This window comes from Mustela erminea, chromosome 3 (genome assembly GCF_009829155.1).
Source record: "Mustela erminea isolate mMusErm1 chromosome 3, mMusErm1.Pri, whole genome shotgun sequence".
Lineage (NCBI taxonomy): Eukaryota > Metazoa > Chordata > Mammalia > Carnivora > Mustelidae > Mustela > Mustela erminea.
The window spans coordinates 138937768-139053875 of record NC_045616.1 but is presented as its reverse complement, the minus strand read 5'-3'; the positions used below and the strand labels follow the sequence as shown (position 1 = coordinate 139053875).

The window sequence follows — 116108 nt, the reverse complement described above, 5'->3', positions numbered from 1 at the left end:
ACCCATTATCCGAAACTACTGGCCGCACACCCTCACCACCCGAACCCTAGAAAATGAAAATGCTAAATCTGAGGTGGGAAGAGAGCAAGGTGAGCACAAAGTAGACCCTCTCTTTTTCGTATCTTACAGACCCCCATTCACATCCCCTTCAAACCCCCTTTTTTTTTTTCTTTTATTTCTCTCCCAGTTCTTTCCCAAATAGCTTAAAATATCTCTTTTTAAAAGATACGTAATTAGGGCGCCTGGGTGGCTCAGTGGGTTAAGCCGCTGCCTTCGGCTCAGGTCATGATCTCAGAGTCCTGGGATCGAGTCCCGCATCGGGCTCTCTGCTCCGCCGGGAGCCTGCTTCCTCCTCTCTCTCTGCCTGCCTCTCTGCCTACTTGTGATCTCTCTGTCAAGTAAATAAATAAAATCTTTAAAAAAAAAAAAAAAAGATACGTAATTAATAATTTGTTTCGTATAGTATAAAAATAAATATAGTGGAAAATCTTCCTTCCAGCCCTGCCACTGTTCACCCAGTAGTTCTCTTCTCCTCCCAGGGTGGTTTCAAAATGCTTAAAATTCTCTGATACTCCTCTGAAAAGAGAAAGCCTAACTCTCCTTCCCTTGAGCGTGGGCCTGACTCTGCCTCTTCAAACGAGTAGACCGTGGCAGGTGTGACTGTGTGTGTGATTTAGAGTAGATCATAAAAGTCTGCAGCTTCTTTTCTTGTGCTGCCACTCCCTGTCCCTCTCCTCTGTCTCTCTCTCTCAGATCATTCACTCTGAGACGCCGGCTGCCGTATCGGAAACATTCAAGCAGTTTTATGGAGCGGCCCAGCTGGGGACGAGCTGAGGCCTCAGGCGCAGAGCCCTAGGAGTGAGCCATTCTGGGAAGCAGCTCTCCTGGCCCCAGTCAAGTCCTTAGCTCACCGGTGATTGCAATCTCATCAAAAATTTTGAGCCAGTCAGTACCACCCAGCTAAGCCATTCCTGAACTTTTGAGCTACAAAAATGAACCTCGGTTGCCTTAAGATGCTAAGTTTAGTTAGCATCTTATGCAGTTATGCCTTAATAGGTATTAAAATATTTGGGTGCTTATACAAACAAATAGGTGACAACTAATAACATTGCTATGCAAATCAGGGTTGTGAAGCTGGCTTGATCAGTAGAGCATGCAGCTCTTGATCTGGGGGTTGTCAGATGCAGCCCCAGGTTGGGTGTAGAGATTACTAAAAATACATTAATAAACTTAAAAAAATAGATTTTTTTTATTTATTTGACAGAGTGCGAGAGAGCACAAGCTGAGCAGCAAAGGGAGAGGGAGAAGCAGGCTCCCCAGCAAGCAGGGAGCCCTACTCGGGATGAGCCAGGCTCAGTCCCAGGACCCTGGGATCATGACCTGAGCCGAAAGCAGTCTTTTAACCAACTGAGCCACCCAGGCACCCAATAGCACTGCTATAAAATCAATACAGGGAAACGCCACTAAAGTAGAAGTCAGGAGGCTGGAAAGGGGAGGCTATAAGATAGAGCCGTAACTATTATGCATTTCTTTGGTGTTTCCAAATAAACCCATTTTTGCTGGTAAAATAACTGATTTCTACTCACCCTTTCTTGGCTATCCTTCCAGAGAATTTTTTTTTATGTATATTCAAGCAAGTATGAAGATGGTTTCCTTCCTTTTTAATGCAAATAATAGCACATAATACACATTATTTTGTATCTTGATTTTTTTCACTTAATGTGGGAAAACATTCTGTATCAGTGCTTAACAGCTTCTTCATACTTTGGTCCAGCTGCATTGTATTCTATTGTAATGTACTTTTTTCTTGAGTCACCCCCCCCCCCATAGAAGGACATTTAGGATTGTTTCCAGTTCTTTGCTATTACAAACAATACCATAATAAATATAATGAATCGCCGCATGTATTTTGTCCACAAATATGCATGGTCATTAATGATTAATTAATGAGATTTTACATAACCTCATCATTTGTTTTTTCAGAGGTTTTCTAGCACTTTTCCTTGTTTATTCTCCACAAGCTAGACTTCAAAATCACCTTAGTTGGGAAGAAGGAAAAAAGGAAAGAAAGATATGGTATTTTGGGAATCAAAATATATATCCCTAACAACAGTGACTGTTTATTTATGACTGTTGAGGATGGGGCAGGCATGTTCCCCAGTAACGGCCACCAGAATCCTGTACACGAGGTAGGGCTCCTCCAAGGAAACACCAACCACCCCAGGAGCAAAGCCCTTCAGCATGCTTCCTGCCCAAGAGGAGGAATCTGGAAAGGCACGGGAAATAGCACTTCTGGTGGGTAGTTGAAGTTCCCCTTTCTCTCCTCAGATGGGTCACTGAGATCTTTTCTACAATTTCTCAGCAGCACTTAGCTGTGGCAAGGTCAACAACACATTCCTGATGTGTCTCTCTGCCCTTTACCCTTCCCCTCTTCCTCGCTCCTGTTCTTGGGAGTTAACACGCTCTCTAACAAAACAGTAGCACAAAAGCCTTTGTCTGAGACTCTGCATTCTTGAAATCCAGGATTAAGACACTCGTTTTACTTGTGAAGAAACTGCAATTCAGAGAAATTAAGTAATCTGTCCAATATGCCACATCTGGCCAATTGCGAGCCTGCATTAATGGAAAACATTTTCATTAGAACTCCGGTCCTTAATTCAATCATTAAACAAATATTTGTATGTATATATATATTTGCCATATACCAGGCACTGTGCTAAGCAATGAGGATATTAAAAAAACAAAAGAGATACCAGTCAATTTTCATGAGGCTGTGTAGTGGAGGGCACAGATATTAAGCAAATCATCACACGTTAATGTAAAATGGAGAACTGCTTTGAATATATTTGCATGCAGAAGGAATATAGTATTCTGAGAGCATATATTCTCAAATATATGAGAAACTTATATTTTAACTGGGACTCAAGGAAAGCAACTCTGAGGAAGTCGTAAGCAAAAGAACGAACAGTAATTACTAAACCAAACCTCATTCCTGAGGGAAAATAGCACGTGCGAAGGCCCTCTGGCAAGGAGAGATCATGGGATGATGGAGAATGAAATAGAAAAACATTTAGGTGGACTCCTAGATGGCTCAGTCAGTTAGGTGTCTGCCTTCCGCTCAGGTCATGATCCTGGGGTCCTGGGATCTAGTCCTGCGTCGGGCTCCCTGCTCAGGGAGGAGTCTGCTTCTTCCTCTCCTCTGCCCCAGCTTGTGTTCTCTCTCTCTCTCTCAGAAATAAATAAATAAAAATCTTAAGAAAAAAACACAAACCAACATTTTTGGCTAGGCTAAGGGGGAGAGTGTTGTCAAAAACAGTAGTAACAGACAAGGATCAAATCATGCAGTGCCATAAGTCCATTTAAAGATTTTGGTCTTGGGGCGCCTGGTGGCTCAGTGGGTTAAGCCTCTGCCTTCGGCTCAGGTCATGATCTCAGGGTCCTGGAATTGAGCCCCATATCGGGCTCTCTGCTCAGCAGAGGGCTTGCTTCTCCGTCTCTCCCTGCCTGCCTCTCTGCCTACTTGTCATCTCTCTCTCTCTGTCAAATTTAAAAAAAAAAAAAAAAATCTAAAAAAATTTTTAAATTTTTAAAAAAAATTAAAAAATAAAGATTTCAGTCTTTTTCCAACCAAACACAATGAGAAGCCGTCAAAATTGCTTTTAAATACCTCCCTTGTGGGAAGCCTGGGTGGCTCGGTCAGTTAAGTGACTGGCCTTGATTTCAGCTCAGGTCATGACTTCAGGGAGTCTCTCTCTCTCTCTCACTCTCTCTCTGTTCCTCTCTCTCTCTCCCTCTGCCCCTCCCATTCACTCTCTCTCTTCCTCCAAGTAAATAAATAAAGAAATACCTCCCTTGTAGAGGGAAGGAGGGAATAGGTGGGTATGTAATATGACCAGATTTGTATTTGGAAAAGCTCCCCCGATACAAGAAAGAGATGGTCACAATGGATACCACAGCCAGTTAGTTTGCAGTAATCCCAAAGGGCCTGATAGCAACTTAACTATGACCATGGAAGAAGAGATAGAAAGAAATGACAGTTTCCAAGAGATGCTTAGGAAGCAAAATTAATGAACTCAATGGAAGATTGATTATGGAGTGTGTTGGGCCACAACGAAGAGAGGTTTTCAGGGATGATTCCCCTCATCCCTGGCTTGTGTAAGAATGCACAGGGCAGCGGCACCTGGGTGGCTTAGTGGGTTAAGCCTCTGCCTTCGGCTCAGGTCATGATCTCGGGGTCTTGAGATTGAGTCCCGCATCGGGCTCTCTGCTCAGCAGTGAGTCTGCTTCCCTCCCTCTCTCTCTGCCTGCCTCTCTGCCTACTTGTGATCTCTCTCTCTGTCAAATGAATGAATAGAATCTTAAAAAAAAAATGCACAGGGCAGCCCATTCACTGAGATAGGGACTACTGGGCCCTAACCAGGTTTGCATTTGAGTTTATTTCAGTTCAGTTTTTGAGAAACACATGAAACTTCCAAGAAGGGATGTTGTATAGGCAGTTGGATGTACAGGAGGTTCTTTCTGTTTCAATCTGTTAAAAACTTCAAGACACCTAAAAAACAGAACTGTAAAAGCACAAGAAGAAAACTATGAACTCTCTTATAACCTTGGAGAAAAGATGTCTTTCTTCACATGATCCAAAATTTGAAAAAAAAATTTTTTTGAAATAATTATAGATTGGAGCACCTGGGTGGCTCAGTCAGTTAAGCAACCAACTCTTTATTTTGGCTCAGGTCACCCGTGATCTTAGGGTCATGAGATCAAGCCCCATGTTCGACTCTTCACTGGGGTGGAGTGTGCATGGGATTCTCTCTCCCTCTGCACCGCCCACGGCCATTTCGCTTGCTCTCGCTCTAAAAAAAAAAAGATAATTAAAGATTGACAAGAGGTTGTAAAATTAGTATAGAGAGGTCTTGTGTAGTCTTAACCCAGTAGTCCCCAGTGGTAACATCTTATATAACCATAGTACAATACCCAAACCAGGAGAGGAATATTGGTATAATCCATAGCATTATTCAGATTTCACAGGTTTTATATGTGTGTGTGTGTGTGTGTGCACATGTAGTTCTATGCAATTTTACCACATGTGTAGTTTGTGTAACCACCACCAATCAAGACAGAACACTGCTCTCTCACCACGAAGATCCCTCATGTTACCCCCCATAGTCCCACCCCCCCATCTCTAACCACTAACCACTAACCTGGCAACCACTCATCTGTTCTATCATTTTTGTCATTTGAGAAAGCCGTGTAAATGGATTCATATGCTAGGTAGCCTTTAAATTGGCTTTTGTCGCTGAGCATTATTCCCTTGAGATCTATTGTGTGTATCAGTAATTGGTTCTTTTTTATTGTGGAATGTAGGGAGGTTCCACAGTTTACGCACTCACCCATGAAAAGACTCTGGGTTCTTTCCAAATTGTGTCTATTACAAATAAAGCTGCTACGAACATTTGTGCACATGTATTTGGGCGCACATGGTTTTCCTCCATCTGGGATAAATACCCAGGAGTGCAACTGGGGCCTTATGGGGAATGAGTGTTTAGCTTTTTAAGAAACTGCCAAAATGCGTTCCAGAGTGGTTACTCCATTTCACATTCCTACCCCAGCTTTGCTCTGAAGCACAGCAATATTACTGACATAACTAGCAAACCTCTTAGAAGCAGTCAATAACATTTATTTTTTTAAAAATTCGGTGCGGGGGCACCTGGATGGCTCAGGGAGTTAAAGCCTCTGCCTTCGGCTCAGGTCATGGTCCCAGGGTCCTGGGATCGAGCCCCGCATCGGGCTCTCTGCTCAGCAGGGAGCCTGCTTCCTCCCTTCTCTCTCTGCCTGCCTCTCTGCCTACTTGTGATCTCTGTCTGTGAAATAAATAAAATCTTTTTAAAAAAATTTGGTGCAATGATTACAGAGATTTTTTGAGCATTTATTATATTCCAGAGATTGCTCTAAATGTCTTACACATTGATTTAATGGGGGTTTTTAAGATTTATTTATTGGAGAGCGAGAGCCCGCGCATGTGTGTGAATGGGAGAAAGAGGAGAGGGAGAGAGGATCCTCAAGCAGACTCCCTGCTGAGCGGGGAACCCCCTGGCTAGATCTCAACATCCGTGAGATCGTGACCTGAGCCCAAACCAGGAGTCGGAGGCTCCACAGACTGAGCCACCCGAGGGCCCCTTTTGCACATTAACTTTAGACCAAGCTGTATACTTCATCACCCCTTGCCACTGGGCTTGACCTCAGTCTCCGCCTTGGGGCTGGCCCGGATGTTAGCCCAGAGGAAGCGAACGGAGGCGTGAAATAGGCTTTGGCAGTTGTGCTTTTCCTTTTAGGCTCCTGGCCGCTGGCTTGAGAAGAGCGTCTTTTGTGGCCGTGCAGACACTTCCTCTGGATCGGCTGCTAGCCCTGGGAGAATGAGAAGGAAGTGGACGAAAGCAAATACACAGCTTGGAGTCAAGCCTAGCCAAGCCCAGCCCAGATCCGCCGGGTCATGCTAGCCGCCACGGCTGCTGAAATAGATGCTTACTCTTGTTTGCCAGTAAGTTTATGCGCTGCGGAAGCAAGCACTGCTGTCCGCCACTCAGATTTTGTGTTAACAAGTAGTTCACTTCGTGCTCCCAACATCCTGCTTATGGGGGATAACAGCCCCATTTTGCAGAAAAGGAAATCTAGACACAGAGAGGTGAAATAGCTTCCTTAAAGTTCCACAGCCTGACCCCAGAGGCCGGGTCTTACCGGAATCTCCCAGTGACTTGATGAAGTTAGAGCAAAAAACTACACGGAGTGATCTCTGTCACAAAAGACATAAAACTCCCATGCAGAGTTTCGAAGATGTAAAATTTTATTTTAGTTTTGAATAAGAAACTCACTTCACAAATCAAAACGATAAAAGGGATGTATACGAAGGAGTTGCCCTGTTGTCTCCGAGCCATCAGTCAGAGCCCTAATTCCAACACAGCCCTCGGGATTCTTGCAGCCCTGGTATGTGCCTTTGTGTGACTCCCTCTCCTTGAGTGTGGGCAGAAGCTGTGACTTGCTACCAACTACTAGAATATGGCAAAAGGGGAGAGGGTGTTGCCCATGTAGGTAAGGCCCCTAATTAATTCACCCTGAGTTAATCAAGAGAGGGAACCCCCTGTGCGCCTGGTATAATCAGGTGGTCCCTTTGAAGGCAGATCCAACCCCTTCCTAATGAGAGAGACTTGAATCAGCTGAGACATGATTTTTTTTAAATATTTTATTTATTTAGGGGCACCTGGGTGGCTCAGTGGGTTAAGGCCTCTGCCTTCGGCTCAGGTCGTGATCCCAGAGTCCTGGGATCGAGCCCCGCATGGGGCTTTCTGCTCAGCAGGGAGCCTGCTTCCCTTCCTCTCTCTCTCTGCCTACTTATGATCTCTGTCTGTCAAATAAATAAATAAAATCTTTTAAAAAAATATTTTATTTATTTATTTGACAGAGAGATCACAAGTAGGCCAAGAAGTAGGCAGAGAGAGGGGGAGGAAGCAGGCTCCCTGCTGAGCAAAGAGCCTGATGCGGGGCTCGATCCTAGGAACCCAGGGACAACTGTGTATTCACATTAAAAAAAAAAAAAGAGGGGGCGCCTGGGTGGCTCAGTGGGTTAAGCCGCTGCCTTCGGCTCGGGTCATGATCTCAGGGTCCTGGGATCGAGCCCCGCGTCGGGCTCTCTGCTCAGCAGGGAGCCTGCTTCCCTCTCTCTCTCTCTTTCTCTCTGCCTGCCTCTCTGCCTACTTGTGATCTCTGTCTGTCAAATAAATAAATAAAATCTTTAAAAAAAAAAAGAGGAAGAAGAAAGGATGCCTGCGTGGCTCAGTTGGTTAAGCACCAGACTCTTAGTTTTGGCTCAGGACATGAGCTCTAGGTCATGGGATCAAGCCCTGAATCCGGCTCCGCACTCAGCACAGAGTCTGCTTAAGATTCTCTCTCTCTCTCTCTCTCTCTCTCTCTCTCGGCCCTTCCCCCCACTTCTATGCATGCACACACCAGCTCTCTCTCTCTAATAAGTAAATAAATAAATAAAATCTTTTAAGATGAAATGAAGATGAACCCTTATCTTATATCATGTATAAAAATCAACTCAGAATGGATCAAAGATCTAAAGGTAAGAGCTAGGTGGCACCTGGGTAGCTCAGTTAGTTAAGCAACTGCCTTTGGCTCTGGTCCTGATCCTGGGCTCCCAGCATTGAGTCCCCCATCTGCTCCCAGCTCAGCCAACCCTACCCCCTCTCATGCTCTCTCTCTCAAATAAATTAATAAAATCTTTTAAAATAGTAATAAAAAAATAAAGGTGAGAGATAAAAAATATAAGATGTTTAGAAGAAAACAAGGAGGGGCACCTGGGTGGCTCAGACAGCTAAGTGCTTTCTGGGATCAGGTCATGATTCCAGGGTGCTGTGATTGAGCCCAACACTGGGACCCCTGCCCTGCGGGAAGCTGCTTCTCCTTATTCCTCCGCCTGCCGCTCCCTCTACTCAAGTACTTCTGCTCTCTCTCTGTTAAATAAAATTTTTAAAAAAGAAGGAAAGAAAGGCATAAATCTTCATGATCTTGGATCAGGTTTCTTAGCTACAACACCAAAAATACAAGTGAGAAAAGAAAAAAATAGATAAATATCATCAAATGAACACTATTTAAGAAAATGTGCTTCAAAGGACACCACCAAGAAAATGAAAAGATAGGGCGCCTGGGTGGCTCAGTCGGTTAAACATCTGTGTTCACTCAGGTCATGATCCCAGGGTCCAGCATCGAGCCGCACATCAGCCTCCCTACTCAGCAGGGAGTCTGCTTCTCTCTCTCCCTGCATCCCACCCCATGCTTGTGTTCTCTCTCCCTCAAATAAATAAAATCTTTAAAAAAAAAAGACAATCCATATAATAGAAGAAAATTTTGTAATTCATATATCTAACGATGGTCTTATATCCAGAATATATAAATAACTGACAACTCAATAATAAAAACACAAGTAACTCAAATTAAAAATAGGCAAATGTATGAATAGATACTTTTCCAAAGAAGATAGCGAAATGGCTAATAAGCACATGAAAAGAGGCTGCAAATCATTAAGGAAAAGCAAGTGAGAACTAGGAGATACCACTTCACACCCCCTAGAATGGCTGTAAGGAAAAAGACAGATATTAACAAGTGTTACTGACAATATGGAGAAATTGGACTCCCCACAGAGTACTTATGGGTGTATAAAATAGCGCACTAATTCCAGAAAACTGTTTGGCTTTAAACAGAGAGTTACCAAATGATCCAGCAAGTCCACATAGACCTATATACCCAAGATAAACAAAAATATATGTTTACACAAAAACTTGTACATGAATATCCATAGCAGCATTATTGATAAGAATGAAGAAGCAGAAACAGCTCAAATCCCCAGCAACTGGTGAATGGAGGAGTAAAATGTGGTGTATTCATGCTATGAAATATTATTAGATTAAAAAAGGGGGGGTGCCTGAGTGGCTCAGTGGGTTAAAGCCTCTGCCTTCGGCTCAGGTCATCATCCCAAGGTTCTGGGATCAAGCCTAGCATCAGGCTCTCTGCTCGGCAGGGAGCCTGCTTCCTCCTCCCTCTCTCTCTGCCTGCCTCTCTGCCTACTTGAGATCTCTGTCTCTGTCAAATAAATAAATAAAATCTTAAAAAATTAAAAAAGGAATGAGGTACTGATAAATGAAGACCCTGAAAACATGCTAAGTAGAAGAAGCCATCACATAGACCACGTTTTGCACAATTCTGTTTATAGGAAATGCTCAGAATAAGCAAATCTACAGGGAAGGCAAGTAGATTAGTGATTGCCTTGGGCTAAGGAGGTTGAGGGTCGGGGGGAGAATGGGGAGTGACTGTTAATGGATCCAGAGTTTCTCTTTAGCGGTAATGAGACTATTCTAAAATTGGTTGTGGTGGTGGGTGCACAACTCTGAATATACTAAAAACATTGAGTTATATACCTTAAAAGAGTGACTTGCATGGTATGTAAATTATATTTCAATAAGTCTGTTAGTAACAAAAATTAGGGATTTTTGAATTAGGTTTGGCTAGGAACATGTCCTAAGATACTTTATTATCAGTGGGGAAAAAAAGGTTTGGCCCTCTCAAAAGTTACTTTTTATATTATGTGCTTTTAATTTTTAGGTTAAAATGTTTTTTTTTGTTTTTTTAAAGATTTTATTTATTTATTTGACAGAGAGAAATTACAAGTACACTGAGAGGCAGGCAGAGAGAGAGAGAGAAGGAAGCAGGCTCCCTGCTGAGCAGAGAGCCCGATGCGGGACTCAATCCCAGGACCCTGAGATCATGACCTGAGCCAAAGGCAGTGGCTTAACCCACTGAGCCACCCAGGCGCCCCTTAGGTTACAGTGTTTTGAACAAGTTTTGCTCATAGGGAGAGGAAAAACAAACGTACTTTCAGGATAATAAAACTCTCTAGTTACTATACTCATATTTTTTTAAACCATTAAGTTTGCACTAGTATTTAAAAAAAAATTTTGTTAAGATTTTATTTATTTATTTGACAGAGGGAGACACAGTGAGGGAGGGAACACAAGCAGGGAGAGTAGGAGAAGGAGAAGCAGGCTCTCCACGGAGCAGGGAGCCTGAGAGGGCGCTCGATCCCAGGACTCTGCCTGGGATGATGACCTGAGCTGAAGGCAGCCACTTAACAACTGGGCCACCCAGGCGCCCTAGGATTTAAAATTTCAAACAAATATAGAACAAAGCATTTTTATTTATTTTCATTGAGAAAACACATACTGTAAACATGGAAAGAATACAGAGACTAGATAAGCTATAAAAATCATTCTAGTTCTAGTTCTTTGTTTACATAGCAATCTGTCACAAATTCTAGAATGTACAAAGTTTAAGGAGCTCTCAAGATATCAAACAATACACATTTCTGACACTTTTCCAACAGCCTACTCGTTTTTCCTAGAAATCTAGAAAGGCAAGATTTCAGGTTTTACCAAATAAAGTATGATGTCTTCCCACCATGGTCATCAGGAAATTTTCTAAGCGTTTAAATTAAATCCTTAAGTTAGTCTATATGAGGCGGGATATGGGAAGCAGTTCGCCTGGAGATAGGGTATCTCCTGACTTAAAAGTAAGGGTCTCGGGACACCTGGGTGGCTCAGTTGGTTAAGCAGCTGCCTTCGGCTCAGGTCATGATCCCGGCGTCCCGGGATCGAGTCCCACATCGGGCTCCTTGCTCCGCAGGGAGCCTGCTTCTCCCTCTGACTCTGCCTTCCACTCTGTCTGCCTGTGCTCGCTCTCGCTCGCTCTCTCTCTGACAAATAAATAAATAAATAAATAATCTTAAAAAAAAAAAAAAAAAAAAAGTAAGGGTCTCTAACTGTGACTGGAAGTTACAGTTAGACTGGCCAAAACCATCTTAGAATTTTCTTCAGGTTTAGGTAAAACCCTCTGTGCTTTTGTTGCACTCTACACCCTTCCCTTTTTCTTCACTCAGTGCAAATTGGAAGCTTCCTAACTGTTACACATAAAATTATCCCTTTCACAAGTATACAAATTTAATTTGTTCCTGCCCCTCCCCTTCTCTAAATAAATGATCCTCGGTTCCTGAGTCAACCATGAAAATAAATGTCTTGCTGCCAGGATTTCTTTTTTTTTTTTTTAAAGATTTTATTTATTTATTTGATAGAGAGATGATCACAAGTAGGCAGAGAGGCAGACAGAGAGAGAGGAGGAAGCAGTCTCCCTGCCGAGCAGAGAGCCCAATGTAGGGCTCGATCCCAGGACCCTGAGATCATGACCTGAGATGAAGGCAGAGGCTTAACCCACTGAGACACCCAGGTGTCCCAGGATTTCTTTTTTTTTTTTAAGATTATTTATTTATTTGAGAGAGAGCATGCATGCTTGATCTCATGGGGGCAGAGGCAGGGAGAGAAGCAGACTCCCCACTGAGCAGAGATCTCCAAGTGGGCTGGATCCCAGGACTGGCGGTGAATCATGACTTAAGCCAAAGGCAGATGCTTAACCAACTGAGCCAACCAGGCGGCCCTGTCTTGTCCAGGATTTTAAAGAAATCAGGGTGTGATAAGAAAGAATTGACCCTCTAAAGCTGTAAAATGTCTTCCTCTTAACAAACCAGAGTTTTATTTCTAGGAACATAGGTTGCTTTCCCATTAAAGGATTGCGTGCTGACACTCTCTGAGTATCTGAGTATCTGTATTAGTTTTTTGTGCTATGGACTGATTATCCCACAGTTTCCATGGGCCAGGCGTCAGGCCCAGCTTACCTGGGTCCTCAGCTCTGGGACCCACAACGAGGATATCGAGGTGCCCGCAGAGCTGCATTCTCATCTGGAGGCTCAGCTGGGAGAAAATCGCCTTCCAGGGCGCCTGGGTGGCTCAGTGGGTTAAGCCGCTGCCTTCGGCTCAGGTCATGATCTCAGGGTCCTGGGATCGAGTCCCGCATCGGGCTCTCTGCTCAGCAGGGAGCCTGCTTCCCTCTCTCTCTCTCTCTCTGCCTGCCTCTCCGACTACTTGTGATTTCTCTCTGTCAAATAAATAAATAAAATCTTTAAAAAAAAAAGAAAGAAAAAGAAAAGAAAATCGCCTTCCAAGCTGGCTCGGATTATCAGCAGAATTCACTTCCTGTAGTTGTAGAACTGAAGGTTTCTGTTCCTTCCTTCCTTCCTTTCTCTCTCTCTTTCTTTCTTTTTTAAAAAGATTTTATTTACTTATTTATTTGAGAGAGAGAGAACACACATGCATGAGCTGGGGGAAGAGATACAGAATCTCAAGCCGCACTCAGGGCTCGATCCCACAACTCTGAGATCATGACCTGAGCTGAAACCGAGAGTTAAAGAGTTAGACCTCAACTGACCAAGTCACCCAGGTGCCTCAAGGGCTTCTGTTTCTTGTTGGCTGTTGGCTAAACATTTCCTAAAGGGCCCATGCTGTTGCTTGTCAGTGACCTTCTTTGACAGGGCTGCTTACCTCCTCAAGCCAACCAGGAGAATCCCTAGTGCGAATCTTCTAGAATAATGGACTTTTATAGACGATAAAATAATCATGTGAGTGACATCCCATCACCGGGGATGTTTCTACTAGAAACAGTCATTAGTGTTAGCCCCCAGTGAAGATTATAGAAGATATAAATACAGAAGGCAGGGATCACCGGGTCCGCCCACCACGGCAGTATCAAATCCTTCCTGCAGATCATAGACAGGATGGAAATGAACAGATTAATGAAAGAAACTGTCCTTCAGTATTTTGTATTATCTTATTTCTTTATTCATAACTCCCCAGAAAAACGTGTGTATGAGTTATTTATTGCTGTGTAACAAACCAAAGCCTCAAAACAGTGGCTTGAAACCGCAACCATGTGGGGGTGCCTGGCTGGCTCAGTCAGAAGAGCATGCAACTTCTGACCTCAGGATCATGAGTTCAAGCCCCACATTGGGTGTGCAGCCTACTTAAAATAAAAAAATAATAATAAAAATTAAAAAAGAACACATAGCAACTATTTTCTCATTATTCTGTGCTTCCGCTATTTGAACTGGGCTTAGCGAGGCTGTTTGGCTGATCTCCCATGCGGTTATTTACACGTCTGTAGTTAAATTGGAGCTGGCCTGGAACTCATTCAGTGATTCAGCATGATTCAGCGCAGCCCCACTCACATATGTGAGAACTGGGGCTGGCTGTGGGCCAGTCCACATGTCTCCCACGGGCTGGCCCAGTCCTCTTCGCGTGGTGTCTGAATTCCAAGAATAAGAGAAGAATTCATATATTATTACTTCTGCCATGTTTTATTGGTCAAAGTAAGGTCTCAAGGCTAGCCCAGATGCAACGGGGTGGGGACATAAACCCCACCTCTTTTCCATTCTAGAATTGTGCAAAGTTCAAACCAGAGAATTCTTTTTTTTTTTTTTTAAGATTTTACTTATTTATTTGACAGGGAGAGAGAGAGAGAGCAAGTACAAGCAGGGGGAGTGGCAGGTAGAGGGAGAGGGAGAAGCAGGCTCCTTGCAGAGCAGGGAAAGCCAGATACGGAGCTGGATCCCAGGACTCTTGGATCGTGACCTGAATCGAAGGCAGTGGCTTAACCAACTGAGCCACCCAGGTGCCCAAACCTGAGAACTCTTTAAGACTTACCTGGTAACTGTTCCAAAATATCCATCTTTGTATACAAGAGCATTTCCTAACTGGTTAAAGTTTTAATGGCATTTAATGTTTATTATTATTAAAATTGTTAATCTTTGCTTATATAAAATAAGCTATCATCTCTGGATCTCTTCACATGTTAGTCTTAAATATTGCTAGCCTTAAAAAAAAATTTTTTTTTAAAGATTTTATTTATTTATTTGAGAGAGAGAGCATAAGCAGGTGGAGGGCCAGAGGGAGAAAAAAGTCTCCCAGAGAGCAGGACCCCGGGATCATGACTGAGCCAAAGGCAGATGCTTAACTGACTGAGCCACCCAGGTGCCCCTGCTAGGTTTATTCTTAGTAAGTATTAGTCTTCAATATTGCTCACTGCTTTCTTTTTCCTTTCAACTCTTTATTTAGGTAAAGATTTCAAAGCACTTAGTAAATGAGTCATAAAAGTACCAGAGAACACCATGAGTGGATTCTTCCGTGACCTTGGAGAAGAGAAGCCTTTCTCACCATTACCCAAAATCTAGAACCATGAAAGAAAACACTGATAAACTTGATTACATAAAAATCAAAAACTTCTGCATGGAAAAAAAATAACACAAAGTCAAGATACATGGCAAATAAGAAAAAAATGGTCACAGAACATTGACAGTTCACAGAAAAATAAATACAGTTGGCTCTTAAATATGAATAAAAAGTTTGGCTCTGGGGCACCTGGGTAGCTCAGTCAAGTGTCTGCCTTTGGTTCAGGTCCTGATCCCAGGGTCCTGGGATTGAGCCCCACCTTAAGGTCCTGCTCAGCTGGAAGCCTGCTTCTCCCTCTCCCACTCCCCCTGCTTGTGTTCCCTCATTCGATGTCTCTCTCTTTGGGGCATCTGGGTGGCTCAGTGGGTTAAAGCCTCTGCCTTAGGCTCGGGTCATGATCCCAGGGTCCTGGGATCGAGCCCCACATCGAGCCCCACATCAGGTTCTCTGCTCAGCAGGGAGCCTACTTTCCTTCCTCTCTCTCTGCCTGCCTCTCTGCCTACTTGTGATCTGTCTGTCAAATAAATACATAAAACCTTTAAAAAAATTAAATCTTTTTTTAAAAAAAGCTTGACCTCATTAATAATAAAAGCATATTAGAACTATGTCGATAATACCATTTCACCAACTGGATAGAAAGTTTGGCAACGCAATATGTAGGCAACTGTATGGGGAAACTAGAAGGATTATACATTGCTGGTAGGGGTCAATACACTGACATCTATCAAAACAGGATCAATATGCTGATACCTATCAAAATTATGAATGTACTTACTTTCTCATCCAGTGATCTCACTTCATCTCCCAGATTTGTCTGCTAATATATGAAATGACACATATATGTGGTTGCTCATTATAACAACCCAATAACCCTAAAGGGGGCACCTGGGTGGCTCAGTCAGTTGGGCATCTGGCTCTTGGTTTTGGCTCAGGCCATGATCTTGGGGTCCTGGGATCAAGCCCTGCATGGGGCTCCGCACCCAGCAGGGAGTCTGCTTGAGATTTTTTTCCTCCTCTGTCTCCCTCCTCCTCTGCTCCTCCCCTGCAATAATGCTCGTTCTCTTGCTTGCTCTCTCTCTCTCTCTCTCATAAATAAATAAAATAAAATAAAATAAAATAAAAACATGGAAATAACCCAAAGGTTCATCAGTGGAATACGGGCTAAATAAACAAAATACCCATCTACACAATGGAAGACCGTGTACTGTGAACACGAATGAGGATGTTCTCTGCTAACATGGAAAGATCTCTGATATATTTTGCACAAGGAAAAAAAAAAAAAAGAGCACATCAGTTTATACAATTGCTCTCTGATGTGCAGGAAAGAACAAAAGAATATATGTTCATATTTGCTTACATATGCATTTTTAAAGCCCTGGAAGGATACAGAAGAGGATAGCAAAAGGTGTTGCATGATTTGGGAGAAAGAATAGGGACACAGTGGTGAACACACAGCTGGTGCATTTGGGTTTGTTTGTTTGTTTTTTTCCAAATATACAATATATGTCTTTTTATTTATATTCCATCTTAGGTTAACTTTTTCAAAATGTTAGCTCTATAGAAATATAATTCATATACCATAAAGCTCAACCACCACTGCAATCAATTCTAAAACATTTCATCCCCTCTTCCCCTGCAAAACACCGGCCACCAGCAGTCATTCCCCTCTAAGAGATCACTTGTCTATGCTTTGTCTCTCTAGATTAGCTTATTTGCCTGTTCTGTGGGGGTGGTGATTCTTCTTTTTCCTTCTCCATGCACAGATTTAGTCCATTTGTTCACTTACACCACCTCTGCTTACTTTGCCCCAGTGCCAGTCCAAATATCGCCCTCACTACCTGCCACTATACTTCACTTAGTTTATTTCTATAAATGTTCACCATAATCTTAATAATGACTGTATCTACTTTAATTCAAAATCCCAGTAAACTTTTGCCTTGCACTTAATAAATAAGGTAATGGGATATAACTCTCTGTTTCCTTTTTTATGAAAGATAAGTTTAGACAAGTCAAATATAAATAAGTAATACATAACCCTAAATTTGATATTGAAATTGGGTTGAATATCTTTTTTGAAGAGTTGCATGATTGGTTAGGTTTTTTATTTTTTTTTAAAGATTTTATTTATTTATTTGACAGACAGAGATCACAAGTAGGCAGAGAGGCAGGCAGAGAGAGATGGGGAGGCAGGCTCCCTGCTGAGCAGAGAGCATGATGTGAGGCTTGATCCCAGGGCCCTGAGACCATGACCTGAGCCAAAGGCAGAGGCTTTAACCCACTGAGCCACCCAGGCGCCCCTGGTTAGGTTTTTTAAAAATTGCTATTCTTTCTTCACTTGCATTTGGAGTCAACTGTTGTTGTGGGCTTTGGAAAATTCATAATCAACCAAACAACAGAAGATCTGATTGAGGGAGATCTGGGAAGATCAGTTTCTCAGTCTTCACATTTGCCTCACTGCTTTTGTATTCTACTTCAGATCCCCTATCAACTCTGCTATCTCTCTAAACCAAGGTGTGGCCAATAGATGGTCTACAACCACCCCTAATCAAGAGATAGAGTCTATACCCACTTCTCTTGAACAGGAGTAGGCTTGAGACTCTCAACCAATAGAGCATGGTAGAATTTACATGACGTAACTTCTGAGGATAGGTCATTAAAATATCGTGCACATCTGCTTTGTTCTCTTGGGATGACTGCTCTTGGAATCCAGCTGCCATACTGTGAGGAAACCCAAGTATCCTGGGCAGAGACCCACATAGAAAGGAACCAAGGCCTCTGGTCCACAACCCTGGCTGAGGTCCCAGTTAAGTAAGCTCCGATATGCCAGCCAGTTGAGTGAGCCATCTTGAAAGTAAATCCTTCATCATTCCAACTGAGTTGTTCCAGCTGATGACTGGGGGAGCAGAGACCAGCCATCAATTCATGAGAACTGAAACACAGATTAAGTAGAGTTTCATTGGCTCAATCTTCTGTAGAGCAGAGTCTATTCTATCTTTAGACTCAGAGGACTTCCCTCTTCTTGAGGTAAAACCACCAAGCCAGTAATCAAGAGGAATTGTTAACTGCCGGTAGAACTCTGAACACTGAACATTTCGTCAGCTTCCTTCATCCAAGTAAGTAATTTAGTGAAAGCTGAACCTACACTCATTTTATAGGCTGGAGACTTTAAATAGGAGGAGGTAAGCCATGTTGGACACAAAAGTCAGGGGAGCCTGACTAAGAAAAATCAAGTTAAGGCAGCAGTCAAGAAGAAAGAAAGAAGATGTGCCCTGAGAGACAGGGAGAGAATCCTCTAATTATGACGGTAGGATAAAAAAAAAAAAGTCAAGCCAGTTAAGTGATCTGATCATGAACTTGAGGAATTGTCACAGAAATCATCTCTCTTGTGTTTAGCTCTTGAAGGGGGATGGTAGGATGAGGTCTGATGTCAAAGAGTTATACACATAAGGGGTTCAACATACATTATGTATTTAGTACTTCTTGTTTTTGGGAAAGACTGAATCCCTCAAATGGTGTTTTGAAAATTGCACAAGTGAAGGACACCTGGAAGGCTCAGTTGGTTGAACGTGACTCTCAATTTCGGCTCTGGTCATGTGCTCAAGGTTGTGAGATTGAATCTCTTGTCATAGTCCGTGCTTAGTGGGGAGTCTCCTTAAGGATTGTCTCTCTCCTCCCTCTTCCCCTCACCGCCCCACTCTCTTTCTCAAATAAATTAATAAATCTTTTTAAAATTATACAAGTAACATGAACACATTGTTACTAAAAAGATTCAAGCAGGAATCTATTCTAGTAAGCAAAAATATAAAATATATAATATATAAAATTTTTATATAAAATATAAAAATTGCATCCTCATTCCCATTTTTCCATCCTTCCTTTAAATTAGCCAGGACTGGGGGCACCTGGGTGGCTCAGTGGGTTAAGCCTCTGCCTTCGGCTCAGGTCATGATCTCAGGGTCCTGGGATCAAGTCCCGCATCGGGCTCTCTGCTCAGCAGGGAGCCTGCTTCCTCCTCTCTCTCTGCCTGCCTCTCTGCCTACTTGTGATCTCTGTCAAATAAATAAATAAAATCTTTAAAAATAAATAAATAAATAAATAAATTGGCCAGGACTGTGGTTTGGTGGTCACCCTTCCTGCTCCCATTCTTTGCATTTACATATAACACATGTACATCCATTATACAGATTTTTAATATAAAACGGTCATGCTATATGCATTGCTAGGTAAGTTGCTTTTGCCTCTTAATAATATGCCTTGGGAATCTCCCCACATCAGTGCATTTACCTCTATGGCATCCCTTTTATTTTTTTTTTTAGATTTTATTTGTTTATTTGACAGAGAGAGAGATCACCAGTAGGCAGAGAGGCAGGCAGAGAGAGAGGAGGAAGCAGGCTCCTGCTGAGCAGAGAGCCTGATGTGGGGCTTGATCTCAGGACCCTGAGATCATGACCTGAGCTGAAGGCAGAGGCTTTAACCCACCAAGCCACCCAGGCACCCCTATGTCATGCCTTTTAATAGTTGCAGAGTATTTCATGGTACCAGCAAACAATTCACTTGATCAGTTCTGTGATGATGGGTATTTAAGTTATTCCTAAAAGCTCACTACACCAACATACAATAAAACCCCCTTGTACAAACATCTGTGTGCGACTGCAGTAAGACAGATTCCGTGTCTTAAGCTCATGTCCCTATGTCCCCCGACACAACTCACATACTCTCTGATGTCCCTTTTTTTCTGTGCCTTTCAGAACTGTTTCTTCAGTGACGTCTCCCAAGGCGTCCACTCACTGAGGAACAGAAGACTCCGGGGCAGGAAAATTAAGCTACAGAAGCTGAGGTTAACTAAGACCTAAATTTCAACATGAATACCTAGAAAGCAGTTTTGTTCTCCCAAAAAGTTTCTTTTTTTTTTTTTTTTTTAGATTTTATCTATTTATTTATTAAAGAGAGAGAGAGAGAGAGAGCACATGTTCACGATTTGTGGGGAAGGGCAGAGGGAAAGAGAGAAGCAGACTCCCCACTGAGCAGGGAGCCTGATTCGGGACTCAATTGCAGGACCTGGAGATCCTGACCTGAGCCAGAGGGAGATGCTAGACTGACTGACTCACCAAGGCATCCCTCCTAAAAAGTTTCTTAATAAAGATGGCTTTGAAAAATGTTTACCTTTCTTGTTACCTCTACTATTTTTAGTTTGGGGGGCAAAGTTAATACTTGATTATAAATACATGCTTTTAAAGTAAAAGAAAGGAAGCCTTATAAAATAAACCTAGAACATTTCAACTAAAATTAATCATCTCCTCCCACTGTAGATGCCCACCTGAGGGTGAATGACGTATAAGCTTCGAAGCATCATTAACTTCTTTATTCCATTAGGCTCTTCTTGGGCAGATACATTTGCCTCACATACTAACTGTACTAACCAGAGCCTCACGACCTTGAAACCTCAATGTCTCTTCCAACCATCATTTAGCCAAGTCCATCATAGCTATAGTCAACCCTGTGGTCTGTTTTACTTTTACTTATTTGTCCCAAGAAGCACTGGGGTTGGGAAGGAGAATGAAGGGCTTCGGTTTGCCTTTTACAAAGGCCAGACCAGTGGGAGGTTTCAAAGGCAAAGCTAAATATAATACATCTGTTCATTGCTGTATTCCCTCTACTTTGGTGTGTATTTGAAAGTTCCCATAACATAAAAGTTTTAACATTATGGCAATAAATAATAAATATAGTACATCCTTTTTGGATGGCCTTACGTGGTTGAGTTCACGTAAGGTTGTATTCCACCTGTCCTGTTGGTAAGGCCACAGCACTTCTTATACCCACGTCAAAGGTGACCTACCAGTGGGCCTGTGGACCCGTCTCTTGCTTCAGCAGTGTTTGGTTAGAACAGACCCAGGGATACCCCTTTCTTCCAGCCTCTGGCCCCCTCCAACCTCTTTTCCAGATGCAACTTTCAGAACTATCTTCTTGGCCATCTTGGGCCAACCCTGTAGGTTGAGTTTAGCTCCTTACTACTGGTCAACCATGAGCTTCCAGATTTACCAGAATGATTCAACCAAGGTATGGTCCACCGTCAACCACCCCCTCCCCAGTCAATGCATCTGGGAGCCTCCTACACTTACCTCCCTTTGGGCTTCCATTTCCACCGTGAGGCTGTGGCCCTGGAGGAAGTACACTGCTTCCCTCACAGTTTGGCTGAGAAGCATGTGTGTGCTGAGTATGTTGCAAAGAGGCAAAACCAATGCAGCAGCTACATCATCTTCCATGACTTACAGAAGCTGTCCCAAGATGAGTGGGGGAAAACCCAGGACACCACAGAAGCCACCATGGGTCCAGAGGAGAAACTGAAGCAGGCCCTGCTTTTTCAAAAAAAGATTTTATTTATTAATTTGAGAGAGAGAGTAAATACAGAGGGTGCGGCAGAGGCAGAGGGAGAGGGAAAATCTGGCTCCCCGCTGAGAGGGGAGCCCGATGCGGAACTCGATTCCAGGACCCTGGGATCATCACCTGAGCCAAAGACAGATGCTTAACTGACTGAGAGCCACTCAGGCGCCCCATCACTAGGTAGCTTTTTAACCCCATGGAGCCCTCTCCCACGCTGTGGGCCCACTGGAAGCAATAAAGCTTTCTACAGGGAAGAAAAACAAAAAGAGAAACAAAACAAAAGAACAAAGATCACCTACCATTCTAAAATGTGTTTCCATCTGTAACCATAACTCCAGCGAGCTATGACAGTCCTAGTCCTGTTCCCACAGGCATCCCCGCCTTGTTTATTCGAGCAAGTTTGCTCTTCAATGGTGGTCTGTTGGCTTGTTTATTGACAGGCAGTGTTCAGATTGTCTAGTTTAAAAAATATAGAAGTTTTTTTAGTTTGTTCACGATAGAAAAATAAGCCTATATGAGCTATTGAAATACAAACTAAAACTCGAATCTCCAGACAGGAGTTCGGTTTGGAATTAAGATTAAGAAGAGATTGACTATGATAACCGGTGTGCTGGCTGATGGGATTTAGTGGCTGAAACAAAAGAGCCCAAGTATCTGTGTGGGGACTGGCCATAGTGTTTCCTGTTTCCACAGGAGGAAAGGAAAGTAGACTAACAATGATGTGATGTGATATAAACAAGGAGGTTACACCATCTTGCACTTTGTGGGTTTGTTGTTGTTATTTTACTGTGAAGAAACCTTATTATTTTTTAAAAATTTTATTTATTTGAGAGAGAGAGACAGATGGAGTTGGTGAGAGAGAGCACAAGCAGGGAAGAGATGAAGAAGCAGCCCTCCCGCGCCCCCGTGAGGCAGGGAGCCTGGTGGGACTCGATCCCATGATCCTAGGATCACAACCCAAGACAAGGCAGATGCCTAACCAACTGAGCCACCCAGGTGTCCCAGAAGAACTCTTATTTTGATAAAAGAGTTAGGAAGCCTCTAAGATACTTCTAGATTTTATCTTCAGTGATGATCCTCATCTTTCTTTCAGGTAATATTCAGCCCCTACAGCTACCGCAAATGCAACAAATCTCCCACTGGATGCTTTAAATAATGCACTAGCAAAGGACACGTTATTTCCAGAGCCGCACATGTACCTCCAAGTCTCATTTCGACCCCGTGAATCCCATATCCCTCATGCACCCATCTTCTCCTGGGCAGTTTCTAGAGGGACATGCCCATACCCTCCCAAATTAGCCCTCTTGTTACTCTCCTACCCCAGATAAACTACTTCCATGTATCTCAGTTAAGTGTGTGAGTGTGTGTGTGTGTGTGTGTGTGTGTGTGTTTGGGATAAAATAATTCAAACCAAGCCCACAACGACGACTATGTGCATTATTATTATTAAACTTTAAAAAAAAATTCAAATGTAAAGAAAAGTTGTAGGATTACCTGGGTGGCTCAATGGGTTAAGCATCTGCCTTTGGCTCAGGTCATGATCCCAGGATCCTGGGATTAAGTCCTACATCCTGCTCCTTGCTCAGCAGGGAGCCTGCCAATCCCCCTGGTTGTGCTCTGTCTCTCTCTCTCTCTGACAAATAAATAAATAAAATCTTTTTTTTTTTAAAGTTGCCAAAATTACAAAGAACTTCCATACTGCCTGTATCCAGAATAATCATTTGTTTTTTATTTCATCACATTTATTTTCCTTGGTAATGATGTATTTTCTCAGAACCATCTGAGTTTACGTAGCTCAGGCCTTTGTTATACTCTTAATACCCATAGTATTGTTCCTAAGAACAAGTATATTTTCCTACAGAACCACAACACAGTTTCAAATCAAGAAATGTAACCTTGATGCATACTTTTTTCCATTCGGCAATCCATATTCCAATTTTGTCAGTTATACCAATAAATTCCTTATAGCATTGTCCCCCTCTGGTACCAGCTTTAACCAAAAGATCACATATGTGTTAAATCGTCTTGTTTCTTTAATGTTCTTTAATCTGGAACAGTCCTGTAGCATTTTTTGCCTTTCATGACATCAGTGCATTTAAAGAACATGAGCCAGTTGTTTTGTGGAATGTTCTTCAGATGGACTTGCCTGGTGGCCCCTGATGACTTGATTCAGGCCTTGATTCTGTCTCCTGCCAGAAGGGCACAAAGGTGATTTGTTCTTCTCTGAGTATCAGATCTGGAAACACACCATCTCAGTCTGCACCCTGTTTGTTAGGTTTTTTTATTTTTGTTTTTGTTTTTTAATTTTTTATTTTTTTTCCATTTTTTAATTCAAATTCAATTAATCAACATATAATGTATTACTGGTTCCAGAGGTCTGTTGGTTAAAGTGGTCCAGTTTCTCCACTGTATAGTTACTGTTTTTCCCTTGCAGCTAATGAGCAGTTTATGGAGACATAGTTTAGAACTAAGTAAGTATCCTCTTCTCCATCAAACATTTCCCCCCTAGATTTAGCAATCATTGCTATTTCTTTTCTTTTTTTTTTTTAAAGATTTTATTTATTTATTTGACAGAGAGAGAGAGATCACAAGTAGGCAGAGAGGCAGACAGAGAGAGAGGAGGAAGCAGATTCCCCACTGAATGGAGAGCCCGATATGGGGCTCGATCCCAGGACCCTGAGATCATGACCTGAGCCGAAGGCAGAGGCTTTAACCGACTGAGCCACCCAGGCGCCCAATCATTGCTATTTCTTGCCCAAACCATTCTTAACTATGATGCTTGCAAAACAGGATCTTTCAACAGTGCCCCTCCCTCCGCATTTATCAACCTTTTCACTGTAAGGAAGGACCCTCCCTGGCTCAGCCCCAATTATTCGGTTATCTATCACATCATATCATATCAGCATGAATTGGCGGATTCCTATTTTATTCAGTGAGTTATAATCCTTTACTGTCCTGGTTTATCTTTAGCTCAAAAATTGTCCCAGACTTAGCCACTGGGCTGCCCTTGAAACTAGTTCTATGTTCTTTCAACATGTTCCCATCTCTCTTTTTTGTTTGTTTTTCATTTCCATACTTTCTGTTATATCAAAATGTTCCCATGTTCCTGGTTCATCTTGTGCTTTCCTCGGTCATTTCTCCAAGGAACCCTGATTCTTTTTAAAGATGAAACTGGGGGCACTTGACTGGCTCAGTCAATACAAAACACAACTCTTGATCTTGGGATTGCGCGTTCAAGCCCCATGCTGGGCATAGAGCTTACTTGAAAAAAAAATCATATTTAGAAAGATATGGGCACTCAGTACATCTTTTGCATTTTAAATGAAAAACAACCTCCAATGACATTGCTTATGATTGAATTGTGGGTATTCTGTTAGGTTATTTGGGATTAAATTTTTTATTTCTATCTGTTGTTACAAAATAATACAGAAATACTTTTTGCTATATCTTCCAAAAATAAAAACAATATATACTGTGAAAAATTCGGAAAATGTCTAAAAGTTAAGAACATATTAAAAGAAATCTCCTGTCAGGACATAATTAGAAATGTATTTTTTTTAAAGATTTATTTATTTGACAGAGAGTCACACAGCGAGAGAGGGAACACAAGCAGAGGGTGTGGGAGAGGGAGAAGCAGGCTTCCTGAGCAGGAAGCCTGATGCAGGGCTCGATCCCAGGACCCCAGAATCACGATCTGAACCAAAGGCAGATGCCTAATGACTGAACCACCCAGGCGCCCCACAATTAGAAATATATTAAAGTTTTGTTTAGAGGTTAAAAAAAATCACCCACCACTCTACTCCAAAGATTAACCACCATCAAGATATTAATAGTAATTATCAGTAGATAACCATATCTCATAGTTTAAATATATCAAAAATTTGGTATATTTAGAATACAATTCAGAATACAATATTCAGAATACAATTATTGGATAATTCAAAAGTGTGTGTGTGTGTATAGGCATGTGTATTTCTTCAGAATAAAGCCCTAGGATTAAGATTGCTGAATTAAAAATGTATGTATATTTATAAGCACAGAAAATGTACCCAATATTTTAGTCATCAGGGAAATGCAGATTAAAACCACAGAGAGGGGGCCACCTGGGTGGCGCAGTTGGTTGAGCGTCCAACTCTTGGTTTTGGCTCAAGTCATGATCTCAGGGTCAGGGGATCGAGCCCCACGTTGGACTCGATGCTTGGCGCAGAGTCTGCCTAAGGATTTTCTCTCTCCCTCCCACTGCCCCTCCTCCCCTAAAATAAATAAATCTTTAAAAAAAAAAAAAAAAAGACCATACGGGGCACCTGGGTAGCTCAGTGGGTTGGGCCTCTGCCTTTGGCTTAGGTCATGATCTTGGGGTTCTGGGATCGAGTCCCACGTTGGGCTCTCTGCTCAGCGGGGAGCCTGTTTCCTCCTCTCTCTCTGCCTGCCTCTCTGCCTGCTTGTTTCTGTCTGTCAAATAAATAAAAAATCTTAAAAAAAAAAAAAAGACCATAGGGAGATACTTAAACTACCAAAATGCATAAAAACGTTTAAACTGACAATACTGGTTGTTGGCGAGGATATGGAGCAACTAGAAATCCATAAATCACTCATAGAAGTGTTAACTATAATAACCACTTTGGAAAACTAGCATTGTCTACTACGGCTGAACAATCTTTAAGGGTAGACCTTTGTTGTTACATATAAAAAATATTGACCTAAATTTTCTTCTTGCTTTTTATGGTTTTACTTCTTATACTCAATCCTTAATCTGTATTGACTACAGGTATAAAGTAAGAATCTCCATTTTATTTAATTTTTGAAAAGGTTAGACTGTTGCTCCAACCATATTTATCAAACTTTTTTTTTTTTCCTTTAGAGAGACTGAGAGCCCAAGATGGAGGAGCAGCAGAGGGAGAGAGAGAGAATCTCAAGCAGACTCCCCACTGAGCATGGAGCCCAACGAAAGGCTTAGTCTCACAACCCTGAGATCATGACCTGAGCTGAAATCAAGAGTCAGATGCTTAACCAACTGAGCCACCCAGGCACCCCTTGAAAAATCTTTTTTTTTCTTCAGATTATATTTATTTGTTTGAGAGAGAGAGAGAGCAAGAGAGAGCACAAGGGCGAGGGAGAAGCAGGCTCCCCACTGAGCAAGGAGCCTGATATGGGGCTCGATCCCAGAACCCTGGAATCATGACCTGAGCCCAAGGCATATGCTTGACTGAGCCACTCAGGCACCCCTTGAAAAATCATTTCTAACTGAAAATCAGTTTACTGATTGAAAACAAAGTCCTAATATTTTAAATTCCTATATCTACTTGAATCCATTCTTAAACTTTTAAAATCTATTTTTAGAGAGGCAGAGAGAGAGATAGGAGGGGCAGAGGGAGAGAGAGAATCTTAAGCAGGCTCCACATCCAACACGGAGCCCAACATTGGGCTCTATCTCCCAACCCTGAGATCATGACCTGAGCTGAAATCAAGAGTCAGGCACTTAACCAACTGAGCTAGCTATGTGCCCCTCATAAACTTTATTCTTTTTCATTTACCTGTCTTTTCTGTTTTATTTTTTTCTGATATTTTGTATTCTGATATGGTAACTATATCATATCCCTTTTTATCTGCAGGGGAAATCTTCATTTTTCTTTTTCCAAAATGTTCTTCATGTGTCATTGTTAGTCATTCCAGACCCCCAGCAGTAAGATTAGCACCTAACAATAGCAGGTGCATTCAGTGTTGGTTAATCGGATGAATGAAGAGCTACTTTGAACTCTCAAATTTCTCCCTCTTAAAAATAATCCACATACTCTTAGAGCTCCTCCACTTTAAGTGTTTTAAGATCTTAGGGGATGTAGAAAGTGAAAACAAAGATAAAAATTTTCCTTGATTCAAGTATGTAAAATAATTCTGCTACTATGAGTAACAAGAAATATCTAGTGTCTAAGTAAAATTTGAAGAATTAATTTTTTGAAGAATTTTTATAAGGATTTTATTTATTTATTTGACAGAGATCACAAGTAGGCAGAGAGGCAGGCAGAGAGAGAGGAGGAAGCAGGCTCCTCACAGAACAGAGAGCCCAATGCAGGGCTTGCTCCCAGGACCCCAGGATCACGACCCAAGCCGAAGGCAGAGGCTTAAACCCACTGAGCCACCCAGGCACCCCTGAAGAACTTTTTCTAATGTAAGTTCTATGCCCAATGTGGGATTGAACTCACAACCCAAAGATCAAGAATCACATGCGCCACTGAGCCAGGCAGGCACCCCAAGAATTAAGTTTTATTAGCACACAAGTACCTGATTTTGCACTCCAAGGAGCAGCTACACTTATGACTCATACTTATTGTTTTCTTTCATGAATGCAGTGCTAGTTCAAGAGAGATTGTTGCAGTAGATGAGACCAGTTACTGGGTGGAAATGTGTGTTTAGAAATGCTGATGATATTTCAGGGAAATCTCCACTGACCCAGCCTTGAACCAAATCCATGTGTCATGCAAATAGGCATGGCTCAGGGAAGAGATCTAATCTGAATTATTTAACCTCTTCTGTAATGAAAATTGCATGGTGTAATCTTATGTCTTTTTTCAAAAACATATTTCAACTTGTGTGACTAAGTAAAGCCAGCCAGTTTATTATATAGGATACAAACTTAGATATGCAAAAACATAAACTTGTCTGTAATTGGACTTAATTTCTATCTAAAGCCCTCATTCTGTTTTTGCCTGAAAATTTAATCTTAATTTGGGTTGACCTGTCAATTTAGGAAGTTCTCAGTCAATTTGGGGGTTTCCCACTTCTTCTGAGGGTTGTATCCAGGCTCCAGGGAAAGATCATCTTAAAGTCTATCAAGATGTGGCCATGGGATAGGAGGAGGTGGCTCTATCCCGACCTTTGCAGCCATGTGCTCTTCTTCCTACTTACAAGACCCCTCAGACCCTTGACCCTCCTTCTTAGCTCTTCAGATCATTCTTGATGGTGTGTGTCTTAGTCTATTCACACTACTATATCAGAGAAATTCATAAACAACAGAAGTTCGTTTCTCACAGATCTGGAGACTGGGAAGTCCAAGATTAAGTCACCAGCAGATTCGGTATCTGGTGAGACCCTGCTTCCTGGTTCCTGGTGCAGTCTTCCTGCAGGGTCCTCACATGGTGGGTCAGATGAGGGATTTCTCTGGGGTCTCTTTCATAAGGGCACTAATCTCACTCACGAGTACTCCCCCCTTAAGACCTGCTCACTTCCCAAAGATCCCCACCTCCTCCTACCATCACAGTGAGGATTAGGCTTTCACACATGAATCTGGTCAACCATTCAGTCTAGAGCAGCCTGAAAAATATCTTGCTCTTCTTCCCTGCCACCCTGGGCTAACTCAGGCCTTTTTCTTCCCACATGGCCCAGCCAACCATCTACTCTATCACCCCCTTGATGGTACTTGGAGAGTTCCCTGAAACATGCCTCTTCCCAGAGCTCCAAATAGGAGTGAGACACAGGTCTCCTTTACTGATCCTCTAACTCAATGTTGTGGATTGTGGGGTCCTAATATTCCTCTGCTCACATTTAGGGAACTCAAGGTGGGGGGAGAGGGATAGGGAGCTGGGTGCTCCCCATTGTTCCTTGCTCTCCATGGACTCGTCTTCCTAATCAAAGGATCTTTAGTCAACAGAGGTTGGGGAGGAGGGACTGGGGAAGCGGCAGCAGGTGCCATGTCCGGCCACATAGATGGCAAGAAGCAGCCCCCAAAGTAGCCCAAGAAGCAGGCCAAGGACACTGATGAGGCAGACGAGGCATTTAAGAAGAAACAGAAAGAGGAGCAGAAGAAACTCGTGAAGCTAAAAGCAAAGGCCACAGGGAAAGACCCCCTGGTTATAGATGGAATTAGGAAATCTGGCGAAAAGTTAGCTGTTCCTTGTGCCTGAGGTCATGGTGCTCCTCAATTCCATTCCTGTTTAAACATCTGGATTCCCTCTCCTTGCATCTGTTGCCACCTATAGCGGGAATGTAGTGTCTTAGATCCTGTTGTACATTTAAGAATAAACTTCTGTAGGGGCGCCTGGTTGGCTCAGTCAGTTGAGCATCTGACTCTCAGTCTCAGCTTCAGTCAGGATCTCAGGGTCATGAGACTGAGCACCGAGCTCAGCAGGGACCTGAGATTCTCTCTCTCCCTATGCCCCTTCCTCAGTGCTTGCTCATTCTCTCTTTCCCTCTTTAAAAAAAAAAAAAAGAATAAAATTTTATTTGTTTTTTTAAAGATTTTATTTAGTTATTTGACAGAGACAGAGAGACAGTGAAAGAGGGAATATAGGGGGAAGTAGGAGAAGCAGGGGTCCTGCCAAGCAGGGAGTCCAATGCGGGGCTCGATCCCAGGACCGCGGGATCAGGACCTGAGTCGAAGGCAGACGCCCAACAACTGAGCCACCCAGGTGCCCCAAGAATAAACTCTGGTAAAACAAAAAGTAAATCAATCATTTAAAAAAAAAAAAAAAGGAGTTTGGAAGGGTGTGTGGGTGTGTGTACGCCTTTATGATGGTGTAGGAATAACAACATTGAACAGGGAAAAGAACATATCCATTAACTGTTTGAAATACTAGCCACCACATTTTCTTCCATCGTTTGGATCAGACAAAGCATGGCGTATACCCTGTGTAAACAGCCGGTCCCAGTTCACCAGCATTTGGAGGGGGAGCATTTGCCACACTAATTTTCACACCATGGTGCAGCGTTCCAGGGGCATGTACTGCAAACTGGTTCACTGAACACCCTTTCTGACCCCCCCCTAAATTGCAAATACTTACACAGCACTAACTATAAGCTACACACTATTTTAATTGCTTTGTATTCATTAATTTGTGCCATCTTCATAAAGCCCTCTGAAGTAGATACATTATCCCCATTCTTCAGATGCAGGAACTGAAGTAAAGAGAGTTTAAGTAACTTCCCAGAGTCAGACAGCTGGTAACTCAGTGGGGCTAGGGTTGGAACCCGTGCCGTCCGGATTCAGAATCTGCCCTACTGATCACTGCACTATGCCACCATGGGTCCCAAACAACAGTGTTGGCTGAAAATGGGGGAAATCCATGTTCCTAAATATTAAGTGATTTATACTCATAAATATTTTACAGCATTTTAGTGACCAAAAATATCAGAATTTGTAATGCACACTCATTTCCTTAAAAAAGAGCCTTGGGGCGCCTGGGTAGAGCAGTGGGGGGAGCATCGACTCTTGGTTTTGGCTCAGGTCATGATCTCACAGGTCCTGGGATGGAGCCCTGCATCAGGCTCCGTGCTCTGTGGGGAGTCTGCTTGAAGATTCTCTCCCTCTGGCCCTCTCCCCACTCACTCCCTCTCACTCACACTCTCTCTAAAATAAATAAATAAATCTTAAAAAAAAAAAAATAGAGCCCTGTTTTCAAAAGCATCATGCAAAAATAAAAATATATGACATGTTTTATTAGGAAATCCTTGGTGATCTGCTAATAGTACTAGGGCTAAATCCCTATCACCAGTTTTATAGGAAAAGCTCTACTAAAAAGATATATCAGCTCTTGTAAGATCTTTCCCCTTTAAATTTCTCTTTCAGCTAGTGCATCTAGAATGTCTCCAGCTCACCAGTGAGTAGACTTCATTTCATGAAATGTCTGATGAGTTCTCAACACGAGGTAGCTTCCCACTGAGTACATTAGCCAACTATTGCTCTGTAACAAATTACTCCCAAATTGAGTAGTTTAGAACAAAAAAACATTTTTGTCACCTCACAGTTCCTGTGGGCCTGGAATCTGGGCATGGCTGCTCTGGGGACTCTGGCTCGGCATCTCTTACAAGACTGCAGTCAGGGTTTCTGGTGAGACTGTAGTCACTTCCATGTTCTACTGGGACAGATGTTATTGGCTGACCTTAAGTCCTTATGGTTCTTGGCCAGAGATATCAGTTTCTTGAGGTGTAGACCTTTCCACTGGATGGCTCACAAAATGGCGGCTTGCTTCCCTCAAACAAAGGGCTCCAAACATGAGAAAGAGAGAGAGATCAAAGTCACAGTCTTTTGTAACCTAGTCACTTTTGCCATACCCTATTTGTTAGAAGTCCCTAGGTCTAGCCCATACTCAAGGAGAGAAGGTTAATAAAGACACGACTGCTGGGAGCCATTTTAGCAGTTGCCTGTCAGCCTGGACCACTTTCTGGTCCACTCTGGACCATCCTGTCCATTCCTGCTCTTACCATCCTGCCCTTATAAGATGGATTAGGCTATGTGATGGTCAATCAGTCAACCTGGACCTGATAGTTCATACTTCAAGCACACCCTACATTCTTCCACTAACACAATGGTGTGCTTTAAAAAAAGATGAATACTAATGGAGGTGAGGCCAGGGGTGGGCCTTTCTCAGCAATCATATTGTTCGGATGTGTTCTGGTATTTAGACTCCCAGATCAACAATCCGTAACATTTAGAGGCCTGAAGCTCCTCACCTCAGAATGTGCCTATCGCTTTGGTGGTATATCCTTGAAAGCTCTTTGTCCTACCCATGTTCGGCTGAATGTCAGGGAGTTAAGATTAATTATGCAGGGAAAGACTCAAGGTTTCCCAGTCTGTGTTAGGGGCTAGGACATGCAGCTGGACAGAGGAACACAACCACAGGACGGTCAGGCTTGCTGTCCTCCCGAGACTTTGTTCTGAACAGACTTAGGGGAACCTATGGGCACAAGCTCAGCTATCGGGAGGGCTTAGGAGGACAGGTGATTTGGGCAGAGGAGAAAAAAGGGACTGGACAAGAAAGGTGCTGAAGAGGGCATTCTGCTAACCCCCTGAGGGAGCTTATCAAGTCCTGTCGCCCCTCTGGGCTTGAGTTCATCTTCTGTAAGATGACAGGATGGAAGCAGATACTCTCCACTTTTTATGGGTTAATGACTAATAGAAAGAATAAGAAAGAATGAGGTTAGCTGTTGAAAGAGAAAGGGATAAGTCAGTGCTGATTTACTAAGAAGCTACAGAAAACTATGAGACTTAAAAATCACGATTTTTTCTGATCTTAACAAAATACCATGTTGTTGTGAAGACTATTATTTTGTAAATACAGAGCTCCTTTTCCTTTTGGAAACAACTACTTATTATTCTTCTCTACAACATTTACCCCCACTACACAAACACACACACACACACACACACACACACACACACACACACGTAATTACCTCAGAAACCACCATGTTCGTGCATCGTGATTCTTTCTGTCTGTAGGTGACTGGGCCTGGGTGGTGTGCTTGTCTAAGCGGGGGCAATCTCAGTCACCACCTGGAGATTTAGATCAGGAAACAGGTGATATCCAGTCTTTCTTAAGAATTTCAGGACAAGGGACGCCTGCATGGCCCATTTGGTCGAGCTTCTAACTCTTGGTTGCAGTTCAGGTCAAGATCTCAGGGTTGGTGGGATCGAGCCCTGTGTCGGGCTCCACGTTGAGCACGGAGTCCTTTGCTGACTCTCCTTCTCCCCCTGCCCCACTCTCTCTTTCTCTCTCTCTGTCTCCCTCAAATATAAATCTTTAAAAAACATGAATTTCAGGACTAAGGGGGTGCCCAGCTGGCTCATTCAGTAGAGCATGTGACTTGATCTTGGTCATGAGCTCGAGCCCCATGTTGGGTATGGAGATCACTTAAATAAAAACTTAAAAAAAATACTCAAATCACCATCTAATAAATAGGTATTTCAAATTCCTCTCTTGATACTAACTGCAAGAGAAAAGACACAGTAATATAATCCTAGAAAGGAATAGATAAAAGATTTATAATAAAATGGGTATTAAGTTAATATAAAAGTTGCAGTGAAGTATCCAGGTGAAAGCCTAGGCCTGGTTAAATTGCTCACCATGCGATTGTTACCGACTAGGGTCCTTGGGCTCTCCAAGCAGAAGAAATTTACTGGAAGCCAGACTAGAGGTTTTAGGCTGTTTTTTTGTTTGTTTGTTTTTGTTTTTTTTTCCCAACAAAGGCCCCGGAAAAGTTTTCACAGAGAGTGAGGTGGGGAAGGAGTGACATCTAAGCACGTAAGGGCAGGAGAGAGACAGGAAGTTGGGAACGCAGGTGCAGTGGACGGAACACGCTTCCTCTTGCATCTTGTGTCTTATTAGCATGTTCAATCTCCTCCCCTGTCCATGATTTTTAGTGTCATAATGAAGTAAAAGGTCAGCGAAAGGTCAGCTCTGGAGTCCTCCTTGGCACAGACTGGTTTGGTTGGGTCTTTACCAGTCTTTGTAGTTGAGTCTCTCCTTTGCTCGGCATCCTGCTTCCGCATTCCTGCGAGATATGCTACTCAAGAGGCATAGGGTTTCAGCTCTCAAGGAATGCTGGGCTTCGTGGTCAGTGTTGCAGAGACCCGAGTCCTGTCCCTGCTCTGTCTCAAGACTAGATTTACATATCTGAAAACTAAGTGCTGAACAACGTGGTCACAGCTTCTGTCCTTGGGTCCTTTCTCAAACTTGTATTAGTCATTGCTTTTATCATGTGGAGGCCAACCCGAGCCAGGTCATGGAGGGCCTTGTGTAGGGGGTTAAGGATTTGTATCTTCACCCTAAGACCATGAGAAGGCCTTTGAGAATTGTATGTGAGTAAGTGACCCGATCCAGTTGACATTTTAAAGACTTTGACTGCAGAGTGGGTATCACGTTGGAGGGAAACATGTGGAAAAATGAGAGGAGAGACACTGAGAGAGGAGTCCAGGGTTCTGCCTATGCAGGTTAATGCCAGGGTGGTGATGGTGGGGATGGAGAGAAGTGGAAGGACTCAGTCAACACATAATAGGTAGACTCAGCAGGCACTGGGGGCTAATAAGGGTTGGGGAGTAAGGCGAAACAAGGCATCTAGAACAACTCTCAGATTCCTGGTTTGGACAACTGAGTGAATGGTACAGTCATTTTACAAAAACAGAATTCTGAAGGAGAAGCCAGTTGGGAGGAAGTAAAATGAGCATAAGTTTGGATATGTTCAGTTTTCAGCGCTTTGTAAACATTCAAATCTTGACAAATGAATCAAAGCAGGAGACAAGGATTTGGAGATCTTTAGGGGCATCTGGCTGGCTCAGTTGATTGCACATTTGACTCTTGATCTTGCAATTGTAGTTTCAAGCCCCACCTTGGGTTTAGAGATTACTTAAAAATATACTCTTAAAAAAAGATTTGGAGATGTTTGCATATAGGCAGAGGATAAGGATTTGAGGGTCACATGTGTCCACAACGTAATTAAATCCACAGGAATAATTATCACCCAGGAAGAGGGTTAAGAGTGAAGAAACTTGAGGAAGATAGAGGAAACGATGTCTGTGAGGAGACTAAGGAGCAGCCAAAGGGGAAGAAAACTAGGGAAGCATAATAATGTGGAACCCCAGAGAAGGGCTATTTCATGAAGGAAGAACTGGCCCATATCACTGACCACTGAGGGAGTCAAGTCAAGTTATTGACAGCTGCCTTCCTAATGTACATTCTTTCCTTATTCTTGGCTTGTCATGCTTAGTCCTCACTGGTAGACAAGATGAGAACCAAAAAGTGTTCGGTAGCATGGAGTTCATTGGGGCCTTGGTATAATGGACTCAGAAGTTTGGAGTAGACTGAGAAGTGAGTAGAAGGTGGCACAGTGAAAACCTAAGTGAAGATGACTGTCTCAAGGAGTTGGACTGGCTGGTGGAGGGCAGGGCATAGAGGTAGGGGGTATAGGTTGAAGGGGAAATTGGGATCAAGGCATTCAAGTCTAGCAATAAGCTAGCGCATTAAAATACTGATGGGCAGGGTCAGTAGAGACTTAAGGACAAGAAAGATAGAAGTTAATAGAGAGCAAAGGTTCCTGCGCAGATAACAAGTGATGGCAGCCAGGGCACAGGTGTGGGGACTCTATATAAATAGAAGAAGGCCAAGTCTTCCACTGTCGTGGGAGGGACAGAGGGAAAATAACAGGAAAAGAGCAATGGGAAGCCAAGGGTGGCAGGAGTATGAACCAGGAGTTACAAGCTCCCTGAACAATGCTGAATTAGATCCACAGAGATAGGGAGAATTTTCTTTCCTGTCTTATTAATAAAACTGCCTATTTCATCTCCAGTGATGGCTTTAGTCACAAATATCAAAGACAATCTTTTATGATAATATAAAAGATCAGAGACCAAATAGTCTAAATATATCTCCTCCTGCATCAGCTTCTTTAACATGTTCTGACTGGGTCAAAATGAAATAGTGGTGGAGTGACAATGCCTAGGCACATCACTTCTGTATCCTATAGGATCCCTCTAATCAAAATAGCCTTAACTACCAGCAGCCAGAATGAAAAGAGAGGGTTCATAAAGAAACTCACATGGATATCCACATGGAATAGAATGAAGCTGGACCTTTACCTCACACCATATACAAAAATTAACTCAAATGAATGAAAGTTCTAACTTATAAGAATTAACATTGTATAAGTATAGTAAGAAAACATAGGGGTAAATCATTGTAACCTTGGATTTGGCAATGGATTCTTATATGTGACACTTGGAGAACAAGCAACCAAAGAATAAAAAACAAATCAGGGTCACCAGAATGACTCAGTCAATTAAGTATCTGATTCTTGATTTCGGCTCAGGTCTTGACCTCACAGTCATGAATTCAAGCCCCATGTTGGGCTTTACGCTGGGTGTGGAGCCTACTTTAAATAAATAAATAAATAAATAAATTGGACTTCATCGAAATTAAACTTTTGTGCTGCAAGGACAATCAAAAAGGTGAAAAAACAAGCCACAGAATGGGAAAAAGTATTTGTAAATCATATATCTGATAAGGAACTTGTATCTAGAATATTTAAAGAATCCTTGACTCAAAAAGACCATACAATTAAAAAATGAACAAAGGATCCCAACAGACATTTCTCCGACCACAAGAAAGACAGACAAATTGCCAAAAAGCCCATGAAAAGATGTTCAACACCATCAGGGAAATGCAAATGAAAAATAAAATGAATGCCACCTCATCCCTACTAGGATGGCTAAAGTGAAAAGTCAGGTAATAACCAGTGCTAGCAAGATGTGGAGAAACTGGAACCCTCATACATTGCTGATGGGAATATAAAACGGTGCCGTCACCTTGGAACAGTCTGGTGGTTCCTCAAGAAGTTAAACAAAGAGCTCCTATTTGATCCAGACATTCCATTCTGAGATTCATACTCAAGAGAAAGAACACATGTCTACACAGAAACTTGCATACAAAGGTTTGTGACAGCATTATTCATACTAGCTAAAAGGTGGAAATGACCCAGTTGTGCAGACTGATGAATGGATAAGCCAAATGTGGTATATCCATACGAGGTTATTATTATTAAGCCAACAAAGGAATGAAATTTTGATACAGGCTACAGTGTGGATAAGCCTTGAAGACATTATGCTAAGTGGAAGAAATCCATCGCAGAAGACCACTTATGTGATTCCATTTATATGAAATGTCCAGAATAAGCAAATATAAAGAGACAGATTTATTAGCTTGGGGAGCAGGGGGGTTGAGGAGTGAGAGCTAAAGGGTATGGATTTCTTTTTGAAGTAATGAAAATGTTCTATAATTGATTGTGGTGATCGCTGTGTGACTGTGAATATATTAAAAGCTACTGAATTGTACACCTTAAAGGGATGAATTGTAAAGTATGTGAATTAGAGCTCAATAAAGTTGTTACCAGAAAAAAGAAAGAAACTTGCAATTGTAAGGCAGATTCGTATCATGCAGTGTGTTGTCTTTGCAAGTCACAAATATCCTCAATCACCTGGTCTAAGTAGAGGGGTACCCCAAAATGTGGGCCCTTGGGACACAGGCACAGAACTGTATCTGTGAACTGAGCCGCCATCACGTCAGGCCGGAATTCATGTGCCTAAGTTGCCTTTTGTCTTGACAACTTGGCTCCTCTCTGCCTGAGTCAGTCCAGGATAAGTTCTCCTTGTGCCTCCAACACACTGAGCCCTTATTCCCTGTGCTATGTTATTGCGAGGAAAACCAACAAGTTTTGAATATGCTCACACAGAACTATACTTCAAACTGGTTATGCAAAGGCAGGAAATGGTATGTGTTACATTACGTTTTTCTCACCACCTACTACAAACAGAAGCTGTTTAATTTCTTGGCTTTTAACTTTTTTTTTAAATCACAAAACATTTCTTTCTTGAGTTCTTGCTGTTCTTTCCCCTTGCTCTGTAGCCTGGAGGATTTGGGGGCAGTGTCGCTTGCTTGAGAATGCTACTGCACTTGGAAGGGCTGGCAGGGATTCTTGGAATCGGATGATGAATACAGAGGTACTCTATGAATTGAAACACTGTAATTTTTAAAATAATTTGATTTGATTAAATAAAAATTTCGACTTTACAGTAAGGATTGAATCATATAATCACCGAGTTAATTCTGCTGTTTCCTGTGAGGCCAGGGAGACAGTGCAGGTCAGATCTTTAAAGAACTGTGGGAACCCGGGTCCTGTAACCGGAAGCTCTGAGGCAGGATGAAACTCGACTTCCTGGCAGAAATAGGAAGGGCTTTTAGAAGTGTCCAGAGGGTTGAGAATATAGAAATGGTGCTCCTTCATAAAGAAGGGAGGCACAGGTAGTCCCACACTTGGAATTTGGGGGAGAAATCAGGGACTTTTTATGGTGCGGATGCTTTCTGAGCGGCTATTATGTAAGAATGCACTGAACTCTACCACCTGATCTAGAGAAATTTCAACAAGACAATGTTGAGGGAGACGAGTTACGTTATAACCAACATCCCCGCACTCCATTGCTATGGTCTCTCAGAGGGTACTTGGCAGGGTCGTGCGCCAGTTGCCATAGTGACAACGTGTTCATTCAGATACTCTGTGTCCTGTCGCTTTCCTGTCCTACTTCCCCACTCCCTCTGTGCTGCCCAGGACCACTCAATTTTTTGTCTCAGAGTTGGTCACGGGGGAATGCAAACTAGGGCCCAGGCTAGGAGCCCCTGGGTGGCAGCCATGATGGACCAAAGGCCAGAGCAGGCTTCCCATACCCTACGACTCCTGTACTACTGCAAATGAGGGAGGAGTCTCCTCGATTTAACTATGGTTGGTTATCTGGGAAGTCTAACTACAGAGTTGCATTTTCAGTCTGGCGGAACGTCATGAGTTGACCCGTCAGTCTGGTTATACAGAGCAACTGTGATGCTCTCCAGGTACTGAGAGCCAAATACCATCTCTCATCTAAACCTTCAAACACACACACTATTGCTTTTTCTGGCTTAAGTTGTTGCAACCCAGAGTTCTCAGGGAAGGAGCCACGAAAACTGTCCAAGCCAAAAAATCCACATGGTTGCTACAGGAAGATTCACTGGCATCAAGAGAAGGGACTGCAAGTGGAGGAGGTAATTTGTAATAATGATCCAGGCAACAGAGAATGACCCAGAGGGACAATGGAAATGAAAAAGGGGGACTCAAGGCCGGGGAACATGAAAATTCCAAATCCTTCCCCGAGTTCCATTATATCCTGGTGACCAGGTAATTTGTTAAAAATAGGGTTTGTCGGGTTGCTGGGGGGAGGGGGTTTGGGAGAAGGGGGTGGGATTATGGACATTGGGGAGGGTATGTGCTTTGGTGAGTGCTGTGAAGTGTGTAAACCTGGTGATTCACAGACCTGTACCCCTGGGGATAAAAATATATGTTTATAAAAAATAAAAAATTAAAAAAAATAGGGTTTGTCTTCTCCCATAAAGGACCAATACATGGAATATATATGGAATTTCATATACATATTGTTTATAATTACTTCTTGAACAATTTAAAAAATTTCCCAACATTTATTATGTTTCAAATACAGTAAAGTTTAAGGAATTCTGTGACTACCCATAGCCTCACGTACCCAGCTTTAGCTCATCTCACTGGTATTTTGCTCTACTTTATCACACACCAACCATGTCCATCCCTCTACTCATCCATTAACCCATCTTACTGCTTTTGCCATTCAAAGTCAGCAGCAGACAACAGTACGCGTCTCTCTAAATAATTTGGTGGCAGTATCATTTTTTTTTGTGGCAGTATCATTAACTAGAGGTCAAGATTTGCTTAGGTTTTTTCTTGCAATGAAAATTCAAACACGATTAAACACAACTACATTTTTGCATATTTGCAATTGTACATATTCCCAACTCTTATCAAGTTCCCGAATGTTGCAACCACCTAGATAGAACTAGACGGTATGATGCTAAGTGAAGTAAGTCCAAGAAAGACAAATACTACAGGATTTCACTTACACATGGAATCAAAAACAAATGAAGGAACAAGAAAACAGACTCTTATTAAATACGGAGAACTGGAGGTTGCCAGAAGGGAGGTGGGTGGGGGATAGGCAAAATTAAGGGGATTAAGCAGTACAAACTTCCAGTTGTAAGAGAAGTCACTGAGATGAAGAGTACCAACATAGGAAATAGTCAATAATATTAAAAGGACGTTGTATGGTAATAGTGAAGACACCAACTTAGGGAGCATCCAGCAATTCACAGAACTGTAAAACCAGTATGTTGTACACCTGAAACGAATACAGCATTGTAGGCCAGTCACCCTTCAAGGAAAAAAAAAAAAAGATCTAGAATGCAACCTTCATTTCCCAGAGGCCCCCTTCCCAGGCTGTCCTGGCCCCACACCTGCCCGCCAGGGGAAAGGCTGTGTTCAGCTCTCCTTGGAGAGACTGCAGTAGCGTTCCGAGCCCGGTCCTCGGGGGCAGTCTGAGGGAGAAAATGTACTCCATCTGCATTCCTGCCCGACCCAAGACTGGCACACACTGCACCCTTTCAGGGCCGGGGATAGGCACCACATTCACCGGCCCCAAAGCTCCGTGAAATGATCATTTGGAAAGTCCTCCATTCTGGATTTTGGGCTTGGGGGTGGTGGTGCGTGGGAGGGAGTGGAAAGTAAGCCACATGACCTTTTATAAAAGTAATACTTAGATCTAAAAAAAAAAAAAAAGAAAAGCTAACTGCTTTACAAAGACTGGACTAGCTAGCCAAACTGGAAACTTTTCTTAAGGGAAGGCCAAAAAAGCTTACTGTGTGTCTTTCCAGCTGATCATACACTTCATATCTTTTAATTGCTCGAGGCAGACAATGTAATAGAAGGATTAAAAAGAACGAACCTGGGCCTGAACCATAAAATTGGCTGAGCTGTCTGTGTTTTTAAGACACAAAAGCACCACTCCAACAAATGATTTTCCTCTGCAGTTGATAGATGGTATTTAAAATGGTATTTCCCCATGGCTAGCCTGCTTACCAACATACACAGCCCTCCTTACACTGGAATCCACACCACGAACAGGATTTCCCCCACCTACTTCCATCCTAATATTCTTAAGGGCAGTATGTGGTGCTGGGACGCTTTGGAAGGGCACGTGTGGAAGGCCATGGTCACTGCAGACTGTCCCTGCGATGGTGCGGGGTGAAGGGTCCTGTCCGGCCCCGCTGTCCTGCCCCGCTGTCCTGCCCCGAGGCTGGCTTCAGAAACGCTCTAGAGCCCCAGGTGGGGCATACTGGCACAGCACACATGGCTGAGGAGACTTTCCCTCCGTGGAGCAACTCTGGCCACAACATAGGAGGGGCTCAGAAAAGAGGCTACAGTGCAGCTCCCTCTGCCCCCCGGTTCCCTTCCAGCACAGGAGGGGCCGTGAAGGCACAGGAGCCAGGAGCCTGTTCTCAGCAGGAGCCCCTGCCCAATCCCGTTTCCATACCAGATGAAGTATGTCCCATTTGTTACCTGCCCCCCCAAACAAGTCCTCCCACTGCCCTCAACTGGAAACCAAGGAACAAGCAAAATCAGGAGAGAGAGAATGCCAAGTCCACCTAAAGTCCAAGAGCTGTTAAAGAAATGTGGAAAACAGGACTGAAATCTGCTCATCTATAGGGTCCTAACTACTACTCGGGAACTTAATAGTGAAGACCCATAAAAAGAATGCGTTAGCAATGGGGGCTTATTAAGTTCCAGTGATATTTCAGAGCTGGCTTGGTGACAAGGAGCTAGGCCCGGCGAGACATAATAGGAGGTGAGCAGAGGAGGGGGAACATCTTCTCTCGTCCCTGAATGGAGGAGGGATGCACACAGGAGAGGTCAAGGAAGTGGAACTCTCCCAACAAACACAAGTGATAGGTCTCAATCTAGTATGCGCTAAACTGAACAAATGAGAAAAAATTCTACCATCACACACCATCTCTTTCTGCCAGCTCATTCCTCCTCTCTGGAAGGAAAAACAAAGCCTTTTCTCTCTCACAGTTTAGCTGACCTTAAGATCTCTTCCAGCAATAAAACAGACTTCTCATATTATATGCCCTCAAAAGCAAAGAGGCAGCAATATTTTATTTCACATATTTAAAAAGCCCTTTTCCTTTATTTGCCCTATTTTATTGTTCTCCATAGTATTTCATCCTCACCTGAAATTTTATTTTTTTATAGTAAACTCTGCACCCAACATGGAGCTCAAACTCCTGACCCCAAGATCAAGAATCACATGCTCTACTGACCAAACCAGCCAGGTGCCCCTAAAATTTAAAATATTTATTTGATTGTTGGTTTCCCATCACCAATCAACTAACCAACCAACTCAACCCAACACACACACACACTGGATGAATGAAATTGTTCCATGCTGTATCAACCACATCTAATGCAGTACTGCTTGTAAATTGTGCTTTAATTTCTGCAATCAGATATGATGCAGTGAGATACAAGTATAAACTTTCATTGTACGCTGGGAAAATAGAAAGCACATTTATACAGATAATAGCCCAACAGCTTATTCCCTTAAAAAAAAAAAGTTTTGAATGTTTTTAAAGCTAATTTATCTTCAGTGTAAAAACTTGGAGGTATAAACAAACTCAAGATATTATATACAGTAAATTAATGTACATTTCCAAACTTGCACAGTGCAGCATTTTAAACAAAGTAAATGGTCTCATTTCAGCTTGGACTGTTAAGCATAATCCATATCTCAATCTTGAATAAAAATGTCACAATATATAAACCGACTGAGAATTCTGTACACAAATACAAGTTTATAGAAATCTGATTTCAAATATAAATACATAAATTGTCATGACCTCACATGTTACAACAGCTTATTCTTCTATTGTAATTATTTTTAAAAATCATAGAAAAATATTTCAAAGCACATTCAACTGCTATGACAAGGGCCATGACCTTGTGCCTTTAAACCATACTTTGTGGAGTGTAAAGCATCACACCGGGCATTTTTGGAATGAAAATTACTAAGAGTCTAAGATTGAAGAGGCTACTGTATAAATAGTCACGTTATAATATGGTAACAAAAATAGTTAGCTCCATAGTGTATCTGGGAGGCAGTGGGGCAGAGAAGTGGAGGTTAGTGCTAGTTTCAGAAGGCCCACAGAATGTATGTTAAGGTAGCTAATGAACTAGTGTATTTTTTAAATCCCTATTGCAAGCCTAACACTGAACTCACTAGGGAGACTCTTAAGGCAACCAAGACCGGACATGCGTTTGGCCCCCAACGCAGGAACCCTGCCCTCTCAGCCTCTGTCATTCTAACAGGCCAACCCGGCTCATGTGTCAGCGTGGAATGAGGAGGAGGGCCAAGCAGTTTCTTACACGCACAGAAAGACTGTTCAGTGCAAACTGAGAAACTTCTGTCAACAGTTTCAAAATTTCTCATTGCCCTCAAGCAACTGAACTTTTTCTAAACATGTAACATTCAAATTGCGAGATTGATACCAGAGAGGAAATGTATATAAAAGGCAAACATTCAAGCAACATTCTAACCTTAGTTTTCCCCCCTTCCTGTTGTGGGATGTAACAGGGTTCCACTGAGAAAGAAAAAACTGGTCCTTAAGAATGTACTTTACTGCATTTAAAAATATATATACCATTTAGACAGCAGATCCAAGGTGACCAGGCATAATCAAGTTTCTTCTATGGCTTTGAAATCGTTGAGGTACTGGAGGAGAACCATCACCTCTGCTACTCAGGCTTCGCGGCCTCCCTATGGAAGCCACGTGCAGAAGGGATCCTGCTCACATCTGCGCGGTTTTAGAGACCTCGGGGAGACCGTGAGAAGGCTGCGGCAGAGGACCGTGGTCACAAATGGTCCCAAGCCTCGGCACACAGCTAGAAAAAGGCAAAACACTTTCGAACACTGAAGAGGCTCCAGAAGAATGGGAGCTCCTTCGGGCAAACCAAAGGGATCCCCTCAGTTTAACCAACAGATTTAGCAGCAAGATCCTGGGACTCCGTGCACCACGGCGGGGGGCAACGGTGGACGGCAGCAAGGGGTCGGAGCGGGCAGAGAGAAACCTGGAGCTGTCAGCACACAGGAAGGGCAGTGGGGCTGGTGGCTAGCCCCACACAAAGCGACACAGCCCATGCAGGAGGGGGGATGGCTGGAAATGTCAGTATGGGGGACACGGGTGGAATTTCCCCAGCTTTGCTCAGGCGAGAGGATATAGAAAGGAAAAATGCTATGGTTTAAACGAATGCCATACATCTTAATGCCTCTATGGGAGCCTTTCAATCTGCCATACACACATCGGATAAAGCTAAACTTGCTCTGAACTAAGATGGGTAGAGAGACACACACTGTTCCCAAGGACTAGATAAATTATCTTGGCACAGGAAGGATCTGAAGTGAGTACTGAGTCCAAGAATGTCTGACCAAAGCCCTTTCTAGTAGTAGACCCACCACTGCAGGTTCTGTATAATACTTACGCATCAGACAATGGCCACGGTTCTGTTATGGGTCAAGTAGTAATTGTTTTCAATTAATAATACTACAGATACGGTTTTAATTGCATAGTCTTTCAGGAGCATGAAATAAACACGAGAACCAGCTCTTTTCCTGAAGGTCCAGGATTTCTGCTGCAGAGCCCTGGACTAGAGGCTCCCCGCCCCCCACCCCGCAGCAGTAAGCTTCAGCGTGACCCACTAATCCGGAGAGCAATCGGCTTTGCCTCCTGTCCCAGCCCTCACCGCTCTTCCTTCACAATCACTGAGCAGACGGGTCACACATCCCCCAGATCCACAAACTCATCTTCTCGTTTGGCCAGATCGTCTTCGTCACCCAAAGCTTTCCAGCCACTGGTGGGTAAGACTGGCTTTGAGGAGTGTCGCTGCAGCAGAGCGAAAGGAAACAAGGAGGACAAGCGGGCAGAGCTCCTCAGCAATGCGGGTGCCTCCGCCGGGAGGACCTCCTGGCTGTGGTGTCTCTCGTCGATTTTCTCTTGTAAGTGCTCTACTTCCTCCATCATTTCCAAGAGTTTGCTCATGGTGGCCACTCTGCCACCCCCCAGGATCTGGGCTTCTGGAATCCAGCGCAAGTAGCGCTGGGCCCAGACTTTGATTTCTGGCCCCTCGATGTGAGGCAGCAACAGACCGTGGTAGTCCGTGGGCTTGCTGTGCCAGCTTTCATAGAATTCTCGAAAGTTGTCCTGAAGCTCATCAGAAGAATTAATTAATTTGCTAATCCGCTTGCCCAGGAGGTTTTTAATTAAATGATCTGTTTCTTCCCTGAAAAATCCTCTTTTGGGAGACGATTTAGATTGGGTGAGTGGTAAAGAAAGCTGTCGTTGATGCTTTGAGAGAAAACACAAATAAAAATCTCTGGTTAGCCTGAGAGCAGTTATAATAATTCTTCTCAAAAAAGGGAAAAAAAGCGTGGATGGCGGGGGGCATAATCCTGCTTTAACAAGAGTTTTGAGAAATAAGAACTGCCACATGAGTGAAAAATCATCAAAAAGCAGTAGCACGGTAGGGGAGGGGGCTCTTGTTTACTCCACGATGCAAACATTAGATGCACATTGCGTTTATAAACAAACGGGTGAAAGGGGCGCCTGGGTGGCTCAGTGGATTTAAAGCCTTTGCCTTCAGCTCAGGTCATGATTCCAGGGTCCTGGGATCAAGCCCCGCATCAGGCTCTCTGCTCAGCAGGGAGCCTGCTTCCCTTCCACTCTCTCTGCCTGTCAAATAAATAAATAAAAATTTAAAAAAAGCAAAAACAAAAACAAAACAAAAAAACAGGTGAAACCAGGCACATATGGAGCTGTGCGGAGGAGAGGTGAGTTGTGACAGAAAGAGCGTTCTACTCCCTCCTCTCCAGGCACAGGCACAATAAGTACTTTTGAAGAACAAGCTTAACCCAAGACAGGCAGCCCATTAGGGGAGTTTGGGTGTGAGGCTGATTCATTTTCTGAAGAGAGCAAAATGTTTCTTCTTTGAGAACATTTTGAGCCCCCGTGAGGACGTGGATCCCCCTGCTTCAATGAACCGCATCTGCGGTTATCAGGCACCCAGTGGGAGCTCAGGCCTCTGTCACAAGGATTCTTATGGACAAAGAGACAAGTGGGAGCAGGATTTTGAGGAAATGGCTACACCGGCCAGATGGTCTTGCCTGACAAGCTGCGAGAGTAGAAAATAATAGAGCATTTACGTTATTTTCCTCTCCCGTGATTCTACCTGCAGCCAAAACAAGGTATTCTATTGAGGAGCACCAGGACCGGGCTGTGAAGATGGGTAAAGAGGTGGAAGGTTACAAGGACCCCTGGAGCCCAAGAGAGAGGTCAGCAACTGCGAAGACGCTGTTTCTGCCCAGCTCTTTTGCTCCTGAGGTGTCTGAAGTAAGAAGTCAACAGTTTTAGGGGCAGGCTAGCCCTATCACTCTCTAATATATTCCTGCCAGTGGTTCTCCCTTGTGTGTGAGAGGGAAAGCATCCTTTATTATGGAATATAGAGGAATAACTCTTCGACCTCTTCTGAGGAGTGTGCTGCAGCGACAGGAGGAGGACCAAAACAGTCCCCAGGTCATGGAGGCCGAGCACAGCAGACCCACAGATTCTGGGTCCTCGATGCCCACAGATCCCTCTGGGGGCCCAGAGCGGAGAGTAGAGTCTGCGGGGCACTTCCTGGTCGCTGCCACAGGGCTCCCATGATGGCCCAGGTTTCCAAGAAGATAAATGCAGAAGCTGCAAGCTGCAAGGCCTCTTAAGGCCCAGGCTCTGAAACTCAGTATCACTTCTGCCACTTTCTGTTGGCTGAACTAGTCGAAGGCCTACTTGGATTCAAGAGGAGAGAAAATAAACTTTACCTCTTAAAAGGAAGAGTGGCAAAGTCGCCCTGCATAAAGGCATACGGGATGGATGGCACTGGGACTAATTCTAGAAAGTCTACCATAGTAGACACGAAGAAAAGTCAGAGAGGTGCGCGCAGCACTCATCTCCTCACAGCTAAGCAAAAAACAAACGAACAATAAAAAAAGAAGAAAAGCAAAACCAGCCACAATGTCACAACTAAGAGCTGACCAGGATTTCTGACTTCCCAACCAGGGACAGGCCTGTGGAAGGCAAGGAGTCAGCAGCCCAGCCTCTCTCGTCCCCAGAGGTCAAGGTGACTCAGTCTGGGCTGGGGAACCGCGGCACGCAGGTGGAAGCGAACAGCCGCCGAGCGTTTAGCATGTGCTGGATTCTGTGCTCGGTGCTTTCCAGGCATCGACTGGGCCAATTCTCCAAGTCACTGTTCCTGCCCCATTTTACAAACAAGGAAACCAAGGCACAGAGGTTAATAGACAAAGACCCCAGCTATAAAGTGCTAAAGGGGGTTTTACACATAGTCTGACTCCAGAGACTGGGCTCTTAACAGAACTCCACTTGCCTTGGAAGCCCCTACTCTCAAGCCCTACGTGAAGTGTAGGTTCAAGAGGGCAGGGTGGGCGCAGCATGTGGGGTCAAGGCTGAGGTTGAGACGGCATGCCTGAGCGGGGGGCCCCCGGATGGTAATGTGAGAGCAGCGTTTCCTGCTGGGAAGCCACAGCCTCTCAGTCTCTACAGAACTTTTCCAAGGCCATCTGCCCACTCAACAAGGGGCCTGAAGCCTGACACATGATGTTCTCACAAAAGGCTTCAAAATTCCCTGTTGCTCTAGCCCCAACTCCACTTTAGCTGATAGAATCTGAGATTCTCCAACTCTCTGGCTCAAGCCTCCTGCTCCAGTCAGCTCCTGGAGCCTCAGCCACCTGCTCCTAACTGTAAGAAGAAGGGACACTGAGAACGACTGGATCGGAACACAGAAATGAAATCCAGTCTTGCTAGGGGGAGCCTCAGTTTCCTCCCATGCGAAATAAGGGATTAGGCCTTGTCTCCTCGGTCCCTTGCACCTCCGGCCCAGGGCATTCTGATGTCCCCAACAGATGAGAAGTGTGCATGCAGCCACCAGGGGGCACCGCACACTGAGGAAAAGCTGACCTCTGGCCAAGCTGCGCAGCTCAGGGCTGTTCTGGTCTGGCAGGCAGGAAAGACACTAAATGGGGAGAGGACACATCTACCCTGGTCCTGAGGACCCTTGAGAGAGTAAAGCAAGAGCTCTAAGTTGTTCAGAAGCTGGCATCTTCTGCAAATGAGGGTTTTGGCTCACCAGGCTCCCAAGCCTCTTTAGAATGGAGCACCTCCCACATCAGGATGGCCAGGTTCCCTGGATGGCAGGTGGGATCAGAAGTAGGGTCGTGGAGAAGGCAGAGACATGCACTGACCTGGGACTCACCACCACCGCTTTCCCCTTTGTGGGGTCTGGTGGGGGGAAATTCCAGGCCCGAGACAGAGCTGGGAGAGGGCAAGGAAATCACTTATCATCTAGGGAACTTGGGAGTTTTAATAACTAGTACCCTCAGTAACAAATATCTGAAGGGATATCCAAATAATCTGACATTTTTGGTTTCCAGCATGCGTCAACAAAGGACAGCCTGTGGCCAAATCAGGCCTGGGGCCGATTTCTATAAACACTGGAGCACAGCCATGCCTGTCTGCGTACGTGCCGACTGCGGCTGCATCCGTGCTCCGTCAGTACAGGGGGGATGGGGGGTGGGCGATGGAGGAGCCGTGCAGCCCTTAATAGAAGAAAGAAAGGTCTTGCTATTTGAAGACATGAACCAGTACAGACAGAGCAAAACCCCCAATTAATGCTCCTTTTACCCTGCCAACCACACTTAGGTAGGGGGTATGCAGGATCCCATGCGGCACAGCTGTCTTGGCAGTCACATCCCCGAGGACATTTAGCAAATGTCTCACTAGGGCAAAGGCTGATGCACTGAAAACAAAGGATTCTCATGGGCCCTGACATGTGCCCGCCACAAAGCTCGACTCTGCAGGCTGCTTACAGGATCCATACATAACTTTCCTCCTTACACACACGGGGATCTCTGGGCAGATGAAGGGGGTCATCTTACTTTGAAACGCGTTCCTTTCCGCTGGCCTTTGTCCAGTTTTGGCTTTTCCACATAAAGAGGGTTTTTGAGCAACATCTGGGCTTTGGGTTCAAACTGTATAGACCAGTCCCACACGGTGAGCAGATTCAAAGGCTTGCTTTGTGTCTCCTGGCTTTGTCTACCCTGCCGAAACAAGCACAGGTCACGACGGCTTCCCGGGAGGCGGAGGAGAGCGAACACACAGTGCGGACAGACTCGCACCAGGAAGGGTGCTCCTGCCCTGCCGAGATGGAACTCTCATGGGGTCCTCCTTTCTAAAGGCCTCGGCTGTCAGTGGTTGTTCGCGTAAGGCTTTGGGTGGGAAGGGAGAGAGGGAAGAAGGTCACCTTGTTTTCTAGTGGGCCACGTGCCAACCACTGATGGGCACTTTCACGACAACCTTGTGAGGCCACTATTTCTCACATTTTATACTTGAGGAAACTGAGGCTCAGAAAACTGAGGTGAACTGCTTGAGCTCTTGAAGCTGGTGAGCAGTGGGCTGTGATCCAGGGCTGTGTGACGGGAAGCCCAGGTTCTGTACCCCCACTTCACTGAGGAATTTGCTAAAACCACTCCCGAAGGGCCAGCTCGGGCAAACCCAGAGGCCAACAGAAAGCTACCCAGAGGCACTCAGCCTGGTGAGAAAGTAAAACTCCCAGGAGCGAGGCCTCAAGGGAGACTAAAGGAGTTTGAGATGGAAACTAAAAGCCAAGCTGCCCTGCTCTGCTTCGTCTCCGTTTCTTCAGAGTAACTCCAGGCATCAGGTCAACGGAAGAGAAGGCTGATCATCTTTACAAAGGATAACTTTTAATTTTGCTTAATTCCTCAGCTCCAATACTTGCTCTCCAGCTCCAATATGTATTGTGTGGCCTTGGGCCAGTTACCCATCCTCTCGGTGCCTCAGCACCTCAGGGTCAGAATACCCCACAGGGTGCTGTGAGAATGATCAGTACTCGGAAAGCACTCAAAACAGGGCCCCGTATAGACTTAGTGTGAAGCAAGTGTTTTTTTTACATCAGAACTATTGCAACCTACTTGTGAGTCTGGGCTTCTTTAACGCACAGGTTCCTAAGAGGGACTCTTACCATATTAGTTTCTTTTTGATGAGGTGAATTGAAGAAGAAGGTGCTAAAAATAGGTATGTACAGACTATCTGACAGAACAGTCAGGTACGTCTCCGTGAAATCAAATGCTGGGGGATGCTGGTGCACCAGCTGCCACACGCAATCCAAGAAAAGCTGGAACACGGGAACCTATGGGAAAACAAGATACACATTACTGAGCACGCACTAGGAGTCCAAGGCCATCTGTCCCGAGTTTAGAGGCGGCCATCTCTACAGCTGTGGAATAACCACTTCTGAGCACCATATTCTCTGGGAACCAACAGTAGACGCCATCCCGTTCTGAGCAATGAACGTGCTCCACTGAAGCGGCGTGCCTGTAGGTTGGTATCAGTATTTGGCAGTACCGATCTGCGTAAAAGACATCTCAAAGACGAAATACATAAAATCTCTTTACTGATCAAGCACTGACAGTCGATGGATTACAAGAGATTCCGAGGCTAGGGAACACTCTGAACCCCAGTTAAGTGGAACTGTTATCTCCCCCCGAAAGAGTTCCACTCTTCTCACTGAGAGATTATATTACCAAAAAACTGTTCTCAAATATTTTGAATTTTGTCCATATTCCTTTTTTCACCCCCAAAATGATGATGCAGAAGAGAAATAGGACATGAAAGAAGACAGAAGCAGCACAGGTGAGTTTCTAAGCTTTTTCCACAAATGTACAGATCTTTTTTAACTGGCAGCCTCCTTCATTAGCTACCCAGAGGAAAGCCCGTTAATGGCAGAGAGAGTTTTCTAGGGTGCTTTGTCATTCACAAAGTGTTTATCCTTTTCAGTCCCAGTGACCTGCCAGGTGGGAAGATAGGCCATGTCATGGCCTCTCCCTGACGGAGGCTGCCTGCACCTCACACAGCTCAGAGGGAGACAGGAGTCGGGAATCCAGCTCTTGAACCAAATGCAGGGCTGCATCCATTATATCACAACGCAGACCACCCCATTTTCCTTTAAAATTCTAATACGGTGTCAACTAAACTCAAGTATAAAAATATAAATTTAAGAAACTGGGGCACTTGGGTGGCACAGTAAGTTTTGGCTCCTGTCCTGATCTCAGGGCGGTGGGATCAAGCTCCATGTCGGGCTCCCAGCTTGGTGTGGCGTCTTCCTGGGATGCTCACTCCCCTTTCCCTCTACCCCCACCCCTCAAAGAAATCAACCTTTAATGAAAAGAATAAAATTTTTTTTTAAATAAAAATAAATTTAGGGCCGCCTGGGTTAGGTCATAATCCCAGGGTCCTGGGATCGAGCCCCACATCGGGCTCTCTGCTCAGTGGGGAGCCTGCTTCCCTGTCTCTCTCTGCCTGCCTCTCTGCCTACTGGTGATCTCTGTCAAATAAATAAAAATCTTTAAAATGAAAATAAATTTTAAAACTTTAAGAAATGAAATAATAGTGGTCACATATTAGAAGAAAAAAGAAAAACCAACAACTCCAACATGCTGATGTTGAGATGCTTAAAAATGTTTATATCGCAATTTTATTTTCTTCAAGATTTTATTTATTTGACAGAGAGAGAACACAAGCAGGTGAAGCAGCAAGCAGAGGGAGAGGGAGAAGCAGGCTGCCTCCTAAGCAGGGAGCCCAATGTGGGGCTCCATCCCAGGACCCCAGAATCATGACCTGAGCCAAAGGCAGACGCTTAACCAACTGAGCCACCCAGGCGCCCTGATACGGCAACTTTATTTCTCACCTCATCTTCCACTCAATGTATCATTTAAATAGAATGGAAAATATCTGAACCTTATTGTAGAGTCAGGAAAATGGGTTCAGAAAGTTTGCTTGACTTCTCCGAAGTCTGGGTGAAAGCAGACCAGACTGGATCTGCTCTTGGACTTATTCCTCCCGGACACGGAGTGCTCACTTTCTCAAGACATCCAAAACATACTCTTCCCCATGAAGTGTCAGCTCTCTCTGTCCATCAGGTTATGTGCGTCCCATTAACCTTGGCAAAGTCCTCAGAAAGGCAAAGTCCATTCTAAGACTGAAAATGGTGATTTCCAGTCAGCTTGATGGGACACAGATGAGCAGAGACGAGGCCTGAAAGAAACCCCAAGGCCTAGCTAGAGAAACTGGGGTCTGTCAGGAACGCACCGAGGCCTGGAGGGCAGGGGCAGGAGCCACGGCTCTCCGACGGCATGCTGGGCCAGGCTGCTCCCCACCACAGACTCATTTACTATCCAGAGTAAGAACAGCCATGAGTCATGCTCCTGGAGTACGGGAATTCTGCAGGGGATTTAACTAAAGAAAGTTCACCTGTTTTCATTTTACCTTCCACAATCATTAATAATGCAGCCAAAGGAGCTTGCACAGCCGCAGCTGAGACAAGTGCACCACACTCTGGGGGCTAAACCACATTGCTAACTCTCCTACACTTGAATTCAGGGTCGCGGTGTGGAGCAATTCACATGGCCAGAAACAGAAGGGCCTGTGTTCACAACAGACATACACTGCTGATAAGGTCCTGGTAACAGATGGCATTAACATAACCTCATCCTTCATTCTGAAAAGATTTATGTGTTATTATGCATTTTCTGTAAGAAACTTGTATACTGGCCATTCTTTTTTTTTTTTTTTTTTTGCAAAGATTAACCTAACAGAAATTGTAGGTGTCTCTTTGAATTAATTTTTAAGTTTTATGAATTAGTATTATTCCCATCATGAAATAAATATCCACCCTTGGTGTACACAGTCTAGAAGAGAAGGCTCCGCACACACCAACATCCCTTTCCTCGGGGAAGGGTTTCGGTCCTGTTGAAAGCACGCAGGGTCATCACACGGTGAAGTGAACACAGCGTTGCTAACACGCCCACCCGCATGCACTCTGCCGACAGTCACCCTCCACCTGAAGACAGGGACGAAGTCAAGAGACCAGGCACTTCTGCGATGAGGACACTCACCTCCTCTTTGTCACTCTGACGGAGGTGGTTGCAGCGATCCAGGAAACAGTGCCCGCCCATGATCCACTCCTTCTGGACGAGGCTCTGGAAACCAGCCCTGGTTCGGCAGTGGGGGTCCATCATCACTTGCACCAGGGAGGAGAGGAGGCAGCAGAGGTCGGAGGCGTTCTCCTCTGGGAGGGGCCCCGGCGCCGGTACAAAGAGGCAGGAGAGTGTGAAGTTATGAAAAGCCGCCCAGAGCGCGTGCACTCGCACAGCTAATGACGGGGTTCCCCAAAGCAGAGTCGCCCTGCTCACTGATGGTCAGGCCCTACTTCTCTGAGGGCAAGGGCCGATGGGAAACAACGTAGGGTTTTCAGACCGAGAGACAAACTGCTTCTGGCCAGTCTCGTACAGGCTCCCACGTACTCTGGCCCTAAGCGCGGATCTGCTTACTGGAGGAATAAGGAACAGCGGCCGAGCCCCCTGTCAGCACGCGGGCATCCCGGCGTGCCGCACAGCAAAGGCACAACCACACACCTGATGGCGGCCTGCTGGGCTTCACAGACCAACTTCACACCTCTTTTGGCTACCGTGTCAAAGCTAGAGGCCTCAGTAGACCCACTGCTCCCAGGCTTGGCTGCTTCTCAGACTCACCTCGGAGCTCCTTTCCTGCACTCCCTCCTCTTTGGAGGAAGCTGAGATCTCTGGACTCCCTTATTCCCAGCTCCACAGCTCTTTCCCTTTCTGTCTGAGAGCACAGAGGGGCCTGCTTCCCTCCGCCTAGCCTGGAGGAGACTCCCCTCGGCCCGACTCCCAGACACCCATCCCTGAGCGCACTGTACAAAGCCCGAACGACGCAAATTCAGCTCACACGCTTATTTAACATTCAGGACTCACAGCAAGTAAAAGCATACATTACCGTGCATACACTGGCCTTAGAGTTTTCAGATCCTAAAAGGTAGGATCTACATCCCCTGTGGTTTCCCCTTTACAAAAAGTGCAACTCCAGCAGCTACTTAAAAATGTCCCTGAGGATGGTGGCGCGCGCAGCGGTGCAGAGAAACCTGAGAGTGAATTCTAAGTAGGCAGGTGCTTCCACCAGGAAACTTTTCACTCTGACCCTGGAACCGGGAGGCCTACACATGCACTCCCGCTTCTCTTCCGGGAGACAGGTCTCCACTATGGGAGCACACGGATCGCCAAGAAACAGCTCCGTCTACGGGGTGCTATCAGCCTCTGAAACAAGTTTCATTTTTAAAGGGATACTCCTTCTTGCATGTGAAGGGTATTCACAGCACATGAGTGGGTAACAACAGGAAGAGGGGCTAGAAAGGAGAGTTCAGAGGAGACAGCTCAATCGCCCACCTGAGAGCGAGTGACTTCTCATACCTCAGCCAAAGATGCAGATTTTGTTTGACGCGACTCTGGCGAGTGCCATCTGGCCCTGGGTACTTCCCCTCTCAGATCCTAATCCATCCCTCCTCCTTTGTACCAGTCAGTCAGTCTGTTCTGTCATTGGTGGTTAGGTCTTTTTCAATAACATGTTCAGGTCAACTCTCTCGTTAAGTGGTAAACTTCTAGAAGGCAGAAGTCTACAGCTCTGCACATGGTATGTGCTCAATAAATGTATTCAATTTGAAGTCACTGAGCCAATATCAGGTGGTACAGAAGCCCCAGGCAGACACATTTTCCAGCCTGCCACGGAGGCGAGATTTCTGCAGTCACGAGTGCATCAGAGCAATGGTAAAAGCTTCAGGGCATGAAAGCAGGAGATGACCTACTGAACTGCAAGTGCAGATCTATACGAAGTTTAAAATATTCTGAACAGCAAACATAACATTTTAGCTCAGATTTAACCAATTTCAGCAACAACCTTTAAAAAAAAAAAAAAAAGTGGTTTACACCTGTTTTTACACATTCTGAATGTTTATGTCCTGTTGGCAAGTATAGCAAGTTAAGCCCACTGAGGAAAAGGAAATCATGACCCACAAAGTTTCTACAGCAACTGCACAACATTATCAAACACAAAGGCATAAAAATAACAATTAAACCATCCACGGGTTTCTTTATATAAAACAAATTATCAAAAGGTTTTAACTTTAACCAAGCTGAGTTAATATAAAACAAAATCCAAAGCACTGGAAATGTGAGCTTTGGTCAAGATACCAAACAATTCCTTCTTGGGCTGCAAATAGGTCTGCCAAGTTCTAAACGAAGGATTTATTTTTAAAATTGTAACACTGACCTCAAATGCAGAGGAGACCAAGGTCAGAGAAGAACAGAATGGGAGGGATTTCTACTGGCTCACTCCTTTTACATGACAATTCCAGTTCCATAAAACTGTGTATACAGAAGCTGAATCTCAAGTGAAAGAAAGAGTGGTTTTACTCTTTGTACTTTAAATATATTACCTAAAAGAAGAACGTTCATGTTTTGTGCTTCTAGACATTCTGTAATCTCTATTGCTTTTTTCAGGCAACGTCTAAATTGGAAAGAGACAAGAAAAGCGGCGTTAGTTCCTGAGGCTGGTATCAAAACGATGAGAAGTTTAGACACAGAAAACTGAAGATTAAGGGAGACAATCTCATTTGTTTTTCCACTTGAAGTCCTCCAGGAAAGAAGCAAATTACCATTTATACTACTCAGATACTGCAAGACATTCATTTGCCAATTAGAAACTGAAAAATTTCAGAAGGGAATCCCAGAACTGATGTTGAAACGTAGCTAGGTGATTTCTAAACTACAAACTCTTCCTGAGAACTCAAGCCCCAGAGTCCCAGGAAGACCTGCCAATGCCCACATCAGAAACTGTGCCGCACGCCTGCATCATTGAATTCAAGGTCACTTGCCAAACGTGTCGTTGTGGCTGACAAGACCCAATAGACCCAGAAATCCCTTTTGTCTGTCTCTGCACACACTATTGCTTTTACAGCTTTGACTGTTCTCTACTTCTAATGAGGGTTCTCTGCCTGCAGAGGCGCCTTCCTTGGCTGACTCTTCACTGTTCTCTGCACTCCCCACATAATGAAGGGTTCTTTTCTATATGACATTCATCACTGTTTGCAATTATACATGCAAATTATGGGACATGTGGCAGGCTCTTCAAGATGTATTTGGTAATAAGTGTTTGGAGGACTGGGGCTCCATGCCACAAACCTCCCCGACGGAACTGAGAGAGATGCCGTGCCAGGTCAAGGGAAGAATTCTTCTCTTTCTTCAAAAGAATCCCAGGGCTGGAGCTCATACCCAATCATCACCTCTGTTCTGTGCCTCCTTGTGTCCCCTCTTAACTTAATGGCAACAGAGGGGAACTAGTCAAACTATGAAGTAGGGAAGAGAATGTAATTCTGTCTCTGGGGCTCTCAACTTAATTCTAAAACCCAAAATGACTAATTGAGATTAATCATAAAGTTATGAAAAAAGGGGCACCTGGGTGGCTTAGTTGGTTAAGTGTCTGCCTTTAGCTCAGGTTATGATCCCAGGGTCCTGCGATCACACCCTGTAATCATTTTTAAATAGATAATATATATATGAGACACAAATTCAAAACGTGTATAGGTAATATACACACGAGACACATTTTCAGTAAACAAGCAGCATCCCTCCCCTTCGCAATCCCGGTTCCTGCTTGGTTCTGGCTAGGAGGCCAGCCCTGCTGCCTCAGTTAGGATCTTGGGTTGCCACGTCCCCTTTCTGGCAGCCTTTCAATGCCTAGTCTAGAGCCTACAGAGATCTCTTTTGGAGCATCTCTCTGCATGTCTATAAATTCAGACCAGACCTGCACAGAATATATAGCATGTAAAATCCAGCTGAGCCCTGAGTAGAACATGTGATCTAAGAACAGTTAACTATGAAACAGAAAACAGTTAAATTATCTGTCAATTTGCTTTACTACTTTGAATTAGAGAACTATAAAATTCATGAGCAAAACAATGGCTTGAAATACCTGGTTATGTCAAGCCAGCTGCTGCTTTCCAACAGAGAAAACCATTTTATATCAGTGTCCCAAAATTCGGTACTATTATCTGGAAGAAAAAGAAAAAAAAGTAAGAAGTCAGTTTACTGTTCTCTTCCACATCTACCATCAAAAATCCATGCTACTCAAGCATACCGTTCACACAGTCAGTCCTGGACTGGACTGCAGACTCCAAGCACGTATCCCTGCTTTTAGCAAGGGACATTTCCAGACTTTGGCTGAAATGGTGTTTGAACTTTAAGCCCCTGGAAGGGGGTGGCAGTCAAAAATGGGTATTTTAGATTTTTATTGCTCAAATAAAAAGTGCCCCACAGTATGTAGATAAAGTCACAGTCCTCCTTTCAACTCAACGAAGAGAGTAACATGTTTTAGGCAGAAATGGTCAGGATGCAGGCTGTACTGTTCCTAGTAGTAGAAAATGCAACGCCGATACACCCTGATGCTGGGCAGCCCAAATTGGGAGAGTTGGTTTCTACTGGCATCCTAAATGCACAAACACATTTTCCTTGCTCACACTACACCATCCTCCACAACCTCTTGATATAGAAAGCATGCATTTCATGGATGTCTAAGACTCGTCAAAGTTGCAAACTCAGATTAGTGACAAGGCAGACACCTCTGCAAGTCCTGGAAGATGAGAATGGAAGTGTAGAATCACAGTCCTGCAATGACTAGTGCAGTGAAGACCACACATTCAGGGATCATTTCTATCGTTTGTTACTAGAGAAGTTTCTACACACTGAATGTGCAGAGTACCCAAAATTTAAGATCTGCAAAAAAATCAAAAAATGAAAAACAACAAACTAGTACAATGTATCACTCTCAGCCAGGTCCCTGCTTTTTATTAATCTATTTTGTAACACACAACACAGTGTGTTCTCCTTAGCGGTGGACACTACTGTGTCCCTGGGTGTCCTATTCATCTTTATCTCAAATGCCTCCATAGTCAGTGCATTTAATGGAAATTCCATAAATGTTGGCTGAAGAAATGAATCCTGAATTAGTTGGAATTTGCTAAGCTAAAAAGTCCAAGTTAGGGAAAAATTACATGTGAGCGTGACCAATCTCAGACGGTAACACAGACTCACTGAGGAACGAGGGGCGTGGATAACTGAGCTGGTTAAACTGGGTGCAGGTCCTAAACTGCTCCTAATGGGCAGCCTGTGCAGGAAGCGGGGGAGGCTGGGACGTGCACACTTCATTTCCTACTTTGTCCATTTCTGCTTGATTAGAAGGGAAAGAAGCTATTTCCACTTGGGATGGGGAAGTCCATTCAATAAACCACCAATGAACCCAAACAGACCATTTGTTTAACAAATCACCGCGAGAGCCGGCGAGTACTGGCACTGCACGATCCCATGACTTTTAAAGGAAGGAGTCCCAGTGTTCACCTCTGGGCAACCAGGGTGCTGGAGACCGAGAGAAGAGGAGGGGTGGGCCTGTGTTCACAGCCACGAGAAGGGGCGGTGGGGTAAAAGCCTGGGGAAAAATGGGGGGCGGACATGGCAATGACACGGCCCCTTGGCCACTAACCCGCCCCTCCACTCCACCACATCAACCCTCACGGCCACGAGCCTCTGGTGCAAACAGAGCCCAGAGAAAAGGCACCAACTTTCACCTGATCCACACGGCATGGGTTTCCCCATGTGACAGGAAGTTTTTACTCAGCATTCTTCTCACCTATCAGAAAGAGCTGCTTAAATTTAGAGTATGCAGTCTGGATGTCCTGCAGGGACAGGAAGTTGCTCGAAAGGTCTTCCGTTTTAACAGTTTCATAGGGTGGCCTGTGGATGGTCTTGTAAATTCTAGGTATCAAAAAGTAACACGAGATTAGAAGGGCAGATGTGAATTAGAAATGGCTTATTTGTCCTGAGCACGTACTATGTGCCCAGGTCCGTCCACCACAGACTGCCGTCCCCAGCCGGCGGAGCAGGGGGAAATGGAAGCACATGGAGCACCTCCGGTTTAAGATTATGAAGATTAGAAACTGACAGAGCCATGACTTGAAACCATGGCAATGTAATTTCAAAGTTGTCTTATTTTCTCTTTTTAATTCATCCACTTTGGGTTTTTTTTTCCACATTTTGGAAAAATTTCCAACATGTATTAAAGGACAGTGACAGGCCATGGCTTGGATTTGACCACTGTCAACACCATAGCCATCAATCCACTTCCCCCAAACACTTTGGCATGCATCTATAAAAACAATGTGGTTGACATTTTTAATGATTATAATGACTCTTTTCAAGATTAATTTTTTTTCAAGTTTATTTTTTCAATAATCTCTACTCCCAGTGTGGGCCTCGAACTCACAAACCCAAGATCAAGAGGGGCGTCCTCTACCAACTGAGCCAGCCACATACCCCTCCTTTCAACGTGATTAAAAAGAACCGCTCTAGGGGTGCCTGGGTGACTCAGCCCATTAGCCATCTGCCTTTGGTGCAGGTCAGGATCCCGGAGTCCCAGGATCGAGCCCTGCATTGGGCTCCCTGCTCAGTGGGGAGTCTGCTTCTCCTTCTCCCTCTGCTCTTCCCCCACTCATGCTTGCTCTCTCTCTCACATAAATAAAATCTTTAAAAACAAACAAAACCCAATCACTCTATGTATGTGCTATTCCCAAGCGCTAAGTTGTCAGCAGGTAAACAGGAGGAATACTATTAAGAACTGTTCCCCGGCTTCTGGGAAAGGAAGAACTGAGCTAGCCAGTAACAAAATGCAGAACAGTATTCACCCATCCAAGAAGCTCTTCTGGTTTTGTAAAAGGCCATCATCCGGTTCTTTGGGCAGTGCTGACATTTTCAAAATGGCACATCCATTGTGGCAGGACCAGCACCATATCTGCAAGGGGGAATAAAGGTTTTTCAGACATAACACACAATCCAGCAGGAGACAGAAAGCTTAGCCTTTAAATTCATACAGGCAAACTTTTCATGTCAGTAAGACGTGGCCGGATGTACTCAACTGTTAAGCCAAAGAGTAGTTACACACAGAGAAACACAGAATTAGTCTTAAAACAAACCAAGCTAGATAGTCACACTCAGCCTTGCTTATGGTCTAACGTACACCTTTGGACTTGGCTTTAGTGCTGGGAGCCTAGACGGCAGCATCGCCACTGACATCAGCGCACAGACGGCACTAGAGCGCAGCTTGCTTGGTCATCCGTCCGCTAACCCGTCTGACTCTCACAGTCACGCTCTGAGACAGGGAAGATCCTCAACCCCATCAACAGCAGGAAACTGAGGCCTGGAGAGACCCAAGAACCTCCTCAAGCTGCACTCCCAGTTGCAGCACTCTGACAAACGCCGGATGGCAAGCAGCGGGCAGCTCCCGTCACCACAGAAAGTTCACGCTGGAAAGAAGGGAAGCTGGCGACTCAACACAGAAGGCCCGTAGGTGCAGGGCAGTGCACTGCGCAAAGACGATGTGAAGAAGGCTAAGATATGGGTCTACCTTCAAGGAGTTTCTAGTTTCAAAAGGGAAATATATTTACAAACATAATAAAAGGTAGAACATGGTAAACGAGAGAAGAGAATTTCAAGGAAGAAAGGGAAGGCAAGAGGAGGAAATCATATGAATGACCGTAAGTGACAGACAGGCTCAGGGGGTCAGGCACTTTTCTGGCTACAGTGGGGGCTTTTGTCTGTTTGCTCTGATTTGCAGGAATGAAGGGAAATGAGGACTGATCTTGGGACAAAGTAATCTGCCGGGAGAGCCTGGCTTGGAGCGGAGGGCAAGGCTGGTTGAGTACCGTTGTGGACTTTGAGCCCCATAAAGGCCTGGCTAAGGGTTGAGAATGGCTAGAGGCCAGCCACCACTCTGCTGACCGAGTTCTCAGCCTTAGCTCAAAGGTAAACTGAGAGGAAGAAGATGTCTTTCATAATTCTGCTACGGAGAGATGGTACTTTTTTGCTAATCATCTGCAATGAATGGTATAAAGCATACACTGGCCATGCTAGCAGCAGACGCCAGGGCCACGAGGTTCAAGATCAGCACCCGGTCCAGGTGATACTCTGTGCTACACTTAGAAAGCCGGGAGGCAGAACTGGTTTGGGGTTTCAGGGGAAGAGGACAGAATTGGTGTTGGGTATACTAGGTGTCCAGTGCCGACAGGACACCCACGTGCAGATATCCAGAAGGCACAGTAGATGAGGGGTTACAAGTTTAGGAGGGGAAGGCGGCCTGGGGCTGTGGACATGGCAGCTGGCTGCAGCTGACAAGGGAGAGACGATGCGCACACCCAGGCAGAGAGGAGAGAGGAACACAGAACCGTTTTAGGAAATACCAAAAAGCAGTGACTCCCCTTCTCTGGGCCAAGCCATACTTTGACTCATTAAGATTGAAAATGAGGCTGGAAGTGTTAGGACATGGAGACAAATCACAAGGCCCTTTGCTGACCTCTCCCTCCCTTACCCAACGTCATGCTAAGCACTCTAATGCACAGAAACCAGCACGCAGTTCCTAGTCCTCTGCCAGGGGTGGCGGTATTTTGAATGCCCAAGCAATCCTGTCCCCCTACTTGGTGCAGCTCACTTGGATAAAAGGGGAGACACTCTTAGCTACGACTAAGTGACAGGTTCTACAAAAATTATGTGTCCTTTATCCTTTTTACTCTCTTCTCCTGGGGTAGAAAGGGTTGGCTCTCGATGATATTTGACTGTTAATAATTCATTTTTTTCTTTTTAAAGATTTATTTACTTGTCAGAGACAGAATGATAGAGAGAAAACGTGTGAGGGGGAGGGTCAGGGGGAGAAGCAGGCTCCCTACTGAGCAGGGAGCCTGATGCAGGCTCCATCCTGAAGACTCCAGGATCATGACCTGAGCTGAAGGCAGTCACTTAACCAACTGAGCCACCCAGGCGCACAAATAATTCACAACCATACCTGTCTCATCTCATCTGAGGCAATTCCCTTATTATTCTCTATTTGAAAAAAATAAATAGAAAACAAGCAAACTTCTTGGTCGAAGACAGACTTCTCATTGGAATTTAACAAAACACTTGTCTTCTCTTATTATAATATGTATAATTTCTGTCCGGTGTCTTAGTATAAGTGTCTTGACAACAAACAAGAATCACTGTCTGTTAATCCTGTTTAACTTTTAAAAGGGAGAGGGGAAATTATTCATTACTTGATACATCTTTAGGTATCTCTCTGAAGAGAGCCCAAAACAGAGTTTTAGGGGGAAATCTACAACTGGAGGCTAGAGAGCAGTGTGAGAAGGAAGGAACTATTAAAGAGGTCAGAAGACTGAGAAAGCACAGTGTGTCCAAGAGAAGACAAGAATTTAGACACAAAAAAGGTCGAGACCATAATCAGTTTCAAACGTGCAGTGCTGGTACAGGGAGGGCTGGTACAGGGGAGTGCTCGTACTGGGGGGCAGCGCTAGTACAGGGAGTGATGGTACTAGGGGGCAGTGTTGGCAGGGGAGGGGGCAGTGCTGGGACAGGGGAGTGCTGGTTCAGTTGGGGGGCTGTGCTGGTATGGTGGGGGGCAGTGTTTGTTGGGGGGAGGGGGGATGCACAAGGCCAGCTGACTTCTGGAGGGTCCACCAGCAGAGCAGGGGGTAAAAGCCATCTGTAGGAGAAAATATGAGTAGAGATTGGAGGGAAAATTAGTACAGTCTTTGAAGATGTTTGTCAGTACTGGAAGAACAAGATAGTAGTGTAACTCTTAACGAGGGGCTTCTTCAGGTCAGGGGAGGCCTGAGTGTGCCATTGGGTAGAGCAGAACACCAGGAAAGATCCACGGAGAGGAGTGAAGGCTGATGGAAGCGGGGTCCTGACAAAGCAAGGGCACGTGAGATCAGGAGCCAGGCAGCTGTTTAGATTCAGGAGAAGGAAACAGGAGCACAGAGAAAACCCACAGGATGTGAGGGGGAAAGCTGAGGGAGGTCTTGTCACGGTTGTCCAAGATCCCACAGAAGTAGGGGAAACATCGTCTCTCAGTACAAAGGTTAAGAATGGAATTACAAACTTGAAGAGAATGAATACATTGCTTACACCAGCCCTAGGGAGGAACGACACAGAATGCAAAGGGAGTTGAACAACAGACTGCTGAGCAGAAGAAAGGCCCAACCGAGGCAAGGTAACACAAGCCTTTCACATATCCCATTCAGTAACACTCTGCTGTTGGTTCGAAGGATCTTCAGCAATGTTCACTCACCCTACAGCCAAAAAAGATCAATACTCAGGGGTCGGAGAACAGCAGAGGGTAAAGGGAGCCAAAGTTGCTAGCATAGGAGCAAGAATCTACATACGTGCAGGTCTTCACTGAATGTAAGTAAAGGTAAGAAAAAACACACTAGCTGAAAAGTCAGGGTAAGAAAGCATGGAGATACGGAAATGTTCTGGAACTAGAAAGTGGTAATGGTTGCACAGCACTGTAAGTACACAAAAATGCCACCAATGGTAAATTTTATGTTCTGTGTACTGAGAGCTCTGTGCTCCCTGGGGAAATGTGTCAATTCCATCTTGTATAATATTCTTCTGCTGTCCATTCATGCAAACTCCACGACCAACTTTCAGGACATATCTAAAAAAAAGTGAGAACACCTTCCTACTATTTTATCAAAGTTATGCTGCTGGCTCCCCACTCTGGTCTCATCAGAACATTTTCTACTTCTCCCCAAGGCCTGGCTAGAACACAGTACCCAAGTTTCAACGCTGGACGGAGAGGCAGCCTGTTTGCACACGTAGAGACAATTCACCTTTGTTTCTTCCCACAGAGCTCACCCTCTTTTCCTCGATCTATCTCTGAAAGGCTAAAGAATGAAGACCGTCATTTTCATTGTTCGAAAACAGTGATTCTCAAAATGTAGTCTACAGATTGGGGCAGTGGGTCCCAAGATCCTTTCAGATGATCTGAGAATAATACTAAGAAGTAACTTGTCCTTTTCGCTGTGCTGACATTTGCACGGATGGTGCCAAAGCCCTGGCGGGTGAGACTGTGGGGGCCTTCACACCAGTCAAGGCCCTGCTCCCAGAGGGCACTGGCCACCACTGTATTCTTCACAGCCCCACGCTCACAGAAAAAAAAAAATGTTTTACTTGAGAATGTCCTTAATGGATGACTAAAAATTAATAGTCTTATTAGTCTTGACCATTACAGATTAATAGTCAATATTAACAGGCTTTATAATTGCTCTGATGGAGTGGGAAGTACACTCCAAGCACTGAAGTACAGTGTTTGTCTTGAGGAAAAGCACTTATGAGACTGCGGTAAGAGGTGAACTGGCTGCTCTCTTCATGGAACTGAAAGAATAAGTGAGAGTCAAACACTGGGTGTTCAGACTTTGCTATGCGGCAGATGTCCATCCTCAAAAAAAAAAAACAACAAAAAAAAGAAGGAAGTGACCCTATCACTTCAAGGAAAACAACTGACAAATTGTTGCAAATGATAAAAACTGAAGTTTCATACAAAAATTAGAACTGTGGAAAACTAATCTCTGCCTCTAGCTAGACAGCTTCCCAAAACATTTTCTGATGAGACAAGGGTGATGTTAATTTTTATGTATGTAATTTTATGTATGTAATTATGTATGTATGTATATAAATCTTCAAGTCTGTAAAATTTATGTAATTTTATGTGATGTGATTTTTATGTAAGGAAACATACTAATATTTGGATGATCTGTATAACCCCCTGAACCAACACTTTCCAAATGACCACTAAATAAGGTCATAAAATCATGTTTTAAGACCTATTCCAGGGGCGCCTGGGTGGCTCAGTGGGTTAAAGCCTCTGCCTTTGGCTCAGGTCATGATCCCGGGGTCCTGGGATCGAGCCCCACATCGGGCTCTCTGCTCGACAGGAAGCCTGCTTCCTCCTCTCTCTCTGCCTGCTTCTCTGCCTACTTGTGATCTCTGTCTGTCAAATAAATAAATAAAATCTTAAAAAAAAAAAAAAAACCTATTCAAAGTACAAGACAGACCCCATGGATTTTAATTTAGTAAAGAGTGAAAACTTCATTATGTTTTCAGATTCTTTTTTTTTTCTCCCTGAAGATTTACTTATTTGTCAGAGAGACAAAGAGAGAGCACAAGTGGGGGAATGGCAGGCAGAGGCAGAGGGAGAAGCAGGCTCCCCGCTGAGCAAGGAGCCTGATGTGGGACTCTTGATCCCAGGACCCCGGGATCATGACCGAGCTGAAGGCAGACATTTAACCAACTAAGCCATCCAGGTATTCCATATGTTTTCGGATTCCTTACTGCTATTAACCTTTATGAAACCACCACTTCTCATTTTTTTGTCATACCATCAAAGAACAATATTCTGAATTATCTGAAAAGGTGAATAAATATTCCTCCCTTTCCCTAAATATGGATCTGTGTGAGTCTGGATTTTCTTCATGTACTTCAACCAAACCCTAACATTCTACAACAGACTGAATGAAACGCACAGAAAAAAGAATCCAGGGGTCTTCCATATTTAAAAATGTAAAACACTGCTATTGTTTTTATTTTGAACTATAGTTATTTTTCACAAAAATGTGTTACTTACACTAACATGTAATAAGTTTATTGCTAAAATAAACTAAAATTCTTTGTTTAACATTTCATATGGTGAAAATCAAACAATATAATCCACATCAACAAAAAGTCTTTGAAATCCTCAATAACTTTTTAGAGTATAGAGTGCTGAGATCAGAACATATGAGAACCACTGCTCTTAATCAAAGGTTACAAACTAGTGGGACATGAGCCAACTTTAGCCCAAAGTCCTGTTTTTAAACATCTGAATCAGTTGCATACATTTAGAAATCAGGGAAATTCACAACTCATGTAAAAAATCCCTATCTCTGGCTCCTCCTGAGAAATCAGGGTATCTGGCAAGACCAGGCCCTAATTCCCACATGGCACAGACTGGCTGGCAGAGAAAAGCAGCCTTCCCTTTAACTCAAGGGGACGGTCTCTGGTTCATTGCAAGGGCCAAGCTCATTACCTGCCCTGTCTACATGGGCTTCTGGGCATGGGACCCCTGATTAAACATCTTGCCTCCCATACAGGAGTGATCTTTTTCCTGAAAGAGCCATGTGCACAGTACAGCATTTATTTGTAATTCTTATTCCTTCCTAAATTCCCTGAAGGCTTGGCAACTCCCAACCACCAATTAGACACTTAAGTAACTGCCAGAGTCTTGCTTTCTTTGATCAGTGACACATTAAATATGGCTCCCACCCCAGTCTATTCTGTGAGAACTAAGTAAATGCTCCATGTTGTCTCTGGGAGAAAACATGGCCACACCTACTCAAAAATTAATAGTGGGGCCAAAAACAATCTTAAATCCTACTATCTTCAGAGCGGGGGACTCAACTTCAAAATAATTTCAGGTATAAAATCAGGCTGCCTTTCAGCACTAGGCAGATCTGTAATCCTCTTCAAGCTCTAAGATGTTTCTGCCAAAGACTACTGCATCTGTGAAAACTTTAGAGCTGTCCTAGGGAACCTCATGTCTGAGAGACTCTTTTAGTGGGCCCCTGAGACGTTTCTGGATTACTTTTGGATGGAGGACTGAAGCCAAGGGCCTTAAATAGAATAATCTCCCAGAATGGGTTGATGAGCAACCCATGGCTATTAGGGTTTCCAGATGTACTTACTGGTATGCCACGGCCCTGAAAGCATCGCACGTCCTCTTCGGGAAGAGGGGTGGGGACAACAAAGTATGCTGGCAATCTAGAAGAAAGAAATGTCATCAGTTTTAGTACTGGAGTAATTCACTAAATATGAAAGCTCAACTTTAATGAACAGAGGAAGCGAAATAGAGTGGTAGGACACCACCCTTATTTCCCTCCTAAGAGGAACCAGGGCAGATGAACTATCTCTGGTCTACCCAAATCCTAGCTCTGCCTGATTCTGTGTGACTCTAAGTAAGCTACCCCACTCTCTGGGTCTGTTTCCTCATCCATGAAATGAGGAGATTAAATGTATGATACCTACAAGTCTATGAATTTCAAAATTGGGAGTGATCTTTCTTATCACACAGAGGCAATTAAGCACCCATGCTTTCGCCTGGCAGTCAGACTAATTAGTCAGACTAACATAAAAACCAATAACTAGGGGTGCCTGGGTGGCTCAGTGGGTTAAAGCCTCTGCCTTCGGCTCAGGTCATGATCCCAGGGTCCTGGGATCGAGTCCCGCATCAGGCTCTCGGCTCAGCAGGGAGCCTGCTTCCCCTTTTCTCTCTTCCTGCCTCTCTGCCTACTTGTGATCTCTGTCTGTGAAATAAAAAAATAAAATCTTAAAAAAAAAAACAACAACAAAACCAATAATTACAATGACTGCTGCCTAGACATTTTGCCAAGCATTCTGACAAACATTTAAGTGCTTCCTTTATGCCAGACTTGAATTCCTTAACACAAATTATTCACTTTATCCTCCCTACAACTCTATGAGGTATGTACTACTATTATTCCATTTTACAGACAGAGACACGGAGACAGCACTCGAGGCCCTTCATAGGTTATGCAACAAAGTAAGCATTAGTAGAGCTACGACCTGAACCCAACCAGTACAACTTCAGTTTCTATATACGAAAATTTAGGTGGTAAAAATAACCTAACTGGTAGGAAGTGGGAAAATCAGGTTTTCAGAGTTGCAAAGAGCAGAGATATACAGAGACACTACCTCTTCCTCTAGTTAGCAAACACAGGTTTCTATTAATAAGAAACCTGCTAAGTTCTATCACCGTGGAGCTGGAAAACCCTTTCACTCAAAGAGCTTGAAATAAAGCCTCAGGGGAAGTAAGAAGGTTGTCCATGGTGTAAGAAGCACAATGGGAACAACCAGATGAATGTCTGTACACATACTGTATGTTGGAAGTAAGTCCCGTAAACATCAGGCGATGGGAGAGAGTTGAGGAGGTTGCCAGGTGAAAGTGACTGGGTCCCTAGATCTAATCAATCCATAGTGAATGGAGCACCATTTTAATTACCAGCAAACAACGGGGAAATTTTTGAACACTGACTTATGTTACTGAATGATATTGAGAGTTTTAATGTTAAAATCTGAAAAGTGTTTGATAATGGTTTTACGGTTATATTTATAAAAAGAGTCCTTAATTGTTAGAGAGGTATGCCAAAAAATTCATGAATGAAATGTAATGAGGTCTGGGATTTATTTCAGAATAATCCAAGGGAGGCACAGAGAAAACAGGATTAGGTGAGTTAATAATTGTTGAGGGGGGTGATGGGTAAAAGGGAATGTATCATATTCTCTTTTCTATTACACTGCTTGAAATTTTCCATTAAAAAAATCTTACAGGTTATTAAAAAGGAAAAAAAAATCTCATTATATTATAGAACCAGGTTTAGAAAACACTGGTCAAGGACAAGATACTTCAAAATTTTTAAGAATCATTTGACTTCGAAGTTTGCTGTGTCCAGGATATTTTCTTGTAAGTCTGCTTTAATACACTGGTGGTAAGGTATCCCTTCTTCATGTGTTATCACTGAAGTAAACACCCTCTCCCCCAAAAAATCTCTCTTCACAAATTAATGAAATCACAAATCATTAAAATCACATGGGAAGATTAAAAACCTCCCTATGTTCAGGCTCCCCCCGCAGGACTATGGATCAGACATTTGAAGAAAAAAATCCGAAGCTCAAAAGCTCCCCCATGTTCAAGGAGGAGGACAGCTGAATATATGATACCTACAAGTCTATGAATTTCAAATGTTCTAGAAGATCGTGCTACTCCAAGTATGCAGCAGCGTCCTCTGGACAGCACATTTCTCCAGCTCAACCTCAGATCCACTGAATCAGAATCTGCATGTTAATCTCCAGGTGACTGAGGAAGCAGGGCGGCTGCAGCCCACAACCCACCAACAGACCACAGTTTCTCAGTCTCCTCAGGAGAACTACCTGCGGGGAGGCGTTTGGGGGTTAGCACTGAGTCTTAGCTCCATCCCCAGAGGCTCATTCTACACAGCTGAGGCCACAAGGTCTTAAGAAATTTGCATGTCTTCCCCTACTAGTACTAGTGAGGTTCAATCTTCTACCATGCTGGTTAGCTAGTTAATTTTCTCTTCTTAAAAAGAGTCATTCATCAAAGGGGGAAAAATGCCAGAACCAAGTATATTAGCATATGCAGCACGCAGTGGCTCCAGAAAGGACGCTGCACAGAGATGGACAGCTCTGCACCTGTGAGGGGAGTCCGTGGTGTCCTCTCTTGTCCCAGCGAACTACTAGGAGGTTCCAAGGGCTCTCTGCTGTGAGGCTCCCCATGTCCACAAACAGCTAACTCTCTCTCCTTGAAGAGCTGTCATTTTAACTCATCAGGACGAGCTTTCAAACACAAAATCAACAGCCCTTCCAAATACAGGACGACATTATTACTGAAGGAAAGTTGCCCGATCTGCTCTGACCTAGCCTTCATTAGGGTGAGGAAACCCTCAGAGGGACAGCAATGTCTTCCTGGAGCAGCGACAGTTCAGAGGCTCCCCGGTGTGACACATGCCCACAGGATAATGGACCTTCTGATACCTTGACAGGGAGGCAGGATGAGAGAAAAAAGGCTTTTCAGGAGAAGGAAGACTGGTACTAGAAAAGTTAGGTCTGACCTTGGGAGAAGATGAAGTAGACACTCAGTTTCCTGTTATCCAAACTGACTGGAGTGTCTGCTAACTACTGAAGGAAGGGCTTTCATTAATTTACTCATTCTGTTTCCTATTTATTGAGTGTCTCCTAAAACCAGGCACTGTACTTGGTACTGAGGATACAATGATGAAAAAAAAAAGTGTCCTTGATTCTCCAGAGCTGACAGTTGCAGAAACAAACATTTCCAAATGGTGACACAGATAAAAATAAACTCACAATTGTAGGAAGTGCTGTGAAGAGAGGCATGAGCACAAAGAAAACCCTCCCTGAGACCTGACCGAGTCTCGGGCAGGCTCCCTACGAAAGTGACACCTCGGCTAGGATCTGAAAAATAAGAGGGAAGCAACTACCCTTGTGCTGCTAAAAGCAAAAGGAGCATCCCAGACCGGAGACCACACAGAAAAGGCCCATGATGGGGGGTCGCTATGATCAGAGAGGGGAGAGAGGCCAGTCAGGCAGGAGTCAAACCATGAAGGGCCATGTAGAGAATAGAGAATGGGTGCTGGGGGACCCAAGAGGGTGGTGGTGACCATGTAGGCAGCACCACAGCCGTCCAGGTGAGAAACAAAGCACAGCTTGCCCTGTATCCTCCCCGAGACAAAAAAGCGTGGGGGGAGAGGCTGTATGCATGGCTGGGGCAGTCCGAGGGGCGTGTGTTTGCGTTGACTGCTCCCACCGCTCAAATCTTGCTAAAGCTCCATCTTCCCTGCTAACCGCTAATTAAAAGCTCTTTTCCTTGGGGCGCCTAAGTAAAACTCAGTTGGTTGGGTGTCTGATTCTTGATTTCAGCTCAGGACATGATCTCATGGGTCCTAGGATCAAGCCCCACTTCAGGCTCCACAGTCAATGGAGTTTCTGCTCAAAGATTCTCTCCCCCCACACACTCACACTGTGCTCTACCTGAAATAAAATAAACCTTTAAAAACATCCTGCCCACCTGCCTTTTCTACCAGGTATATTTTTGATGTGCTGACAACCACACAAATACCAGTGAATTTATTTATTTACCTCTATTTTAAAATATTATTAATATTAATTAATATAATATGCTGACTATATTATTAATATATTAGTATTAATTTATTATATATTTTATACATTCACATTTGAATACCAATGAATTTAATCAGTATTGGCAGGATTTTTTAAAAACAATTCTTGGAATGGGGATGCCTTCTACCAGTGTCAACATCATTTTATAAACTATCACCTTCTCAGTGAAGGGGTTTATAACCCCTTTCTGAGCACGAGCTAGCTTTCCCTTTTCAAGCTCTGGGACTGGGAAGGCGGGGGGGGGAGAAAGGCAGGAGGGGGGACATGACATTTGCTCTGCAGGCCCCTCCCCACTGTCATTCCAGATTGTGCTGTGTCAGGAGAGTCAAGTTTATAAATGTCTGTGACTGGGGACGCCTTCGGCTCAGGTCATGATCCCAGGGTCCTGGGATCGAGTCCTGCATCAGGATCAAGCCCCGCATCAGGGAGCCTGCTTCTCCCTCTCCCTCTACCTGCTGCTCTCCTTGCTTATGCCCTCTGTCAAACAGAGAAAATCTCTTTTAAAAAGAACTACAGATTTTATGACATTGCTAGCAGGATGTTGGGGAGTATGTTCCAAAAATGAGAAGATTCAAGCTTCTAAAAAAAGGATTATGCAGAGGTGCCTGGGTAGCAGTTGGTTAAGAGTCCAGCTCTTGGGCGCCTGGGTGGCTCAGTGGGTTAAGCCGCTGCCTTCGGCTCAGGTCATGATCTCAGGGTCCTGGGATCGAGTCCCGCGTCGGGCTCTCTGCTCAGCAGGGAGCCTGCTTCCCCCTCTCTCTCTCTGCCTGCCTCTCTGCCTACTTGTGATCTTTGTCTGTCAAATAAACAAATAAAAATCTTAAAAAAAAAAAAAAAAAAAGAGTCCAGCTCTTGGTTTTGGCTCAGGTCATGATCTCAGGGTTGTGAGATCAAGCCTTGCATTGGGCTCCACGCTCTGTGGGGAGTAGGCTTGAGATTCTCTCTTCCTCTGCTTTTCCTGCTTATGCACATGCGCATTCTCTCGCAAATATATAAATCTTTTTAAAAAAATAATATCAGAAGTCTTTTTTTTAAAGATTTATTTGTTTGTTTCACAGAGAGAAAGAGAGAGAGAGAGAGATCACAAATAGGCAGAGAGGCAGGCAGAGAAAGAGGAGGAAGCAGGTTTCCCGCTGAGCGGAAAGCCCCATGTGGGGCTCGTCCCAAAACCCTGAGATCATGACCTGAGCCGAAGGCAGAGGCTTAACCCACTGAGCCACCCAGGGACCCCACAAATAAATAAATCTTTAAAAAAAAAGTACTGGGGCGCCTGAGTAGTTCAGTGGGTTAAGCCTCTGCCTTCAGCTCAGTTCATGGTCCCAGAGTCCTGGGATCAAGTCCCACATCGGGCTCCTTGCTCGGCGGGAAGCCTGCTTCTCTCTCTCCCACTCCCTCTGCTTCTGTTCCCTCTCTCGCTGTGTCTCTCTCTGTCAAATAAATAAATAAAATATTTTTAAAAAAAAAGTATTATGCAGAGTCATCCTTTAAAAATGTAGGTCAGAGGCACCTGGGTGGCTCAGATGGTTAAGCTTCTGCCTTCGGCTCAGGTCATGATCCCAGGGATCATGGGATCAGGCCGCCGCACATCGGGGCTCCCTACTCAGCAGGGAGCCTGCTTCTCCCTCACCCTCTACTGTTCCCCCTGCCTATGTTCTCTCGCTCTGTCAGATTAATAAATAAATTAAAATAAAATAAAAATGTAGGTCAGATCACATCCTGCTTCTGCTCAAGCTTTTCCTCACTGCGTGATAAATGCTGAAAGCCTCCTCCCCCTCGCCATCCAACCACCTTGCCCTGCCCTGACCTCACCCCCTACTACTCAGTCCCTTGATGGCTCCTCTCCAGCCCTGGACTCCTTGCTGTTCCTCATGGAAGCCAGACAACACTTCGCCTCAGGGTCTTTGCCTCTACTGTCCCTTGTGCCTGACCAACCCTCCCCACCACCACCTCCAGCACTCCCTAGCCCCTGTGATCTGTTTTTCCCCATAGTACTTATGACCTTTTCCTACTCTCTAATCACTCATTTATTCTGTCACTGTTTTCCTCCCACTACAGTGAAAGTTCCAGGAGCGTGGAATTTTTAGGTTCTTTATTTACTGCTGTTATCTCCAGTAGCCAGGACACTACCTGGTACACAGTGGCCATGTGAAGTTTCTTTGCTTTTAAGATTTACCCATTTATTTGGGAGAGAGAGAGAAAGAGTGTGCACACAGCGGGAAGGACGGAGGGGGAGAAAGAGAAGCAGGCTCCGCACTGAGCACAGAGACTGATGTGGGGCTCCGTCCCACGACCCCATGGTCAGGACCTGCTCCAAAACCAAGAGTCACACACCTGACTGTGCCACCCAGGTGCCCCATCAAAGATTTTTACTGAATAAATGAAGTGCTAAGAAAAAGGAAAGTAAATACATGAAACAAATTCAAAAATGTCTCTAATAGTTTTATACTTAGACTCTATATACAATGGTAAAAAAAAGATATAAATGCACTTTTGAACGTTTTAAGGGACACCTTAAGGGTTTCTTAAACACAGTATACAGTATCAACATAGAAAACGCAGACCCCTCCTACACAGCTGATGGGAGTGTAAATGGTGAAGCCACTGTGGAAAACAGTCCGGCAGTTCCTCAGGCAGTTAAACACTGAGTTACTATGTGACCCAGCAATTCCACTCCTAGGAATACACACACACACATGCACACACGTGTGTGTGCGCATGTACACACATGCAAACTGTGCAAACAGTAAACAAATGCTCATTGCAGCATTATTTATAATTAATAAATAAATAATAAATAAATGAATTGATAAGTAACTATCCCTACCACGGAATATTATTCATCAACAAAAGAGAATGGAATGCTAATACACGCTACCATGTGGATAAGCCTTGACTACATGATGCTAAGTGGAGAAACCAAGCATAAAGACTACTTATTATCGATTCCATTTATATGAAATCTTGAGAATAAGCAAACTATGGAGATGGAAAGCAGATTAGATGTTGCCTAGGGCTGGGGTGCTGAGGGTACAGGGGCAGCAACTACTACGGAGGTATGAGGTTTTTTCTGGGGCTGATGAAAACGTATGAAAATGGACTGTGGTGACGGTTGCGCAACGCTGTGAACAGATTCGTAAATACTGAGTACTTCAAATGTGTGAATTGCATGGCATGTGAATTCAATCTCAATAAAGTTTAAAAAAAAAAAGCAGAGCACTGAACACTTACCTTTCACTGACGTCATAGCCTTCATTGACACTCACTGCTTTGTACTTGACGTTGCCTTTGGTCCTCTCCAACTCCCAACACCAGTCCTTAAGTGTGTCAAACATTACAGTATGGTTCTTGGGATCGGTGGCTAACAAAACAAATTTAAAAAGACAAAATCTGGTTGTGAGGTACAGGTATTTTAATGATGTGAAAGTGGATCCTAAGCCCTAATTTTGTCTGCTAAGCCCATTTTTATCGAAACACAGCGAGTTCACTGCTTAATCCCAACCTCGTTCCTTTTTTTTGTCATTAACCCAAAATTATGACGATGGGTCTGTCTTTTTATACTGGAGAAAAGGACTTGTTCTCATTCCACTCCTTGCAAAAGTAATTTATAGCTCCATTTTCAGTCATCTGACCATGAGATAATTTATATAACATAAAAGATCCTGTGAAGCACTAGAAGACAGGCTTGGCACAAATGCTAAAATAATAAAATATTTTTAGCCCTACCAATATGTGCATAAGATGGCAAACTCATCTGAATAGCATGTCAGATCCCTGAATGTAATTCCTCCTTCAGTTTGCAGATGCTCTGCCGACAAGAGGATTGGCCCGTGTGACACAGCTACTAACGGCCATCATCAGATCAGACAGATGTGGGGAGGGTCAGGGCTTGCCAGTCAAGGACTGCACCACGGGCATGAAGGCTTCTGCCCCTCAGCCTGCCCTGCTACTACCTGCTAGGCGGAAACGTCCAGCTGCACAATGCCTGCAGCCCAGCAGATGTGTCCTCCGTCCTCTCCTAAGCCACAGACTGCTGAGTAACACGCACCAAAATGGTCTTAGCTACTCAACACAAATCAGTTCATTCAGGCCCTTGTGCATCTCAAAAAACCCAAGCATTTTGGGGAAAAGAGTATTTGGTAAAACTTCCCATGCTATTTTATTAAAATAAAACCAGATCACAGTACAAACAAAAGTAAGAATAGTAATAAAACCAGCAGTGAAGCTTATAAAGCATGTGGCACGTGCCGGGCCCTGTTCTGAGTGCGCTACTTTGATTCAATCCTCACAGTCCTACGTAATATTAATAGCTCCATGTTACAGATGTGCACAGAAAGGTCAAGAAACTTGCCTAAGGTCACAGAGCTAAAGAATGGCAGAACTGGAACCCAAACCCAAGCAGCTATAAAGGATTTCCATAGAGTAATAAACACCAAAAAAATCTCCCCATGGACACAACTAATAGTTTAGACTCCTATTCAAGAGCAGACAATTCTTTCAGCAATGCAGGTAAGTCTTTCCCTAAAACGCCCCGTCACAGTATTCAGGACCTTTCAGCCAAAGCACATTTTGTGAATTATCACACCACAAAGTAACTGAAGATGTCCAGGCTGCAAAACCACTCACCTCTACAAACCCCTACTAAATGCAAGAGCTAACTGGTCAATCAGCATCCACCAGTTATAAGATGACTTCTCAAAAAATGGGAGTTGAAAGGAGGATTTAAAAAAAAAAAAGATGGAAAACAGAATAAAAGGTGTCACATATCCTGGGCATCGTGGCACAAAACAAACAAACTAACAAAACACCAGTAGGTGAAGAAACTACCAGAGTCAGTCAAGGTAAGGGTTTTGGAACACAGATGAACACAGTCCTGGTGAGCCAAGAAACTATCCTACTGGACAAACTGCATCTGGACCAAGAGTCAGGATATAAGGAAGAGGCAGAATTCCTAAAAACAGAGTATGATTTTTCAAATGTAAACCCAACATATGTTTATATAAATTATAGTAATTCATAAATAAATCATATCTTGTAGATCCCATATTGCAACAAGCTGCTGTAAGCCAGTTACTCCACATTTGCACGTAGAGCTACAGTGAAAGATTTGTCATTCACAAAGATGAACTTACTGAATTAAGGAACTATTTTATGTTCAGTATAACACTAGAGCTAAACATTATCTTCAGTTAGTGTAATTCTCTGAACACAATCCACCCTGAATAACATGCAATTATACTTTTAATTAACCCTTATGTAACTGGGGTGGCTGGGTGGCTCAGTGGGTTAAGCTCCGCCTTCAGTTCAGGTCATGATCTCTGGGCCTTGGGATCGAGCCCCAGGTCAGGCTCTCTGCTCAGCGGGGAGCCTACTTGCCCCCTCTCCCTCTGCCTGCCTCTCTGCCTACTTGTGATCTCTGTCAAATAAATAAATAAAATCTTTAAAAAAAAAAAAAAAAACCCTCACGTAACTGACTGCACCCCATGCAATCAACAATTTATAATCTTAACAACACTTCAACGGAGGCTTTAAACTGCTGTTTTGAAAATGAGGAAACAGATGCCCCAAGAATTTAGTGTCCTCCCCAGGATTACGCAGCTACTGAGCAGTTGGGCAAGGATTTGGACTCAAGTGGGACAGACCCCAAAACTCACAGCTTTTCTACTAAGTCACCATAGTTCCCAAAATGCAACCTGCTCTCTCAGATAGCTACATCTCTGCACACACTGATCCTGCTGCCGAAAATACTCCTCTGTCCCCACCAGACACTCCCACATCCTCCCCATCAGCTCCAGCACAGCCTGTGCCCCGCGATAGCCTCCCCCTACCACCCGCAGTGTGACCAGCCCCTCCACCAAAGGACACATCTCTCAGCTGTCTCTGCTTGATGTGATGCTCGCAGAGGACAGGGATTTAGTCCTATTCACTTCCATCCCCAAGTCCTGTCCCACAGCAAGCGTTCAAAAATGTTGACCCAAGGAGCAGTTCAACCCTAGCCTCCAGAAAGCACCATGTACCCTGTTAAACTAACACAGCGCTTCCGTGACGAAAAGCACATAGCACGGAGTCACTCGACATCAACCTGATGTTCAGACTGACTGGCAGAGCGAGTACACAGATCAAGGAGAGAGATGGAGAGAAGAGAGACATCTGTGAACACACTGTACAATGCTAGGCATTATTAATAGCTAATTCAAATGACCGAAGTTTCTTAGTTAAAAGACTGCTCCCTTTTTCAGTGAACTGAATGGAAAACATGGAATTTTACGTTATGTAACCATACTTGCTTTCTCATGTACAACTGTTGCATTTCCCCCAAAATACTTGCTACAGAGTATGTTCTGGTTGTTTAAAGGCTTTCTAGAATGCAGGATATTCTCTACAGTGTTATGAAATGAAATCAAATACATTAAGGTGGAAAAAAAAAACCAGCAACAAACAGGATTATTTTAAACTTGTCTGAATTTTGTTTCTCTACAGTCTCACATTCCTCATTTTAGTATGTTGATCTTATCCTTCAAAAGAAACAATCATACCAATAATCCCTCACGAAAAAGCAAATCAACCTAAAGATAAATTAGAGCAACAAAGATCACAGGGAAAAAAAAAATAGAAACATTTTTTTTTTTTTTTTAAAGTAACTTGAATGACTTACCCAAGCAAGAGGCGATCAATTGCCAGGAAAGAGGAAGAAGAAACTCATGGATGAGTTCTTTTTTTTTTTTAAGATTTTATTTATTTATTTGACAGAGACAGAGATCACAAGTAGGCAGAGAGGCAGGCAGAGAGAGGAAGGAAAGCAGGTTCCCTGCTGAGCAGAGAGCCCGATGTGGGGCTCAATCCCAGGACCCTGAGATCATGACCTGAGCCGAAGGCAGAGGCTTTCACCCACTGAGCCACCCAGGCGCTCCTCATGGATGAGTTCTTGTCTGCTAGTTTCAGGTAGGAATTTAAAGGGTGTGCCCACCTGCAATTTAGAACCCAGAAGACACTCACCTGTATTGTTTTGTGTAGCAGCTGCATAGGAAAACAGAAATAATCTTTTAAGCAGTTTAGGAACCTGGGTATGATGAATTATGCCACTGACAATCTAGAAGAGAACCAAACAATGGGTATAGTCATGCTTTTGACAGATAAATACTGAGTTGTCTAGGTTTTCAGTCACGCTAATAGGCTCCTATGGGCAGCATGTAAACTCTGAGGTCCTTATATTATGATACTATCTTTTAGAATAACGCCAAGTAAACAGAATGTTAACAATTCTGTCTGGTTTTCTAAGAGCTTTGAATTTCTAGGGGAAGTTTAAAAATTTTATTTACTTATTTATTTGAGAGACAGAAAGAGAACAGGGAAAAGGACGGAGAGGAAGGGGAGAGAATCCCAGACTCTGCGCCAAGCACGGAGCTTGAGGCAGCGCTTGATCCCATGACCCTGAGACCATGACCTGAAACCAAGAGTCGGGATGCTCAATGACTAAGCTGCCTGGGGCACCTGAATTCCTAGGGAAATTTTAAAAAAAAATTTATTTTTAAATTTATCCATTCATTTGAGAGAGTAAGAGCACATGTTAGGGGGCATGGGAGGAGGGAGAGCAGGAGAGAGAGTATTAAGGAGACTCAGTATGGTTTAAAAATAAAAGATTTTATTTATTTGACAGAGAGAGAGATCACAAGCAAGCAGAAAGGCAGACAGAGAGAGAGGAAGAAGCAGGCTCCCTGCTGAGCAGACAGCTCAACGTGGGGCCCGATCCCAGGACCCCGAGACCATGACCCAAGCTGAAGGTAGAGGCTTGATTTGCTGAGCCACCCAGGCACCCCTCCCAGGGAAATTTTTGAAAACATAGTCTCATTTCTCAATAGCAAGGTGCTACAAAAATTTAAGTGCCACATTCAGATACTCTAAAAAACTGACACGTGTGACGTAGAGCTAGTATCAGACAACAGCCAAGACACTTAGCTATTCTGATCCACTTGTGGCCTTTAAGATCTTCTTCTAGAAAATCAGAATGAGAAATCAGTCCACTGTGCTTTTTGTTTCAAGTTTCCAAACAAAAGTATGTTTGGACAGATAACTAAAATCATCGTTCAAATGAAGTTTCTAGCTTCTCAGGGACTTTCCCTACATCCACCACTCTTTCCCTGCTCAGAACAGACACGGGAGTCATGTTTATTTTTCTAACTGAGCTACCACACTCCCTGAACGAAAACCAGGGAATTACCCGTAACTGTATAACTCAACTGAAGACAGAACGACGGGGAGCGGGCGCTCTGCACGGTTCCCCAGACGGGTTTACCAGGACAGTGGCAAGTTGTAGACCGTCGATACCTCCGTAAGAGAAACCGTAGAAGTTACAGGGACCACTGTAAGCAGTTCATCCAGTTATATATTCTGATTTGCTCCAGCAACCAGATTAAGTCTCCTTAGTGTCCAAAATCCCAGGCCTCATTTAGTAACTTGGCCTTGCCCATCTACCCCATGCACCTCTTCCTCCTTCCACACACTCCTACTGCCCAGATACGAACTCCCTCCAGGAGCTGGGGGTCTCTGCTACTACTTTTTGGAAACGCTGTCAGATGTCAGAGAAGCAGCTTGCCTCCTGCCCCCCGTTTACCACCCCCGACTCTTCAGAGGACCCAGGAGAAAAACCACTCCAAACTTCAGTATTAAAGGCAGCGTGTGCCACATAATACACGAGCATGCTTCACCAAATTCTCTCTCAGTTCTACTCAAAGCCTGTGATTATAAACCAATTTTAGCTTTACAGAGTGAAATGCTCCCCCCCCCCCCCCGCTTCGTGCAATATAAGCAAAAAGTAAGAGTCAGTGGTGACACATGACGGCAAAGAAAACCTCCAAATACATGTAACTAGTTACCCTTTTGACTTCCTCTTCTTTTGTGTACCTCAGACCAAAGTGGAACACGCGCAGGTCTTTACAGTGGATGATGAGTTTCTCAGGATATTTCTTCAGTTGTCCAAAGAGAGGCTTCTTTTTCTCATCAAACACTACACATCGATGATGAAATCAAAAAGGGAAATCATGTTGTAAGGCAAAAAGTTAGTGCTGAGGAAACAAGGCAGACTAGTCACACCTCTCCAGAGCAAGAGGAAAGGTGCTGCCTTCGATGTAACTGCCAGCAGGGGCCCCGGCTCTCTGACAATGGGCAGCGTTCTTCCTTCCTCTGGACAAGCTCAAAATGGGCTGACTCCAAAAGTTAAGATTACAAAAGATGGAGGAGAGACATGCTTTCAGGACAGTTGAGTCTTGGGTTTATGGCCAGGGGCCCCTCCGGACATTTCTCTCCCTGCCCCAGAATTTGGACCACACAGCCCCTACTGATGTTGGGATCATCATAAATGGCTACTGAATGACTTCTGAAAAAGCCCTTACTGCAAAAATATAGAAGCAAAGCAGAGAGGCTTAACCCTTAGCAGAAAGGACAGTATAGTGCAACAAACCTTTGTCAGATTAGTCTTTAGAGTAAAACCTACACACCTAACACAGCCACAGTATGATCTGCCTATAATGTTACTGCAGAGGATTGGAACAGGTTCCAAATTCAAGTGCACGCTCCTCCAGCTAGGTCGCTCCAAATAAGCCACTTTGTATCTCAATTTTCTCATTCATAAAACGGATTTAAACAAAATAAATACGTAAAGAAATTTTAGTCAACTGTAAAGGACCACAGAAATATTATCATTACCAGCTCTACTTTCAAAGGCTGGCAACACCCCGGGGGAAAAGATACTTACCTCCATAAATCTGATCAACGCAGTGGAGTGTGATGTCATTTTCCCCTATAACCTTATTCTTAAATTGGGTTTCCTAAAAGATACAAAAGGAAACAACTGTGACTCCTTTCTATGCACTATTAAACATTTATAGGCAGAGCAAATCACCATTTTCCAAACTACACATTAGGAAAAACAGAGAGGGCATAAAGAAATGGGTGAAGGTGGTCAAAAGGGACTAACTGCTGGTTATGGTAAAGAAATCACAGGCTGTAATGTAGAGCCTTGTGATTATACTTAATAAAACTGCATTGTATATTTGAAAGTTGCTAAGAAAGATCATCTCTTCATAAGGAAAACAACTTCATAACTATATGAGATAAAAGATGTTAACTAAACCTATTCTGGTAATCATTATGCAATATATACAGGTATCAAATCATTATGTTATACTCCTTAAAATAATATGATGTTATGTTAATTATATCTCAATACAATTATTGGGGGGAAATTGAGTATATCCTCTAAGAAACAAACAGGGTGGGGCGCCTAGGTGGCTCTGTGGGTTAAAGCCTCTGCCTTCAGCTCAGGTCGTGATCCCAGGGTCCTGGGATCAAGCCCCACATCGGGCTCTCAGCTCAGCGGCAAGCCTGCTTCCCCTCTCTTACTCTGCCTGCCTCTCTGCCTACTTGTGATCTCTCTCTGTCAAATAAATAAATAAAATCTTTAAAAAACAAACGAACAAACAAACAAAACCCAGGGAAATGGAGCCAGCCACATTCTCTAGGAGAGAGACGATGAAGTATGCAAGGAGAGCTGGTAAGCACTTTTTTTTTTTTTTCAAACCCAGGCATGACATGCCGTTCCTAGGCTGCTCCCAGGCAAACCGGCCATGCCACAATCACTTGGAGAAGTTAAGACTTCTCTACACAAATGCAAACTGGTGAGTGACAGCTACATGAAGCCAGGTTTAGGAAGAAAACACTGAAAGATTCAAGTTTCTGTGAATGCTGTCTGTATTTGGGCAGGACGAGGAGCCAAGCCACTAGAGCAGATGGCAGCACGGAAGACCATACTCCAAGGCAGCAAGGGGGGGCCAGGCCAGCTGGCTTTGCATCAGCAAACTGCGCTCCCCGAGTGGTGTAAGCCACCCTCTTCCCCTCACGCCACTTGCCCATTTTCTGTAAGTAGGGATGAGTCTTACAAGGACACTGCAACTCGGGGCAAAGTGAACTCAAATTCCAGTGCTGCATTCAGCATCAGTTTCATAACCGAACTCAGTTCCTCAATTTGAGGGACAGCTCAGTATACAGAAAACATGGGGAACTAGTATATCTGGGGAGATGTGAGTCCCATGAGGGATACATATTGTGCTGAAATACAAAAAAGAAGAAGTTGATGGCGTCAACCTGTGAAGTCAGATGCAAGCCAGCACGACTCTAGGCACTGGACAGAAATTTTAGAATGGTCCTGCCACTGAAAAGAGATCCCAGAGGATAGACAGCCAAGCAGCGGTAAGGACCTCTGTCCTTTGTGTTTAATGTGTTGTGTAGGGGGTGTGGGGTAGAGCCACGGAGGAGCTGGGGTGAAAAGACAATGGGGCCACAAGTGCCCTGCTCCCCTCCAACTCAGCCAAATGCAGCTCATACGTACATCGTTATCCAACGCAGATTCGTCATCGCCCAAGAAAGCGATTTTAAAGTCTGTGCAGACAAGCTTCCCATAGATCCCACGCTGACAGGAATCTTCCTGGACATACTTCAGCACCGTGCTGGCTTCACAGAGCAGCTGTTCACCTGATCGAAACCAAAACAAGTCCTCCTGAGAGTCCTCAGGGCACACACGGTATGCAAACAGTAACAGCCTCCCCAGCTCTGGTCACGGGAAAGACAAACACACGACACACGGCAGCCCTTCAGACTCTACCCTTCCCGGCACAGCAGGAGCTGCAAACCAGGGGCACGAAGGTAAAGCTGAGTGGGGACTCCTGAGAAGTGAAACCGAAATGGCTCAGAGACACCTTCACACAGGGCACTGTCCCGTCCTCTTGCTGTGAGTAAGGAAAGTGTCCAATACGCGGGAATGATCTCGGCTACACTTGCAAGCACAGAGCTCAGTGCTCCCATTACTTGGACCCAAGCAGGCGTTCCCCAGGAGTAATGCCCTCCACGTGTGGAATTAGCGGCGCTCTAGAGCTCAGGCCTGCTTTGTGGGGAGCGTGGGCCATCGCGGGGCGCATCCCTAGCCTCAGGGCCTGCAGGCGGCTTCCTCAGACACCGAGGTGCAGCATGACCACATGCATTCCGGCTCCACAGACAAGGATGGGAGGAAAAGGGGGGTCAGAGGGTTGTGGGAAAAAAAATGGTTTCCTCTCTTTCTTCACTGAGGGTGTTTCCTCTCAGTGTGTCACCTTTCCTGCTGCATCTGCAGGCGGCCCGCCTGCTGGAGCCGCTGTATTTCCTGGAGATACAGAGGACTTTACAGTCAAGAAGATTGGGATTTTGGGATACGTAAGCGTTCGCTGCTCCCTAGAAGCAGAGAAGCTTATGAGAACTGGATGTCTGGACAAGAGCAGAAAAAGGAGAAGGATATGAAAAGACATAAAAAACCAAGTGCAAATATTCTGTAACAAAAAAGAAAAGGAATGTTCTTCTCTTTCAACACAACCCTCTCCCCTTAGAATCGCCCTCTGGATATTATCTCCAATGTCTCTGAATGTACTTTTTGGCTCAAAATTCACTTGGTCTAATTTTCAACATAAAAATAAAGAAGAGGGCACCTGGGTGGCTCAGCTTGTTAAGCGACTGCCTTCGGCTCAGGTCATGGTCCCAGGATCCTGGGATTGAGTCTCGCATCTGGCTCCCAGCTCCATGGGGAGCCTGCTTCTCCCTCTGACCTTCTCCCCTCTCATGCTCTCTCTCACTCTATCTCAAATAAATAAAGTCTTAAAAAATAAATAAATAAATAAGAGTTTCAGACACTGAGACAATCCGGGAGGCATATTATGGTATAACTTTCCATCTCCCAAGGGGTTAATTACTAAGGAAATATGGGAAGGTGGCTCAGTCGCTAGGTCAGCCTCTAGAGGGACCACAGAGCTCAGAGAAAACAATGAATCGGGGCCTGGTCAGAGTTTAAAATAACTCAGAAGTGTCTCAACCAGTTCAAGGTGGAAGATATGTGAACATGGCTTCCTGTGCTTTCAACTCTTAGCGCGAAACAGCTTCTAATAGTGTCTCCCCAAGACCAGGCAACCTGGGGTCAGGCCATCCATGGCCATGTGCTGGTGACTAGACCCGGGCACGCAGCGGCTAATGCCACACCCTCTGCGGCTCTGCAGGCCCGCGTGCTGTGTCATCGCGATCCACTGGCGGGCAGAGACAGTCTCCAGTCGCGGGAGGCGGGAACTGGAAAAAATCCCAGTCTAGTCTGGGAATGGAGGCACACATCAAGTAATCCAGAGGAGAGAAAGTGCATAAAAATGAGAGTTCCAGGATCTATGACCCAAGAAAAGGAAGGACAATGTGGTATGTGGACTAAGGTTTAGGACAACATTAGTAAAAGCAAAACAAAACAAAACAAAAAACACCTTTGAAACTCAGAAAAAAATTTTTCTTCCGAGTTTCAGGATCCTAATATATTTACCAAACAAGGCGGATCAGTCAGAAACTGGTGCATGTTCATATCCTCTCAATAAACATTAGTACCAGAATGAGGCCTCTATTGCTTTGGGAAAATATACCTAAAAAGTCTAATGGGGAAAAAAGCTATTGGGATAAGAATAAAGAAAATGGAAGAAGAACCAAATTCACAGCCCCCAGGACAGCCCCACACGTGGAAGGGGATACAACCACCAAAGAGTTTCTGTCTCTGAATTCAGGAAAGAGTAAAGCTTAATTAACTTCAGGTATACAGTCCCTCTTCCATCTCAAAAATATCCAGCCAATTCAGACTCTCAGTGACGATCACGGAGCAAAGCCCTTAGTAAGCCCCAGGACCACCTGACTCTGGCACTCAGAGAGGCAGAGATCAGGGGGAGGCTGCCCGCCCACGCTTGCCCCGGGAGGCCTCGGGGGCTGTGCGAGTCCAGGGCAGCTAGAGGCCACAGGAAGAGCGTGCGGAATATAAGGCACCAGAATTTTCCCGAGTGCGGACCAGAATACTGGATGCATCCAAGTACAGCCACCTGAGAACGATCTAATTTGCTTGTGAAGGAAAAATTTCCCAGGCTTGGGTGCGGGGGGAAACAAGAAAAATTCTTGGCAGATGCTGTAATACTCAGACCTAGGTATGTAGTGACTAAACTAAAGACCTTCACATTTTTGTCCAGCTCATCCCTATTATACAATCTCTGGATGAAAACAAAGGAGCTTATATATAGCAATACTAGGGATGACATAATTTATCACTGGCTTTGAGTTGCACGTGAGGTCTGAAGCTAACAGGACCGTTACCTGGCAACAAGTGAAGAGTTACTTCCTTCTCTGTTACTTCCTTCTCGTTTGTGTGAATTTCCTAAAAGAGAAAAACAAATGGTAATATTTTTCTTTGTTTAAGGGCTCAAAATGAATAACGTAAAGTCACACTTTCACAATACACACTAAAACATCATATACCCTCAGGAGTTTTTTGTTTTTTTGACAAGCTTTTTAAAAATGTATTTTTAACTAAAGGGAGACAGAAAATTCCAGGAAATTAGTTCAATGTACTAAACTAGTTAGGACTGACAACTATTAGTTGTCCCCACTGGAGGGGCAGGGATGGGCCCTCCCTATCTAAAAGAATAAATGTCACACAGAAAGTAAGGCGGCTCCAACACAGTCAGAAAGGGAATGGGAGACATTCCACAGCATGACTCCCTTCTTCCTCCAGGGAGAACCAAGGATCAAAAACAAAAGATGACTGCGTGTTCTTGAGAGAAAATGGACATATGTAATGCTTGAAGATAAGAACAGGAAAACAGGAATGTGTCAAGTCAATACTGATCCATCTACTCTCTAGCATAACTACACGCAGTACATATAGATGGGAAAACATTCCAAATTACCTAATACCCCAAGGCAGTGCAATGGGATACAATCAGTTCTAAGAAGGAATCAAGGCCAGGTTCTTTGTCACTGTTTCTCAGTGAAAAGATCTTCAAATGCCTTCATGTTGGATTCACTGTTTGGGGGGTTTTCTTTTTCTTTTTCTTTTTTTTTTTTTTTTTTAATATTTTATTTATTTATTTGACAGACAGAAATCACAAGTAGATGGAGAGGCAGGCAGAGAGAGAGAGAGGGAAGCAGGCTCTCTGCCGAGCAGAGAGCCTGATGCGGGACCCGATCCCAGGACCCTGAGATCATGACCTGAGCCGAAGGCAGCAGCTTAAACCACTGAACCACCCAGGCGCCCCTGGGGGGTTTTCAAAGATAATTAGCAATCGTTAATGAATTAGTGGAACAAGGTAAAGGTCATACATGGGTGCTGATGTAACAAAAAGGCCTGGTGGGCCTCCTAAGGCAATCTACCACACCATTTATTACATAGTCTTCCAAAATATCTATCCTCAACCGGCCTGTATCAATCTACCAATTTATAAGAAACACTGGGTCAGAGAAACATGTTAAATGATACCATGGGGTTGCAGCCAGCCAAATCCCCACTGTGGAAAATTCTACATGACACAACCAGCTCTATTAACAAATAAAATCAGAATTTGTTTTGTTCTTTGGCATGAGGCTCTAGGTGGTAGGAGTTTCCTGAAGTTGTGAATTCAGACTGAAATACTGAACACTGAAATCATGAAGCTGAAGAAGAAAATCATAGCTGTTTCAAAAAACCCATTATTTTAAAAAAGATTTTTATTTCAGATAAAGACAGAGTATGAGCACAAGCAGGGGGAAGGGCAGAGGGAGAGGCAGATGCCCCACTGAGTGTGGGGGACCTCCACTGGGGGTGGGGGCTGAATCCCAGGACTCTGAGATCACGACAGGAGCCAAAGTCAGGCACTTCATTGAGTGAGCCACCCAGGTGCCCCTCAGAGAACCCACTTTGAGCATGCTGTATTTTAGAGATCGTTACAGTTCACATCTCAAAAGATGCCAATAAATCAGGTCCTTCTGAAGAAGCCGTGCCTCTAGACTTGGGGAGTGTCACGTCATCTGGGGATCTTGTTACCTCTGCAGGTACTCAAGCCTCATCACAAGTGTAAGGAATCAGAGTGCTAGGCATCCAGCTGAGCCCTTGGTTTTGCAAAAAGATCCCCAGAGGACTCTGATGCATTACTCTACGTTGTGCATCCTGCATACAGAAATGCTCTGAGTGTTTTGCTTATTTGGAAATTCTCATGGAGCTTTCATCATCTGCCATTGGCATGGCACTAAATTAAAGCACAATTATTCTTGACAGGTCTGTCATCTTTCTCTAAGGAGATAGGAAAACTATTCATTAAATTCACTCAGCTATTTGAAAACTAGTGATCATCTTGACTAGTGCTTAGAATTCAGTTCAAACACTGCAGCCAGCTTGGAGAGGACTAGCCCGACTACTATGTCTGCGCAAGTAGCATCTTCTAATGATAAAGAATTTATACAACTTACAACTACCTGTATCAATTCTTGAAATGGTTAGTAGACTTCTTTCTTTATATTCTATAAACAAAACAATCAGGAGAAACCTTTCAGGATTCTGTCCTAACGAAAACTCCCTTTCCCCAAACAACTATTCTCTGCTCCCCCAAGTTCCTGGAGTGAACCACTGCTTCGCCATCAAATGCCTGGGAAGCAGACAGTGGTCCCTTGAAGAGTTAATCATTTTATGTCCCCAATTAATTTGGCTGAAAGTCTAAAAGAAGTTAACCAAGCTGGCTACTTAAACTACAACCTTGTAAATTTGGTCACAAGGATGGTAAAGCAGAAAAGGCTGTTCTGGGGGCGCCTGGGTGGCTCAGTGGGTTAAGCTTCTGCCTTCAACTCAGGTCACGATCCCAGGGTCCTGGAATCGAGCCCCGCATCAGGCTCTCTGCTCAGTAGAGAGCCTGCTTCTCTGCCTACTTGTGACCTCTCTCTCTCAAATAACTAAATAAAAAATCTTAAAAAAAAAAAAAAAAGAAAGAAAGAAAGAGAAGGCTGTTCTGCAGAGAATGAGAATCATGAGAAGGTTATGTGGAAAGAAAAGCCTGCACTTTCACAGTCCCAGGCTCCACTGAGGCCCAGCCACACCTTTGCCCCACAGCTCCATGAACCACACCTGCATCCTTACAATAAATCCTTTTGTTCACCTACCTTAGTTACGGTGGCTTCTGGTTGTCACCAAGGGAATTACTGACTTAGGTCAACCGCATTAACAATACAGAAAACATCAATGACTAGAATCACATATTATAATATATCAATGTACAATAATACATCCAGGGCTATAGGATTAGGACCCCTGTCATAGCTGCTACCCCACAAGAAAGACTGGCAGCCAAGAATGAAATGCCACAACTAGCTTCTACAGCCTCAGTGTGTAGGTTTTTTTTTTTTTTAAGATTTTATTTATTTATTTGATAGAGAAAGATCACAAGTAGGCAAAGAGGCAGGCAGAGAGAGAGGAGGAAGCAGGCTCCCTCCTGAGCAGAGAGTCCGATGCGGGACTCGATCCCAGTACCCTGAGATCATGACCTGAGCCACTGAGCCACTCAGGTGCCCAGTGTGTAGGTTTTAGATGAAGCAAGGATGTATGAAGCCTCCAAACCATAACACCTCGTAGTCACTTCTAAACTAAGTCATACATGTATTTGTATATACATACACATTTATACACACACACACACACACACACACATATTTTAAGCAGAGGATGCTAGGTTTCTAAAGGTAACTGAGGTTATTCATGGGAAGAAAGAGGAGATTTCTAAGACACAAAGGTAATTTAAATGAATCCCAAGTGCTAGGTAAACAGGAGTCTGCAGTCCAGGGGGAGAACAGACAACATTAACACTCTTGGACAACACATGATGGATGCTATGAATAAAGGTATTGACGTGGGGCTCCAGGAGCACAAAAGAGGGGAGGAGTTGGGAGTGGGGAGACTGTTCAAACAAGTGCTTCTAGTGCTTCTCCAAATGCCCTCAATGCTTCTAGGCAAGTGGCTCCTAAGGAATGTGCAAGAGTTCAAGGGACGGTCAAGTAGACAGAAGAGATGCAAAGACACAGACGCAAGTTAATTCTGTGAGGTGAGAAAGACGGTGGCGTGAGTGGTGGGTTTTAGGCCATTCTAAGGAGTTTGGGCTTTAGTCCAAGGGTAGTGAGGAGCCCATGTAGGATTTTGAACAGCGCAGTGAGTTAAGTACATAGCATTTACTATCTCTGATACAGGTCTTTTGGGAAAAATCACAGGACTAAATGAGGAACGCTTTGTATGGTTCTAGCCTACAAAAATATCAAAGGGACCTTGGGCAAGTGCCTGGCCTCAGTGTCCCCATCTAAAAGAATGGAATTAAGATCCCTACTCCCTGCCTTACAAGATAATGCACAAGAGACCTGTGCAAGTGATGTGAGCCTGAGCATGCGTGTCCGGAAAGGAAGCCGGGTCCTTCTTGGCTTTCCCTCACAAGAAAGGAAAGACGACTCCAACAGACCCGCTCTCTCCATTGCAGAACACTGTCACAACAAGCCACCGAATTCTCAGAGGGATGAGTATCAACCCACTAGAACATTTCCTGAAAGAAAAAGGGAAAGAGCTGGAGACCTTTTCCCAGTCATCATCATCTTTGTCAAATGCCCCAAAAGCTTAATACACATTTTTCATTTTAAACGTACTGACTCCTCTTCTTCCTTAGAATAATGTTAAATACATTTGGATGGTGGCGACAAGTCGCTGACCAGTAACAGGTGTGAGGGAGAAAAAGGAAAACAGAGAGCAGCTAGCTAAGTCACTGAGAAGCCACGTACTCGATGAAGCGTGTGGGACTTTCAGCTTCGGAGAGGGATGACAGAAATACCACCAAGATTCCTCACGGGGCTCAACTTCCTACTAAAACTGCCACGATCCCTCAACTGCCCTCAGAGCTCAGACCGTGTAAGGAGAGGTCAGAATAACACAGTAAGATCACACTGCTGCTGAAAAGCCAGCACCCAAGAAAAATCATCAAATGCCACTAATGCCACACTATCAAATGTGAGCCCCTGCCTCAAATGCCACTAAAGAATTGTAACAAAACTTCATTCATCCACAACACAGTTTGGAGAGCAACCTCATCTACTTTGAGGCCTGCAGAAAATCATGAAGACAAAAGGATTTCGGAGCAGTAAACACAGATGTGTCCAAGCCTGTGCATGGCCATCAAAGCCCTCCTCAGTCTGTCAGGCTCAGCCTTCGCTTCAACTGCAGGCTTTCACCGTAATGATAGTAACAACCAACTAACACTTACTAAGCTGCTACTACGTGCCAAGTAAGTGGTCTTCCTTAGTATCTCATTAATCTGCACTACTCTAGCAGTGGTATTGTCTCCATTTTAAAATGAAGAAAATGAGGCTTAAAGAGGTTCTGGAACTTTCCTTTTATAGGAAATAAATCACTAATCCAGGGTACAGTCCAATCCCTGACGAGTTCCAGAAGTCACATTCTTCCCTGCTAAGTATCAGTTCTAACAAATACGGTCTCTGGTTTCCTACTACAAAAGGGAAAATGGCTGTGATACCCACTGCCTGTAGTAGGAAACCAATCTCTTATTACAAAACTGATTAGGACAAATTAGGAGACTTCCCTTAGGAGAACTGTACTTCACTGTACAAGGGTCTGCCACATCCAGGACAAAAGCATGTGAAAACCAAAGTCAGCCAACACTCCTGAGAATCTGCTGAGAGGCTGAAAAGCAGCCTGGTTTTCATTCCACTGGTTCTTAAAAAGTAAATTCTCTAGTTTCTTACCAAGTTCACATTTAAGTTGCACATATTCTCAAAAGTGTGACAGACCTAAGGCACCTCAGGAAAGGCAGAAAACGGGCCCTACCAGAAAGCGATTGACCTTGAAAAGAGTGGGGGGCTCTGGAGGGGGATTCGGCAATGAAGCTCTCATAAGCCAGAATGTTTCCAGATGCCAAAATGCTTCACATCAACCCTTCACTGTTTATTAGGGCTTTGAGTCAAAAACTGATGTGTTATTCTCAGTTTTTGTTTAATTTCATCCAGCCAGAAGGGCAAATTCCAAGAGCCAATGTCCCTAAAGGTTCCAAAACAATTTCTTTCAATCACATTTGGCACCAAAGTGCGAAAAAGACACACCAGAGACACTTTATTTCCTGCAAGTCGCTCTACTGCTCTCAAATGGGTATTTAATACACTTGTTTTCTCTGCTAAAATAGAAAATCTGAGGGGGCAAATGTATTTGCACCCACATATTAGGTGGGAATCTATGAGTATCTTAGGGTGAAATCTACCTTTTTTTACAGCAGAAAGCTGTCTTTTTAATACAGCATAATACTAATAAATTTTGTTTTCCCCCTTGTTTCTCCAAACTTCTCTCAGTGTAGGCACTAACATCAGAAAGAATACAGAAATGGGGCCACAGATCAAATCCAGCTCTGCTCTACAGACATGACCTTGGGAGTGTCATGTCGCCTGGCTGAGCTTTCACTTGGTCCTATGGAAATGGAAACAATACTACCTAATATGAGGCTTGGAGGAAAATGTATGCAAATGCCTGGCACACTTGTTCAGGAAATGGGAGTTATCACTGTTGGTCATAACAGTATCTGTGCTTCTTGACTGCTTTCATTCCTTGTCCTTTCTTCCGAGTAAACAAAGAATTCACTCTAGAATTAGAGTTACAATTATTCAAGATTCTGTCACAAGAGTAAGAAAAATTTCTACTTCTTTCTCAGTCCTATTTCCCACATTAAACTAAATTGAATCTACTCTGAATTCTTTTCTGTGGATCAGAAGCTCCTGCAGTTAGCGACACCCAAGGTGGCCGTAATTCCGTAAGACAGAGTATACAGGAATATCTGAAGCAAAAGAAAAAGAAATGGCATTTTTCACTTAATAGGATTTGTTATGGGGTGCCTGGGTGGCTCAGTCGTTAGGCACCTGCCTTCAGCTCAGGTCATGATCTCAACGTCCTGGGCTCCCTGCTCTCGGTGGGAAGCCTGCTTCTCCCTCTCCCACTCCCCCTGCTTGTGTTCCTCTCTCGCTGTCTCTGTCAAATAAAAATAAAATCTTAAAAAAAAAAAAAAAACAATTTGTTTCTAGAAGCCCAAAATGAATTAGAAATGGTCATTTTGTGTTTTATCTCCTGCAACACAAAATACTTTGAACCCACTGCAAGACCCAGAGAGTAGACTAATGGCTTCTTTAAGAGAACACCATATTTGGGGCGCCTGGGTGGCTCAGTGGGTTAAGCCTCTGCCTTCGGCTCAGGTGATGATCTCAGGGTCCTTGGATCGAGCCCTGCATCAGGCTCTCTGCTCAGCAGGGAGCCTGCTTTCCCCTCTCTCTCTGCCTCTCTGCCTACTTGTGGTCTCTGTCTGTCAAATAAATAAATAAAATCTTAAAAAAAAAAAAAAGAGAACACTGCATTTGAGGAAGGGACTGCTCCAATACGCTGTACGAAAAGTAAAGCTTTCTCCATAGCTGACTTTTTTTTTTTAAGATTTTATTATATTTTATTTGACACAGAGAGAAAGAGATCACAAGTAGGCAGAGAGGCAGGCAGAGAGAGAGGGGGAAGCAGTCTCCCTGCCAAGCAGAGAGCTCAATCCCAGGACCCCGAGATCATGACCTGAGCCGAAGGTAGAGGCCCAACCCACTGAGCCACCCAGGCACCCCACCATAGTTGATTCTCTTGAGAGTAAGTTGTTTAAAGTTGGTAAGAAATTGAGAATAAAAACCTATGTAAGTGCTTAAGCAGTATAATTTAAGGAGCTACCTGTAGGCAACCATCACTAGTATGTAACTTTCTCTGGTTAATACTTCAAAATAATTATAAATTATACACTATCCAATTCTTACAAAAACTCAGGAAAAAATAAGTACCATGATCACTACCATCAAATAGCCATTCCCAAAACAAAATAGACAACAGTCCTAAGAAGAGAAATAGCCGAAGGGACTCCAATAAGTCATTGTATACAAAGAGAATCATTAAAAAAACTAAAAAACAACAACAAAAAAACTTCCCCAGGTGCCTGGCTGGTTCAGCTAGAAGAACATGGGACCTTTGATCTCAGGGTCATGGATTCTAACCCCAAACTAGGTGTAAAGATTACTAAAAAAGTAAATAAATAAACTTTAAAATCCTCCCCTCAAAAAACTTAATTTTTTCTTTTAATTTGGGAAGCTATCTGTTTGGGTGGTGGGGAGGAGTCAGAAAAGGCAGAATGGAGTCTCATTGGCTATGTCCTGTGTCCTCACTCCTGTATTTTTTTTTAATTTATTTGACAGATCACAAGAAGGGGAAGAGGCAGGCAGAGAGAGAGGAGGAAGCAGGCTCCCTGCTGAGCAGAGAGCCTGATGGAGGGGTTGATCCCAGGACCCTGGGATCACGACCTGAGCCAAAGGCAGAGGCTTTAACCCACTGAGCCACCCAGGCGCCCCCTCACTCCTGTATTTTACAACAGCTTTTTTTCCTAAGATTTTAGTTGTCTGAGAGAGAGAAAGAGAGAGCGCACAACAGGAGTGGGGAGAGTAGAGGAAAGGGAGATGCAGACTCCCCACTGAGCAGGGAGCCCAACACGGGGTTCAATCCCAAGACCCTGGGATCATGACCTGAGCAAAAGACAGATGCTTTTTTTTCTTTTTCTTAAAAAACTATTTTATTTATTTATTTATTTATTTGAGACAGAGAACCCCAACACGGGGTTCAATCCCAAGACCCTGGGATCATGACCTGAGCAAAAGACAGATGCTTTTTTTTCTTTTTCTTAAAAAACTATTTTATTTATTTATTTATTTATTTGAGAGCACACAAGCAGGGAGAGTTGGCTGAAGGAGAGGCAGGCTCTCCCTGCCGAGCAGGGAGCCTGACATGGGGCTCAATCCCAGGACCCTGGGATCATGACCTGAGCCGAAGGCAGACACTTAACCAACTGAGCCACCCAGGCACCCCTACAACAGCTTTCTGAACTACGCAGAAAAACAAAGGACTGACAAACATGGAGTTAGTATCTCAATGTGTCCGAGAAAGAGAAAGAGTTATAACATCCGTTGCTTGTTGATTGTGGGAGAATGAGCACAGTTAAATGAAAGCGAGGGGAAGCAGTTACCAACAAGGGTACAGGGGGACCCACGTCTGGAAGCGCCGAGTCCGAACATGGATCTCGGAGTGGGTTAGAGGACAGGATCAAATTCGCACATGGACACCCCACTCCCCCTCATGCTGCATTCTGAGTGTGTATAAGCTGTTGTCTTCATGGGAAAATCTACTGGATGAGTGACTAAAGGCTATCCGACCTGATATTTACAATTGGATAAGTAAATACAATCTCTTCCCTATCAACACTACGATTAGTAAATCATGACTCAGGGGTCACTTGTGGACTACAGAAATCACAAATGTCCACTCTGTAAATGCCAAAGAGGATAGTTACAAAGACCAGTCCTTATGGAGACTGAGAGGTGAATAATGATAAATATATTTTTTTGGTGGGGGGAGGCACAGAGGGGGCAGGGCAGAGAGACTCAGGCAGGCTCCATGCGCAGGGCTTAATCTCACAACCCTGAGATCACGACCTGAGCTGAAATCAAAAACCTTAGCCTACTGAGCCACCCAGCCGCAGGGTGTTAAGTATTTCTTGAGTTGTATGTGTCAGGCATTGTTTTACGGGTTTGATACTTATTAACTTCTTTAATCCTTATGGCAAGCCTTTGAAGTGGCGTTATTAGGCCCACTATTATCTCCATTTTGCAGATGAAGACACCCGACCAGGATGGCTAGTACGTGTGGAGGTGAAGTCCAACCTCGTAGCTGTCTCGGTCCGTGTCCTTAGAGGATGCCACATGGCCCCTTACATGGAAGGAAGGAAAAATGGGACAAAATGATCAGTGAATATATCTGCTAGACCCACCCGAAACCAAGTCAAACCAAGAATCATAGAAAGTCCCCAGGGAAAACCGCAAAGTGTGCTGCAGACAGGGAACAGGAGGCCGAAGGGAAAAAAACAAAAACCGAAAACACCTCCGGCCAGTCCTGGCCGCACAGAGAAGTGCTCTGCCTGGGGCTTCTTCAACTCCTCCCGAGCTCTTGTGACTACCTCTTGTGACTTATTCTCCTGGGTCCCCTGAGGCAGAAGTCTCTGAGCTGTCACCCCAACAAACCCTTGAGGGTTCAGTGGGAATCTTCCGATGCACAACACTCCAGGAAAGACTCCAGCCACGATGAATACTGCTATGTACTGTCTTGCCAAGTCCGTGCTTCCCTTGAAGAACACGTAGTCTGGAGGCCAACCTAACAGTCTCTTTACACCTCCCTCCTCTGTCAGCCTCAAGATCCCACCTACCACCAAACTGCATCAGTATCACGGGTTCAATGTTTCTAGAATCCATGTTCCTCCCTTATCTCCACCAGTATCACCTTGTTCAAGCTGCCATCTCCCACTTGGAGGTGGTCTTGCCAGCCAGTCTACTTGCATCCGCCCACTTTCTAATCCGTTCTCCACCCTAAAGAAGCAGCGAGCCTGTCAGAGCACAGTTTGTTTGCATTATTGGCGGGATGAAGATGGTGCCCTGATGCGGCCTATGAGGCCCTGTGTGGCCTGGCCCTTACCCACCTGGTCACTCTGCCTGCCTACCATTCTCCTCCTCAGTCTGTGTGTTGGCCACACTGGCCTTCTTTCAGCCTCCCATACCTGCTCCTTCCCATCCTGAGGTGTTTCCACAGGATGCTCCTTCTACAGAATGCTTCTCTCCTTCTCCGCCCTGTGAATCTGAGTATTCATCAGGTCTCAGGACAAGGGCCATTTCTGTTACTGGGTTCTCACAGTCCCCCGTTTCTCTCTTCCTCAGAGCCCTTGCCATAGTTAAATTGCACATTTGTTATGTAATTATTTAACTCTACCTCCCCACCAATCTAAACTCCTTGAGGACACATCTTTGTTTTGTTTTGTTTTTTTGCTCACCAAATATCCCCAGAACCCCCCCGCCACAAACCTGTCACATGCAACATGTTCAAAAGATTTCCTTGACTAATTTAATTAGTAATGACCAAGAAGTGAGAGGTTTTAAAATCACTTGAGCAGGGACCAGAGAAACATATGGCTTCAGATACAGTATCTGTCTAGGCTTGCGCCGTTACTATGGATGGCATCACCAAATGCTCTCATCATATGGTAAAGTACTGGAGAAAGAGTGCATTCCATTCAAGCCTGTCATGTGTGTGGCATTAATCCAGAAAGAGCAGAAATCGTGAAGACTGTCCAGTTAGAACTGCAGGAGCGCAAGAGCCGAAGATGGGGCTGGCGTCATCCCAGGATCCTACAGCCAATTCAACTCACACAGAGTGACAGCTGCCTCTGTGCTTTCTTTTTTTTTTTTTTTCTTAAAGATTTTATTTATTTACTTGACAGAGAGAGAGATCACAAGTAGGCAGAGAAGCAGGCGGGGGGGGGGGCGGGAAGCAGGTTCCCCGCCGAGCAGAGAGCCCAATGCGGGGCTCCATCCCAGGACCCTGAGACCATGACCTGAGCTGAAGGCAGAGGCTTATCCCACTGAGCCACCCAGGCGCCCGCCTCTATGCTTTCTTAAATTGCCCCCTGGTTTCAGAGGGGGCCTGGACTTCCTCCTGACCCTGTACTCCCTTCGGTCCCCCCATCCTTCAACTCTTGACACTCCCTACCCAGCTGCCTAACCAGCAAATGGGACCAATCTTACTTCCAGAGCAATGAAACATGGGATCAAAGTCCTTACTGACCCCAATTAACTATCTTGGTTCAATGCGTAGGGGGAAAAAGGTAGAAAAGCATGGCTCTTTAATAATCACACAAAACTGGGGTGCCTGGGTGGCTCAGTGGGTTAAAGCCTCTGCCTTCGGCTCAGGTCATGATCCCAGGGTCTTGGGATTGAGCCACACATCAGGCTCTCTGCTCAGCGGGGAGCCTCCTTCCTCTTCTCTCTCTCTGCCTGTCTCTCTGCCTACTTGTCATCTCTGTCTGTCAAATCAATAAAATCTTAAAAAAATAATAATAATCACACAAAACTGATTCTCCTAGTTACACTGACAGACTTTTCCTGAACTCTGCAAGATCTCTGAGAACGAACTCATTTGAAAATGCTGCAAATTTTCAACAAATGTGGCAGTTAAAAATGGACCAAATGCTTTGTGCAGCACCTCTTGCTACTCCCTCTGAGCGTGGACATTTTGTGCCATGACGGCACAGAAGAATGCACGGACGGCTGCCAGCAGTCTCCGCGTGTCCACATTTTCAAAACTAGGGTATCCCAGTGGCCTGAATTCAGTTAGAACAGTGTCTGAACAGAAATGGAGAACAGTTCTGCCACAGTGCTAGGACAGGAGTTGGGGTTTTTTTGTTGTTGTTAATTTCTTATTCCATCATTTACCCCAATGATTTGGGTATTCCTTTTGTTTTAATTTTAAAAGACGTTAAGGGCATGAATAACAAGTCTTCCAGTTTCCAGACATTCCACCCCACAGATCAAAAACTCCTGCATCTGTTCCTGTTCCCACTGTGAATATCAACCATCCCCAGGAGGGGCAGCTGCCCCCCGCCCCCGGACATCACCCCCATCCCAGGAGCCAGAAGCACTCCTATGCTGGCAACGTACGCCAGATAAGACTGAGAACTGCCACCCATTCTTCAGCAAGTGTATGGCCCCAAGGAGACACACCTACCAGAATCCACATCACACAGCAGGCCTGGCATTAACAAGTTGTCACTGTGATCCCTTCTCAGAACTAGATTTCTCAGGAGTGGCCCAAAGCACAGGGCTCTAATGAGCCCGAGGGGCAAAACCTGGGAGTCAACACTTGGGCGGGATCTGGGTTACTCTGAGCAGCAATGTGACCCATCTCTAATATGCACCAATTCACTTCAACAAAAAGCTCCTGAACATCCTAATGCCAAGTGCATAGGATTTAAAGATAAATAAGAAGTGACTTCTGCCCTCCCTAACTTCAGACAAATAAAAAGTAATCATTGGAACACTGGGCAAACGGTGCCATAAATACTAGAGGTGGACAGAAGATCGTACAAAGAATGCACCAGCTCCTGCAGTCCTCACGGCTCTGTGAGCAGCTATCAGCGTTCTCATGTCACAGATGAGGAACCCAAGCTGGCCAAGGTTAAGTGAGGCGGGACTGGAGCCTCAGTCGGCCTGATCAGAATCGTGTTCCTCACTACAGTCCAACTGCCTCTGCCGGCTGGCCACAGCCATCTCCAGGACTCTGCCTCCCGGCCTTCCACAGACTCTTCCACGGACTGAGCTGTCACTTCTTTCGCTGTATTCCAGCACCACGAATCCAGGAGAGAACCCACGGCCTCAGTCTTCCCAGAGCAGCAGGCGCGGAGCACAGCACAAGCTGTAACAGAGCCGTGTGCGAGCTGCTGCGTTTGGAGGAGGACAGGCGACAGGCTGATGGGAGCAGAGCAGGGGCATCCAGCCACATTCGGACGCGGTCAGAGAGACTGCTACTCTCAGGAAGTGTCATTTGTCCTGAGCCCTGGAAATCAGCAGAAATGAGTTCTAGGCCAAATAACCACTCTCCGGCTGCTCTTCCGCAAGTCTCCTTTTCGGACAGGGTCCTCCTCCCTCCTCCTAAGACCTGTGTTCCCTCGTAGAGCTCGCCCACCCACGGCACTTCCAGCAACAGAGAGGATGAGCCCCAGTGACTTGCTACTCCAGGTCCCTCTTCAGCGCCCCAGGCCTGGACACCCCAACAGCCGCCTGGCCACCTGCACTGGAATGTTCCTAACATCCCCCAAATTCACATTTCAAAATCAGCTCATCACTTCCCCGCTCTCCCCCAGCCTGTCCATCTTCCTCTGGGCTCTGATTCGATGGTCAGTCGCATCAGCCGACACCCAGGAGTCCTTCCTTCCTTCCTTTTTTAAAAAAGGTGTTTATTTAAATTCCAGTTAGTGAACATGCAGTGTAATATTAGTGTCAGGTGTACAATACAGTGATTCTACACTTCCATACAACGCGCACTGGTCACCACAAGTGCCCTCCTTTGTCCCCGTCACCCATTTCACCCGCTCCCTTCACCCAGGAGTCATTCTTTTTTTTCCAGGAGTCATAACTACTCCCTGGCCCTCATATCCTGTCTGCTCGGCTTTATCGATAGCTCCAGAATCCGTCCACATCTGCCCATCCCCGCTGCCGCTCTTACTTTCAGCCACCATCACCTCTCACCTTGCACACTGCCGTGACCACAGCCACACTGCCACCATCTAGCCCCCAGGGCGGCCACTGGGCCGGTCAATCCATTATCTACGGGAAGTTCAAGGCCCCTGTGAAGCTCTCTCTGCTCCACCCTCCCTCCAGTAGCGCAACAATCTTTTACCTTGTCTGCCTCCCCAACCAGCGACACAAACTGGAGGCTGAGGCCACACCTATGTGTATTTTTTAAAAATTTTACTTTTGTATTTAAATTTAGTTAATTAACATATAGTGTATTATTAGTTTCAGAGGTAGAGTTCGATGATTCATCAGCTGCGTATAACACCCAGTGCTCATCACATCGCCTGCCCTCCTTAATGCCCATCACCCAGCTACCCCATCCCCCACCTCCCCTCCAGCAACCCTCAGGTTCTCATGATTGAGTCTCTTATGTTTTGTCTCCCTCTCTGATCTCGTCCTGTTTCATTTTTCCCCTCCCCTCCCTTTATGCTCCTCAGTTTTGTACTTTTTACCCTCGGATAGTAAACCGTCAATAAAAGTGTACTGAAAGAGTATGTACACAAAAACATACAAAGACACAAATAATCCTTGATCCTGGTAATATTCTTTAATCCTAAGCATAGTTCTTGACAGATTTTTTTAATAAACAGCTCTATTAAAAATCACTACCAGGGGACCTGAGTGGCTCAGTTGTTAAGCGTCTGCCTTCGGCTCAGGTCATGATCCCAGGGTCCTGGGATCAAGCCCCGCATCAGGTTCCCTGCTCAATGGGAAGCCTGCTTCTCCCTCTCCCACTCCCTCTGTGTGTGTTCGCTCTCTCACTGTGTCTCTCTCTGCCAAAAAAAAAAAAAAAATTTAAAATCACTACCTAAGTACATGACTAGTGCCAAGTATTACTGAACCCTTATCACACATCTCACGGGCTTTGTGAAATGCATTCTAGCCCCGTCAGTGGGGCTGGCACATGTTCAAAGCCAGACTTTACTTATTTTTTTTTTAAGATTTTATTGATTTGACAGAGAGAGACACAGTGAGAGAGGGAACATAAGCAGGGGGACTGGGAGGGGAAGAAGCAGGCTTCCTGCTGAGCAAGGAAGGCCGATGCGGGGCTCAATCCCAGGACCCTGGGATCATGACCTGAGCAGAAGGCAGATGATTAATGACTGAGCCACCCAGGCGCCCCCTCAAAGCCAGACTTTAAATATGAAGCCTCGTCACTGGAGACAGAGACTAGAAGCTAAATCAATCTACCCACCGTCCAGTTCTAGGGAGCTAGAAACCAAGATAGGATTTGTTTCCCGGCGCTGATTCCTAGGACTGCTGGCTCCCCGCTCCTGGCCAGAGGGCTCTCACTCCCTTCAGAGCCAGCCTGACTAGCAGGCTCATTGCCCTCTGAAAGCAAGACCAGGTAACAGCTTTCCCGATAACCACAGCTCCACTCCACTAACTATACACTGTCTTTAGCATACAAACAACAATTACCCTGGCCAGAAAACAGAAGCCAGGGAAGCAGACATGCAGTAAGAGGCGACCTGACAATCTGTCTGGACTCCAAGCAACAGACCACAGACTGAGCCGTTCCGGCATCTAGTCTTTGAGGACTCTGCTATTTACTCATCATGCAAATCAGCTCTCAGCCTCAGTAAGTGTTCATGGCACACGGCTAGCTGGGAACTCTCAAAGACATTTTAGACTAATCATCTATTATCCATGCGGCGCCTGGGTGGCTCAGCCGGTGAAGCGTCTGCCTTTGACTTTGGTGGGGATCTCAGGGTTCTGGGATCAAGCCCAGTGTGGGGCACCCTGCTCAACAGGAGACTGCTTCTCCCCCTGCTTGTGTTCTCTCGCTTCTACACCCTCTCAAATAAATAATAACATCTTAAAAAAAAAAAAAAGCACATCTATTATCAAAATACAGATCTAACTTAAACACAAAAATATATAATTTACTGGAGATTTTAGTACATCCACTTTCATATGCCCTGTGAAATTTATCTCGGCAACGATCCTATAAAGTATTCTCATCCCCACTTTACAGATAAGGCCAATGAAGCTCCAAGAGGGTAAATCATGTGCCAGGGCTCATATAGCTAAACAGGTGATGAAACCAGGACTTTTTCTCAGGAGTTCCAACACCTGAGAAAGTTTAAAACACAAGTTTAGTACTTCTGGTTTTTACTCCATTTTTGTAAAAGTTGTACTAAGACCTAATTCAGGGGCACCTGGCAGGCTTATTCAGTAAAGCCCTGGCCTCTTGATCTGGCCTCAAGGCTGTGAGCTCAAAGCTCCACACTGGGCATAGAACTTACTTTAGAAAACAAACAAACAAAAACACAAAGACAAATTCATACACCCTACAGGTCACCTATTTAAAGTGCACAATTCAGCGTGCCTGGGTGGCTCAGTCGGTTAAGCATCTGTCTTCGGTTCAGGTTCCCAGTACCCTGGGATCAAGCCCCACACTGGGATCCCTGCTTAGGAGGGAGCCTGCTTCCCTTTCTCCCTCTGCCATTCCCTCTGCTTGTGCTCTCTGGCTCTATCCCTCTGTCAAATAAATAAATAAAATCTTTAAAAAATAAAGTGCACAATTCAGTGGTGTTTAGTATATTCAGAGTTGTACTATAGTTGTACAACAACTATAACCACAACCAATTTTTTTTTTTTAAAGATTTTATTTATTCATTTGACACAGAGAGATCACCAGTAGGCAGAGAGGCAGGCAGAGAGAGAGAGAGGAGGAAGCAGGCTCCCCGCGGAGCAGAGAACCCAATGCGGGACTCGATCCCAGGACCCTGAGATCATGACCTGAGCCGAAGGCAGCGGCTTAACCCACTGAGCCACCCAGGCGCCCTAACCACAACCAATTTTAAAGTATTTTCATCACACCTAAAAGAAACATGGTACTCATCAGCATAGTACCATTAGCATTCTCCCTGATGCCAACCCTCCAACCCCACTCCTAGCCCTAGGTAACTGCCGATCTTAAACTTTTTTCCTGGGGCATATGGGTGGCTCAGTCATTGGGCATCTGCCTTCGGCTCAGGTCATGATCCCAGGCAATCCCCATGAGCCCCACATCAGGACGCCTGCTCAGCAGGGAGCCTGCTTCTCCCTCCCCCACTCCTGCTTGTCTGTCAAATAAATGAATAAAATCTAAAAACAAAACTTTTTCCCTATCACAAAATAGTATCATCAAGTACCCTTTCAACTCTAACAAGTGTTCAGGACTGGGAAACAGGAAATAGCCTCTAATAGTGCATTACCCTAACAACTGAGAAATATTCATGTGCCCATTCTAAATCCTTTCTTGCATATTTAGACTCCTTTTTTCCCCCTTACCTCAGATTTTTTTAAAAGGAAGAAAGTAACTGCTCACTAAGGCTCAAATTAAATCCCTCAGTCTAGTATGACAGTTCCTCATTCACTGAATGGCAGTGAAAGTATTACTCATTCATGCTTTTTTTTTTTTTTAAATTAACAAATAATGTATTATTTGCCCCAGGGGTACAGGTCTGTGAATCATCAGGCTTACACGTTTCACAGCACTCACCGTAGCACATACCCTCCCCAATGTCCATAACCCAACCATCCTGTCCCTACCCCCTATCCCCCAGCAGTAGCTGGTGGGAGCATCATTCTGAGGCTCTTTTTTTATTTCTGCTGGAGAGTGATTTGGATGGCTGAGGTGAAGAGCTGTGGTCGGCCGTGAGTGTGGTTGCTGGTCTTTATGCCCCAGCAGTCATCTGTTAAAGTGATTCCTGTCAAGAAGCATGAATGACTCTTAATCTCAAGAATCATCTCAAATGAATCTCAAATGAATAAATAAAATATTTTTTAAAAAAAGATTTATTTGAGGGAGAGGGAGGGCATGTGCAAGGGTGGGGGTGGGGAGTGGGCAGAGGGAGAGAGAATCTCAAGCAGACTCCACGCTGAGTGCAGAGCCTGCCGCGGTGCTCCACTCGGGGCTCAACCCAACTACCCAGAGATCGTGACCAGCACCGCAACCAACAGTCCAACACAACCGACTGTGCCACCCAGCGTCCCTTTGTGCAAACAGGTTTGCACATACAGTTGCCTAAGCCAACTGTATGAATCAGAAAATGAGCCAAAGAGCTAAAGGGGGCTCCCTCAAAGTCACACAGAAATGAGCAGAGCACTGGCCTCCCAAATGCAAGCTAACACTCTTTCAACAAAGCAGAAGAAAAAAGGAATCTGCAGTGAGTCTGGAAAAGGTGTTAACATTTGGGGAGGAGGCAGGTGGACAGGAGGACTCTTAAATAGGAAAATGACGCATGAAGGCTGCACCCAGCAGGAGCCTGGCTGAGGTGTGCAGGGTGACTCGGGTAGAGGGAGAGACCAGCTGAGCAGTTGTAGTCTGCGGTTCCTAACACACAAGATGCTAGCAGGGAGGGTAGAATGAATAGAAATACAGACAGACAAGCAAAAAGGCCACTCGCAAGGGAACCCCGGAAACTGTGACTAGTTTGGAGTACAACTGGCTGGCCGGGGAAAGAAGGGGCCGCTGGCAGCAGCGGGGAAGGCTAATTTTGAAAGAAAAAAGCCACGGGATCCCTGGGTAGCTCAGTCCGTTAAGCATCTGCCTTCGGTTCAGGTTTGGGATGGAGCCTGGCATCAGGCTCCTTGCTCAGCCAGGAGCCTGCTTCTCCCTCTGCCTGTTACTCCCTCTACATGTGGACTCTATCTCTCCCTCTCGAACACATAAATGAAATCTTAATAGATAAATAAAAAGAAGAAAGCCGAACTGGAATGATGGGAGCCTCCTGTGACAATAAAGCCCAGGACATAATATGCTGCCCAAACCCCAGGTTGTCCTGGACATCCCCAAGACAAGAGAAAACATTATAAGAAGAGGACAGAATAGGAATCCATGGAAGAGCTCACTGAAAAAGAAAGCTCTGCAGGAGGGGAGGCCCTCTGGGTGGACCAAGAAAGGCACCCGCTGCAGGTAGGACACAGTCCTGCAAAAAGGCCAGCATCCCTGGCTCTGGACACAAGCCTCTGAGAATGCAAGGGAAGAACAATGCTACAGGGACGCCTGGGTGGCTCAGTGGGTTAAAGCCTCTGCCTTCGGCTCAGGTCATGATCCCAGGGTCCTGGGATCGAGCCCCATATCGGTCTCTCTGCTCCGCAGGGAACCTGCTTCTTCCTCTCTGTCTGCCTGCCTCTCTGCCTACTTGTGATCTGTCAAATAAATAAATAAAATCTTTAAAAAAATGATTAAAAAAAAAAAAAGAACAATGCTACAGGGGAATGGAGGAAATCTTGCCACTATGGGGACCTGCACTGGTGGCCCAAACAACATGCAAACACATACAATGCGGCAGCTTCTGGGGTAAAGAGTAGTAACAACCACAGTCCACGCTTAATGAGCGTTTGCTACATGTTGGGTACTGTGTTAATAACTTTCTGTGGATTGCCTCAATTAAGACTAACAACAAGAGTCCCTGGGAGCCTCAGTCGGTTAAGTGTCTGCCTTCAGCTCAGCTCATGTTCCTGGGGTCCCAAGATGGAGACCTGCACTGGGCTCCCTGCTTGTCGGGGAGCCCTGTTTCTCCCTCTCCCTGCTGCTCCCCTTGCTTGTGCTCTGTCAAATAAATAAATAAAATCTTTAAAAAAAAAAAAAAAAACACAACAATCTTAGGAGCTAAATACTACTATTTTTTTTTTTTGCCATTTCATAGATGAGGAAACCGAGGCTCAGAAAAGGCGAATACCCAGACCAAATCCACGCAGCAAGCAGCAGAGCTCTAATTCCAAAGCCGTGCTCCTAACAAGCACATGGCGTTGCAAGTAAAGAGGGCAGCACTGGAATGTGTGCGAGTGCTAGAGAAGGTAGCAGGTGGCAACTGCGGGGCTGTCCAAATCTCATCATTTCAGTTAACTGATGTGACGAACAGCAGCTGCAAAAACACATGGCCTTGCCTTCTGTGCACCACCCGCCCCCCTCCAACTGCTACATAAATACTAGGTCAGCTGAATAGCCAGTGAGGAGCTCAAAGCTTTGGAGCAGGAGCTTCTCCATGGCCATAGAGCAGGAGGAACCAGGGGCAAAGGAGAAGATGCCCGCAGCCTCACAAAGGGCCAGATTGACTTAACGGTAAAGGAGCAATCACAGCAGAAAACAATCCTGCGTGTCCTAGCAGCAGCCCTCGGATTCCTCTGTTCAGGACTCAGCTCCAACGCACCCCCAGCACGCCTTACGTAAGGTATGAGACAGATGCTCCGACCACCTGGTCCCGACATGCTGTGCGCCTCTCGCTGGTGCTCCTGCCTGCCCACTGCAACACCCCCTCCTCCCCACACCAGCACCCCCTCTCACACTGCCTTTTCCGAGTCCTCCACAGCCTTCAGATGAGGCCGGATGCTACCGTGGGTTTCGCAGAGGCCTTCTGTGCGCTCCTCCTCCGTAACCAGGCAGCACCCACCTCTGGGCACTAGGGCCCTCTGCGGACCTGCTGTCTCTCCCACAGGGTGGGAGCCTCCTGAGAGCACAGACTGTTTTTCTGCATTCCTAATTCCGACACAGAGCAAATGGTAGCTCCACAATCAGTAATTCTCCCAATTCAAGTTCATACTACTACTGACTGCATCTAGCTGTTGCTGCGGATCCCCTGGTGACAGGTCCTGAGCTGTGCAGACACGGGTATTTCTTCCCATGTTCAAAATAGGCCTGCCGGGAGGACAGTCATCCTATGGTACAGGGGAGGGAGAAACTATGAGATGTAAATATCACACTGGGGAGTAGATCTCAAGAGATTAAAGCAAAACAGGAATTTCAGCCAAAAACCGGGCTCACTCCCTTTAAGGTATCCTCAGGAATTTTAGAACTCTCTTAGCGAGAAAAGCAAAAAGCCCAGCAGCTCAGGACCATTGTCTGAAACAGGGGGTGGCAATCTGTCACAGGGAAAGGTAGACTAGGGTGTCTGCCTGGCTCAGTTGGTACAGCACGCAACTCTGAATCTGGGGGCTCTGAGTGGGAGCTCCATACTGGCTGTATCGATTACTTAAAAATAAAATCTTAGGGGTGCCTGGGTGGCAATTTGATTTTACTTACTCATATCTTAAGTAAATCATTGAGCAGACATGCTAAATGGACAAAATCTGGCCTACAATAGAGTCATTAGAAATGAAGGGCGGAGCACCCGGGTGGCTCAGTTGGTTAAGCGGCTGCCTTCGGCTTGGGTCATGATTCCAGGGTCCTGGGATCGAGCCACACATCGGGCTCCCTGCTCAGCAGAGAGCCTGCTTCTCTCTCTCCCCCTCTCCCTGCTGCTCTGCTTACTTGTGCTCTCTCTCTCTCTAGCTCTCTGTCAAATAAACAAATAAAATATATTAAAAAAAAAAAAAAAAGAAAGAAAGAAAGAAATGAGGGGCAATGGGGGCACCTAACTGGCTCAGTCAGGAGAGCCAGAACTCTCATCTTAGGGCTGCGCGTTCAAGCCCCATGTTGGGGACAGAGGTTACTTAAAAGGGAAAAAAAAAAAAAAAAAAAAGGAAATGAGGGAAGAGGGAAAACGGGTCCACAGAATGAAACTAGCAAAATGTCAAAGGCCAAATATTAACAATGAAAAAAGTCAACAAGTAAGTGCTCTCATTAGGTTGGAATTTTAAGTATAATCAAATCATTCTCAAATGTATAAAGGAACAAAGAAAAGAGGAAAAGAAACTTTTAGAGATAGTGAAAAATACTCTAAGAAAGAGTTACCACACAGTGAACTTTCCGGTCAGGATACCATGGCAACAACCCCAACAACTAAATATATCACTTTCATTGGTACCTTGGCTGGGAAAGATTTCTGTATTCTAAGATTAATGATTAAGCACTTTCTGAAGCCATCCAAATGGCCCTGACCCACAACTTCTGAACAATCACAGTAGCCCACATCTACTGAAGCCCAACCATGCGCCGAATACTCTAAGGATTCGCATAATCACATTTAATGTGCACACCAGTTCATACCTACCTATCAGATGGTATTATTCCTCTCCTTTTCCAGGAAGAAACACAACCAAGGCTTAAAGGACTGGCCTCAGTCCTTTTTGCTCTCCTGGAGTTTGCTCTCCCTTGAGTTGCACCCTGGAGGCAAGTAGAGGACACTACGGAAAGGAGGAGGCCCTGTGGTCCTTCCAGCTCTTGGGCAGCTTCACTCCATTTCAGAGCCCCTCTCCATTTTTACCTCCCCTCCTCATTCTCCCAAAGCAACAGAAGATGAGAGATTATAAGAATTATTCCAGGAGTGCCTGGGTGGCTCACTCGCTAAACGGCTGCCTTTGGCTCAGGTCATTATCCCAGGGTCCTGGGATGGAGCCTGGCGTCCAACTCCCTGCTCAGTGGGAAGCCTGCTTCTCCCTCTCCCTGCTTGTGTTCCCTCTCTCGCTGTCTCTCTGTCAAATAAAGAAATAAAATCTTTAAAAAAAAAAAAAGGAATTATAGTTCAATGCTACCTCCCAACCTCTCTCAAGAGGTTTATTTTATTTTTTATTTTTTAAGATTTTACTTATTTGACAGAAAGAGAGAGAGAGAGAGCACAAGTTGGCAGAGTGGCAGGCAGAGGGAGATGAGAAACGGGCTGCACGGCCTGGGATCATGACCTGAGCGGAAGGCAGATGCCCAGCCAACTGAGCCACCCAAGAACCCCTCAAGAGGTTTATTTTAAATGATTCATTAAACTGCAAACCCACTGTTTGGGTCAGAAGTCACAAGGGTAACGCAGGAGACACTAAGGGTGGTTTCCTGCTAGGAAAACAACTCAAGGTGCACGCTCTACCGGGAGGGGTCGGCAGTACTACCTTCAAAGCTGACAACCACATTCAGGTTACACATCTTCACAGATATTATGCTTGAAACCATAAGGTACACCCACGGACAAAGCAAGAACATACTAAACAGTGTAACTAACTGCTTTGGTTAAGGTAGCATAGCAAGAACATACTAAACAGTGTAACTAACTGCTTTGGTTAAGGTAGCATAACTGACGGTAATTTTATTTTTCTAACTTCTGATGTTTAAAACTTTGCTATATTGTCTTTTTTTAATATTGTCTTTATCATAAAAATAAATATACATCTTTTAAGGTGATTAAAATGAAGGTTTGGGGGCACCTGGGTGGCAGAGCCGGGTGGGCATCCAACTGCTGGTTTCAGCTTGGGCTGGGATCTTGGGGTAGTGGGATCCAGCCCCATATCAGGCTCCACACTCAGCGAGGAGTTGGCTTGGGTTTTTCTCTCTCCCTCTGCCCCTCCCTGCCTACGCAGGCACATGCACAAGCATGCGCATGTGCTCTCTCTCTAAAATAAATAAATTAAAAAAGAAAAAAAAAAAGCTTTGGTTGGAGCACCTGGGTTGCTCAGCTGGTTAAGCAACCCACTCAATTTTGGCTCAGGTCATGATCTCAGGGTCATGAGATCAAGCTGCACCATGCATGGAGCCTGCTTGGGATTCTCTCTCTCTCTGCCCCTCACCCTCACCCCCACCCCCAAACATAAGGAAAATTAAAAAAAAAAAAAAATTAAAAGCTTGAGCCTCTGAAAAATCAAATTCTCACTAAGGAACACTGTCACAAAAGATAGTTTAATGTGGAAGTCTTCCAAGAATATCAAACATCCTGTTAAAGATGTTCTGAGAAAAATCTAGAACTTTAAATTTTAAGTATGGGTTGTCCTCAGCCTAAGCTATTGATGGCAGCCCTGGTTTTAACATCAGAGGGAAGTAGGGTGCAGAAGAGCATCGGGTTCTAAGACCGAGGGTGCCTGTATGGCAGCTGCTTGATCAGGCTGCAGGAAGTGTCTCTTGACATAGCCTCATGACATCTTCTGATGCTCCATCTGCAGAAGTTGAGTGGTACTGGAGAGGATCCAGGGAGATGCCGCAGGAAGCACATGCAGGAGAGAAAAAGAGGAAGCTTTGGAGAGATCATCAGGCTAAAGCCACAGCTAAGAAAGTGATCATTTTAGGAAGAACTTTTGATGTCCTTTTTTTTTCGTTTTTTGATGTCCTTTTAAATCGCTGTCAATGACCTCTGAGCTCCAGGAGAAAACTCTTCCATCAGAAAAATTAGTTTGGAGCGGAAAAAAGTTAGAGTCTTTAAAAAAGTGATGGATCTAGAGTTTGCTTTTAAAGGCATTTTTTATTGCTAGGTCTGAGCAAAGAAGTCTGTTTTAGGACAAAGCAACGCCTTCTAGTCACGGATCCATCTAAGTCATCAAAGTCAGTGATCCAACATAGTAGTGTTCCACCAAAAAACAATCTCAATCATTTCATCTGCTCTGTAGCCCCAGCATCTAGAATAGTGCCTGGTACCAGCAGGTGCTAAGTAAATATCTGCTGAATGAATTAGCTGTATCTCCAAGGGGCCCTGTATTCGCTCACAGTCACCTGCTGGAGAAGCTAACAGGAACCAAGAAGGAAACTGCCACTAGAGACCATGAATGAGAAAGCACTTTAGTGTGTAAATGCCGGTCAGGACTACAGGCATGTTTCACTAATATTAGTTTCACTAATATTACCGCATTCATAAGTTCAAGGAGAGAAGAACAGCCCTGGAGTAAGACTGTGCGAGTTTAAATTCTGGCACCACCTCTTGTCAGCTGTGACCCCGAGCAAGGTACTACACTGGGTCTCTCCACATCTAAACACACAAAAGGAAGTAACAGTATCCACTGCATATGAGAGTTGAAAGGATAAAATGAGATAACACAATTCCTGGAACACAGAAGTGCCTAATAAATATTAGTAATTATTCACTGTATTATTTTGATATAACCCCCCAGCTATTATCTCTTGGAAAAACACAAAATCAGAGATCAGTTCACTTCTCTCCATGAAAAGATAGGGCCATAAATGAAGATGAGGCAATCAAATACATTCTTTTCCCTGAGGGATAAATGAAAAGAAAAAATAAGCTCTTAAATCTGGATTTTTTTACCCTTCCTCAATCTTGGTTTCTTTTTTTTTTTTTTTTTAAGATTTTATTTATTGATTGATCGAGACACAAAAAGAGAGGGAACACAAGCAGGAGGAAAGGGAGAAGCAGGCTTCCCGCGGAGCAGGGAGTCCGATGTGGGGCTCAACCCCAGAATCCTGGGAGCAGGTCCTGAGCTGAAGACAGACACTCAACAACTGAATCACCCGGGCACCCCAACAATCTTCGTTTCTTTTCTTGCTTTTTCTTCTCACATATACAAAGAATCCGTTTCCCAAGCTCCTGTGGGCCTGTCTGAGCCACAGACAGTGCTAGCTCCGGAGACAGTTCTTATCTCTGGACTGCAATACTCCTGTGGCGCTGGGTAGGACACTTAACCTTGCAGGGCCTCATTTCCATATCTGTATTACAGTGGAAGAGTACAGTGGTGAAGTAGATTATCTTTAAATTCTCTCCCAAATTTAAAAATCTACAAATAGGGGATGCCCGGCTGGCTCAGTTGGTAAAATATGCAACTCTTGACCTCGAGCTTGAACCCCATGATAAATGATGATAAATAAACTTAAAAAAAAATCACAGAGCATCTGGGTGGCTCAGCCAGTTAAGCGTCTGACTCTTGATTTCAGCTCAGATCATGATCTCAGGGTCAGGAGATCAAGCCCCAGGTCGAGCTCCACACTGGGTGTGCCGCCTGCTTGAGACTCTCTCTCCCTCTGCCCATCCCCCAACCCTCTCATGTGCATGCATACATTCTCTCTCTCAAAATAAATAAAACCCTTAAAAAAAAAAAATCACACTGCTTTTTTTGGTTCTTTGTGCCACCTAATGTCTCCCCATCACAGTGGGTGTTTCTGTTGTGGAAAACAGGTATAAGTTAAAATGAAATTATAGGCTAACAACAGATGTGGAAAGACATTTACAATACAAATTTCTGCTGAAAAGGCAGATTACAAAATAATATGATTTGCAATATTAAACCTATTTTACAAAAACATATGCATACACCTACACACATATCTGACAGGATATACTCTGAGTTACTTACAATTTTTCTTTAAAAAATTCTTTGCAAATCTATATTTTCTTATTTTTCTACAATGAACACTTACAGCTTCTGAAATAATAATTCAAACAAGTGTTTTATTTAGCAAAAAAAATGGATCTATCTTCCAAACTCTAATCTAATGCCTCCCTGAAGGGGAGCTCAGCACCTAGCGTTCCCTTGCATAGATGCACAATGTCCTTTGCACTGCTTGTCTGGGACTAAGCTGGGATGGTGATGCTGAGATGTTTCTAGAGGTAGTAAGAGATGGCTGGTACCACCAAGAAAGACCCAGCTCTCTCCCTCCCATTCACCTCGATTTCCAGAGCCACTGGCTTCCGCCTTACAAGCTCTACTGATTTGTAACCCTCTGGTTAGAGTTCAGAAAACATGTCCAAAGGCCCTAAACTACAGTTCAGGATTTTAATGTGCACATTCACTGACACAGGATCAATGACAGATGTCAATCCTCTCTAATCACAGAGAAAAAATAAGTCATTGTCTTTAAAAGCATCCTCTTCCAACTACTTTACCCAGTAAAGCACTACTGTTTCTAACACAAAGTGCTGACTCTTGACAGACTCGGGTGTACTTAAGAAAACCACTGTTGAGCCTTCCAAGATCTGATCAGCCAAGAACAAGCTGATCACCAGGCACAGGTATCCCTGTATCGTAAGGTGTGAAGACTGTTCTGGCAGCTCAGTGATGTACCAGCAGAAAGGCACCCGAGAAACCTTCGATTTTCCGGCTAACAAAAGCAAACCACATGCAGAGAAGTGACAAGAAGACATACACCAAACGCAGTAAAGATGAAAACAATATGAAGGAAAGGAGTAGAAACATGACAGTCCAGAGAAGTGTTCTGAGGAACTCCTCCTACTGAGTGAGCCAAGAAGTTGTCAGACTCCGTATTCTCAGAGGTACATAAGCTACACCTCAAACGTGTTCACATGGAAGTTTCCAAAGGCTACACATTAAAAAACAAACTGCTTTCTCACCCCGCTCATACCCTTATCTTTTAAGAACTATAAGCAATTTAGGTCAGAGCCCTTCCCTCAGTTCAAAATATTTTTAGAGACAGATTACAACAAAGAAACATAGTGCCTACATAGCACTATTTCACTGCAAGAAAACAAAACTGCCAACTATAAGGATGCGAAAAATGTGACCCTTTTGGGACTGAACCGCTCCCCTTCCCTAATTATCCCTCAAAGGAAATATATCAGGCACTGTGGGCAAAGAGGAAAAACATGCCTAATTACAACATGTGCACTTGGTGGATGAAAAATTTGAACATTCTTGAACTCTGGCCACATTTCAGAAGACTTTCCATTTGTAGTTTAATCTCCCTGAACAGGAAAGGTTAAAGATCAGTTGTACTTCAGCAAGGGCTCAATCAAAAAAGACACAGAGACACCGACATTACTAACCCACAAGACAAGGGAAGCCTGTTGAAAATTCAAGATGACCCTGCCTCCTTATCAAGGATCTAAGGAGGAAGTGGTTTTTATTTTCAAATTAGGACTAAAAATAAAACCCATTACAGGAGTATTCTCAACTAGTGAAAACACACACACTGTGAACTTGAAGATGCGTGTATGAAGGCTTCAAGCCTCAGGTGGTCTTAGAGAAACAGTCCCTGATCAAGACTGGGAAGGCAGCTGAAGACATGAGTTCGACAGTGTTCCTGCACATTGCTGCTTAAACTACTGGGGAGAGGAGCCGGAAAAACCTTCAGGAATCCAAAATAAGAATGCACCTCATTAGGCATCTGGATTGGGAACTATTGCTCAAGAAGTCCTCACGATGGCCTACAAGCTCTAACCTCTCCAACCTGGTTTCCGACGACTCTTGCCCTCACCTACTAGGCTTCTTCCTTCATGTTCTTCCAACACTCCAGACTTCCCTCCACCAGCACTACTCTTTCCTCAGACCCCAAACATCCTTCGGGTCTGCTCAAGCGCCACTGTGCCAAGGAGGAAAACGGTGCCTTTCCTTTTCCCCTGATATTTAGCACCTTCTAATATAACCATGTCATTTACTTATGTTTATTTTACTTATTGTCTACTCCTTTCTCCCTCAAATACGCGCCAGGGGAGCAGAGATCTCTTGTTTTGTTCACTGATGTATATCCCAAGAGTTCAGAACAATGTAGGAGCTCAAAAAAATATTTTATGAATGAATGAACTTGACCGTAAAACCCCAGGAGGAAGGCAAGAGGCGGTGAAATGAAAGGGGGAAGAAATGACAGAGGGGAATTCACAAGGGAGAGAGCCGCACTGCTTGCTGATGGGAGGCGGGAGGCAGTACACGGTATCCCGCCAGCGGCATCAAACGGCCCCTTTACAAGCACGCAGCTGAGACAGGCGAGCTCTGAAGACTGAACTGAGAAATTCCAAGGGCAGGGCAGACCCACCCAGGCGGCGGGCTCTAGGCAGGTCCCCACGGGGGCCCGGAGCACGCAGCCCTTCCGCTCCCGCGGTGCCCGGGACCCCAGCTCCACGCCAAGGCAGGCAGGGGCGGCCCGGGCCGCAGCACCTACCCGGCTTGGGCCCCTTCATCTGGCCGCCGGCGACGGGGCCCGACTCTCGGGCACCTGCCTGCCCGCGCCGGAGGTCCCCATCTCAGCCCGCGCGAGATCCCAACGCGTCCCCCGAGGGCTTCACCCCGCCCGGCTTCCTTCCCGCACACGCACAGGAAGCGCCCGCGGCCCTCCCCGCAGCGGGGAGGGGGCTCCCGGCGCCCCTCGCCCCGGCAGCTCCAGCCCGACGCCCCGCCCGCGCGGCGCCCCCTCACCTCAGGGCGCACGTACGACACGAAAGAGGGCTTGGGCGCCTTGGTGCCGCCGCCACCGCCGACTACCCCTTTCCCCAGCATACCGCCGCCCTAGGAAGCAGCGACGCGAGGGAGCAGAGGCGGCCGCTCGGGATCGGCAGCGGCGGCGGCCACCAGCACTGGCGGCTGGGGCTCCGCCCATCCCCAGGGCCGCTGCGGCCGCGGCGACGCCCGCATCCGGCTCCGCCGCTGACACCGCTCGCCCCGCCCACTCCGCGCGCGGGCCCAGGGAGTCGGGAGCCCGTGGCCTGAGGCCACGCCCCCTCCGCTCGCGACCGGCATCCGATGGGCAGAGATTCGTCTTCGGGGATAGGCTCCGCTCCGGCAAAGCCCGCCTCATGCGTCCTCTGATTGGGCAGAAGGCGCTGCCGGCCTAGCCCCACGCCAAGCTACTTCTTGAATGAACCTGGAGAGATGTTTCCTCTGGCCAATCCAGAGAGTGTTCTTTCCGGACTCTCCGGCGATTGGAGAGCAAGAATGTCGCTGTCGTCCAACGATCCTACGGTCACCAAGTTGTGAGGTTCCTTGCTTGTGTGGTTCTCTAACCTTGCTTGCCTTTTTGGTTTAAAACTTTTGAAAAGTGTGGTGTATTGGAACCCGCTGTATGAGTTCCAGATCCACACTGATGACCTCCAGGTTTATTACTTTAAATGTAGGCAAAGATGAGACAAATCATTGTTAACAGACGCTTAGGAATAAGTTTGAATGATCATAAAAGGCCTGTCGACCTCATTTTCCCGCTGTTTTTTCGTTTCTTTGTGTTATAACAGAATAGCAAAAGCCCTTGAGAGACTTACTTTATCCACTTTCTTAAGTTATTGATAAAATCCTCATTTTTAGCGAAAGTTGCAAAGAAAATTCATTTTAATTTCATATTTGGTGCCAAGCATTGTGTTAGACACAAGTGAGTCAGACAGGACCCGCTCTCAAGAAAGTGAGTCTAGTGTTAAAGACGGATAAATACATGCAGTTCATTTTTTCGGTGTCAAGCACTGCGACTAATGCTTTCTACCCTCCTCGTCTCCATGAGCGTCCTTCCCAAAGCCCTCCACATAAACATACAATCTAAGTGAAAACGAATGTGCTTACTTTTGCAGTTTCAAGACAAGTCCTGTAGCCGCCTTTCCAGTTCGGTTGCCCTCGTCAAGCCTATCAGTATGGCGGGCCTGGACCCCCAGTAGAGTAGAATTATCCTGGTTTTCAGGTGAGACCATAGATGCAAGGAATTCAGCAGGGCCTCACAACTAGTCACTGAGGGAGCTAGGATTCCAACCCAGGTTTGTGGGATTCCAAAGCCCCAGTTCTTAACTTTGTGATTATGCAAATTAGGAAGGAGCACAAAAAGCGGTCAATTCTATTTGAGAAGGCCAAGTCGGGCTCCATAAAGAAAGACACTCTTCAGGGAGGTGTTGAGGAACGAAGTTATTTGTTCAGACTAAAATATCACTCTCTTTCACAGCAGCTATTACTTTCAAAGTGAAATGACAGGAGAAATTTTTACTTTCTTACTTTTCAAAGGACTTTGAATTTCTATAGTTTTCTTCCAGAGTATGTTAGTTTGGGTACCTATAGCCAGGGTTGGCTTTTTGGACATGCAACTAGTGCAGTCACACAGGGCTGGCACTTAGAAGTATTTGGGGTTTAATGCTCTGCAGTTGCAACCTTGAATTTCTTAATCATTTCATCTTGAATTTATGTTTTTTTTTAAAGATTTTATTTATTTATTTGAGAGAGAATGAGTGAGAGAGAGCATGAGAGAGGAGAAGGTCAGAGGGAGAAGCAGACTCCGCAAGGAGCTGGGAGCCCGATGTGGGACTCGATCCTGGAAGTCGGGGATCATGACCTGAGCCGAAGGCAGTCGCTCAACCAACGGAGTCACCCAGGGGCCCTTGAATTTATGTTTTTTAAGTGAAATTTGTTGGGCCAATGGAGCAAGCCCAGGGGTCTTAGGGCCTCATTTCCTACACAGTTCTGCCTCCCATCTTCTCCCCCACTTCTTCCCTGGTGCTCATTCCCCGGCACCTTGCCAGTCCCCCAAACCAATCCCATGACTGCTGCCCACTCTGTTGGGGCAGCAACCTCACTGCGAGGAAGGAGTGAGAAGGGAATCTTGCACTCCACCACAGCCATCCACCTCTCACCCCCATGGGTGCCTGGACACTGACTAGGAGATGATTAGGGTCAGACACAGCCCCTGACCCCACCTCTTCCTATGTCCCTGGGTGAGGTATATGGCCATCCTTGCTGGAGACTGGAAGTGCCATGGCTACTAGTGGGAATCTCTTGCCTATCTCCATGCAGTACCAAATGTGGCCAGGCACAGCAGTTCTAATTCCTTGGAGGTCGCTCATGCACTGTGGGAATAGTAGTTGACTTCCCTGTCCCTGGCCAGAACCCCACATTTCCATTTGACATTGAGCTCTGTAAGTTATGTAGCTGGCCCTGCCCATGCCCTTTATGATCTCTGTGTTTGAGCAAGGTATTTGTTTCAGTGCCTCTGTTTCTACATAGGGTGATGACAATGGCAGTGATAATTATCTCAAGGGTGTTGGGGATTGTTCTGAAGCGTGAAGATGATCCAGGTGATGGCCCAGTAAGCAACAAGAACTGAAAAGGTGACAGCTGTCTTGGTACAATCCTACCAAGCAGGACATGATTTAGCCTCTCTCCCCCACCCCAGACTGTAGAAGGAGAAGCAAAGTGACTTCTCCCAATAACCAACTGTGGGACTTTGTATAACAAAGAGGTTTTGCTTTTTGCTTGTTTGTTTTTGTTTTTAATTTCTAGTCCAGTCCTGGGACTAGAAATAACAGTTTTTATTTTTAATCAACTACATGAAATTTCCCACTCTTCAAGCCATCCCATGTTATGATAATTACTTTATCCTACTCCTCAGCATCCATTTATAGTCAAATTGGTTTGCAGTGTGATAATTCTGGACACTGGACACAACCACTGCATTCATACACCCTCAGGAAACCAGCCAATACAGCAAGCAAGGAAAGGTTTTAGAGAGTGGAAAGGCTGGCTGCCTCCAGAGACACTTTAGACTCAATGATGAAAACCCACACTTTTTTTTTTTTTTTTTTGAGTAGGATCTACGCCCAATATGGAGTTTGAACTCACGGCCCTGAGATGAAGAGTCACATGCTCCACTGACTGAGCCAGCCACGTGCCTCATAAACAACAACAACAACAGAAAATAGGCTTTCTTTAAGAAGCAGTAAGAAAATAGATAGAGAAATATATAGAGTAAGAAAATACACAGAGAATATAAACTACCATCTGTTTCCATCTTGCTCTTAAGGTTTTCCAGCTATCAGCATATTTTTTCTTAATCTTTAGGGTGTGGGTCAGATCTCCTTGGGAGAGCCTCTCCC

At 44.7% G+C, this 116108-nt stretch overlaps 1 protein-coding gene and 1 long non-coding RNA gene across 2 annotated transcripts; both read right to left on the bottom strand.

The window, feature by feature from the left end:
* Nucleotides 1–13513: 13513 nt before the first annotated feature.
* LOC116587021 lies at nucleotides 13514–21834 on the bottom strand. Its single transcript, XR_004284262.1, has 4 exons — nucleotides 21338–21834; nucleotides 20777–21010; nucleotides 17413–17586; nucleotides 13514–13734 (listed from the first exon to the last, which is right to left on the bottom strand). It is a non-coding gene; the product is annotated as an uncharacterized LOC116587021 (long non-coding RNA).
* Nucleotides 21835–41661: 19827 nt separating this feature from the next.
* On the bottom strand, nucleotides 41662–112948 carry MTMR12 (myotubularin related protein 12). Its single transcript, XM_032337681.1, has 16 exons — nucleotides 112690–112948; nucleotides 84046–84106; nucleotides 81245–81387; nucleotides 79613–79685; nucleotides 78735–78865; nucleotides 76858–76951; nucleotides 73093–73222; nucleotides 65814–65889; nucleotides 58950–59056; nucleotides 57899–58023; nucleotides 56189–56267; nucleotides 54654–54724; nucleotides 52261–52433; nucleotides 49329–49496; nucleotides 48226–48387; nucleotides 41662–44587 (listed from the first exon to the last, which is right to left on the bottom strand). The coding sequence occupies exons 1-16, from the start codon at nucleotides 112768–112770 to the stop codon at nucleotides 44018–44020; spliced, it is 2244 nt and encodes a 747-aa protein (XP_032193572.1). The 5' UTR covers nucleotides 112771–112948; the 3' UTR covers nucleotides 41662–44017.
* Nucleotides 112949–116108: the final 3160 nt, after the last annotated feature.

Bases quoted from the DNA above. Each gene is read 5' to 3' on its own strand.
- MTMR12 (XM_032337681.1), bottom strand. From the start codon at position 112,770: ATGCTGGGGAAAGGGGTAGTCGGCGGTGGCGGCGGCACCAAGGCGCCC. The intron at 78,866-79,612 runs GTAAGTATCTTT...ATCGATGTGTAG, and splicing joins CGTTGATCAGATTTATGGAG to TGTTTGATGAGAAAAAGAAG. The intron at 54,725-56,188 runs GTATTTCAAGCC...TTTCCAATTTAG, and splicing joins AGCTGGCTTGACATAACCAG to ACGTTGCCTGAAAAAAGCAA.